The sequence below is a fragment of the Pantherophis guttatus genome, chromosome 1 (assembly GCF_059756535.1).
Source record: "Pantherophis guttatus breed Tessera chromosome 1, ASM5975653v1, whole genome shotgun sequence".
In the NCBI taxonomy this organism is placed as follows: domain Eukaryota; kingdom Metazoa; phylum Chordata; class Lepidosauria; order Squamata; family Colubridae; genus Pantherophis; species Pantherophis guttatus.
Genome location: NC_142063.1, coordinates 307,725,690 through 307,866,631, shown reverse-complemented (window position 1 = coordinate 307,866,631; position 140,942 = coordinate 307,725,690). Strand labels below are relative to the sequence as shown.

Sequence of the window (140,942 nt, the reverse complement as noted above, 5' to 3'; positions counted from 1 at the left end):
ACAGAAATTTTTGACTCGACTGTAGTCATAAGTCAAGGACTACCTATACGGGAAGGGCCAGGCATATCTAACCACTGATGCAGGACTACTGAATCAAAAAAGGTCAAAATGACTTTAGGAGATACTAATGGAGGGAAGACCTTCCTCTTGGTTGTTGCCAATATGAAGAGGCCCCATCACTCTTGGGAGAAAAATCAGGCTACAGCACATGTTAATTTATTAGCTTTTTTTTTTAATTTGATTTATATGCCACCCTTTTCCGGAGACTCAGGGCGGCTTACAATGCGTTAAGCAATAGCCTTCATACTTTTGTATATTTTATACAAAGTCAGCTTATTGCCCCCACAAACTGTGTCCTCATTTCACCTACCTTAGAAAGGATGGAAGGCTGAGTCAACCTTGAGCCTTGGAGAGATTCGAACCAGCAGTAATTGCAGGCAGCTGTGTTAATAACAGGATGCTTAGACCACTGTACCATCAAGGCTCTTTTAAATGAAGTTTGTGTGTAGGATTTAGTGCAGACTCTTCTGTCTTTTTAATAGATAAATTAATGTAGCGTGGGAACAATCTTAAGCATTCTCGAAGATCTTAGGACAAGAACATCCTTTCTGTAAGCCTGACTTTCAGTACCTAAATGTCTTATGCACTTCAAAACTGCTTGCGTTTTTTCCTCCATAAATAAGCTTCAGAAAAGTTGGCTTTCCATTTTAATAAATATATCTCCCTGTAGCTGAGGTAAGAAATATTTTGCTATCAAAGATCACATCTGAACTTTGGATAGTGTGTTGATGTTTTGCCAAGGGTCAGGGCAGTGATCACATGCCCAGGCAATTGATTATTTTGTAACAGAGACAATAAGCACACCAGTGTATAAAGGGAACGTTAAACTTTATTATTAACTCAAGGAACATAAAAACATAAGCATGCATACTAAGCAAGACGATACCCAGATCTCTTACAAGCTGCCAAGAGTTCCTTAATAACAACAGAGATATTCCAAGGTGGCCAATTTCCACAGTACCCAGCACTAGGTACTGTGCACTGTGCAGAAACTCCCAGCAAATAGCAATCACCCTAAGGTTTTTATCAAAACTTGGCACCATGATTTCATGGTCCTGCTATGGTCAGGAGACTGCAAAACTTGACCTTGACTGGTTGGTACATCACTCTTATCTCCCTCTGAGGTGAAAATTGAAAGTCTAAGAATTTCACAGTGAGAAAAGCTTTGAAGCTACGTGAAAACACACACACACACACACACACACACACAGCTTCTTTATTCAGTAAACAAGAATTTAGAAAAGTAAGCAGGCTAGGTCAGAATAAGCTCTAACTCCTAGATTTTTCTCAATATGAAGGAGAAATCAAAATCAAAATATGCCACTAAATTCCTTGAAATAACAATGGTCTTCTGAATTGCCACTACAAGCTTCTTTTCAGGTTCATGTAGAAACCTGAAAAAAGGTCAGGCTAAAACACAAGGAATTGTGCTCTTTAAGATTTAAAGCAGATATGTGACACTCAGCAATTTTGGATAGAGCGGTGTAGAAATAGTAGTAAGTAAATAAATAGACATCATAGTGTTCTGTCTATATCCGTATAGCTATCTTGGCAACAATATGGCGACAGCTTGCCAATGCCTTCTTCCAGAATAGAAGAGAGAGGAGAAAGGAGAGAGGAGAGAGGGAAGGGGAGAATGAGAGGGAGGGAGGGAGGGAGGAGGGAGAGCGCTCTCGTATTCTGCTTCCCAGAAACATCTTAGTTCCCTAAAGATGGCCTTTGGACCAAAGCAATGTAGTGGCAATTAATGTTTGCTTTAGGCTGCAACAGTGCATGTCCACAAACATGTCACTGAACAATCTGACTGAGTCCAAATAGAAAGCTGACTCTAGCAGGCAGAAGAAAGAAACAGGAATCAAAAATGACAAGTATAACCTTTCCAAAATGATTAGCCTGACCTGCCATCACAGAAGGAGAGAAATGTGGGGCATCTGAATCTGTGGATGCCTTGCAAGAAGAAAAGGGAAATGAGAAAAAGAAGTCTATCTCATCTTTTCTTCCAGTTCTTTCCATCCTGCTGGCTGCTGACATAGAATTAGAAGTTGTAATATTGGGGTCATTGCTATTTTACTCATAAATGCCTGATTTTATATACAAAACCAGTATATTTGAAATCTATGGATAGCATCACTGTGGTTTGAAAGAAAAGACTGGACAATGTAACAACAATATTTGAAACTAAAAGATACAAACCATGCTTTTACTTAATTATGATTGCCTAATCATGGTTTGTTAAATAGGCCATAGTTCAATGGGTTTGCATAGCCCCCAAACCATGAGATTATTTAGCTTGCCAAATCACAGTTTAAAAACAATCTGAAATAATGGTGTCTCTCATTTCCCCAAAACCACAAAACACAATCTTGAACTGTCCACTGTGATAGATGGCATGGCTCCTGATTTTGACAGGTAGTTTTACAATAATATTTTAACATTCCAGCATAAAGAGAAAAATAATTTTAAACAGTGAGAAAGCATAAGGCAGATGGGAGCCTGCCACTATCTCATACACAAATGTGCATTCATTTATCCACATTTACGTCCTTCTTTGATTTCAGCCTGAAAGGTAAGATTTATTTAACAGCAGGTGCAGCAAAAAAAAAAAAAGGTATATGCCACAGAACAATGAAGGGTTGATTTAAAGATTTTCTTTTACAAGCTATCCATCCTGCTGCAAATCACATGGTACACTAGAGGTATTAGATTGTAAAAACACTCTCACAAAGACAAGCCATTTAGATGAGCTATTTAGCAGAAGGAGGGTTGGAAGGAACAGATTGTTATTGGTAAATGTCAGTTCAGTACAGACACATCCTCTGATTATTATTTCTTTAATAAATTCAAGGAACAGTTAAGCTGACAAAGATCACAAAGAAAAAAATAAGATACACTGTGTCGTAGATTCAAACAGCGTATAATATTAACCTAACACATTAGGTTTATCATAATGATAAATAACAAGCTAGGAAAGAGGAAACTTCTTCAACAGCTATGGTCCATTGAGAAGAGCAGCTGTTGGGAAAGGTCAGCCAATTAACATAGCTCCCTGGGCAAGGTATCCCTTCTATTTAAATGGTGGGGAGAGACACTATCTTAGAATGAGAAGCAAATGCAGGAAAGCCTATAAAATAAAATAAAAAATCTGCAATGTTTTCAATCTATAATACAAATGGAGGATGTACAGCCCAGGCCCATATGCAGGGGTAAAATCCAGCAGGATTTCTGACAGGTTCTGGAGAACCGGTAGCAGAAATTTTGAGCAGTTCAGAGAACCGGCAAATACCACCTCCGGTTGGCCCCAGAGTGGGGTGGGAATGGAGATTTTGCAATATCCTTCCCCCAGGAGTGGGGATGGAATGGGGATTTTGCAGTGTCCTTCTCCTGCCACGCCCACCAAGCCACACCATGCCCACCAAGCCACACCACGCCCATCAAGCCACGCCCACAGAACCGGTAGTTTAAAAATGTGGATTTCACCACTGCCCATATGATCTACCAAATCCTCTTGGTGCAGACCTTGCAGCCTTCCTCTGGCCATGATTTATAAAAAGCTGACAGCATGGGGTGCTGCCATTTTAAAATTTAAAACAGATGGCTACATGCCAACAGTAATATACAGATGGCTACATGCCAACATTTGACATACTGTACCTACAATAGGTACAGTATGTCAAACTCACAAAACTCTCCCGCAAACAAGGTGCCATTATATATAATGTGGCTTTATCCATTACCAAAACATTAAATGCAAACCTTGGTTCCAAAAGCTTGTCCCCTCTCATCTTTGCAAATAGAGGAGAGGAAAAGGAAAGATGAGAAATTAGATAAAGGAGTGGATAATAAAGACTATGCACTGCAGCCATTTAAGATAGGTTTTAAGCAAAGCTTCATCAGCTTTCTTGATAGATTTCTGAAACTTTGAATAGACCCTGTGTAATTCTATATAGCTCAATCTCATAAAAGAGATGACGTAAAAATCTCCATCTAATTGCCATTTGACTCACTTAGTAGTTTAAAAAGCAATTAGATGGCGGTGAACTTAGTAAATCCTATCAGATGCACCCTCTTGCATCAACCAATTGCCCTCTGCAGGCAACCTTAATGTAGAAAGCAAGAAAAGAAAAATGGAATGTTCTCCGCTGTATTGAAGTGTTTCTCATTAGAAATAATTTAATTTTGAGATACTCAAATTATGTAAAGTATATCTGTAGTAATTTCTTGTGGTAAGACCCATATGAGAAATAAAAGTAAAATCTCCTTCAAGTCAGGAGTGTTTCTTAGTGATATCTAAGAAATAGGTATTTCCATGTAAAGTTTTTGTGTGTGTTAAAAGAAAATTCTTTTGGCCCATTTTCTGAGCCAGGTCACAAAAATAAACACTGGGCAATTTGCTTGAGGTGGAGGATGGTTTATTTGACAGCGTAGAGGATTGTACAGCTCTCAAAGGTGGCCACGAATTGAACAGGAGAGACAATAATATTGATACAGAAATTTGTCTTTTATTAGTTTTGTGGACATGCTTGCAGATGTGTCACTGGCAGGTAGAAATGCAACCTTGCAAGACATGCAAATTCTTCATCCCTTCTGTGTTGAGGTGTTACAATTTTGGTTGACGGGTTCCAGCTCTGGGGTTTGTCTTTGTGTTGTTAAAGCATTTTCCTGTCTTGTGGGGATTCTTTATTTGTGATTGAGTTAAATTGGGGTTTACTGATTCCTTAATGGGAAATGCTTTGTAATGTTCAGCTCATGTTTTAATATAGCCACTAGGGCAGGGATGTCAAACTTCCGGCCCAAGGGCTGGATGTGTCATGCGCTGGCCACATCCATGCCCAGTTTAGTGAAGGGGTGAAAAGTCCCAATACGTCATGTGATGCCGCTGTGACAACGTGAGTTTGACACCTCTGCACTAGGGCTTAAGTGGTTGTTGTTTGGTTATCTAGGGCTCTTTAATGGGTCGGGGAAGCCTGATTTTGAAAGTGGAGTGGGCTGGCATGGAGTTTTAATGGGGTAAAAGATATGTGGGATTTTCATTCCACATTTGAAAACAGTATGGGATAGGTTTGTGATGGCCTTCTCCTTGTATTTTTTAAGCTTCCAAATCTAGCCTTTACCATTGGTGTTTTCTAAGGATCTCCCATCCAAGTACAAATCAAGCCCAAACCTGCAAAAATAATTGATAATTGTATACAACAGGCTGGTCACAGCAATGTAGTAGTTAAGGGAAACTGTATGTTTGAGACCTGCCTTACCCCAAAAGCCAGCTCCCGGTTACCTTGAGCCAGTCATTCTCTGTCAGCCCTAGTTTACAGGCAATGGTGAAGCACTTCTGAAATCTTATCAAGAAAACTCCGGATACTTACTAGGCCATCACTGGGAGTCAAGATTGACTCAAAGGCAACAAAAACAAACAAACCCCACTTTGCTGAGCCCATAGGGTAGAAGGCCAAATGTATTAAAGCAAAGGCTCCTTGGATAATCCCATCCTGGATTTTGTTCTGCTATAGGATAGTAATTTAGTGGCTCCCCAAACCACTACTTGTCTTCTGGGAATGCCTCAGCAGGCATCTTCCTCCAACATGGTGTGAGAGAGAAATAGGGCTCTCGTGCTCTAGGCTATTTTCTGGTGACTGGAAGGTTTAAAACAGTTTTAAAAGGAAGCATTTGGTATATTGTAATGGAATTTCCTGGCCTTGTATCTTAGAGACCTTTGGCTACAGGATTACTTCCCTCACAGTGGGAGAGTAATCAATCTTGCAGGAGACAGAAAAATGAAACAAGAAAAAACTATATGAACTGAAAGTTTTAAACCTAAAGGTTATTTTAGGTTTTTTTTCCTTCAAAATGCATACTTTTTTGAGAAATTAATGCCATCTCATATGCAAGAATGCTGCATTCACAACAATAATTATTTACCAAATTAAAAGTAGAATGAAACAGAGATCATGAGAGAAAAGAGATTACACATCATCACACAGTTATGCAATAGTAGATCTACACATATCCTGGATGGTATTATTCTATTGGCAGGTACAAAACACCTATACAACACCTGAAGCTTGTTCAGTAGAATTCAAAATTAGTGGAAACATTACAACTAGGAAAATAATTACAACATATATTAATCAGTAGCACAGGGAAAGTTAAAACTAACTTTTTAACTCCTTTTTGTAGCCACTCATTGAAATTCATTTAGCAATATTAGGTCCCTGGTTATGTTTTGTCCTACTTCCTAACTACTACATCTTTTCTATCCAGAGGTATCTCAAGCCATATCACCTTCGTAAATGTACTGCTAAAACTGCATTTCTTGAATTTCCTTGCTGCTTGGCCTCATTCCTTCTCACTAGCCCATAACTAAATATACAGGCTATTTTTTAATATACAGTGTCCTACATATCAGCAAGCCCTTTATACATTCATTTGAAAAAGGATATATTAAATAAATTATATAACCTCACTATAAAAATGCAGAAACTTCTACTGTCCTTGTTCCACAGCAAATGCTGTCATGGTAGTAACTTTGAAAAGGAAATGTTTCAGGAGTCTATTGGGGGCAGAATGGGGGAGATCATAGCCCATCTGTAATCCCTGATATGCTCTACAGATTGAACATATTTATTTTTCTCCACTGGGAGTTGGAAATCCAAAGCATACCACAAAAATCTTTTGTCTTGCTGATTTGGAGCACTCATGGAAAAGGAAGTGCCCAATTATAAGTCTTTATGGGAAGGAAATTCTAACTTTTGCACCAGTGTTTCAAATACTTTCTCTTCCTCTTATTCTTTTGCTTTCTCTCTCTCTTGTTGAAATTGATTTTATTTCATTTTTATCCAGATGGTGGTGTCACTTGGAGTAGAGATTCCAAATATGACCTCAAATGAAGATGAAACAATGGACAAATGCATTAAAAAAGAAAATCACAGTTCACACAGAAAATTTCCCAGAACATTGGAGCAAATTCAACAGGGTAATATTCAGCTGTGACAAATATCAATCTCTGCATCTGGATAGAAAAAGTCAGTTTTGCAGACACAGAACTGAGGACATTGCCTTGATTTGGAAACCGTGCATTTGAGAAGAATTTGGGAGTATTAATCAATATAATGGTGGGTACAGCACTGCAACAGCTAAGAAGCAATATCTAATGATCATAGGAGAAAAGAATTCTATTGTACTGTGCTTATTAGACCACACTGAAATATACTGCTCAATTGTGGGCACCATGCTTGAAGAGGGACATGGAGAAGTTGAAGTGAATTTAGGGAGAGCACTGAAATGATAAGGACCCTTATGAGGAGAACTGATAAGGAATAAGGTTTATTTTGCTAGTAAAAGGGAAGAATAACAAAAGTTATACTAGCAGTCCACATATCTACAAAGTTGCCACATGTGAGCAAATCTGTCCTATGTTGAAACTAAAGAGCAGGACAAGGAACTGTGACTGAAATTAAAAGAAAGGAGATTCAAGCTAACCGTTAGGGAGGAATCAGCTGTAGAAATTCCTGTCAATCAGTACAGCAATCTGCTTCAATGAGTAGACACATATGCACACCCGAGAGCTGTTTTAGGTGGGAGCTAGATGGTTACCTGTATAGAGTGGTTTAGTGGGCTAATTCATTGAGCAGGACTTGAATTAGACATGCAATTCTCTTTTCTAACACATAAATTTTATGTTTTTATGATCTGGGCAGACTGGTATGGGGCACAGGTATTTCTTCAGATATCTGAAACTTCAGTTGCAAAGGACTAAAGGAGGAAGTTCACAGGATTAAAAAGATAAGACTAAATAGACTGAATTTGTCTATGAATTGAATCAAAAGCCACTTAATTTATTTCTGTATTAGAGAACTTTGTCCCATCTAATGAAGGCTAGTTTCAGTAATAAATACTTCTGGCACCAGAACTGTCCTTAAAATACTCCCTTCTGCCCTCTTGTTTCAATAGATATTGGGCAAAATGAAAGGTGACAATAATGTACCTTGGCATCATCTGCAAGTTTACTTTTACTGCAATCTTCGTGTGAGGAACAGCTGATAAATAACAGTGGAAGAAAAGGTTTAATTGCCTCCTCAGATCAGCTCTGATCCCATTAAGCAGATGTGTTCCTGCAGGTGATGCATTTTGCATTTAAAACAATCTGCATGCTTGAGTGCCTGCTGAGTTCCACTCCTTTGGGATTTATCATGGTAGCAGTAGAATAAGCAAGGGCACAGAACCTTAATAATCAGACATTTTGCATAGCTCTACTTGATTAATATTCAGGATTTTGTCAAAATAGCATGAAATATTTCAATACTCATATATGCAATATTTCTAATGAGTTTCCAACCATAAGAAAGAATCTTCCGAGAATGACGTTCAGTTGATCAAATATAAATTGGTCCAATGTTTTATTCAAAACTAGATAATTGTCCCTGATAAAACCATTATGTATTATTTCTGCAACTTTAGGAACAAGGCGTATGCTAATCCTTGCTGTCTTGAGGGCTCTTTAGGAAGAAATGCAGAATATACATTGAAATAATAATATATAAAGATTAAGGGCAAATTGCTATTTAACTTTATTAATGACTAGAACCCCCAAAATTAAGTTGATTTCAGCATTTAGTGGCTTGTTCTCTGACAATAATATGGAAGTAGATTGCTCTTGTCAACTTCAGGACTTTTCCCAGATTACTTTATAGCCAATATTTTTCTGAAATGGTATAGGGTTTCCTTCCTGAGCAGGGGGTTGGGCTAGAAGACCTCCAAGGTCCCTTCCAACTCTGTTATCCTATTCTATTTCTATATTTCTATTCCTATTCCTAATTCTTCTGACCATTTTCTATCCAAGTACCATTTAAGCCTGACCATGTTTAGTTGTTTTCAAAAACAGTTAAGGCTGATTAGATGTTGCTTCCTGCTATGGATGAAATAATAATGAAAGCAATTGCAATTTGATGATTTAGTGTGTCTATTTGTCTGTCTGTCTGTCTGCTTCCCAATCCAGGTTAGAAACAATTAGTACACTAAATGAATCTGTCTGAAGCCTTCCTGGCTACAGCTGCCACTTGTGCTTGGTAGAAGTTGTAAGTCCAAAAAGAACATCAAATTGCTCATGTGTCCCAAAAGTAGGAATGTAATACTAGCCAGGATTTAAATGGATCATCTCCAGAATTGAGTGTCCAAATGTCCACAGCCATTTGGTCTTGTTAGAGCTGAGCTTGAATGTGTTCCTCCTCATCCAGACACTACATAGCCTCCAACACATATGAAAAAGATTTTGACAAAACCTGGTCAAGCCACGGTCAAAATGTAAATACTGATCTGAAACCAATAGATGACCTCATCCAGAACCTTCATGTCGATATTAAACAGGAGCAGCAAGACCATTAAACTCTGTGGGACCTATAGAGTAGGGTTGTCAAACTCAGGGCCCACACGTCCCGATACGTCACGTGATGATGCTGTGATGACGCGAGTTTGACACCCCCCCACCCCCCCACCCCGCTATAGAGGGATCACTGGCCATTTTCTTCTCACCTACCTAACAGACTGGATCTGACTACAGATATTGGAGGATAATCATTGCAACAGTCTGTCACCCTTTCCTAATTTCATAGGCAGTCCATCAACCAGTATGTATTTATTGATTTGATTTGATTTCTATAGCTGCTCATCTCTGCAAACAACTGAGTGGCTTCGAATTCAAAACATGTATTACAATTAAGATATTAAAAACATTTTAAAACAATACCTTATGCTTTAAAAGCTCCTAAGTTTCTATTGATCTGAACCTGTGCAGGATTTCTGAGTCACATATCTGGAGGTGGGGCAGATTTGGGGGGAAAGATACAGAAACATAAAACTCATTTTGTTATGTTTACATTTACAGGCTTTATTTAAATAAACGTTTAGTTACAGGTCTGAAAAATATTATTCCAATTATTTTATAGATTTAAAAACAAAACAGAATGATAAGCATCTCTGTACAAGTAAAATGAGGTGTTGACTAGTATGAGCTTTTGAGATATGTTGACATTAACTAGCCTTGCAACATATGAGAGAGAGCAAAAAGTCTTCCAAATAAAAATTCAGACAATTGCTTATTAGTTTTGAAGATAGATGCTAAAGGCATTTACTGTAACATTTCCAATTTAGTCTCAAGGTTTAAGAGCCAGCAGCCTAATAAGCTCTTGGGAGAAAAATGAATCATTTGACCCAATTTTATCAATTTCCAACAAGATCATCTGTGCAAGCCGATTAAATGAGTCCTATCAAAAAAATTAAGTGCTAAAACTGAAAACCTGCCACTTCATCATTGTCAATGAACACATTCTGGAAAGATCAGTGCAAACATGCTCAGAATGCATTTGATATCCTATTCTGTTAGAGCTGAGCAAATTGAATCCAATGAGGGTTTAAACGAAAAAGAAACATTACTATTAATATAATCCTACATATGTTACTTGGAAATACATTATATGATGTTTAATAGAGCTTACTCTATTACAGGTAAGTGCGTGTAGAAAGGAGCTGGATCTGAGTGGGCTGCTCTGACTATTTAAGGTTACCAGGATGCTATGAAATCTGTCATGTCTATTACTTTACAAGTTGACAATGTGTGAAGCAAATTCAGCCACTATACTAGTAAAACAAAGGTTGGAGTTGGAATGCTGAATATTGGGAAAAGGAGCTCTGTGCAGATCTCACTAGTAATCCCTTCAAGAGTTTCACTCTAAGATAATTAGGATAGGTTGCCTCCAGTCAGGCAGAACTTCCTAATATACCTTTATTAGTCTAATGTGAATCCTTAGCCTTTTCTCTTCAGCCTAGCTCTAGAAAGAATACAAATTTTAATAAAAATGTGTGAATATCTAAAAAAAGAGAGAGAAACTATGCAACCACATTGTCTTCTACATGCAGAAGGTTTTAATAAGAAATTTTCTTTTAAAACCAATAAAGCTAAATATTTAGATGTAAAAAAGCAACTCACATGTAGTCCTGGGCCCACAAGTTGCTCACCTTTGCTTTCTGGTAACCATTTTAATTTTTTTGTTGGGAGGAGATGTCATGGCATTCCATCTGCCTCCCTCGTGAACTCCTAATCAGGTAAACAAGAAAGCTGACAAGGAAGGAGTTGTTGGATGATATAGTTAAGAGCTACCACAAGTTCCATTTCAGCAGAAATGGGGGGTGGGACATAAGCCCAGTGTCTAGTTGGGTGAGGCATAATTCTATTATTGTTACTAACTGGTAACATAGAATCTTTAAAGTGATTTTCTGTATTTTCTTAATTGAACTTTATAGAGGATAGGATAGGATAGGGTAGGATAGGATAGGATAGGATAGGATAGGATAGGATAGGATAGGATAGGATAGGATAGGATAGGATAGGATAGGATAGGATAGGATAGGATAGGATAGGATAGGATAGGAGCTGGAAAGGACCTTGGAGGTCTTCTACTTCAAACAGGAGAACCTATACAATTTCAGACAAGTGACTATCCAGTCTCTTCTTTAAAACCTCCAGTGATAGTACACCCACAATTTCTGAAGGCAAGCTGTTCCACTGGTTAATTGCCCTCACTGTTAGCAAGTTTCTGAGCCATGGTGGTACAGTGGTTAAAGTGCAGTACTGCAGGCTACTTCTGCTGACTGTAATTTGGCAGTTCAAATCTCACCAGGCTCAAGGTTGACTCAGCCTTCCATCCTTCTGAGGTGGGTAAAAGGAGGACCCATATTGTTGTGGGCAATATGCTGACTCTGTAAACCGTTTAGAGAGGGCTATAAAGCACTGTAAAGTGGTATATAAGTCTAAGTGCTATTGCTATTCTCCTTAATTCCAGGTTGCTTTTCTTTTTGATTAGTTTCCAACCATTGTTTCTTGTCCTGCCCTCTGGTGCTTTGGAGAATAATTTGAGCCCCTCTGGATAAAGTGTGGTAGAATGCCATCAAAGGTCTTTTTTATTTAGGGAATAAAAATATGGTTTGGCTGTTTCTCTGTTTCCTTTTCATTCTAGCTCAAGGACATGGCAAACTGTGCTGATGGCCTTACACCACCACAGGCATTAAGATGCCACTAACAATTCTCAGACCAGCTGTTGCTTTTTTTCCCTCCAGACCACCCACATCAGACACCAAACTGGCTCCAGAAGAGGACATTTTTTTCAGACTGTAATAATTCATTTGAATGGTAGGATTTGAGGAAGTATTCATGTCCCATTACAGGACAGCTGGTAGAAGTTTTATGTTCTTCTTGGATCCTTGCTATTAAGCGTTATGGGCAAGGAGTATTTCAATACTTATTAGTGTCAGCAGCAAACAAGCCAAAAAGCATTGCCAGGCATTGGAGGAATGTCAGTGTGTTGGCTGCAATCAATTGAAAGGTACTAAATATTGACTGTTAAAGATGTGGGACACTGCAATAATGGAAAAGTATGAACTTCGTGAAGCTGAGATTTCCAGAATTAATGCAACATTTCTTTGGCAAAATATTCTTTTTCACTGTTTTTTTTTTTTATTTGATTTATATGCCACCCTTCTCCGGAGACTCAGGGCGGCTTACAATGTGTTAAGCATTAATAGTTTAATAGCGTTAATAGTTTTGGAAGGGTCATGCTCATGTATATATCCTTAACTGCATATGGATCTCAAAACAAGAAGAAATTAATAAAAATGGCCACCATGTAATTAAAAGTAAAAAGGATGTGCAACTGGATAGGGAACTGATCTATTTAATCCCCATTTATCCTCTAGTAAAGGTATGAGGTATGATAAGTAGAGATAAAACGCTTCCTCTTCCTGTCTCAGCCTCAAGCCTTGAGACGACACAGTATATCACTACAGCCTCCTCGCCCTGGGAGATTGGAAAAAAGTGTGTATTTTGTAATTGGAGAACAGCCTTGTCAAATATTGGTTTTGAACAGGGGTGGGTTCTAAATTTTTTTACTACTGGTTCTGTGGGCGTGGCTTATTTTGTGGGCATGGCTTGGTGGGGGGTAATGTGACTGGGTGGGCATGGCCAATTTATTTATTTTTTTACTTTTAAAAGCATTTTTTCTACAACCTTAAGAGGTTGCAGGAAATAAGTGCTTTTAGAAGCCTCTGACGATCAGGCAACTCAGCTGGGATCGCCAGAGGCTTTTAAAGGCATTCTTTTTCCTACAACCTCTTCGGCTGAGGTAGGCGGGGTAAGCGAGCGGCAACCGGGCCGGGGACCGGTTCAAGGGTGTGGCCAGCCAATGTTATTACCGGTTCTCCGAACTACTACAAATTTTTACTACTGGTTCTTGCAAACCGGTGCGAACCGGGAGCAACCCACCAATAGTTTTGAAGCATAACTGGTTAAGACTTGTGTGAATTGGGCTATCTAGTAAGCTATAATATAGTTTATTGATTTGCTTGGCTATATAACACAGGTAGTCCTTGATTTACTACCATAAGTTGCTAAGCAAGACAGATGTTCCTAAGTGAGACAGATGTTAAGTGAGTTTTGCTCCATTTTACTATTCTTTCTTGCCACAGATGTTAAGCGAATCACTGTAGTTCTTAAGTTAGAAACACAGTTGTTAAGTGAGTCTGGCTTCTCCATTGACTTTGCTTGTCAGAAGGTCACAAAAGGTGATCACATAACTCTGGGACACTGCAACCATCATATGAGTGAATTGTTAAGCATCTGAATTTTAATCACGTGACCATGGAGATGTTGCAATGGCCGTAAGTGTGAAAAATGGTCATAGGTCAGTTTTTTCAATGCCGTTGTAACTTTGACTGCTCACTAAATGAACTGCTGTAGATCAAGGACTACCTGTACTATATGAAGGAATAAAAGTATTCCTTTCATCTGGATTTAGGATTTAACAAGTCACCACACAGCCACAATTTCTTGATCTTATATGGCTCACAAAGTTATTGCTAAAGATCATATGGAATAACTGATGTGATTTGAATTCTGAGGAAAAAAAGAAGGATGTATTAAATTAATCAGATGTGACAAATGAATTCTGGAACTTAAAGCATTATATGCCAGTGGGGTCATAATTACATATCTAATATACTGTATCTGTGTTTTCATTGGTTTAACCTGAGTCACATTTGCAACTACTACAACCTGATTGTTTTAACGACTGTCTCAAATTGAGAGAAGATGCATGTTGATACCAAGATCATTCATCAATAAGCTTTCACTAAACCTGGTTTTGATTGGTTCAACTTTGAACACATCTACCCACAGCCAGCTTTTTCAGAACACATCCTAAGGAAGAGGATGTATTTCGACAGCACTGGTGACATTATCAAATCATATTTGCCCTCTGAAAGTTCTCTTAAGGTCTCTCAGACAGGCTGCAAGAAGGAGAAATGACATTCTATTGCCATCCTTTAGCCCAAAAGCAATTAGTGACAGGAACTCTATTTTGTCCATCTTTAGTGATTCTGACATGAGAAAAGTCAGTTAAGGCCAAAACCAACCTCTGAGTAATTAGCTGTGTCTTCAGGATGATTTTTTTATTGATTTCTGTGTATTCTCCCCTTCTTTCTCTGCTGCCCTAGAGGGATTCGTGATCAACCATCCCAAACAATAAAGGAGAAGATGGTTCTTGGAAATAATGTTCTACCCCATAGGCAGATTTCATATCATTCTTCTGCCAAAACCACATTCTTACTGTATGCTATTTTATTTTCTCATGTTTGCAATATTACTTGTAATATTTCAAGTTGCTGGAGCTGGGAAGGATCAACAGTGTGACATAGTCCATCAACTTGACCAAAAACACTAAAAATAAAATGCATTATCTGAACAAATATAACAACAGTTCAGAGATTAAAGGCCTGGCAAGCCAATATTGTTGTTCTTGATTTTTTTTAGAAAAAATGCTACAAGTAAGCAAAATGCAATTCAGAGATTTTTTTTAATAAAATATGCCCAACTTGAAACAAATTTTAAAGACACAGGGAGTATATTCTATGAAAGCTCCACCATATTTCTTGCTGATGTGAGAAAAACAATTTAATCCTATGAATTAAAGCTGTGGATAAAACACAGCTAATGAACTTCAGCTTCTTTCTTACTGTATACCAGAATATATCTTAAAATCTTAGCTCTTTTATTAGTTTTTTTAATGTCACAGGTTCGTATTTCAAATGTTTATTATCTATTTTATTGTTTTACTGATAAACTGGCCTGGAAATATATGAGTAGAAAGTCAAACATTTAAATAAATGAATGAATATTGCAATATTACTTTCCTTCATCACCCATTCTCCAGGCTATAGATATTTTTTTTAAATTCCTGCTCTCTCTGAGAAAGCTAAATTCATATGATTTAGCTTAGAATGAGCTATTCAAAATGCTAGAGGAAGCAACTTTAGAATTTAGGAGAAAGCCAGGTACTGATCAAATTAATCTCTGATTATTTGGCTTGACTTTAAGATTGATTTATTTGGGGCATATTCAACAAATTGTAATTAAACTATGGTTTAGTGCAGGGACCAATAATTTTTCTGCAGCTAACACTTGAAACACTGTTTTCTAGCCAAGAGTCTAGCTGAGAGTCACAGAGGTTTCTTCCCTCCATTTTGTGTCTGGGATCTAGCATAGTAAGAACATGCCTCTTTTGATTTGTCCCCAACTTACTTACCCGTGTTTCCCCAAAAATAAGAGCCTGTCTTATATTTTTTTGAACCCCAAAATAAGCGCTTAGCCTTGTTTTCGGGGAGGTCCTATTATTTTAGGGTGTGTGGAGCAAGACAGGGCTCCTCTTGCAGTCTTACCTGATTTCCAGCTCTGTCTCCCTAACCCTAAGCAAAGGAAATGGTGGGGACTGGCTGTGCATGCATTTAAATATTTTTGGGGAGGGCTTATTTGGGGGGGCTTTAGCACATGCGCTCAAATGCCCGATTGGGCTTATTATCGGGATGTCTTATTTTCGGGAAAACAGAGTATTTACTTATCACATATTTTTGAACTGCCTATCTCCCTCAGAGAGGGAGTCTGGGTGGCATACAATAAATGTTACAATGTAAAAACAGTATATACTGTATAAAAATTTAAAAATTAGAAGGGTGCAAGGATGATTAAACACTGTTAGAACTATTTGAAAGCAGTAGGGAGCTTTTTCAGGGCACTATCCATCTCCATGGCTGCACATTCCTCTGGGCTCCCCACATGAGGTTGTTGACCAATGTTTTGACCCCTTTTTGGAAGGCCAGGAGAGTGGATTGCTTCACTGATGGATGAACTTGCCTCCCTGGTGATTTAAATCTACCCAAGATTTAAAGTCTTTTTATGGGCTGTTTTACTCTGTTTTTTACATATTCAATAATTTTCTCTTTCTGTACCATAAAAAGTTTACTAATAACTTTTTATAGATTTCTCAGCACTAAAGACAAGGCTTTTATAGGTGGTACAAAGCCCAATTCTTAATTTGTGCACCTCTATCTTAGGGAAATAGGGAAATGGTGGCTCAGTGGCTAAGACGCTGCACTTGTTGATCGAAAGGTCAGCAGTTCAATGGTTCAAATCCCTAGTGCCATGTAGCAGGGTGAGCTCCCATTACCTGTCCCAGCTTTTGCCAACCTAGCAGTTCGAAAGCATGTAAAAAATTCAAGTAGAAAAATAGGGACCACCTTTGGTGGGAAGGTAACAGCGTTCCGTGCACCTTTGGTGTTTAGTCATGCCGGCCACATGACCACGGAGATGTCTTCGGACAGTGCTGGCTCTTCAGCTTTGAAACAGAGATGAGCACCGCCCCCTAGAGTCAGGAATGAGTAGCACATATGTGCGAGGGGAACCTTTACCTTTTTATCTTAGAGAAACAGCCAAACATCTGAAGTGTCCTTTTTTCGAAATGGAGTGAATCCAAAATGTAAGTTGCTGAGATAACAGTCCAAGAGAACTGCTTTAACTCTTCCCAGCAAGAGTTAAAATTGTAGAATTTTCTTTCTGTGAGAAGCAAGCAAAAACATTCAGCACAGACAGAGCCAAACTCATATGACTGTCATTTTCATAATCCATGTGATTATTTAACAATTTCCTCTGAAACATGAATTGAAGAGACATAGTGTTCTTTGCTTGATGACATTATGTGATCTGACACTCTCCAAATGTGTTGGCATTCTTCTTCTACCAGTGCCCATCATAGTACCTGGTATTCCAAGTAAGTACACAAAACTGAGCACATGATGTAGACCACTTTTTCTCAAATTGATATCCTTCAAATATATCAGAACTACGAACCCCAGAACCCCACCGTTAATAAACCCCACCAATAATTGGCCTTGCATGGACTGCTGTTACCTTCCCACCAAAGGTGGCCCCTCTTTTTCTACTTGCATTTTTTAGCTTTCGAACTGCTAGGTTAGCAGAAGTTGTAATCATATAGAGATCCCAAAAGGCACTGCAACAGAAGCAACTTTCACATCAGTGAGCCCTGTGGTGCTGGAAACATGCAAAATACTCTTAATAACTTTTTTAAAACCCTAATTCTCATCTTCCCTCAATCAGCTCACAAAAAGTACAACCTTTTTTTAAGGGGAAAATTGACTCTAAAGCAGATTGTAAAACAGAATACATTTTAATGAATACCCTACTTTTTATAAAATTAAGGAGGAACATCTGTTTTTCAAAAGCTGCTAACTCCCAGCAACTCCCAACACCTCCATTTTATGAGCAATTGTGAAAAATACTGGGAGTTGTAATTCAGTAATATTTGGAGACAACAGACAATATAAACTTGACCTTACTAGAATAAGGTCACGTTGGCAAAGTTGATAGCTGCCTTGTTATTATTTTTCCCAGCTATCATTGTGGTATTGTCTAAAGAAAACCTAAGTAGATAAACACGTTATATCTGTAGGATGTGACCCTTCACAATTGGAAGATTTGTTCATATCTCAGAAATCATAAAGTAACATATTCTGCCTTTATAAACACCATCTGCTATAGCCTGTTATACTTTTTTTTATGAAAAGATCTTTATTTTCTTCAAGGAAAATAGAATTATGTGTATTTATTTGAATATCTACTGTAGTAGACTTGGAAGAATCATTAGATTTTTCTGAAATGTGTACTTCATCATATGTAGTGAAGCAAGTTCATTTGCCAGGAAAAAAAAATCTGTGTCATTTCATTGTTGACTCTTTTTACTTGGCAGTGCTGTATGTCAGATATAGAAGTGGGAAACTTATTACATTATGCCCCCCATTTACATAGAAGATAAATTGATCTTAAATTAAACTTCATTTAGCAGTAGGACTGCATGAACAGATGCTGTAGGTAGGATATGTGTAAATTGCTTCTTTGTAATGAGGTGCAGCAAAAAAAAAAAATCCTCTTCTATTCACATCACATAAAAATATAAAATGACTATTGACTTGCCATAAGGGATTCCTAGAGCTTATTTTTTTTCTCCTTTTCTTTAAAAGATACTGGTTAGATTATTCAGTACTCTATTTCTTTCTCATACTTTTTATTTTAATAATAAACTGCCTCTTCACATTCTTTTTCTAAATGTTATGGCAGAAAGAAACTGGCCAGTTAATATCCTTTCATTATTATGTATTTTCTCATCTTCCTTCAAGTATAATACTGCTGTTATATATGATGTGAATGTGCCATACAATAAATACTAATGTTGTCCTTCTAGAATACAGTACAATGTATAAGGAAGAGAGGTTTTTATTATTATTTGTATATTTCCTGCTTCTATAAAACATTCACAATCCCAATTCATTCCAGGTATATGTTGCCCTATATAGACATGACTGCTTCTTTTGCTTTTGTCCATTATTTCTTTCCCTTTTTTTACAACCATCACCACCACCACTGATAACCACTAATTCTGGTCTAAGATTCATTTTCGCCTTGTTGAATTTCTTCTCTTGGGGGGGGAGCTAAAAATGGATGATTTCTATGATTCCATCAGATGGAAGATATACACTTTTATTACCTCATGAAAAGCTCAAAGGCAATGGCTGCTCCGCAGTTTTTTTAGACCAAATTCACCCTCACATTTTTGAAATTTTTTGAGTCCTCCATCTTTACTCTGATTTCAAGAAGCAAAATATCTTTCATCTCATTCACAGCTTATTACAGTATAATATTAGGCTTCTGTATCTCAGTCACCATAGCCTTTCTTTATCAAGGACTTCTCTTAATGTACTAAACTGCAGTTTCAGCACACTGATGATTCCAGTGCTGAAGCAACCAGATATGGTAGCAAGGCTTGCAAGCAAGTGGTTATGGGCATTTAGTTAATTCTACTGAACAGACAGGATTGGGACTCTTTAGTAAGCTTTGATTTAGTTTTTAGCTTTGATCTCATTACTCCTTTTAATTTCACATTGATCTGAGTACCAGAAATCCATTGTTTCTGAATTTCGCAATTTCTTGTCCTTTATTCTCTTTTTCTTCAGCTGTAGAAACATTTTCTTAATTCTCTTCATCACTGTCATTCTCTTCTGATCTGTCTGTTCATCTTCTTCCTATCCTCCTTTCTCAATTTATCAGCCTTTTCCCCCATTTCTATTTCATGTGATTGTATGGCATTCCCTGAAAAGTTAATCTGAAGCTGAACCTAATACTTTGAAGCCAGGAATCCTTAAATTCTTTTCATTCAGTTCAACCACTGTTCTTCTGTAAGTCTCCATTTTCTCAACAACAGTTCTGGCTTCCTGTTCCACGTTCTTTGCCGCTCAGCCCCAATAGATAGACCATACCAAGAAATCAACTCCACAGGAAAGCTAAAACCACGTATATTGAAATTGGGTATAATAAGAGAATCTTGCTATTCTCCTTGTTCTGTACCTCCTCGTTTCTCTTGTCCCTCAGTGAATCAGGAGGTGATTGCCTGAGCCACTTCAAATGCTATCTTGTTGTGGACTTTAAAAATGCTTCAGGCCCTTAGTAATGGTTTTTGCATACTTCCATACCGTCAAGGTCATCTTTATCTACATCTCTTGTAATTCTCCTTTCTCAGTCGTGAACAATAATTGTGTTTCCTCTACTATCTTAGATGAAGCTTTTACTCATATCTCTGTTACTGAATGTTCTAATTGTTCTACTGATGTATCTGCATGCTTTTCAGTACTCCAATTTACATGCTTTTGTGTCTCCAATTCCATTTTCTCTGGTTTTGTCATTTTTTTTCCATGTGGCTTCTTTGTTAGCCATTTGTTTTTCTACAATTATCTTCCTTAATTGCTTCTGTACTATTCTGTTATTAGATCTACTTCCTCAGCTACCCTATCCACAATCATTAGTTTCTTCATCACAATATGGTCCTCAGCTTCTTCTATGATCATTGCCTTTTTTAATCCAGGTGCCTTTCCCTATAGTACAGTTTTTCTCCAGCTGTAACTCTTATTTTTGAATGAACATTTAAAATACTGTAATTAATTGTACTTTCTTAAACGGATTTGTTGTCTTTGTCTTCTGATAAGGAGGGAATATGATCTGTGATTTTCCTTCCTATACAAGTTGATATTTCAAACTTTTATTCTGTCCCCTCCATAGACAATCTTGCCATTGGTAATTTAAAAGGATCTTTCCTTCCTAATCTTTCTATCATAATTACTCCATTAATCAGTTCTGTAAGCATAACAGACAGTTATATATCTCTGTTTGCCATTTCCAGTACAATTTTGGACATCACCAATCATATATTCTTTTCACTAGTCATTTACCTCAAACGCAATTAGCAATAAGAAATCCAAATTAGCACCCATATATTTTAATTTTGGAAGAGTTACCTCTTTTTTTTTGTGGTTCTAATTTTCTATCCACTTCTGTTTTCCTGAAATATCTATTTTTCCAATTAGCACCATATCACTTTTCTTCTCAAAGATCTGTAGATTTACCCACTTTTCAAAGCAAAACATTTTTCTACTTTGTACATAAGTCTGTCAGTGGATTTGTTATTTTCTTCAGATGTGCCTAATCTGATAGATGGCTTATCTCTGTTCACTTCCAAATCATTCATTCTGAGCTGCTTTCATTACTTTATTTGATCCTTATATTTTATTTCTATCTTTAATTCATATATAATTGATCTGAACATATTGACCATTTTCTCTAGTATAAGTATCTAATCATTTATTTAATAATTGTGCTGACTATGTACAATTTCACATAACACGTTCCTGTTTCAGAATGCAAACTTTATTTTTGAAAAAAAAAACAGATACCATTTTAAATTCTTTGCATACACTTTTTTTTAAAGACAGTTCAGGAAGCATCTTATTATTCAGAAAGATAATTTAAAATAATAATAATAATAATAAATCTCTGCCAAATCTCATTTAATCAAATTTGGAAAGAGCGTTATGAAGTTTTATTCTATTAGATTCCATCTACTATTAGCCAGTACCTATCACAAGTACCATGCTACTATTTTTCACAATCTTCACTGTGAAATTATTTGAGGAAAAAAAACATGCTTTACATTGAACAAATATGGAACCATGAAGTGAGCTTGGAGCTGGCTATATTAGCATCAGGATGTTCCATCTGTTATAATCCTGTTCCATTTAATATCAAAAGTACAACTTTCTCCCCTCCAAAAAAAAATATACATATATTACTGCACCATTGCAGCAAAAGTTATATTGGTAACAGCAGGGAGGAAAGGAGCAGAAAGTTTAATGTTTTCTTTGCTGAAGAACAAAAAAAGGCTTTCTCCCACTGAAAACTCTTTGATGGCATGTAAAAAATGCAGAAAAATATTTTGTGTAGAAAAATATTAGTTCATTTGATGAATTAAAGGAATTTGCTTATTATAGTTTTTGTCATCAAGATTCTTTTGCACAAATACAGCCTCTTTATTTTATATTTAAGGAGGGCATTTCACACCATTCCTCTCATTTTATGTCTCTAGCACCATGCTTATGACCAGAATAACTAGAATAAAAAGTCCAAAACAACATATCCATTTCTAAATGGCAAAACCAGCCTGGTTACATTTTTGGATGGATAACCATTGTCTGCAATGATAGTTCGTGTATCATGAACATGTATGGTCCTTTTCACAGTTCAAAAAAACAGGTTTCTGATGTAAAGAAGCCCAAACAATACCAGTAGCAACAAAGAAATAAAAAAGAAACGGAGTAGATATGAGAAAAATCATTTAGAATCATATAATCACAGAACTAGAAAAAAATTTGGGGATCTATCATGCATGACACTCCTACATTATTAATTACAGGTGACTGCCTGGCAAATGAGAACCCTTCCCCCCTTTCCAAGGAAATCTGTTTTATTGCCAGTTTTTAAGAGGTTTCCCTTAATATTTAGATGAAATCTGCTTGCCAATAATTTTCAGCAATCAGGTCCTAGTCTTACTTTCTCATACATCAAAAAGCTCTGTTCTATCTTGTACCTGACTGCTTTTTATGTATTCGAAGAAAGGTGTCAAACTTCCTTTGAATCTTTTTTATTCCATTCTAAATCACTGGCTGTTTCATCTCCTTATCAGACCACTTAGTTTTCAGTCCCCTCACAGCCTGGTATCTCTGGGATGTAGTCTAATTTGTCAAAATCTTTAAAATGTGATGTCTAAAATCCAATAGACTCTAAATGTAGAGTAATGAGAATACAGGAGAACTATTACTGTACTTTCTGAACATAATGTTTTTGTAATATGGTCTAAGTGTCAGCACTTCGAGCTGCATTTACTCTAGTGCTGACATAAGAAGGAGAAGCAAAGGCGTCTGGAAAGGGACGTTTGACTTTTCACCTACTTATTTTCCCTGGAGATAATATCCCCTAGGACAGTGGTTCTTAACCTTCCTAATGCCGCGACCCTTTAATACAGTTCCTCATGTTGTGGTGACCTCCAACCATAAAATTATTCCTAAAACAGTTGAAAATACTTGTTTTCTGATGGTCTTAGGTGACCCCTATGAAAGGGTCGTTCGACCCCCAAAGGGGTCGCGACCCACAGGTTGAGAACCACTGCCCTAGGAGATGGGATGGGAGGAGGGAAATTCCTTTGAGCTGGAGTAGATTAGGGGTAGAATGACTTGGAAGATGGCCAATGAGTGCAGGGAACGGAAAGGGAGGGTTTTGGGGCTGGAAGTCAGTGTTGGCTTCGAATGGAGTTGGGTTTAATAAAAAGGAGTTTTTCTTCAAAGACTTTGTTTGAAATGCAATTTATTTGAGACGACCTCGAAACTTGACACTAAGATTGTAATAGTTTTTCTAACTGCCACTTTGCACTGTTGGCTTTTTCTAGCAAGACAAATTCCTTTTCGTGCTCTTTCCCCAAGCTAGTTTCTTCCAACTTTTTGTGTCTCTCTCTTTGATACTTTGTGTTCAAATGCAAGATTTTTCCATATATTTCAAGACAAAGAAGCAACTTTGATAAGCAGTAAAATGTTTCAAACCTATAAGAAAAGAAGTCCAATTGTTGTGATTCAACTTCCAGAAAACTCTACCTGAATGACTGAGAATCTACATCAAGATATAGATGATATAGCTATAGATGATATATAGATATATACAGTGGTGGGATTCAGCCAGTTCGCACCACTTCGGGAGAACCGGTTGTTAACTTTCTGAGCAGTTTTTTTTTTTTTTGCTTTAATTTATATGCCGCCCTTCTCTGGAGACTCAGGGCGGCTTAAACCAGTTTAGCAAACTGGTTGTTGGAAGAAATAATTAGGGCAGAGAACCGGTTGTTAAATTACTTGAATCCCACCACTGGATATATATCTATATATATCTATATAGATATAGATATACAGTATATACATGTTGACCTTATGCTAATTCACTTGAGTCCATCCAGTTAAATAGATCCATTAATATAGTATTGAATTAATATATTAAATATAGCTATTTTAAATAGCAGATTGACTCAACCAGCTACAGTATGTAACACCCAGCCTACACATTGGTGTGTTATTAGAAATGATAAATGCTTGAAATCTTTATTGAATTTTAGATTCTTATTTTGATGGGGCTATTATTCTCATGATCTACCAGGATAATAAGTATTAAATAGAAACAATAATTGTTCTTGCATAACTTTTTGACAAATCCATAGCAATCTTTTATAATCAATTAATTATTGATTATGGTCACTGCTTGATTGTTTAATAGTCTTTTTTTTAAAAAAAACTAGCCAGTAAAATAAAACCTCATCTAACACACCAATTGGGTAAAAGAGGTTTCTATTAAATCCCAATTTACAGTATTGACATAAAATGTGCGATATTAGCGTTAACTTAAACCATCTGTATATTTTACATTAGGCAAATTACATAAATGATATCAATTGTCTGGATTGCTTCAGAAACAACGTATTTCCTGCTGAATTTGCAGGAAAAGGCGCTGAGATGCTCTTGTATATCTGTAATCCAATTAAGAGGTATTGCAATCCATGAGAATCCTAGATCTTGTCCCATCTGCATCATGCACATATTGGGCATGAAAAACAGCCTCTAAAACCTTTGTGCATGGTGTGAACAACATATGCCATTTTAATAGGAGTCTTTTCAAGTTCCAGTGGGATACAGGACACAGTGAATTGTGCACCACGGGATTTACCAATGAATCAGAATACCATGGCAGGATAGAGATCTGAACTTAGTGGGTGGAATGTGAATCAGCATGTCTGTGGCACTTCTGTGAGCCAGGCAGAAACACTTCAAGCAGCTACATATTTTTCCTGGGATTGTTTCACTGTGTCCACGTTGATGAAGTTGGATTGTCTTTAGTTATATTAGTTATATCACTTGAGGCTCACAGGCAGGGAAGGGGAGGGAGGGAGGCCCTCAGGCCAGAAGATGTTCTCTCCAAAACTGCCTCCTAGGGCCTTTTTTAAATTAGGACACTTTAGCAGCCCCACCCTGCAGGGAATTAAGAAATCCATTGATTGCAGGGCTCCATAGTTCCATAGCTCTTCTTCCCAGCTTTTTCCTGACTTTGCCTAGCCTCTTCTATTTCCCAGAATTCCATCTTTTTCTACTTTAGTGTGTTCCTGCATTTGATTGCCAGCATTTATTCTGGGATTCGCTGCTTAATTCTCTCTCACTATGCAGCTCTTTTCTTTCTTTGCTACCACTGTACTCTTTTGTTTTCCCCTCTCCTCTCCTCTGCTCCTTTACTTCCATTTTCATTAGGCTACCATACCTAGAGTACAAAATCCTGACATCTATGGTAGTAACCACTCTACTGCTAGAGTTCTCATATTCTGCCGGCCATCTGGACTTTTACAGCCCAGATCTGGTAGCCCTAATACATATTTCCATGAGCTTCTTAAAATGGAACAGGAACTGTAATTGGAAGTGGTGGTTTGATTTATTTCTAACTTCAGATGAACAATGAGTAAAGGTGGATTTGGTTTACATGTCACTTTGGCAGTACCTTGCAAACTACAATATATAAATTAGTGTATGATTAAAGGCAACAAATCATAATCTGAATGGATATCTTTGAACCTGGCTTATGTATTCCTATTTGTATAAAAGCATCAGAAAGCAGAGTTAAGAGAAGACACATAAATCCAAGGGAAACATTACAACAAAAAAGCCTTATCATAACTTGGTTAATTGTAAAGTGAATTGCCTTAATAGTGCACATTGCATGCATGCAGCTTTGTTTAATGAGCTGATAAATTATTCTCTAGGCTATCCCACCCCTCCTCTGGATGAAAAGTAACTTCTTGTGGGTGTCTTTCCTGAAATATTTTGAATAACAGACAACTTGATATCTGTTATCTTCAAGACCTAAAGCACTTAGTTTCATTACTATGTAATGCTAACACCGTTTATACTTATCAGCAGTTTGCAGCATTCCTGTGAAAATTTGTCAGCTGGCGACTGAGAAACCTATTCATCTCTCCTGTGTAAAGAACAAAACATTACAACTCTGCTTTCCAGCCCTAGGCTGCCCTTGACCTTTTGGTGAAATGCTAGGGGCCAGATTCAAAAATCAGCCCAAGACAAAAATGAAATTTGATTGAACATCTTAATTCAAGATGTTCAGGAGCCTGAGTGGCGTAGGAGGCTAATGCCTCCTAAGGCAGCATTTAACATCCAGCTGCCTGCAATTACTGCGAGTTCAATTCTCCCCAGGCTCAAGGTCGACTCAGCCTTCCATCCTTTCTAAGATGGGTAAATTGAGGACCCAGTTTGTGAGGGCAATAAGCTGACTTTGTATAAATATACAAAAGTATGTAGGCTATTGCTTAACGCATTGTAAGCCGCCCTGAGTCTCCGGAGAAGGGCGGCATATAAATCAAATTTAAAAAAAATTAAAAAAATTAAAAAAATTGCAGTTAATACATTTCCCTTTATGTTATATTAAAACTGTAATGATGATGAGGTCTAGAGATTATACTAAAGGCTTTTAAGAGCTACGTACAATTTTAATCTTCTCTTTGTTTCCTTTCTTATACTTGTTTCATTGTTTGTGAAAAAGATATTGTGCAGAAAATTCCTAAAATCATGAATGCGGAATTGTTGATCTTTGGGGTATTAGATGCTCCATAAAAGAGGAAGAATGTCCCTTTGTGGATCCTGCTGGTGGAAGGTTTTGCAAGAGGCTTGTCTAAAGTATGTACTTTTCGGAGTATAAGATGCACTTCCCCCCCCCCAAAAAAAACTGGGTGGAAATATCTGTGCGTCTTATACAGTGAATGTTGCTGAAGCCCCGCCTACCTGCCAGCCCCCACCCTTCGGCCTCTGCCTCCCAGCAATTTACCTCCTTGCAGCAAACAGTGTGGTCAGCTTCAGCACAGCCTAATTTAGCACGAGCAGCTGATTGGTGGTTGGATCAGCCTCCTGGAATACTGCCTATCAGCTATTCCAGGCTGCGGGGATTGCCATCGCCCAGCAGCACCATCTCCACCCATCACCACTGTCACCTATCGCCACCTCCATGCACCCATTTTCGGCCTCCATGCATCCCATTTTCAGTTCATTCCAGGGGGCAAGGATAGGTGGTGCCAGCAGCAATCCCCACCACCTGGAACAGCTGATAGGAGGTATTCCAGGAGGCAGATCCAACTGCCAATTAGCTGCTTGTGCTAAATCACACTGTGTTGAAGCTGACCATGCTGTTTGCTGTTTGCTGCAAGGAGGCAAGTTGCTGGGAGGCAGAGGCAGAGGGTTTTTTTTCTTGTTTTCCTCCCCAAAAGCTAGGTGTGTCTTATACTTCAGAGCATTTTATAGTCTGAAAAATATGGTAAATTCCATCAATATCTGAAAGGGCACCTTCTGGAAAATCCCACAGGGAGTCAGCTCTTCACATTCAGGGTAGATTTATGTATTACTTCTTTTTCTCAACTAACATTACAAGGTTAGGCTTGTTTTGTTTTGTTTTCATGTGGCAAAAAGAAAATGAATCAGGATTGCCTATTTAAAAATGTGGGACTCGCTGAAGACTTTATGTCAATCCACCTAGATTCTCACATGGTCTTGTTAGCCAGGTTTGTTGCACAGAAAAGAAAGTTAGGTTAAATAATTTTGAAACTGGATGTGTATGTATTTTAGATTCCTTTTTATCAGTAAATATGTTAAGGCAAGTCCTTCATGATGCCAACAATCTTCTTTCTAATTCTCTTAAGTTAAGGGAAAGCTGGCTACCTGTTTAAGAGATACAAATAACATATCCATCTGTTCTTGTGCTGTAATATTTTACAAAACTTCAGTCTCATTCCGAGGATCATAAAATCCCATTATACTTTATTTTACCTGTCCATAAACAATCTCAAAGAAACAAGCAGTAAGGTAGCTAAGTTTGCTGATGAGATCTAATGGCATTAGATTGGTTGAATAAAAAAGAACATTGAAAAATTCCAGTCAAATCTATCCAGTCTGAGTCAATGGATGTTCAAACAGTAAATCATGTTCCATATAAACAACTGTAAAATCTGGAATAATATATAAAGACAAGCTGATGAAAGAGACAAGCAAAACTGTTAATTTCTGTCTTGTTTCCTTTTCCATTTCTTCAGCATTGCATCAGTTTTTTAAATGCATTTAAAAATGCATTAAAATGTGCAGACATTATTGTAACATATGCCCGATGATAACTGGAAGTGCAGATTTGTCACTTTTTACACACACAGTTTTTCTGCCTTCATAGAAAAAGATATTCCAGACAAGATGAAGCTAAGAGTTATTTTACTGCTCCTTGTTCTACATGGAGTAAATAGAAGTCTGCCTGAGAAATCTTCTATGAAGATAATAGATACATTCCATACAAAATGAACAGGGAGTCCTTGGGAAAAAAATTAAGAGCAGCCAAAAATGAACTACTCTTTTGGAGATTTCAGCCAGAGGATCTGCAAATCTGGTGTTCATGATGGGAGAAAGGGAAGAATTTTGAGTGGAGGGGGAAAAAGGGAGGAGAAGGTTTTTATTTGAGATCATGGCAACCTTACAGATTCAGTTAGCAGAGTTTAAACTTGAAGATGCTCCAGATCTATGGCTTTGATCAACGTGCTACAGCCTGGTGTTAGACTTCAATTGGCAGAACAGGACTGGAACCAATTAGGCATATTCACAAGAATGCAAGAACTCCTGAATAACTGCAACCTTGCACATGCTGATCAATATCGGTAACTATTGTATTCCTCCCTTTGGTAACATGAATGTTAGGAAGTAACAAGTGCCATTTAACACGAATATTTTTTTACTGAAGAAAAAGCTACAGTCACCATGGTAATGCATGAGCAAAATATTTCACATTTATTTAAAGGCAACAAAAGGCTATTCTTACATATTGGTATATTTATTAGAGTAGCAATGTAGCATTTATTCATTTATTTCCTCACATTATAGAGCCAGAAATTACCTTAGGGGTCAACTAGTCTAGGCCTCAATTTATTATTATGTCAACATCTATGCCACTCCATTCCCAGGAACTCATGAGGATGGGGTTTATAACAAGCTTTATAGGGCAATTCTTTGATATATGGTATTTTCACATATCAGAATAAAGCTACATAGGACATATCAGGATGTTATAGTAACATAAACATTTTTTTTACCCTTTGCTTCCTATTGTTCCACACTGTTATTTGTGCACATATATCCATATAACACTATTAGTTTACAGGAATAAGGAGAGACATAGAACACAGAGTCAAATACTCACAATAATTCAAAAACTATCAGTCCAAATCACTGAAACAGCCAACTTCATTCAGCCAAAAGTGCATTTCCCAATCATCCTATTTTTAATTGTTTCTGAGATACCAGAAGGGTTACCAATACAGTACAATAGAAGGAAGTATCATCTAACAAAGGACTGCAACTCATAATGTATTTAAATTATACTGACATGGCTTTTTCCATCCTTCAGTGTTTTCTTCTGTAATTTCCTTCCATTTGTCATACTTTTTATATAGATTTACAAATACATAGAAAATAAAAATATTTAAGATGTATCCTCTAATTCATTCCAACTTCAATAAATCAGAAATTGTCATTTTGTAATTATTTTGTAGATGCTCTTTTACTTGTTTAGGGCAGCCACACTGAATAAATAAAAAAGTTTGAAGAACTTGTTTTTATCTTCTTGTGATTGTTGTTTTGATTATGTACTATTTATTACTCTTATTTTAGTATCTGTAAAACTCCCGAGAGCCCATAAGAATTGAGGCAGTGGATAAATAGCAAAAATAAACCAACCCCTGTAGATTTGAACATAGCAAGAGGTTTCTCTATACTTTTAGCATCCATTTCCATCTAACGCAAAGAACACAGTGGTGTCATAGATAACTGAGGTTCCTGTTTCTCATATGAGGGCCAAATGCACAGCTGCTTTTAGAGAAACTTTCAGATAGCATATTCAAATCTACAGACTTTATGACATAAAGTCGTATCTTACTGATATCACTATGTCAGTAAGATAGGCGACAAAGAAATTTAATAAATAAATAACATGAGATGGATTTCTAAACTTTCCGGAAATTGAGGAATCTCTCAAGTTTTTCTACAGTATTCTAGCACTGAAATAGTCTCAGAATTTTTCCATCTGCTAGGACTAGCCACATATTGATAACATGTTCTGCAGTTTCAAAGAATCACAGCTTTAAATGATGTCATTAATCAGTGACCACTGAATTTCCAGTATTATATTTCTAGAGCAGGGGTGTCAAACTCGATTTCATTTGAGGACCGCATCAGGGTTGTGTTTGATGTCGGGGGCCAGGTGGGCATGGGCAGGGTGGGTGTAGCCAGCTTGATGTCACTCATGTCGGAGATGCCTGTGGTGGCCTGAGCGTTCTGCCAGAGAAAACGGGCTCCTGAGCTCCATTTTGGGCTGCGACGGCCTACAACCCTCTGCCAGTGAAAATGGAGCTCATGAGGGCCGCAGGCAGCCCTCCTGAGCTCCATTTTTGCTGGCAGAAGCACCACAGGCTGGTCCTTTGCTATTTCCAGGGTGGCCCCACAGGCCAGATCTAAGCACTCCACAGGTCGGATCGTCTCTCAGGCCTTGAGTTTGACACCCCTGTTCTAGAGCATACTTGCTTTAATATCAGTAAATTGTAGTATGATTGTAGAACAGCCATCCCAAATAGTTAAAACCTTTACTGTGTACAGAAGTTTAACATTGTAATGAGAATGAATCTATAAGACAGATATGTCATTCTTCTTAGCTTTTCTGTATTGCCACTGAAATTTCACCTCCCAGAATCCAAATCAATGATTTAAGAAAGGAATTAGAATTAGCAGCTAAACCTACTTAAACAGTCAATTATATTTCAATAGATTTGATTACAAGTAGGCAGATTTTATTGTATGAATATTAACACCATTCATCCAAGTACTGAGATTTTTTTCTTTCTTCAATACACTATGTAACTATGGAAACATGCAAACCATTTATTTCAAATTATACAATACACACATGCAGACCACAAATCTCTAAGGAGACATGTTTCTCAGCAAGTTTTGTAAACCTACAAAACTGGTTTCTTTTGAATATATATATTTATAATAATAATAATAACTTTATTGTCATTGTATGTGTATAACAGTATACCCATACCCAACAAAATTCACTTAACACCAAAGACCAGGTCCAACACACATAACAATCCCCAAACACACTTCCACCCATCACAAATTCCCCACTCCTAAACCATCCGAACATCCACACAACAGACCAAGTAATACTGTCCAACAGCTCACTGATGGTGGCCCTTTAGTTCATTGTTGAGTGCAATTATAGCTCTGCGACAAAAACTATTCAGAAAATGTGTGGTCTGAGTTTTAATTGTTCTGCCCGAAGGCAACAGTCCAAAAAAGATTATAAGCAGGATGGGAAGAGTCTCTGAGAATGTTATGCAACTTTCTCAAACACTGAGATTTGAAGATGTCATCCAGGGCTGGTAGCTGGAGTCCGATGATATTCTCGACAGTTTTAATGATTCTCTGTAGAGCCTTTTTGTCCACTACAGAGCTGCTCCCATACCATGCAATAATGCCATATGTCAGGACACTCTCAATGGTGCTGCCCATAGGACAGAAGTAGATGCTGAGATAGATTTATCTTCCTGAGCATTCTCAGGAAGTACAGTCTCTTCTGTGCCTTCTTCACAAGCATGTTAGCATTCATAGTCTATGAGTTAGGACTGCTTTTCAAGTTATAATTATGAATTAGGACTGCTTTTCAAATTATTATTTCAAAAGAGGGACCTACAACAAATGGTTACAAATGTTCTTGTTTAGAAACCCCACTTAGATCTCTATATATTATAGTACAATGCAATAACCCCAGATTATATATTTTTCTTTTTACCCTATTTATATGGGGGGGGGTTGGGGAGGGGTTTCAAGTCCTATTATAGTTATGCCAAAATGGCCATAGCTGGATTCACACTGCTTGCTAAAGCATAATGTAATTTTGTTTGCTTTCAGTTTAGCAGATTGAGCAAACCCAGTCATCTGTGGTTTATTCAATAAGCTATGGTTTATTGCAGTGTACAAACCTAGTTTCAGTACATGTCCTTGATCCTATCAAAGGCTACCAGGTAATGTGCAATATGATTACATCAAGACATGACGGAACTGTTTCTGCATATTACACTGGAGAAGAATTTGTACATCAATACCATTTGTTACTGTGTGTAACAAATGATATTGTTACAAATGATATTTGTAACAATATCATTTGTTACACACAGTAACTGTGTGATTTATAATACATTCTTGGTTCAACTGGTTAAAAGTAAACGCTTGTTAGCATCCATCAGTTGGTGCTCTAATTTGATGAATTAGGACTGAGATACATCTATTTCTTAGTATTGGCACAGTCTTAATTTCCATGGAAACAATCTACCCAGCAAGCTTCCTTCCTTAAAGACACAACCTACGCTGCATAAACGTCATAGAAAGGAACAGCAGATAACCTTGACTTTCATTTTTCTTATTACAATGAATGTTAATAAAAGCTAGCCAGCTGCTATACAGATAGAAAAGGCCTCAAAGGATAGAACTGTGAAGAATAACAAATCAAGTACATGTATTAAGTCTTCCTTCTTATAAAAGTGCACACTAATGAATTAGATTAAAGGTCATAGTGGATTGAGTGCTCTGAAAAATGTGTGGGATTACTCCTACATGCCAACCTGATATTTCATTTAAAATGATATAAATTGATACTGATTCAAAAGTAATAGCTAGAAGTGTAATTCAAGTGCCATTTAGTGGCACTTAATGCTGAATAAATAAGCAGAGGATCCATTTCTGTATTTACATTATAAATAGCACTTAGTGAGGCAACTTCTTTTTCTAAGCTAGCACAATTACATTTTTCTTCAATTACACAGCCATTGTTACAAGTTCTGGACTATTTCCCCACTATCAATTATCAAGTATCATTGTGTTTGGTGTCATGCATGCACACAATGCACATAGAGGAGCTAGGCTAAGATCACAATCACATCTTGATTTTTCTGACTTTCTTCTCAACAGGCTTGATCATATAACAGTGATGAAGACAGGCTATATATCATTCCACAATGGTTGAGTGGTACCAGAGAATGTTACGACTTATGGGAAAATAATCTACACGTCTAAAGGGAGATTATAGCTGAAGTAAAATAATCTAGAGTACCCTCCTTCTTCTATGAAAAAGAACTTGGGAACTATCAAAATGAATGAAGTAGCCAGAATATAAACAAGGAAAGTAAGTAAGCTAAGAAGCTGTTACAACAGATATGGCTGCTATACTTTGGGCTTCATAAATTATTCCAGCTAACATTCTACAAACAAGATTTCCTTGGGACTGGTAAGAAATTTAGGCATCCTTCTCCATTTTCATATAGCCTTCTTCAATTCCTTTAAAGAGAAACTGTAATTGGCAAAATTAATGAAGTATGAAGCCATCAGTGGCTGCTAACTATGATGACTATACAGAATTATCTAATTCGAAGTTTGCTGGAACCTATAGTGGAGTCGGAAGGTGTACTGCTTTCAAAATCAAACTAATGAATAAAAAGGAAGCAAAACTCTTTTAACCATAAATATTAAAATGCAAGCATTCAGTGTGCAATGAGATCATTACAGAGCTTTCCAGTTCATAATAATACAGCAATTTGCAAATTAATTTTAAAAGTAAACTATTTAAAAACTACAATATATTTGGACAAATCACAAGGTGATTCTAAACTGCATGCCTGAAGAATTCTTTGCCCAAAATAATCTAAATTACAAGAAGAGATTTCAAAATATTGTACATTACAACAAATATTTAAGGAGAAACATCTTCATGAATATAACCTGAGATATTCAATTCCAAAATTTATACAGGGACTAAAAACGGAGACTATGCACAACACAGAAAACAAATATAAAAACCTACTGCAAATTCCTGGCTGTACATCTTTCCCTTTTTCTACAGAAACAGATGATATCCTGAAGTAAAGTGTTCTCTGCTTAAATTTTCTGGCCTTCTCTAGATTTTTGGAGATTCCCACTTTAATCTGAAGTTGCTGGGAACGCCCATTCTTCACTCAGTCTCTCCCCACATGTATATCCTGACCTTGGAAAAGACCAAGCTTAGTGTTTCTCAACCTTGGCAACTTTAAGATGTGTTGCCTTCAACTCCCAGAATCTCCCAGTCTGCAGGACAAAGCCTTTTCTGTTTCCAGCAGAGGAAAAAGCTCTGATTGAGAGATGGACCATCTCTCAATCATAGGGACAGAGAGAGAGATACAAAGTCTAAATCAATAGTGACTGAATGTTCAGAAAGTATTTTTCAGCCTAGTCAGGGTAAGAAACTGAACTTTAAAACCTTTAAATTTAGGCTAGGTGGCCCAGTGTCAAAACTAAAACTCAACTATTATTGTCCTAATAAAGGAAAAGCAAAAAATATACAACCTGACGTTGAAAATGGAGTCAGGTTGGCCAGTGCTTAACAATTCAGCAAATTTCAGAGAAATCAGCAGGTAAATAAACTAAATAATACATATGAATCAGTACCAGCAGAGGAGCTGAATGAACAGACTAATTGCTGCAACTTTCTGTCTTCAAGCACAGCATAAAAAAAAAGCAGCATAATTTTCAATTATTTACAAGACCTGAAGCAAATGACTGTAGCATTATTAAAATAATTCCACAATGTCCCTAATTTAAATAATTCTATAATTCACAGAGGGATGCTGAGGTAAATTTAGTTCAACTCCAAATACATCGGAGTGTTGTATTCTGAAAGAACATGGCTTGAGCTTCGTCTTATTCTATGCTTTGAAAGGAAAATATATTTGAAAGGAAAAAATTTTCCTTTAAAAGGAAAAAATAGAAAAATATATTTTTCTGCTTCTGGGGGTGGAGAAGTAGGGAGAGTCCCAAAGTTGCACTGCCCCCACTCAATAATTCTTTTGCAGCTGCCACCATGATTATTCCATCCACTGCGGCTATTCTTTGCCAAGGCTTTTTCTGTTTCTGCTTTTTGCTGTTTGGGCCCTGAGCAACCAGAATAGGAGAGTCCACCCCAAGAGCCCTTGAAAACCTGCACTTCGGAGAACTGTCAGAATTTCTGTACCCATAACAAACTCCCCTGTGCAACGAATCACTGAACTAAATGGAAGAACTTCTCAGCAAAGACTCTTTGAATCTAACCACCATGGCTGGCATACATGGTTATATTTATTTATTTCAATATCTCACCCCACCCCCACCCCACCCCCACTCTTTCACCATAATGACTCTGGGCAGCTACATACAAGTCAAAATCCAACATAATATAAATTACAGTGATGAATATATCATCAGCAACCAAGACAAAACTACAAATATACATCAATATAACCATCCCACAGGTTCTGCCAAACATTCTGTCCACCATGTTTGGGGCCCAGTCACATCTTCAAGACCTTACAAAAAGCCAACAAGGTCAGGAGGATGGTTGAAAGAGCGGGAAATACTACAGAAAAGTCTTTCTTCCAAGGTCCTGCCCGATGGCACTTTAATAGACAAAATCCTCTTTAATGCCTCTCCTGCAGGCAATCTCTCAAATAAATAGTTTAAGTGAGCTTCAGAACAGGTTTTGGTTGTTTGGTTGTTTTTTTTAAAGGATGCTGTTCTAACAAGAAAACAGCTCCGGGCTAAGATTCATCATCCAGATTCAATCATGGTTTTAAAAAATACTTTCAGCTTGGTTAGCCCATGAGTTTTGTATCTCTTTCAATATGGTGTATAGTGGAGTTAATGACTTCTTAATAACTGAAACTCAAGTGATTTCTTTTCATTAGCAACCAAGCAGTGGTGGCCTCTATTATTGCTTCTACTGTGAATCTCTAAAGTGAATCTCTGTGTACCAGAAACTCACTTTAAACTTCCTGAAGCAGATGCAGTACATAGGAAAAGCAAAAAGAAATAAGAGGTTTAAATACCTTGACTTCCATTACATATATTAAGTAATAACTCTGAGGACAAATAAACAAACATGAGCTTTCAAGTATAGAAAAAACAGTAACTTTGGCCAGAAAGAAGAAAATTAAATTTTTAGAACAGCAGCCAAAGAAGCACTTCTATTTATGAGTTCAGTGTATAAATAATATTATTAAGTATGTTATTTAGCATTAGATTAACCCCACATTTCACTGTTTTGCTTATATTCTACTTAATTAGCTAAAGAGGTATACAATATATACACAAATTCTTCTTGCTGAAACAAGAAATTACACAAATTTTAAATTGCCAACATACCTCAAGGTTTTGAAATCTGTAATGGGGCTATGATGAATAAGTTTTTGTTAAACAGCTTGCCTCTGCAGAAGAACAAATCTCAAAGTCCCTAAAAAGGAAGAAAAGCTTTTTGAATCAGTTTAGCTGATTATACCCCTGAATGCAAACACTTGTCAATACATGTTGAAGAAATGTCCCTTAATTTACCAATCTCATTACAACAAAAATAAATTTACTGATGCTTTCAACCTCTCTTCCCCGGCTTCCCTTCCAACTGTGGATTGATTCACACAATGATTTTGGCTAAGGAGGGAAATACACGGCATGCTGATCATCACTGTACTATTGTATAAAGCGATGAAATAAATATAACTCATTGGGAAAGGGGAGGAATTGAAATAAATGTTGTATTTACATTACATAAGTTCATGCAGTGCAGTTCTCCAGGAGGAATTTCTATAGCAGCCACTTTCCAGCAAAGGACATTAGTGACAGAAGCTATCATCTTCTCCTCCAGCATCTCATTTTGTGCAATTTCTCCAAGCTTTCAAGAACTGAGGAGTTTTGTTGATAGTCATTTTAGAGCCTCTTTACAGGAAAGAGGTGGATACTCAGATGTTTTAGCTCTACACGATTGGCTGGTTGCTTTGTTTTTAACAACACATAACTTTTCAGACTCATGCAGGCAATTAAAGAAGCAAGATGATTTTTTGACATTCAATGAACTGTCACAATAGACCAATGCTGAAGCTGATCATTTTCTCCTCTTGATTGCATTGCACTCAAGGCATGTGTGAACATCTGAAAGGCTAAATGTGGGATACATTTGGAACTATTTATTTACAGAAAAGTGCTTCTAACAAAACTGATTTTAGGCTCGGAGAGGCAGCTACATCCCTGTGCTGATTAAAAGTCTTCTAGTGTGTGATTCGGAGCAAAATAAAGACAGCATAATTGCTTAACCTCAAGAGAAAGCTGTATATCTGAGATCTGGAAATTATAACGTCCAGATATTGCTCTATTACTGCCCTGAAACTTCAGCCAACAGGTCTTCTGGCAGCCATATTTCAATAACATCTGGGGATTACAGACATCTTTCCTTTCCAATATTTGATTGCCTCATATTTTTATAATGACTAAAGCAATGGTCCCTACATTTCCATGTTCAAATTATTTATATTTTTTAAAAACAGTTCTTGTTACCATTTCACTGCTTTCAAGTTACAGACAAGGCTCTATGGGAGAGTCAAAACAGATGCAGGGCTTCCACTGTATGAGCTGGCCACCATCTAGATTTTTTTGATTCCCTGCACACGTCGCAATTTGAAAAGATAGTAGTTGGTTACTTTGTTTCTCTGAGATTTGGTATCTAATGATATGCTTCCTCTGAAGATGGAACATAATTTTTTAACTGTTATTGGTAATAGTCACCTGGGCCATACAACGAATGAACTAATAGCAGATCAGGGAATTAGGCCTAAGATAAAACCAGTTCGGAAAGCCAGTCGATTGGAATAAGAGTTCTACAGCTTTGCAATAAGATGACCCTCTAGATAGAACAGCAATTCTCAAAGTGTGGTCTGGAGACCCCTGGGGCATTCCAATTCAATTCAAATCTTTATTGTCAGTGCACAACATATGTACAATGAGATTGGTTGAGCTCCCATCAGAAGTTACTCCTGATTCCACTGCTTTTTTTGCTCATCTTGTGGTCATTCTGTTTCTCTGTTTAGGTTTAAGTAAGGAAATATATTTTTTATTTATTTATTATTTATTTTATTTTGTCGAATACATATTAGATAATATATATAAGTATAAGCATGAATTAAATACCTAAAATGAGTACAATTAAAGGGAACATTAGGACAGGGATGGTAGGCACGCTGGTGCTCTTATGCACGCCCCTTACAGATCTCTTGGAAATGGGGTGAGGTCAACGGTAGACAGTTTTAGGTTAAAGTTTTGGGGATTTTGGGATGAGACCACAGAGCCTGGTAGTGCATTCCAGGCATTAACAACTCTGTTACTAAAGTCATATTTTCTGCAATCAAGTTTGGAGAGGTTTACTTTAAGTTTGTATCTATTGTGTGCTCGTGTATTGTTGTGGTTGAAGCTGAAGTAGTCATTGACAGGTAGGACATTGTAGAGATGATTTTATGAGCTATGCTTAAGTCATACCGAAGGCGGCATAGTTCTAAATTTTCTAAACTCAGAATTTCAAGTCTGGTGGCATAGGGTATTTTGTTACGAGCAGAGGAGTGGAGGACTCTTCTTGTGAAATATTTCTGGACACATTCAGAAATATTATTATTATTATTATTATTATTATTATTATTATTATTATTATTATTATTATTTATTCAATTTATATCCCGCCCTTCTCCAAGTGGACTCAGGGCGGTGCACAGCCAGAACTAAAACACATCTCTGAAATGATGATCCAGGGGGCATAGGTTGTTTAATACATAACAAAAACAGATGACTCTCTCAGCCTGTCCCTGCCACAGGTACAGAAAAACCATTGGTGATTAGATTTGTGCTAATAGATGATACTAGGTGGGAATCCACCAATGACTTCTGGATTGCATTCTGTGAGGGCAGCAACATCACTGACTAGCCTTGTTGCAATAACACAGAAAAAGTAAGCAGTGCTTTCAGTATTGACAACATCCTCTTGAGTAAAGAGGAAGAAACAATAATAACCACTATGAGGAAGGACCTTTCAAATGTTCCAGCTGGCAAAACACTGGTAAGTGGTGAGTTGCATTTGGTAGTATTTCTCTCAATGTAATAACAGTCACAGAACATTTTGCTTCCCTTATAACTTCAAGCTTTGTCTGTTCCTCTTCTCTTGCAATAGCATCCTTCTTCCCTGTCCTTCCTTTCCCTTCCAATTTCAGAATGAATTTCAGGTCAGGGGTGTGTGAACTTTGTACAGAAATGTCATGCTTGAATGCTCCCTGTGAAAGGCAAGGATGTTGTGTTTAATCAACAAAAATCCCATTCAGGCTCATACAGCACCCTGGGGCTTTTGCATTCAGTGTCCTTGTGCATCAAACTGGTAAACATGTGTGGAAAGAGTTTGCAAGGAAAGCGTTGTGTAACTCACACTTTGGGAAATGCTGCGGAAGGAATAGGAAAAATCAGAGATGCTCAGGATGGAAAAAAAGAGGGGGGATCTGAAAACCAAAGTTAGCATTAATGAAGTCATTAAATAAAAACCATTCTTAATCATTAATCAGGTCATGCCATTTTAAATGATATATTTGCTGAACAGGTTCTCACTTAATTTTCTAATTTCCTATGTTCTGAGTAAATTTTAAGCTGAGCAAAGGTGGTTAAGAAATTTATGTTCGTGGATTTTATTTCTTTTTCCAAAACACTATATGGAGGAAAAAATATCTTGTTTTCTGCCAGAAGAATTGATCTCCCCTGTTATTCATTATCATCTAAATGCCAGCAACTCACAAAAGAAAGAAAAGCGATACATCGAAGCTAAAATCAAAAGGCAGAAATAAACTAGAAAAGCAACAATAGGGATAAACCTAGCATAAAAATCATGGTAGCAGGAATATTTTTACCTGCCACTTAAAGTGTGAGTACTTCTACTGAAAAACCATCTCATTAGAACCTCCCCAAATTTGTCTATTACTATATGCTACTATGCAAAATAAATAAATAAATGGGAAACATACATAGTACAAAACCAATCTCTAAGATTATCTTGATTTATGAATATGCCACACATTTGTTGTTAATGTTAATTGTTTTGTTAATGTTAAAATAGCCTAGTATTTTATTTAAAACAGGGGTGTGAAACTCAAGGCCCGCAGGCCAGATGCGGCCTGCAGGATGCTTAAATCTGGCCCACAGGGCCACCCTGGAAACAGTGAAGGACCGGCCCATGTGCCTCTGCCAGTGAAAACGGAGTTCAGCCTGAGCTTGGTTTTCACTGACAGAGTGCCCAGGCTACTACAGGTGCCCCCTGACACAAGTGAAGTTGAGCTGGCCATGCCCACCGCAGCCATGCCCACCCCATCCCCCCGAGGTCAAACACAACTCTGTTGCAGCCCTCAATGAAATCAAATTTGACATCCCTGATTTAAAGTGTGTCCACCTCCCTTCCAAAAGACCATGATGAACATAGATAGTAGAAAGGATCTGGAAAGACAAGACAGGCTTGGAGGAACAGTTTGTCACCTGGTGACTAATTTGTAGCTATTTTGTGTTCACCAGTGCTTCTTTTTCTAGGAAAGGAATGTTGGAATTGTCTATGGTCACTTAAGCAAAATATCTGAGAAGTACAGAGCTGCCTTACATACTGTCATTTCGCTGCTCCATAATAGCATAGATTGGCTTGAGAATTTTCATCAACTTGGAAAACAAAACTTGGGATTCCAATAAGTTACTCCATCCTTGGCTGAGACGAATTTTCTAGCTTGCAAAAATCACAGGCAACACATTCTGTATTCAGGGTTTCCTTGCCTTTAATCTGTGTGCAATTTACATAACACACAAAACTGGGAAATTATGACTTCTGTTCTAGCCTTATTACTGCTGCTTGATTCTCTAACTGCTTAAATCATGTAAAATACCACGTGCAAGCCATGACTGATTTCTTTAATCTTTGTCAGGGAAAGTCTTTCAGATGTACTTCAACTTGAAATGGCTTTTACAGAAACAAAAATGAGAGACAAATAAATGTTTTCTTTGCCATTTGTAGGAGAAAATAAGGAGTGTTTCTTGCTCTTTTTTTTAAAAAAAAAGCTTTTCTTTTTTGTAAAAAAATAGAGGGAGGGAAACAAAGTTATTTATATGAGATGTTCTAAAGTAGGGGTATCAAACGCAAGGCCCAGATTCACCCTGGAAATAGTGAAGGACTGGACTACTGTGCCTCTACCAGTGAAAATGGAGCTCGGGAGGGTCGTGTGCGGCCTTCCCGAGCTCCGTTTTCACTGGCAGAGGTTTGCAGGAGGTCATTGCAGGTGAAAACAGAGCTTGGGAGCCCATTTTCCCTGGCAGAAAGTGGTCCTCAATGAAATCGAGTTTGACACCCCTGTTCTAAAGGCTGCTTATATTAAAATTTGCTTTCCCTATGGATGTATCTCATAAGCTAAGAAAATTATCTCAATAGGATGTAATGGTCAACTACAACTCCCAAATTTGGTAATGGTGGCAGGTAACTGAATTGAAGTCCAAATATATGGAGGAAATGGTGGTGACCCTTTAAATACACCAATCAGGTATCATCATTGCTGGACCTAAGAAGAATTTTGCTTGGTGCAGAACTCCCACATTATGATGAGTTATCAGTGCTATAACTTAGACCAACTCAATGGAGCATGACCAAATAATGGAATGGCTCCTCCTATGCAGACTATTTTTTGCCCGAAGGACTATAAAAGACTTCAGTATATAATGGTAATGCTTTGGCAAATTATATGACTTCCTTAGATTGACAAGAATATATAAGTGCGTAGCAGAACTTTTATGCTATAGAGGAAATTTAATTGTACAAGTATAAAGGGTACAGAATTAACCTCTGCAACTTGTGTTGTTTTTTTTTAATTTGATTTATATGCCGCCCTTCTCCGGAGACTCAGGGCGGCTTACAATGCGTTAAGCAATAGCCTTCATACTTTTGTATATTTATACAAAGTCAGCTTATTGCCCCCACAAACTGGGTCCTCATTTAACCTACCTTAGAAAGGATGGAAGGCTGAGTCAACCTTGAGCTGGTAAGATTTGAACCTGCAGTAATTGCAGGCAGCTGTGTTAATAACAGGGTGCTTTAGACCACTGTATTACCAAGGCTCTTTGAACAATGATGAACAATGGGGAGGAGCAAGACATCCCAGTACAGAAAAAGTTATTGACCCATTCTTAGATTGAAGAATGAAAGAAAATGGTGCCTGATGGATGAGTATCCAGGTACTTGTATCTCTTTATTTCAAATTCATGGTTTACGCATATGTTTCAATAGTGGCTTGCTCCCAGTTTGCCCCGGTTCAGGCAAACCAGTAGCGGCAGTGGCAGGAGGCTCCACCCACCCACCCAGATGTCATCAAAACTGCTCTGTGCATGCACAGAATCGCTGCACGCTCGCAAAGCAAGCACCCATGCCAGCGTGCTACCAATAGCAAAACCAGTAGCCCCAGAATTTGAAATCCAGTACTGGTATGTTTATTCATATGGTGCATATGTATCTGTTTTATTTTTTATGTGAGTATTTTGAGCAAAATACTTATACCTTATTTTTTGAGCAAAAAATAAGGATTTATGCATAAGTCCTACACATAGGAAAAAATGAACATTATGTTAATATTGACTTGATGAGAAACCAAAAAGTGTCTGCTAAAATTAGGTGTGGATATAAGAATAATGAGAGATTCTGAATATGGAACAGGCTACTTTTTACTCTGTCAACAATGTTTCTTCATAAAAACAAAATAGTTATGGATGAAAAGGATAGTGAAAAAAATGAGAATGAAGTCAAAGCTATTACAGGAAGAAAAAGTATGAGTTCTGCATGAAAAAAATAGATAAATTTCCCAGTAGAATGAATGATAAGTGGGCTGTGGAAAATGCTTGATGCAGCAAGAAAAAAAAAATTCCAGAGCTCCACAGAAGTGTATCGAGCAATGCTAATGGGAATTATAAATGGCAGAAAGAAACTTATTGTATTTTGTAAATCTAATTAAACTGCATGATAAAGTAAATAGTCTTGAATTATGGAAGCTGTGCACAAATTTGAAGCTGATGGTTGTTTCTGAATGTGGTAAGTTACATATTGATGGAAGCAATGCATGCATGATAATGCTAATTAGTGGTACAACAATGAGTTGGGAATAAGACAAAGAAATGTAATGTTTCATTGATTGTTCAATGGCTTTATGGTAAAGTGTAGAAAAATGCTTGTGATGATATTAAAGATATATCAGTTGGGAACATGAATGCACATGTGCTGTTCAGCAACTGTTAGATTATATGATGCAATGAAAAGTATGGATCTGAAAATGAATACAAAAACCAGGGTTGATAATATTTGACAAGAAAAACAATACCATTTGTACATAAATGGCACTTGGAACAAATAAATGAATATGGTACCTTGGAAGAATCTATTAACATGGGGAACTGGTTGATTAACACCTGGTTGGATAAATCCCGACCTGTCTCCAAACTTCCCTTTTTGGGGAAGGTTGTTAAGAAGGTGGTTGCATGGCAGCCCCAGAGGTTTCTGGATGAAACGGATTATCTCAATCCCTACCAGTCAGGATTCAGGCCTGGATTTGGGACAGAGACAGCATTGGTCACACTTTTGGATGATCTCTGGCAGGAGTGGGATGGGGGTAGTGCATCCATCCTTTCTCTACTTCAGGGGCCACCAACCTTTCAGACCTCAGGGACCACTAAATTCATAATTTTAAATCCCACGGACCATTAATATGATCTGCCTAATGACTGGCTAGGTGGTCATGTGACTGGGTGGGCATGTCCAACTCAAGGTCACTCACATTGAGGAGCACCTCGCCAGCCTCTACTCACTCCTCCCTCCCAGCCACTCCTTGCCTGCCCACCTGGGCTCCTTAGGGCCCCAACAGGAAGCAGTTGTTGGAACTAAGCAGCTACATAAAAAAAAAGAGTTGGCCAAACAGCTCAGTTCAAATTGGATCTGACCAAGAAGCACCTCACTGAGGACTATGAGCATAGGCTTTCCAAGCAGAGGGAAGACCTGCAGGAGTGCAAGGCCAAGTACTGGCGCCCGGAGGCTCAGCAGGCTGAGATGGTCGGCCAGTTCCAGGCCATGATGCAGTCCCACTGGAACGAGGCTCTCCAGCCTTCGCCCAAAGCCCTGCACCAGGAGGCCAAAGCAGACCCCAAGTCAGAATTTCTTCCTCCCTCCGACTTGCACAAAAAGCCCTCAAAGGGGGAAACTCTCTGCAGCAACACAAATGTTCATTGCTGTAGTTTGAGGACTCCTGATTTAGTGCAATATTAAAAATGCAAATAATTTTTCTACGGACCACAAAAATTTTCTCACGGACCACCAGTGGTCCATGGACCATCAGTTGGTGACCACTGCTCTCCTTGACCTCTCAACAACTTTCGATACCATCGACCATGGTATTCTCCTGGAGCGGCTTCAGGGGATAGGAATGGGAGGCCTTGTGCTATCCTGGTTCACTTCCTTCTTCTGCAACCGCTCTCAGTCAGTGTTGACTGGGATCTAGCCCTTGCCCACTGCTTTGCGGGGTTCTGCAGGGCTCAGTACCCTCTCCGCTCCTGTTCAACATTTATATGAAGTCGCTGGGTGAGATCATCTGTCACCACGGACTGAGGTATCACCAATATGCTGATGATACTCAGCTGTATGTCTCAGCCCGTGGTCAGTTAAGTTATACCGTGTCCTCCCTCTCGCAGTGCCTGGAGGCTGTTAGGGGCTGGATGGTTATCTGAGGAATCCTTTCTTGCCAGTCACATCTACCCAACCTATCAGAGCAAGCAGGCAGGGAATGCTGCAGGTCCCATCCCTGAGGGAGATACACCTGGTGGGACCCAGAAGGGCCTTCTCCGTGGTGGCTCCCTCTCTCTGGAACACCATTCCCCCAGAGATTCCCCCAGAGATTAGAAGGGCCCCCACCCTAATTCTCTGCCAGCAGGGAACCCAGAGTGGGATGGAGCCCATTAAATGGCTTGTGTGATCTGCTATCGCCGGGGCAGGGGGGTTATTTTATTATATTATACTATATTAATTTATTTGATTTTTTTTATTACTTTTATTGTTTTAAATGTGGTTTTATATTCTGTAAGCCGCCTTGAGTCGCCATGGCTGAATAGCTGGCAATATTATATATTTTTTTTAAAAGTTTTTTATTTTTTAAACAAACAAATATTTAATACATCAGTTTGACATCTCGGTGTTATCTTCCAAACTTCTTTCTTTTTCTGTATAGCTGTCATTACTTCTTTCTTGATCCTTATCCAGCCATCAGAGCAAGGAGGCAGGGAATGCTGCGGGTCCTATCCCTGAGGGAGATACATCTGGTGGGATCTAGAAGGGCTTTCTCCGTGGTGGCTCCCTCTCTCTGGAACATCATTCCCCCAGAGATTAGAAGGGCCCCCACTCTAATACTCTTCCGGAAGGCACTGAAGACCTGGTTCTGCCAGCAGGCCTGGGGAACCCAGAGCAGGATGGAGCCCATTAAATGGCTCCTGTGATCTGCTGTCGCCGGGGCAGGGGAGTTATTTTATTATATTATACTATATTAATTTATTTGATTCTTTTTGTTAGTTTTGTTTTAAATGTGGTTTTATATTCTGTAAGCCGCCTTGAGTCACCATGGGCAAAAACTGGCAATATTAAATAAATAAATATAAATATAAAATATAAATATAAATTAAATAAAAAATAAGACAAGCAGTTCTGAAATCTTGCCCAGAAAACTACATGGAGTGGTCCTGGCAGCCACCAAAAGTCAAGTGGCTTTTAAAAGCTTTTTTTTAAAAAAATAGGCAGGAAGAATTTTTTTTCTTTATATTTGTCGCTTATGCTGCAGCTGCAGCTCCACTGCAAACCATGGAGGAATATTCTTTATATGATCCCCAGCACACACACACACACACACACACACACACAGAGAGAGAGAGAGAGAGAGAGAGAGAGAGGTGTAGATTAAGGCAGCCTGCTTCTCGCGTTGTTGAGCCTGTTTTAGAAGCGTCCCATCGAAAAGCGGAGTGGGAGCATATTAACCAGGCTCACTGGCAAAGGACGAGGTGCTACTCCCCGTATTGATAAAGGCAGCCGTGACGCTGGGCAGTAATACAATACAGATAGCCATCGATTCATTATTTAAGGTGTCCTTCCTTTTGGAGGCTTCAGTAATGTTTTAGAACCCCGCAAATGGAAGCAGATTTTTTTTTCCCCCTTTCGAAAGAAACCAGGATGTGACGACAAACCCTTCTCGGACTAGAACTCTTGAATCTGTTTGAATCTGCAAGGGTATACGGTGTTTCTCATGGCTGGCGGGGGAATTCTGGGAGTTGAAGTCCATACATCTTAAAGTGAGAAATGCTGGTTTATAGGACCCGGAGATAACCCCTCCGAGAGAAGAAGCTGCCTTCAACAGTGCCTGTCATTCTGATTAACTGCATCTGATTCACTGAAAAACCGAACTCCTACTTTTACGCACTCAAATTTGAGATCCGGAAGAAGGTGTCTGTCCGCAAGAACTACGGGAGCTGCCGGGGATCTTTGGAAACATGGCGGCCGCCGTAGTTGTTGCGGCCCAGAGAGTCTGCAATGCCGGCATCCTCAGGACCGCGTGCAGAGGTGAACCTTTTCCTTGCTTTCGCCTGGGCTGAGAAGGTTTCCATGCACGGGCTGGATCGGGGGGCTTCCTCGCGTTAGCCTTTCTTCTTCTGGGCCCTTCTAGCCTCTGCCCTTGTATATGATCATTTGTATTTGATTGCAGCCATCCTAGCCGCTGCAGCTTCGGTTGCTTTTTTTAAGAGTAGCAAATCAGCTAATAAAAAAATGAGAAGACGGGCTCTGAAATTTAGTATTTCCTCACAGGAAGTTTATCCACGGTTGAAAGTCAAGGCAAGGTTACTTAAATGGGAATAAATCCAACTGAACTAGAGAAGTCAGCTCCTGAATAAATAAACGTAAACTGTTCACAACTAGCATCCGTGATTAACTTAACCATTCCTAAACCTTTGCATGGCACACTAAACCATAAAATAACTACATAAACTAGCTTGCATAACCCGTTTGGCAAACTTGATTGGCTATCATGAAAAAACAGTGGAATTGCATTGTAAACTTGCAGATTTACATATTAGGAATAAACCAAAATAACTAGAATTGTTGCATAACTTTGTATTTTACTGCAATTTTTGCCTGCATTGCAAAGAGCATGCTAAATTGGAATATTGGCCATAGGCTCTGGTTAAGAGGGATTGCTTTCAGAGTTTATTGCGGATATAGTTTAACCAATAGTGCTTAGAATAATCACCTCAAATCAATTGCAAATCAATTTACCAATAATAAATAAATGTTAAAAATATTTCAAATGCAGAGAGTTTAGTCCTTTCTTGTCTCTTTGTTCTCTTCTGAAATTGTGAGTCCAGTTGGTAGCAACATTCACTGGCCCCATCTCATACTTCCCAATAAATACTGCTGCATTCATTTGTCTCACAGGCCTTGCTTTCTGTGACATTCCCCTGAAGCAAAGTGGTAACTGGGTAAAACAACAATGATAATCTGTAATAGAATTTTGTTGGGTGGGTGTGTTTTTGTATGAATTATACCCATTTCTGAACCTCCCAACTTTGAGGAGTAAGAGTTGATGATACTGAGAATGGGCTCCAACTGTTATTCATAGGTAGGAATTTTTCTTCATGGACAAAAAACAAGTATATATTGTTTTATAATAAATTAAGTGAAAGGATAATAAGAGATAAGAACGCTTCTAGCCTGGAAGGCTTTTCTTTCTGTTCAAAATCATCTCTTCGCTTCTGTATTATAGCGAAGAAAATGCAGACTCCATGCTCTCAGTAACAGAGATGCTGAAGGAAATTATTTTGTCTAGAACAGAGGTGGACAACTGGCAACTTTATGGCCTGTGGACATGCTGGCTCAGAAATTCTGGAAATTGAAGTCCATAGGTTGTAATGTTACCATATTTGCCCACCCGTGGTCTAGTCTAGAGCAATATTTCTCAACCTTGCCAAGCTTATAATGGATAGCATGGCTGGGGAATTCTGAGAATTGAAGTCTACCCATCTTAAACTTGCCAACATTGAGAAACACTGGTCTAGAGAATTATCTAGAAAACGTGTGTGTGTGTGTTATAATATTAACAATTATTCTGTAAATTGGCTAGAGAGATGTAGACTCTGTTGCTTTTCTGGGTTAATGCTTTATATTTAAATTGGGGTAATTTGCTTTAGCATAGAAATATTAATGAGTGAATTGATTAAGTTAATACATTTAAATTATTTTAATAGGTGAAAAGATATGTTTGATCGGTTGGTCAGCAAAAGTCTAAAGTTATATTTAGTACAAGAATCTATCAAAATTATTGGTGACTGAATCATCTTAAGAACGCTATATTTTCTTCGCTGCCATAAAGAAGCGAAGAGAAGATTTTGAGCAGAAAAAGAAAAGCCTTCAGGGCAAGAAGCTTCCTTATCTCTTATTATCCCTTCACTTAATTTATTATAAAACAATATATACTTTTTAATTAATGTATTATACTTTCACTCAATTTATTACTTTCTCTTATACAACGTATATAGATATTATCCAAGAAATGTATCCAAATATACTAACATTTTTTGAGATATTTCTTATTCATAAGTTAATATTTTTTCAACCTTTCAATAATTGGGATATTAACATGCTTTTTTCCCACAGGTTATGCTTTGATTTCAAACCATGGAATCAGTTGCCAGTATGCTGCCTTGGCATGGACATTTCAGACACATTGCAACATTTCTGCATCATACAATGTGACAGTGCAGCAGAGAAGGCAGAGAAGCTTTTTCAATAAATGTAAGTATTTGGAAGCTGCTAATCAATCCTGTAGCCTATACTTTTATGTTAATTAGATTCACACCCCATCTTTCTACTTTTATAAACATTGAAGGCAGCTTACCACATTTAAAATCAAAATGTAAAGTTAAATTAAAATCTATTCATAGTGAAAATCTTGGTGAAAACTTTTTATTCCATAGCCTTGATGCTACACAAGAGGAGGCATTTTCCCACATGTCAAATAAACAAGCTTCTGGTAGCAGAAGCATCTCCTATTAATCTAAGTTATTAGTCAGGCTTGTAGCAGGAGAGATATTTACGGTAGTTGGTCAGGCAACCATCCCATAAATTATTTAGGACTATAAAATCAGCATTGTTACCTTAAATAGAGCCATCTAACCACCTAACCCAAATAGCCAGGTTTTCAATTCAGGATTGGGGCCATCTGAATCTGTGAAGGATACTATTCCATTGGACAGGCGCACCATTGAGAAGACATGACTCTAGGGTTCAACAAGATGACACTGTTTGTTAGAAAGGACCTGGACCTCTCTAGATCTGGTGGGATAAGGGAAACAATAGGAAAAAGGTGGCCCCACAATTAGCCTGGTCCTCTCCAATGTACAGTCTTGTAGCTGATAACCAGTACCTTGAATCACACCTAAAACATTACTAGGACCAATGCAGCTTGCAAAGCAGCATTGTTTTATGGGCATAAGAAGAAATGCTAACAACTATCTGCACAATACATTTTGCATCAGCTACAACTTCTGAGTGCTCTTCAAAAGCAACTCCACGTAGAGCACATTGCAATAATCCAAATGAGCCTGGTGGCTCAGCAGACTAAAAGCATTGTGATTAACACCAGCTGTCTGCAATTACTGTAAGTTCGAATCTCACCAGGCTCAAGGTTGACTCGGCCTTCCATCCTTTCTAAGGTAGGTAAAATGAGGACCCAGTTTGTGGGGGCAATAAGCTGACTTTGTATAAATATACAAAAGTATGAAGGCTATTGCTTAACACATTGTAAGCCACCCTGAGTCTCCGGAGAAGGGCGGCATATAAATCAATTTTTTAAAAAAAATGAGTCACCGTGTGTGACACTGTTCTGAGAATGGGAATAATTGATACCTAAGACAAATCTGTGCAAAAAAACCCTTCGAGCAGGAGCCACATGTCCAGGAGGACCCAGAAATTGTGCACCAACTCTTACTGCACCTCCATGCAGAATTAAAGATGGAAAATCCCCAGCACTAGATGGCCTTAAAAGTCCATGGCCATTCAGTTTTACCAGGGTTTGATCAGAAGCTTATTCTCTCCTATCCAGACCCTCATAGCCTCCAGACAGTGGGAAAGGACCTTGGCAGCACTGCCTGGTCAGCCCAGGGATAGAGATGTACAACTGAGTATTATTAGCATATGAAGGATATTTCACCCCAGGCCAACAGATGACTGACTTCATGCAGATGTTAAGAGCAGGGAAAGAAGAAAGCTCTGAAGCACTCCACAAAGCAGAGAATCATGAGCTAAATCCCATTAATACTGGCTGGAACTAGCCTTGGAACAAAAGGGGAAAAAAATTTTTAGATTAGATGAGATCCTCCATGTAGCATCAATACTGGATGAATGAAAATATTAACATACAAAAGATGAACTCCCTTTCATCTGCCTCTGAAGCAGAGATGAATTGTTGGAGTTCGTGTCTCAAGTAAGCTTGATTAGGGCTAAGCCAGTCCACATTTCCTAAATTCTTCTATATCTTTACTTGCTATATTAACCGGAGGGAATAAAAATGAATTATTAATTTCCTGATGGACAATTGACAGTGTTTGTTGTGCCTAGGACTAGTTAAGTGCTATAAGTTTCCATATTTTGAAAATTATTTGAAATATTACTTTCTTTTACATTAGCCATGCACTGTCACCTCAGGAAAGACTGTGGAACATTTTAAGTAGCACTTAGCAGTATTGTCACCACCAGCTGTGAATTGATTCGCCTGTGCTCCATATTGACTGTGGAAGAGGAGTAGGGAATTGATTTTTTTAGTAGCGATGAGTCATGTGGCTGATGGGAAGAAAAGAGTATGGAATACAGAATGCCAGTAGAGAAGACAGTAAAACCAGAATATTTGGGTAAATTGAGGTTCAAAATGAAACAAGACTCTGAAATTATTCATAAATCTCTTTTGCTCTAAACTAATCTCAGTGTACTCATCCTCAGGGCACAATTAAACAGTTCCTGCTATAGTCACCATCTGTAATGTATTCTTTATGGCCCTGAACAAGAAAACAAATCAGAATGGGTTCTAGCATGAACTTGGTTGGATCTTATAAATTTGGCCTTTTATCAGTTATAATCTTGATACTCTAATTTCATATTAAAGATCAGCATTTCTTTTGCAGTTTGTAAGTCCCACTAAAAATATCATTTCATTCTAAAGCCCAGGTCTAGTCCCACTGGCCCAGCCATTAGGAATTTAGTCAGCTAATAGCAAAAGGAAGACTGATGAATATGAAAACTATGAAGTGTCTACCCTTTTTTTTTCTTAATATGAAGAAATGCTGCTTTTAAAAAAATCTTTTTAAAAATCATTTTAGCTTGTGCATTATACCTGTTGCTATGATATTTATTTGTATATTATTTGAATAATGTTTATGCCAAAAAGGTAAAATAAAATGTTGATAATCATATAAATAATTATATGATAAAAATCATACATATTCAGATTATTAATAATTAAATGCAAGAGTTATTTGAGAGTGGTAGAATGAATGAATATGGACATAACCTTTAAAAAGAAATGAGGGAAAGGTTAGGTAAATACCAGCTCATCCCTGAGAAACAGGAGGGGTAGAGAAAGAAGTTAAGGATTACTCCACCTTGATTTTCTTCGGGGTAAGAAGGGGCAGATGGAAACTCCAGGTTTCAAAATGTTGTTATTATACCCTGTAAAATAATAGAATTCCATTAGTTCTTGTGGTATCCATTTCCTGCCCTAGCTATCTCAAATGGCTGATCCATATAGTCAGTAAAGCTTTATATATAGTCCTCATTCAACAACTGTAACTAGAACTAGAAAATCCATCATTAAAAGACATGGTCATAAGGAAAGCAAGACCACACCACTTCAGAATGGAAGTTCTGGTAGTCCCAGTTACTGTTGTTAAACAAGGACCGTGTGAGTCATTAAAGGAGATCCTCATGTGACTGCAACTTCCTGCTGATTTTGCTTGTGGGAAACCGGCAATAAAAGTTGCAAATTGCAATCACAGGATCACAAGACATTGTGACAGTCGCATAAAGTCCAGTGATAACTGCTACTCATTTAGCACTGTCGTAAATTCAAATGGTCACTGAACAAGTGCTTGTTTAACAAAGACCGCCTGTACTTTGCTGCAGACATAGACCTAGATGTTTCTGTATTTTATATTCTTTCATGTGATGATAAGAAGATGGATCCCATGTAAGAAAGAAAATTTAAAATAAATGTCTTAAAAATATGAGTTACGATGGCAATTGAGACTAAGTGATGTCATGGCATTTCTTGATGCTATCATTAACCAAATCCCACCAGTCATTAGATGAAGACCCACCCTGATCTAAATCATTCCCAGTTTAGCCCCTCCCAGCCCCAAACTTCATTTCTTTGAAGGTAAGAGACCACCTCCCTTTCAACTCCCCCCAATTGCCTATTGCCATCATCTCTGCCCTTTTGGCTGTCATGCATCCTGCTTTCGGGCAGCAACTAGCCCCAAAATCATGCAGCTCTGTGGTTGCTTACTTCACTGTTTCTCTAAGCCCCCAAGCCACAGCAAAGTACAAAAGCCCCAGGAAGCCCAACCCAGTCCAGCAGCATAGTGTCAAGCTACAGGTTCCATGGGAAAACCAATAGTGTGGCTCAAAGCCATAACCAACCTGGGAAGCCCCAGAAGATGCAGCCTAGCCCAGCAGTGTGGCACACAGACCATTGCACTCCAGGACCCTAACCACCCTCACTTCACTGCTCCAGTTGACCTTTATTGCTTTCTTATTCCTGTTGCTGATGAGGTAGGATGAGCCTGAACCTCCATGAAAGGTAGCTGTTTGGCCACACAAGGCCTTCTTCACCAGGTCAGGCAAGGAAGCTGCTGTTCCCCAGCTTCCTTGTGAAGGAAGCCTTGCTCAGCTAGCAGTTGCCTTGCAAAGGGGCCAGGGTGGGCATGCATGATCAGCAGCAGGAGCAAGAAGGCAACCGGTGTGTCTTATACTCCGAAAAATACGGTATGACATGTCATAGTTCTGACCATCAAAGCACCCCTGCAGTCATGTGTTTGTGATTTGTGACTTTCTCTGTCAGCTTGTCACAAGCATAGTCCATGGGGAAGCTGGCAGGAAGTCTGAAGTTGCAGATATTAAGATCCTTGCAGAACAACCCACGCAGTCCTTGTTTAGCAATGGCAATTGAGATTATCAGAATTGCCATCATATCTCAAAGATTTACCTGTAGGCCTACGGCTATATACAGTTTTACACTTTGGAAGGCCCTTGGTGATGGAAATAACTATTTGATATCCTTGTGGAAATAAAAAAGATTATATAAATTGATGCCATTGTTAGGTAATAAATCATGATGATGACAGTTCTCAGACTGAAGAAGTTACTTGGCTAAGCAGCAAAATATTTCACACCAAAAAAAAAAAAAAAAGTCCAGTTGCTGTGACTCAACCTCCAGACAACAGGTCATTATATTTTTATGTTAACCTATAAATTTGGTGTTAACTCCAGTAAATACTGAACTGTGGGGTGGATTTGATTTAAATCAACTCAATTTAAATCAAGATTTAAATCACTAGTAAAAAGGCTTGATTTAAATCAACTCGATTTAAATCATAATTTTTAAAGAGCAACTGTCATCTCTGTCCCGCGGTGGCTCCTTCTCTGACCTGCTGTTGACTCATCGACAGTCCCAATATTGCAGAATATATAGCCTTATGCTACATAACTAAGCTCCATTTCATGCTGAATAAACTAAATTGTTAATGTATCTTAAATAGAAAACTATCTTTAGATAACTTTTTACTCCAAAAGCATTTTATTAAAATAAATTTAATTTTTAAAAAATCTGATTTAAATAAAAAAATCAATTTAAATTTTTAAAAATCCATTTTTTAATTTTTTTAAAAAAATCATTGATTTTTATCCACCCTGCTATACTGCAAACAAATTAAGTGCAAGCCCATCTTAGCAGCTGTTTGAGGTATATTTTGCTTGAGGTATAGCTGGCTTAAACATAAGAGTAAATAGCATAGACTTTATTTGAACTGCTGTTAAAATATATTATGATTTGGACAACTTATACGCTTCTGTTTCGTAACAGTGACAGCCAACCAACTCTGGAAAGGAGTTGCAGCAGAGAATACTGCAGGTGGAAGGAAAGGGCGAGGCAAGCGAACCAAGCGGAAAAGAACGAAGGATCTCAATAGAGGCCAGGTCCTTGGCGAAGGTAAACTCCTGAAATAATAAAGAGTCCAGAAGGGATGAAATACTCAAATCAGCCCAACTAATACTGAACTCAGATGCTGATATGATATACCGTATTTTCCGGCGTATAAGATGACTTTTTAACCCAGGAAAATCATCTCAAAAGTCGGGGGTCGTCTTATACGCCGGGTACCCGAATCTGAGTTGCTGGCGCTGACTGATGACACTTTGGGAGCGCCGGCAACATTGAGGGGAAGCTGTACTCTGAATTAGTTCCAACCTACAAGAGGTGCCAGGCAGTGCGCGGCCCACGAGAAAGGAACGCGTCCCCACTCTACCCCGGAATTCGGGTCACCTTCCTTCCTTTCCCAGCAGTCCACGGTGAAAGCGGCGGCGCGGTCGACCTGGGCCAGCGCCTTGCACACCTGGCTCTGCGTCTCCATTATGAGAAGCTCCATGCGACTTCGCATGTCTCCGCCCCAGTCGCGCAGCTCTCGCAATCCGCTCACCGGAGGAGCCATGAAGTGCTCGCACCGCCTTGCCAGATCTTCCTCGTCCTCCTTTCCCCACGGCTTTTCCCGTTGTAATTGCTGCTGCTGCTGCCGCCGAGGCTGCTCCTTCATCTCCGCCCACCGCACCAGACCCAGCCCGGCCAGCACCGCCGTGGCTCCCGCAGTCCAAGAAGATCGGCACCTGGGCTCGCAGGCGAAGGGTGGGAGTGCGCAGCGATCGACGCTGATCGCAGCCACCCACCATCGCCCCAACGGGAAGAACCGCCCGGCAGCGATTCCAAGGAGCCCGAAGCGAACATCCTGGAGCAGCACGGGCTGGCCCAGAGGCTTAAACCCTGGGAGCCCAGATGCCGAACCCCGCACAGCAGAAAAGACATGACAGCCGGTGCCCAGTTCCTTCTGCAGCCATCCGGATCAGCGTCCGGGCTCGCAGGCAAAGGGTGGGAGTGCGCAGCGCATTTTCCTGGCTTGGCGCCGATCCGGACGGCTGCAGAACGAACTGGGCACCGGCTGTCATGTCTTTTCTGCTGTGCGGGGTTCGGCACCTATGCTCCCAGGGTTTAAGCCTCCGGGCCAGCCCGTGCTGCTCCAGGATGTTCGCTTCAGGCTCCTTGGAATCGCTGCTGGGTGGTTCTTCCCGTTGGGGCGATGGTGGGTGGCTGCGAGCCTGGAAGAGGTGGTGAAATGCAGAGCAATACCTCGTGGGGAAGGAGTCCGCCGTGGCTCCCGCAGTCCAAGCGACGCCGATCGCTGCCACCCACCATCGCCCCAACGGGAAGAACTGCCCGGCAGCGATTCCAAGGAGCCCGAAGTGAACATCCTGGAGCAGCACGGGCTGGCCCAGAGGCTTAAACCCCGGGAGCCCAGGTGCCGAACCCCGCACAGCAGAAAAGACATGACAGCCGGTGCCCAGTTCGTTCTGCAGCCGTCCGGATCAGCGTCCGGGCTCGCAGGCAAAGGGTGGGAGTGCGCAGCGCATTTTCCTGGCTTGCTTACCTTAGCTCAGTGGTTGGGGGGGTCAAACAACCCTTTCACAGGGGTTTTGATGGTGGTGCAATACAGAAAAACGAGCGCAGCCCTCGCCATCCGGAATGAATGGTGCTGTTGTGGCGGTGGGGGAGGGGGCGGCAGAAGCGGGAAGAAGCGGCGTTTGCGATGGCTGGAAGCTGTGGGAGTGAAGCACAACTTTCATTTGTATGGCAGCAGCATTCCGCCTTGGTATATTTGTGTCAGGAGTGGCGCAAGGCAGCCTTTGTTTCCTGCTGCCTGGGACTCAGAGTGGTAAATGGCGTCTGATCCGGAGAGCTGCTGGATTTTGCTCTCTAATCCGGATGCCAAATCGGCCCCCTGCAAACTCTCGTCTCTCAAGGAGCGCTCCCTGAAGCGGGGCTGGAAACTTTGGTTGGACTGCTTGAGAGGAGAGCTTGCAGGGGGGCGATCTGATGTCTGCAATGGAGAGCGGCATCCGGCTTTTTCTCTCCGCTGTAAGAGCGCTGTAAGAGTGGCAGCCCTCATCTCCTAATGCTTGGGACTGCAAAATCCAGCTGCTCCCTGGACCAGTCACCATTTATCGCTCCGAGTCCCAAACATTAGGAGATGAGGGCTGCCGTTCTTACAGCGCTCTTACAGCGGAGAGAAAAAGCCGGATGCCGTTCTCCATTGCAGACACCAGATCGCCCCCCTGCAAGCTCTCCTCTCAAGCAGTCCAACCAAAGTTTCCAGCCCCGCTTCAGGGAGCGCTCCTTGAGAGACGAGAGTTTGCAGGGGGCCGATTTGGCATCCGGATTAGAGAGCAAAATCCAGCAGCTCTCCGGATCAGACGCTATTTACCGCTCTGAGTCCCAAGCAGCAGGAAACAAAGGCTGCCTTGCGCCGCAAATATAGCAAGGCAGAATCCTGATGCTGCACTTTCAGCAGACAGATGAGGGCTGCCTTGGCCATCGGCTGGCGCAAATATACCAAGGCGAATGCTCATGCCGCACAAGTTCAAGTAGTGCTTCGCTCCCACACTTCTTCCGGCCCTCAGTCTCTCAGGGAGATGCTTGACTTCCTCTCAGCCCCAAGACACTGGCTGGCCCATGAGATGAGAGAGAGAGAGAATGAGAGAGAAAGAGAGAATCAGAATAAGACAGAGAGAGAAAGAGACAAAGAATGAAAGAGAGAGAAAGACAGAATGAAAGAGAATGAGAGAAAGAGACAGAGAGAATCAGAGAGAGAGAGTGAGAGAGAGAGAATGAGAGACAGAGAAAGAGACAGAATCAAAGAGAACCAAAGAATCAGAGAGAGAATGAGAGAGAGGGAGAGAAAATGAAAGAGAATCAGAGTGAGAGAATCAGAATGAGAGGGAGAGAGTGGGGAGAGAGAGAAAGAGGGGGAGAGAGAAAGAGAATGAGAGAGAAAGAGAAAGAGCGGGAGGGAGAAAGAGAAAGGGGGACAGAGAGAAAGAGAGAATGAGAGAGAGTGGGGGGGAGAGAAAGAGAGTGGGAGAAAGAGAGAGAGAAAGGGGGGAGAAAGAGAATGAGAGAGAAAGTGGGAGAGAGAGAGAAAGAATGAGAAAGAGGGGAGAGAAAGGGAAAGAGTGGGGGAAAGAAAGAATGAGAAAGAGGGGGAGAGAGAAAGAGAATGAGAGAGGGGGAGAGAGAAAGAGAGAATGAGAAAGAGTGGGAGAGAAAGAAAGAGAGGGAGAGAGAGAGAAAGCGAAAATGAGAGAGAGAGAAAGAGAGAATGAGAGAGAAAGAGTGGGAGACAGAGAGAGAGAGAGACAGAGAGGATGGAGAGTGCCTGAAGGACCCCATCCCGTACTGGGAGTCCAGGTGCTTCAGCAAGCGGGGCACTGGATTCGTATTAGTGGTCTGCGAAATTTAAAATTATGAAGTTGGTGGTCCCTGAGGTCCAAAAGGTTGGGGACCCCTGGCCTAAGACCATCGGAAAACAAATATTTTTGATGGTTTTAGGAATAACTTTATCGTTGGGGGTCACCACAACATGAGGAACTGTATTAAAGGGTCGCGGCATTAGGAAGGTTGAGAACCACTGCCTTAGCTGCTTGCCTTGCTTCGCTTGCCTGAATCCATTCCATCAGCAAGCAACTCCCTGCCTACAACCAAGCAGGCAGGGAGTTGTGGACTTCAACTCCCAGAATTCCTCAGCCAGCAAAACAAAGCTGGCTGAGGAATTGTGGGAGTTGAAGTCTACAAGTCTTAAAGTTGCCAAGGTGGGAGACCCCTGTTCTATTGGGTACGTAAGTTTTTTTCCCCTTTGGGATCTTTAAAAAAAAATAGTTAATTGGGTTTTTTTTTAAGTTCTTTTTTAGACCTAGCCATTTAAAGTTTAGGAAGTTTTAAATTTAGCTTTCATATAAAAATAAAATAAAATAAAATAAAATAATATTTGTGCAGCTTTCTGAGATTTAGTGTGTTTCTGTAGTGTTTCACTCTAACTACACAAACACACAAAATCTCACACAGCTGTATGTGGAATTTTGTGTGTGTAAAGTGTGAAAGTTGGGTTTTGGGGCTTTTTGTGGCTGTGTGAAGTTCCTGCTTGTTGCAGGGGCCATTTTGGGTCTAGCACAGCTACTTTTACATTGTGGATGAGCCAGTTGTGTTGTGTTGTGTTGTGTTGTGTGTGTGTAAAGCGTGAAAGTTGTTTTTTGGGGCTTTTTGGGGCTGTGTGAGGTTCCTGCTTGTTTCAGGGGCCATTTTGGGTCTAGCACAGCTGCTTTTACATTGTGGGTGAGCCAGTTGATGTTTTTTTAATTTTTATTTGGTGTGCGTTGGAAGAGGGATAGTCTTATACGGCGAGTATAGCCCAAACCCTATATTTTAACAGGAAAAGTAGGGGGTCGTCTTATACGCCCAGTCGTCTTATACGCCGGAAAATACGGTAGTATGAGTTAAATCAGAGCCCTAAGAAATAACTCAAGGCAGTGAACATATCTTATGCTCCCTTCTTCTATTTTCCCCCAAACAACAACTTTGTGAGTTGGGCTAAGAAAGACTGATTGATTCAAAGTCACCCAGCTGGTTTGCATGCCTGAGGTGGGATTAGAAACTCAGTTTTCTGATTTTCAGGCTTGTACCTTAATCACTGGCTCCCTTACATTGTTACGTTGTTATATTATAATCCCTTATATTGTTACCTTTTACATTATTATAAAAAATCCACCCTCCTGAAAGTTTTGTATTGTTTTCATTGTTCATTTGTGTTAATTGTGGTATTTGGATTTTTAGGGGTAATGTGTACATTAAAATTACACTAAAAGGAAGTGTAATGGCAATTTTTAAAATAATTCCAGCTGTATTGCCAAATGTTAATTAATTGGAAAAGAAAATCCCCCAAAAAGTAAAATGGTAGTTTGGGAGGTAAAGATAGCTTACATAGGGGAGATAGCTATCTTTTTGGAGTGGGAAGGTATGCCTGGGAAACAATAATAGTATAGGGAAGCTATCATTGCTATCTTCTCCAGACTCCCTAGCATCTGCTGCCTGAGGTAAATTGTGGCCTCACTCCACCTAATATTGTAATAGAGTCAACCATGCATGGAAGGAATTACTGTTGAATCCCAGAAGAAAGACTTCTCTTAGGAAATGAGGATGTACTGCAATTTCTTATTGCAGGATCCACATAATAATGGTGTATTTATAATGATTTCCGTGGGGTGCTGAAAATAGCCAAAGAGAGTGATAATCAGAATTTATTTCAGGAAATACGTTTTCTACTTGAAAAAAATTGATTCCAAGTTGGAAGAGAGGGAGATACTGTATGTAAAAATATTGACTCACTTTCAGTCATAAGTTCTAGACAGTTGGATTCTCTCTCTATCTTATTAAAAACAGTTAAACCTATGGAAGTTCTGGTTAGCCAAAATTGTCTGCCATTTTTTACAGCTTTAATTTTCCTTAAGATACCATGATAAGCTGTACATATAAAATGAACGAGTGCAAACAAAATCATTTTATGACTTCTGGTATTTGCTGTGGAAGTGTAGGTTTGTAGTATGCTAAATAATATCCGTGACAGGAATATTTGTTTAAGTTGTAATTGTTTTTGTGTTGATGTGTTCAGGAAAAATTGGTTTCCTTTGGCCTGGCCTCAATGCTCCATTGATGGTATCTGGAAAAGTTCAAAGCATTACTCAAAGAGATGAAGAAGAGCAGAAGGCTTTGCAGTTAGCAAAAGCTGAGGAACAAAAGCAACTAGACAAAAGAAGAAAAGTACGGGTTAAGAAGGAGAGAGGTTGGACTGGACGATCCTGGGGAGGTGTCAGTTTAGGACCTCCTGATCCTGGTCTCAATGGAGGTGAGATAATTATGGAAAGAATGAACATTTTGTTCTCTAGAAGCAGGATTTGTTTGGTAGATTCATATTCTGTGTATACTGCTAATACCAAGTTTTATACATAAGTGAAGGCCATGTAAAAGAATACACACACAAACAACAACAAAAAAACCCACCCTAGTTTTGGGGGGAAATGGTTTCCTTGCTAATACTGTCTTAAGAGGAAAGGATGGGAAGATACATGTAATATTCCACACTATTAGTTCAGGCTACATATTTACTACATAGATTTTGATCATATCTAATAACTGCAAATATTTATTAAAACACCTTGGAAAAGATTCAGAATATAGCTCAATTGCCATATTCTTCCAAGTTGTTAATGGTAATTTAAAGTTGTGAACTGTCCAAAAATTTAAATTAGTGTCTTGTAATGTTTATGAATTCTGACTACAAATTCACCATTTCCCCAGTGACTATGAGAAGAATTGAACACCCAAAGCAGAGAGAATTCCAGATAAATTGGCTCAATATAATTTGCCTGTTGGAAAACGAACTTACTGGAGAAACTGGAATATAATTAGAAATAATAATTGTTTTCTCATTCCTAGACATCCTGTTGTAGTGTTGGCACAGTAAAAATTTATAGTCTGGCTGTTCTTGTTTAGTTTAAATACAACCTGATCTGTGTATGATTGCTTACTCAGGTAATGCTTAGTCAGGTGAATAAGACATTTCAAAATTAATTTAGTAAAATGGTTGTCATCTGTTTGCTTTATAATTTGGTGTTGCCTACTTAATTACATTTTGTCACTTTAAAAAATAAGGGCAAAACAAAATGTAGTCCTACTCCTTCTCTCCATACTTCCATTTGCATTTCACAAATGGCTATTGTTCTGGAGTACTTTCATCCCTTATGGAATAGATGTTCCAGTTCATTAGTCTCCTATTATTGCTGCATGGACTGGTTCATATTTGTCCTAAGTTAAAGGAACAACGGCATTCACATGGAACAAGGCCATTGATGTACCGCTATCATCAAATGATTCCTTGGAGGCCAATTCCAACATCTGTAAAATTTAGTGTACTCCACATGACTTGATCCCACAGGGGTCTGATTGTGATGAGATGCACCTTAATTGCTCTTGGAAAATAATATGGATATTGTATGTGCAGTATAACACTAATACATGTCTCCTTAACTGACAGAAACATTTGAAGATTTTGATAGCAGAGTACTTGAGGTAAGAGGTTTTTTTTTTATTAAAAATGTAAGCTTAAGTGTCTTTAAATATAAAAAGCAATGTTTAAAATCCAATGTAAATTTTATTCCTTTCATAATAGCTCTGTAATAGCCTGTGCAACTTGTAGAGAAGAAAGGACCCCATTAATAAATTAAAAATCATTGTGGGCCACAAAGGAACATATGGTGTACCAATCAATCAGCTGTTTGACAGCTACAAAATGACAGTGAAGCCTAGAGACATTGGAGGTGCTTGGCAAGGTGTCTTTTGGGCAATGGCAGTGAATGTATTGATTTCTGAAAAACCACGAGCAGGTTGTAAAAGGCTGCTGTTGAGCCACATGTTGTGTGGGCCTGGTCTATAGAACAAGAATTTGTCAGACCAATGGATTCTGAAATAATGTACTACAACCTCAAAGTAAAATGTGCTGGGTTGTTTTTTTAAAAAAAATTCTTGACTGCATCAAGGTCAATAAAAACTAAGATCATAATTTGAAGAGAGCATTTTTTTTAAATAGAGGATATTTCTGATCAATTTTGAAAAACTAATAAAGTTAATTAGGTTAATCACATGAAAGTGAAATAGAGAAACAGACTGTTCTCTAATCTGCATTCTATCCAAACCAAAAGTATGCCAGAATAAAATTATATAAAGGGGGGGTCGGGATCACTTTTTGTCTTTCTCCTCTTGAAAAACATTGCTCATTTTTTTCTCCTTAAAAGTAGTTTTTTATTCATTAGATGTATTAAATGTGATATGATACTGAGTGGATTTGGATTTGGGATTACATTCTTGCATTTCTGATTTCCTGTTCTTTTCTCTTCCTAAATACGTTGTACAGTAACTCTTCACCAGTGGCTTTAACTCATACTCCCTTTGTAGTATTCTCTCCCATCCTTTACATAATTCAGATTTCTACTAAACAGGAAGCAAATGCCCAGCAAAGTTGCCTTATAAATTCCTCACACATCCCAGCATTATAACAACCAGAGTTTTAGAAATGCTCTCATCTTATCTTCTTCTCCAGTAGTCCTATTATTTTGTCTGATGTCAGAATCTTGATTGTTTATAACCTTACTATAAATAATTGATAAAAAATGGATTACTGTTTACATAGCCATTGCATATTCCTCAAGACAGGTATACCTATTGGCGCTTACAGAACCTTTTGTCCTCTCCTAGTTTTGCAGCAGTTCACTGTTTTTTAAATTAAAAGTCAGCATAACAACTTGTGTACTGCACTGTGTGCATTCTAATTCATGTATTATTCTAAGAAGTACAGATCAGACGAATATATATTCAGATGTAAATCTAACAAATTTCCTTTCATCCCTATCCATACCCATCCATACTGGATACTTTCTGCATGTAAAACTACAGTAGTTAAAATTATTTTTAGAATCTTGAGGCATTATACATTATACTGAGTAATTACTTATCTCTATTCATCTATTTAAGTTACTAAAATAGATGTTTATGAGCCATTTCATGTTGAGGCCAACCCAGGATCATTATTAAGATCAATATTGCAGTCAGAGATGCCCCCTGTTTGATGTCCACAGAGTATCCAGAGACTTCCACATGCGCATAAAAGTGAAGTGCTCTTGCTACCAGCAGCTCTTTTTAAATATATATATATAAAAGAGTAAGGTTTATGCTTCAGAATTCATAAAACACAATGCAACTTTCCTAAACTTTTTTGAAATATTAGTTAGGATTTTTCCTCCACCATCCAGATTCAATCTTAATTGTATATATGTAATTAACCTTGTATGATAGTTAGCAAACAGCTGGATCAAGTGTTAAAACTTTTCCACTAGCATTTCAGTTCGATCTCTTGTTACTTGGTAGAGTTATTTATTCTAGTAAATTAAATTATAATTCTCTGTGTTAAGGTTTTTCTTAACTGAATTTTAAAACGGTGCTAGGATTTTTCACCAGCTTTATAAATGTACTTGATATTCAAGAGAATTTAATACTTTAATTTAGGTCCTCCATTCTGAAGAAACATAATTATTAGAACTAGTAATACTCAAAATTCAGACTTCAAGAAGTGCACTGGAGCATGCGGGAGCATACATACATCACTTGATTGCAATTCCTTAAAAGAGCCGTGTCTTTTCCAAGCTTCAATCTTGATCTTGCTGAGGCTAGCAGTTAATAGGCTGATTATGATTTCTTTGCAGTTGATACCCTTTTCTCTTGACCCATTTGTCTTATGGTCATGTGTTAAATATCAGGACGCTGTCTTGGGGCGATGAGAGAAGAAAAGAAATTATTACCTCACTTTTTTTATTCCTCCTCCAATGCCACAAAGGGAATAAAAGCATGGGATTTTTTAAAAAATTGTGAAAGAGAAAGTAGACTAGAATAAATGTGCCATAAAAAGACAAGAATAGCCTTGGTGGATCCTGCCAAAGACCATCATAGACTATTGGTTTGTTTTTAACAATAGCCATGGGAAGATAGGGTGAGTAGAGTAGGTTCAGAAGCAGGAACTGGAAAAAAAATCTGTTCTTGTTTTTCCCATAGTTGGCTTTTTGTTTCATGTTAGATAGATCTATCCTTTGTGAATGGATCCAATTTCTTTCCAGACCTAACCAAATTGGTAGCCATCAACACATTCTGTGGCAATTAATGTAGCATTGAAGGAATAATTCTGTCCTAAATCTTCTTCCAGTTTTATTGAAGAACCTAAATCTTCTTAGCTTTATTGGAGAACCTATTGAGAAGGGAGAAGAATATTCTTCTGCCCACTTCTTTCATTGTCTACCTGTGATTTTATACATTGTGATCATGGCCACTGATTTTTTTATACACAGTGATCATGCCCCTGATCCTTTTCCCAAGTTTACATATTCCACTAAGACAGATCAAGCAAAATTTGTGGTCAGCTTTGCTTTCTTCCAATGGGAGTGAACAAGTTTGGTAGGCAACAAAGACCAAACACATAGATTTTAAGTAAGTATGCCTTGAAAGAAATGACTGTCATGCCAATGTACAGTAGGTGTGATTTTTTCATACAAAACCCCCCACTTCCATTGATATCAATGGGGATTTTTAAATTATATATCTGACTTAGTGATCCTCAGAGGAAAAAAATGCTCACGCTAGTCTTTTTAAAATTATTTTCACTGTTCCTTGTTCAATCTTGGCTCATAGTTAGCGTCAATTGCATTCCATTGGCAGTGTGCCCAGCATTGCAGTTACTGCTTATTTTTATTCTGAAATGTTTGGGAGCAACAGAAGAAGACTCTGGGTTTAGATGCTACAATAAATTATTCCCTTCTTCTCTATTTTAATCAACATGTAAAGGGTTGAAAAAACGAAGAGGCTGAATATTAATTTATAATTATCTGGAAGTTGTTTATTTCTAATACACTACATCATGCTGAATGCCACAGACCCAGATACATTTGAAGGTTGTCTCAGTCCATACTGTTGCTGGCTTTCTCTACCTTCAAAGTAATGTAAGATGCCAAACGGAGAAGAATCTATGTGTGGAATTTAGCCTTATGAGTGATGGGAGCATGGAGAGAAAAGGTATCGGTGTTAAATTGTTCTGTGTATGAACTCTTCTCTCAGGCAGCATGTTTTCCTTTGATATCAGGTAGTTATAACCCTAGGACTGTACCGTTAAAATAGTTAGGTTGAAAGCTTTGCATGTCAGGTCTAAATCAAGTATTGAAAGTGCCTTTGATTTGACCATCAGTATTGTATAAAACTTTTTGTTGTGTTAGCAAAGTGTATCTGTGAATCTGCTGCTCAGAAAGGAAAGAAAGAACGGAATCCACCAAATCCTTTGGAAGGTATAAAGTTGCTGCTTTGAGGGCCTTCTAATATCATTTGGCCATGTACATGTAAGTACAAGTACATGTATACAAGTAAGAATATAAGTAGTGTTCTGCTGCAGCAGATCCCTGGGCCATCTAATCCAGTAGCTTGTTCTCATAGTGATCAGTCAATTGCCCAAGGTAGTCCACTAGTCTCCTAGCAGATGGTCTTCAGAAGCAATCACACTGCCATCAAGGCTAATGGCCATTGTTCCCCTTAATTTATATTACCAAATTTTTTTTATTATAAAATGCTCCGGACTATAAGACGCATCTAGCTTTTTGGGGATCGCCACCGCCCATCACCACTACCGCCTATTGCTGCCTCCACACACCCCGTTTTCGGCCTCCATGCACCCCATTTTTGGCTCATTCCCCACCGCCCAGAACAGGCCCAAAATGGGGCATGTGGAGGCTGAAAACGGAACATGGAGAGACCGAAAATGGGGCACGCGGAGGTAGCGATAGACGGTGGCATTCCCCGCAGCCTGGAATAGCTGATAGGCGGTATTCCGGGAGGCAGATCCAACTGCCAATCAGCTGCTTGTGCTAAATGAGGCTGTGCAGAAGCTGACCAGGCTGTTTGCTGTTTGCTGCAAGGAGGCACATTGCTGGGAGGCAAAAGCCGAAGGGTGGGGCTTCAGCAACATTCACTCTATAAGACACACAGACGCCATATTTCACAGTGAATTCCAAAATTTAATTTCACACTGTATAAAATAAAATCTCTTTGTCCTGATTCTTTCAGGATTCACTTTCATTGGGTGATCTCTGATTCTAATAGCTTCTCCTTCTCCGCTTTATCCACACTTTGCATAATTTTGTACACCTCAGTCATGTCTTGATTCCCTTCTTGGAAACAAGTACTCAGCTTCAGCATCTGCCTGATTTTTTCTGTGAAGATAGAACTAAAGAAATCATTCAGCTTCTTCATTTTTTTCCTGTTAGGATTGCCACCAAAATAAAAGTGCCTTGTGAAGCCTTGTGGAGCATGGAAGAACAAAGGACCCCTCACACTACACCAGAACTTTGGTCTAGTGCAGTGTTTCTCAACCTTGGTAGCTTGAAGATGGGTGGACTTCAACTCCCAGAATTTGAAGTTGAAGTCCACCCATCTTCAAGCTTCTAAGGTTGAGAAACACTGGTCTAGTGTGTCTAGAAATGTGATTAATAGTAGCAGTGGAACTTTTTTTTAAAAAAACCTACTGCTTTTTGTAATAGAAAAAGCCAAGGATTAAATTTGAGATATCTGAACACAAAGCATGTGCTCTGTCACTGAGATTTTTGAGCATATGTTCAAGTGGTGGCAGACACATGCTATATACAGCTTGAGGCAACTTGCTATTTCAAAAGTAGATAGAATCCAGGCACAGATCATAGCAAAGCGTCTGTCATATTTTTAAGACTATCTCCATGGTCACAAGGCCTAGGTAATGTTATGCGACAAAAATTAAGATTCTTAAAGAGAGAGACCAGAAAAGTCATCCATTCTTTTGAAGCCATTCATAATTTGAATGAATATGTTTCTACTAGCCAAATTATGAAAGCAGGGCTTGGGATGTCTCAGCAAAACGATTAGCGGAAATTAGGGCAAAGAATTTCATGTTAATCCCTTAATGCCACTGGCAACTCAACAGCTGCTTCTTTTCCATCCAGAGATTTTAGAGTGCCAAAAAGCACACACACAGCAAAATACAGGTCAAGCCATTAAGACAAATAGATGAAGATGGGTCACAAGTGCATTTGAACAATCTGAGGTGCTATGGGACTAAATTAATTGTAATGAACTGTGAAACTTAATTTTTATTTTAATACTCTTAAAGGAAAGAGCATCATATTTTGTTTCCATTTTAAAATGGTATCTTGATTGTTCTCCTTAGTCAAAGTCAAAGTCTTTATTGTCATTGTACATCATGTATACAACAAAATTGGTTTAGCCTCTACTGGTGCAGTCCATAAAAGAATACAAGACAAAATGAATAATATAAAGAATAATCCTTATACAAGTAGGAAAAAACCTAGTCATACGTTTCCATATGTACGTCATATTCTGTGCAACATGTATATTACTCTGGTGTATGATCTTATGGTATATACATATTACACACTACACTGGCACAAGTGAAATTCGTCATATTAATCTGTTTGTGGTGCTATATTGTGTTTAGGAGTTTGACAGCCCATGGGTAAAAGCTGTTTTTAAACCTATTTGTCCGGCTGGCTATACTTCAATGTCTTCTGCCCGATGGTAAAAGTGAAAAGAGATACTGGCCAGGATATGAATCACCCTAAGTATCTTCCTTACTCTGCTGAAACAGGGAGACCGGACGATGTCAACCAATGTTTTCTTGTGTCAAATTAATCACTCTGTAGTGCCTTCCTGCCCACGGCTGTTAAACCAGCATACCATACTGTTATACAGTATGTGAGGACACTTTCTATTGTGGACCAATAGAAAGAAGTCATCAGCAATTGTTCCACCTGATTTTTCCACAGTACTCTAAGGAAATGAAATCTCTGTTGAACCTTACTCAACAAAGTAAAAAACTCTACTTCAGCTTTTAAATGAATGTGTTACAGGTAATACTTGACGGTAATCGAGCTCAGAATTACAGTTGTAAGTCAATAATCATTCAGTGGGTCATGATGTGATCATGCCCAATTGTACAACATTTTTTGCAGTGGTTGTAAGCTAACGCCACGGTCGTTAAAGAAATTCATTATCTTTAATGCTTCCGGAAAGCAGAAGTAAATTCTGAAAACCAGCAAAAATGCTAAAAATCGTGGTCACATGACTGCGGATGCTGCAAACATCAGTAAATGCAAGCCAGTTGCCAAGCACTTAAAATATAATCGCGTGGCTATAGTGGGGGGTGCAGTTATCGGAATTCCAGAACCAGATCATATGCAGCTCTGAGGAGGCCCATCGTAACTTGGAACTGTCATTAAGTACCCAGTCACTAATTAGTATACTACCTGTGCTCATTCCAAGAAATAAAGAGGCATTAGTAATGGAAGGATGATTTCCAAATATATAGAAGCAAAGAGCTATTTACAACAATGTAAAGGATCTAAACAAAAATGCTTAACATTTAATAATATTAAATAAATAAATAATAACAACAAATCAAGCAGATTATATTGGGAGAAAGAGTCTGAAACCATCGCACTCGAAAATATGTCCAGCCTTATAGTAACTTGATTCAGAGTTACACAGGTTTCAATTTATTAGTGTTGTCAGAAAACACTTGAAGAATAAGATTTTTGAAAACTACTGCTGAGGTTTTGTCAGTTAAGATGAATGTATTTTTCTCACAAAAATCTTAAAATCTTGTAACTAATGATTTAAATATTGAGTCACTCTTATACAGTTGAGAAGGACCAGCAAACAATTCAAAATGTAACTGTTAAGCTTATGTTTTTCATTGAAGAGGAGGAAGTTTTAAATTATAAGCAGTATAAAAATGATTGTAATTTTGTGCCCTCCCCTTCCCACTTTCATCGTGTTCTGCAATCATTTCTTTAGATGCAAATGTGTGTTTACTTTTGAGGGCAGCAGTATTAAAGCACCAAATAATAAGCTAGCACTATAACAAGTAATTAGGAAACCAGACACTTTCATAATATCAAGGAACACTACAGTATTGTAATATATGTATATTCTCATTAATATTTATGATCTATTTATTTAAAACATTTGATTGGCCATCCAATCAACCAAAAACATTCTGGGCAAGTTACAGAAAATTTGACAGAACCTAACAAAATACAACTGTGTATGTCAAGTCTATACTGTCTATCAAATTGTATCAAAAATGTACAAGTTATATCAACACGTAATGATATAATAATAGAATAGTAAGTCAAACAGAAATGGCACCATGGAATAATTAACGGTGGGGGGCTTATATATGATTATATAGTTCCCTTTGTTACTTTTGTTTCCATTTCTGTTAATAAGGGGAATGGTTCTACAGAGTGCTTGACTGTTGGCCTACGCTAATCAGCATTTTCCTGAAAATTAATTATACTGTAGAAGAAACTGCTTTTTGAACAAAGATGCCAAAGCAGCATTACTAGTATTTTATGAACAATGAATCCTAATAGCACCCTTCTGAAAACACTGATTAATCTGTCTTGCTAATGCAACAGGATAGTAAATATCTGCATATTGGATGTTGTATTTGTTAATAGCTTCCTAGCTTTTGTCTAAGACTACACCCTCAGACTTTTCTTTGTACACAAGTAATTTATGGTGAAGGGTATTTGGCCTGCCCTTAAGTCCAGCATTAAGAGATGATGTTTTGACCTTAAGCTTGTGCCATAAAAGCAATACTTAATTGTTCCCTTGGGATTTTGTTCAAAGGTAAATGAAAAGTTTTCTAAAGATTTGGAATGGTATATACTAAAGTCAACCCATCCCTTCCTGTATTGCTGAGCACCAGAACTGGAAAGCTTCTAAATGTAGTACAGTGATTCAGGAGTTCAATTTCTGGTTTGAAACCCATAAAAGTAACGTTTAGGTACATACTTCCGCCAAGTCCCATGCAATATAGAATGAAACTGATTGTGTACTGCTTACTGATGATCTGTGTAACTATAGATTTTGCTATGTTTTCAATGATTATTTTCTTAATAGTCCTTAAGCTGAGATTCCTTGGCGTTTTGATTTCTGTTGCTGCTCTGTAACAGCACAGAGTAGTCGTGGTATTTCTGCTTTAACAGCTATATTCTGAGATTATAGATTTTGTCTTATCATTACATTTATGTATACTGAGCATATTTTATATCTCTCAGTATATTTTCTTTGATCCTCCCATCTCATCAGGTCACAACTGGTGCACATGATTTAAGGCTACATTTCCACATTACCTGAAAGAGAGAAACATACAAACATGATATTCCTTTTATGAGTTTTTCCTCTTATCTCTTTAATACCTAACAGTAATGTTATTAAAGTTTCCTATATTGAGCTTTGAGTTATGAAGTGATGTTTGTCATTATTGAAATAACTTTTGCTTTGACTGACAAGTTAGCAGTTGCAGAGGGATTAAATATGTCTATTAGCATGTTTTACATTTCTAATTACTTAACAGAATAGAACAGTCTTTAAAAAGAAAACACAGTACTGTAGTTTTATCCTTCTGTCCACTGTCTAGGAAAGTGTTGGCTGAAGAATCCTTAGCGTTGAAATCCACGCATCTTAAAAGTTGCTGAGGTTAAGAAATGCTGTTCTGTAGAAACCAGGATGTAACCAATGTACTTGTGATCAGGGTGGATTTGATTTAAATCGAGTCAATTTAAATCATGATTTAAATCATGATTTAAATCACTAGTAAAAAGACTTGATTTAAAGCAACTCGATTTAAATCATAATTTTTAAAGAGCAACTGTCATCTCTGCTACTCCTTTGACCCGCTGTTGACTCACCGATAGTCCCAGTGTTGCAGAATATACAGCCTTGTGCTACATAACTAAGCTCCATTCCATGCTGAATAAACTAAATTATTTATGTATCTTAAATAGAAAACTATCTTACAATAGATTTTTACCCCAAAAGTTTTTTATTAAAATAAATTCAATAAAAATCAAAAAAATCTGATTTAAATAAAAAAATCCAATTTAAATAAAAAAAATCCAATTTAAATAAAAAAAACTGATTTTTTTGATTTTTTTAAAAAAAAACATTAATTTTTATCCACCCTGCTTGTGATTCTCCCTCACCTTTACACATACATCTGTGCAAGCATGTTCATTTTCATAATCTGTTCATTCATCATGTACATTCTAATCAAATTTGCTAAGTAAAAAATCTTGTTGAACGGCGGGTATTAGACTCCTGAGTGATTATGTTTAGCACGGAGTTACTTGCATTCTCAAGGACATGATAGCACTGAAGCCAAAATAAAGGCTTTTTTTTTTCACATCTGTAAGAGATATAAATTTTTTAGCAAGACAATTATGCACCGAGCTATTTTCTTTTCCTACAAAGGGGAAGGAAGCGAACTAATTGCCAGTGCTCAGTGAATGGAGAAAAGTAGTGCCAGTCCATGGCTGCCTGTACACGTGACCAAGCTTGAAAAGTCTCTCTGGAATTTTGAGAGAGATGTGATAGCTGTGATTGTGATGGGTGACCGGGCACATTTTCTTTCTGAGCTGCACAAAAACAGCTGACGTGGGTAGTTTTTTGTTGTTGTTTTTTTAAGGCAGTCACTTCTTGGTTGACTTGTTTCTGTGTGCTGCTTTTGCCATCTGCTGGAAAAGGAAGAAAGGAGCCTTGCTGTCCTGCCTTTTCCTCCCCCAGTTTATCTGCAGTCTAATATACATGCAACATTTCACACATTTTTAAGAAGCAGTCCATGGAATTGTGTTCGCTCGGTCCATAGCAGCCATATCTACTTTTAGTTAGGATGTGCTAATCTTTCAATCCTGATTTAATAAGAAGTCTTGGTTAACATTGTTCATAGTGAACATTGAACACCTGGTGCTCTGACATTTAATCCGGAGTTGGGAAATTGGAGCCATTCTGTACTTGTGCAGACTTTGCATAATCTTAGAGCAGTGGTTCTTAAAATATCGTTTCTGATAATATGAAAGCCATACATTTTCCTCCCATAAATCAGTGTATGATCTTAAGAAACATACCTTGCAAATGTCTGTTGATCCAAGATTTGCTTATCGCAGAGGGCATATCTTGCAAATCATCTATATGTGGATCTTTGCTCCTTAAAGATTCCCTTTTTCCATAAAAATGCATATAGAAGCTCTACTTTATCCTGGTTAACATTTAGACATTGTGCAAAATCTTCGTGACATTTTACCACCTTTCTTGACATAGTAGTTAAGTGAATCACTGCAGTTGTTATAACAACAATAACAAAGTTATCAAGTGAATCTGGGTTCCCCCTTTGAATTTGCTTGTCAGAAGGTTGCAAAAGATGATCACATGACACTGCAAAAATCATCAATATAAGCCAGTTGCTAAGCATCCGAATTTTGAACATGTTACTATGGGGATGCTACAACTGTCATAAGTGTGAAAACTGATGATAAGTCATTTTTTTCAGTGCCATTGTAACTTGGAATGGTCGCTAGATGAATGGTTATAAGTCAAGAACTATCTGTAAAAGAATATTTGAAAACATCTAAAACATGCATAAGGTCCAGTAGTGCAAAAAAGTTTTAATCTTCTCAGGCTGTGGTACTTGTTAGGGTTTTTTTAAAGTCATCAGACCCCTGATTAAGAGGCAAAAACTAGTGGTGGAAAATTGGTTGCATTTGGATGATTTTTTTTATCTTTACTCTCTCATGGAACCCAGTCAAGGGTCTTGTTGCACCTTAGGCTTCTGTGGAACACAATGTGAAAAACGTATTAGACGATGTTAGTACAGGTTATATTAGACGATGTTAGTACAGGTTATATCTAATAACAGTGCCAATCCAATAGAGACAAGCAACATATTGACACCTGGAATTGATTTTTCTTACCATTATTACTTTCCTTGGTGGTTGAGGCACTTGGCCATTAGGGCAATTAGTCATTGGGGACCAATGGGATTTTTAAAAAATTATTGTTATAGCTTTTAATCAGGTCTGTGTTGTACTCCTTTTTTCTCTGTGTGTGACTGCCTTGTACCCTGCCTAGGATCCTTGTCAGTTAGAGCAGCCTATACATTTTCTTGCAGGTGTTTCATTATCCCTAGTTTGAGTAATGAAACTGCAAGAAAACAACCAAGCTCAGAGAGCACCAAGGGTCCCTGATCTCATCTCTATCTAGCTCAGAAAAACAATCTTGCAGTTATTTGCTTCCCAAATGAATAACTTCCCTCCAACCCCAAATCATTGGGGGGGCGGGATCACAAATCTTTGTTCGTGTTTAAAAAATAAGAATATATGTTACTGAGTCATTCTAATCAAATTGAATAATTGCTACCTTTTCCTTCAGCTGAGATCTGTATTTAACATGACTTCAAATGAAGGCCGAAAAAGATCCATGAGGGCCCTTGTGGCTGTTGGCAATGGAAAAGGATCTGCTGGTAAGTAATTGTCCTCCAATAAATGACTCAAAGCATGGAAGCTATAGTTAATCCCTTACAATAGAGGTAGAAATCCCCTTTTGTTGAATGTATTAACATTTGGGGAATATTGTATCAGGCAAGCATCTTTTAGAATTAGAGAAGAGCTCAAATAGCTTGTATGTCTGCTGTAACTTTCCAGACTCGTGCTGAGATGCAGAAGATCCCAGTAAATTTAAGGTTTGTTAAATGATAGCATTTGATGTTGTTGAACAGGCACCCTGAACCTTGAATGTATATTGCAATGGACTTCCTCTGAATATTATTCTGCAGAAAGATGAGAATCACGTTAAGTGTGGATACTGTTTCCTTGTATGTAATAAGGTTGTTGTTGCTTCTGTTAAACAAGCTTGACTGAAAATGGATGCTATTCACAGCGTTCTCTGTTAACCCCCAGCACTTCAGATATAAGCATGTATTGAAGGATAGACAAATGAATGAGCTTTTAACTATATTCATTTTGTGGTAGCAGGCCAGCAGCAGGCTCTTCAGATTTCCTCCCCCCCCCCCTCTATTTTTTGAAGACATCCAGCTTTCATCTCACCTGTGATGTTGTTTTCATTTATTTCTTATGGTTATATGGTTTCATATAGCACCATTATTTGCTTTTGTCCTATTTCTCCTTGTAGAATTTAAATGTATGCAGTATATGTCATATATGAGTTAATCACCCAAGAAGTAAAAGAGAGCGGTTCTATATTAGGACAGAAATGTAGAAACAATACAGTATTGCCTAAATCTGGCAAAGACTGAAGAAACAGGGAAGGAAGCTTTCTAAATCTGTCAAGAGTCTTCTTGGAAATGATCTGTTTTGTAGCAGCAGCACAACCCAGATTGTAAAGCTCAGCATCAAGAGCCTATTTATGTTCAGAACGAAAATACCACCCAGCAACAAAGCCAATATAATTAGCCATATTCGTCTGTTAGATTCCCTTATCGTTTATAATTTTTTACATGCTAACAATTATTTATCGTAAAAAAATTTAAAATATAATTAAAAACCCTTATGACAGTCAGTTTTGCTGAACAAAACTGGACCTTAGATTAATCAAGGAGCCAAGGGCATATTTATTGGAGGTAGTGGAAGGGGGCAGATCTTTTCCTTTTTACTTGGATATATTTGCAGCTCTTAAAAGTTCTAGTTCTGGGGGAGGGAAACTGGCATAGAATTTAATATTACATAGATAAGGGAAAACCTTAGTGCTGTATGTAATGTAATGTATGTGTGAATGTATGTACGTATGTATATATGTATTAAATTTCTATGCCGCCCATCTTACTAATACAGAAACTCTGGGCAGCTTACAATAAAATAAAAAGTTAAAAAGTACTTAAAACAATTAAAATTAGAATAAAAAGTTTAAAAATTAAGAACCAAGATGATGGGCAGCCTGGGGTGAGAATCTTCTCATATACAGTAAAGAACATTGATGCTATATATAGGAATTTCCTCATTTTTTGCAAGTTTCCATTTGTGGTGTTTGTTTTCTAACAGCCCATTTGTATTTATCAGGTTTTGCTCTAGGAAAAGCATCTCACATGAAGAATGCACTAAGAAAAGTATGTAATGCAAAAGTTAACACCGCCTATTGTTATTAAAGTCTGTCTTTACTTCTGTGGTTTTGAGATATAAAGTCACGATCCTGTGTTTCTACCCTTCTATGAATACATTTGGAAAATGTTAAATATCTCAGACCATAAACAACCTTTCCTATCACTTTCTATTTGCTGCTTTTATATGCATTTGGCAGACACTGAACTTGAGTGTCTGCCAAATAAATACTCTGTCCTTCAGCTGTCCTTCTCATCACAAATTCCATAGACATCATTCATGGAATAATAAGGACCGTGAATTGAGAGTGGTATGGATGGGGAAATGTTCTTATTCACTTGCGGCAAAGATTCACTCAATTCCCATTGCTGCACGTAGGCTGATACTCAAAAGATAGATAGGCTCTTCTGCAGAGTGCATCCCTTTTTCTCCTCTTTATCATTTTGAACAAATTGCAATGTTTTCAAAAGACAGATTTGGAGGATTTCACAATTTTAAAAGTTAGGGAAGAGCATCCACTTGAAAGATGTTGTTTGTCATGTGTACAGAATCTATGACTTTGCATTTGCATTCTGGTGAAGTGCAGTGGCTCACAGATACTTTGTGCTTTTCTTTGTGCTAAATAAATCCCTATTGCTTTTAACTTTTTTAGACCAAGGGGAAGGGAGGAGAGAAGGAAGGAAGGAAATTATAAGAGAACTGATTTGTTTATATTTTGATGAAAATAATAGGTTATCAAAAGTTTAAAAGGACCAGATCAGACCTCTCAGTTGAAGCCAATTTATGATTCAAAGTCATACTCAAAAATAACTAATTGAAATCAACAAATATATACAGATTTTAAATACTCTATGCAACTGTTTTTTATTTTCTGCATGTAATCTTTTTTATTTTGACCTAAGACTTTGGAAGGAATATAATTTCTACTGAGTTTTTTTTTTTTTTTACTTTTCATGGGCCATTTTAATTTCCCTTTTCTTGGAAAAAAAAAAGGTTTGCAAATCAGTTTTTCCAGATGAATTACCGTATTTTTCAAACTATAAGATGCACTTCCCCCTCCCCCCCCCAAAAAAAGTGGGTAGAAATGTCTGTGCATCTTATACAGCTAATATTGTGGCCAGGGAGAGGAGAGTTGGTACGTCACCGATCAGCTGTTCTAGGCAGGTGGGATCGCCGCCACCGCCTGTTTGTGGTGATCAGCGGCGAACGGGCGGTGGCAAACAGGCTGCTGACCCGGCAAATGGGCCACAGAGGCACTTTTTTTTTTCTTGTTTTCCTCCTCTAAAGCTAATGTGCGTCTTATAGTCCTAAAAATACGGTAATTAAACATCTCTTTTCTTTGTTTTTTGGTATAATTATTTTTCATATCTTTTTCTTTAGCTCTAGGCGAAGAACAATAAGGTTTTCCTTAATTCAGACTTGACATTTCTCTTGAATATCAATCTGCTAGATTAAATTTAGCCCCTTATTTGGTCATCTGGATTGAGGAAGCTATTGCCTTCAGGAGACTTCATGAAGGCTGACAAAAATTAATATTTTATGACCCAAATTATTAAAATGTCATCTCGTACTAAATAATCTGGAAGAATTTGTTAAGCATAGTAGATTTTATTTATTTAGCAAATGTCATCCATCTCACAAAAAGTGACTCTTTAAATGGTGTACAGCAATTAAATAAAAAATAAATGTTGTAAAACAAGCTTTATTAAAAATATAAAAGTTATTAAAAGTACAGCACAGAAGAGAATAAATATTAACAATAACAATATTAATAACAATATTAACATCAGTAGACAGTACTTCCAGCTATCATTTTGATTCTCTTAATTGAATTAAGTACTAGTTTATAATTGACCTAGAAGTAAGTTTAATATTTTCTCTTTTATCAGTCCTGTGACTTAACTTTAGAATTGAGTTGGTACATTTTCTTAATCATTTCTAGTTTTTTAAAAATAATGTTGTTTCCCCAGGCAAAGAACAAAGCTATGCGCCATTTACAGTATGTTGAAAGATATGAAGATCATACAAGTAAGTATTAGAAATACATTTTAATTGAAATTTTAAAAGTGAGCTAGTTACAATATTTCCCCCCAGATATTATAAAACTCTATTTCTTCCATCTCTTTGTCTCAAAATCCAAATTTCATGAACTTTCAAAATGAGACAGCTTAATATGCCCTATCTGAAACTTTTCCTTTGGCCACATGAATGAATAGCTGTTTTATTCCATCTCACACCCATTCATTCTTTTGTGTGAATTTATCCAAATTAATTAGAAAATGTTGGGGGTGCCTGCAGAGTTCCCTAGGCCCTTTCCTCTCCCATCCCTGAGATTATCAACATCTGATTAGCTTTAGCAAAATTATTTTGCTTTTTCTTTCAGATTATGCCTTGATTTTTTTTTAATGCATGGTAACTACTGTGATTCATTTGAATTAGCCAACTCAGATAAAACACAAACATAAATTAATTGCACCAATTTGTGGATTGCCACAAACTGCCTTCTTATTCATGTTACCCTAGCAATAGAAAAGCAAAAGCTTAGTGTTTTCTCAAGATTCAGAACCAGAAAATCAATACTTGGTTTTCATTCTGGTGCCATATTGTTAAAGATCTAAACACTGTACAAATTGCTCTTCAGACAACTTTCAAAGCAATGCACACTCAACAAATGAAGATGTTTCCATTTCCACTGCTGTACTGCTTTCTGTGTAGGAATTAGATTTTCTGTGAACAAACGGTAAATATGCTTAAAATAATGGATTGAAATCATTCAGGATTCAAAATACTTATTTAGCAATATTTTGTTTTTATTTTAGTTTATCATGATATTGCAACCACTTTTAAGAAAACGACAATTCGGATGAAGAAGCAAAACAAAGGTGAGTTTAAAAAAAGACATTTGCATAGAAATCGGAAATTTCTATTATGGGGAAAATGTCTATTATTTTTTATTCAGATTCAGCTAATATTCATCCAATTTGGACTCCAGCGTGACTTACTCAATTAAGCTGCTTTAATTTTCTTTTAAACTCTTTGATAGCAGCTTGGATTAAGTCTGTTATAGTCACAAAGTAACATATAGCACAATATTTACTTGTGGAAGAATCAATGATAAAAGTATTATATCATATAGTTACCTCAGTGGAGTGTTCTCATTTAATAAATTTTCATCTGTTGTCATGAGAAATGGACAGTTGTTCTCCAATCACTGAGTGACAATTTGCCCTGCAGTTGAAATAACCACAAAAAGCTGCATTTGTAGCTTTTTCATAAAATACATTTGGTCAGACTTGGAATTTTAAAAGCTTTATAAATCTAATCTCTTGAAACAAGTTTCTGTCGGAAAATATAATAGGACTATTATACTCAATGAAAGTGACAGTAGAATATCTGCATCAAAAATAAGTATAAGTCTACAAAGAAAAGTATTCTGTATTCCATTTTACAACCGATGTGCCACTCGGCTTCCTGTATTAACAATATTCCATTGATTGCATTTAAGCAGACTTCTCATTTTTAAAATAAATAACGACACTAAACAAATATATCCATTCTTACCTATTTTGTTTGATCTTATAGTAATATAATTGCAGTAATATCAAATAAGATATTAGGAAGAATATGAATAGTCAAGGTCTTAAAAATAAAAATATAACATTATTTACTTTTTTACAGAAAATATGGGTCTGTCAAAAATTGAATTAAATAAAATTCATGAAGTAGCTAATTTAACAGGTAAACCTGCTAATTAACATGGATTAAACATAGAAAATGTTTATTTAAAAGACAAAGGAGGAACGAACGGAAGGCATGTGAATAATATCTGAAGGAAATTAAATTAGGCTTTTCTGTTTCAAGTGAATTGCAACAGACCAGACACTTCTTTTATTAGGAAGAAATTCATCACCTTTTGCAGCACTTAGCAAACCTGCTTCCAAGAATACATTATTGTAGATAGTCTCAAATAATATAGTCCTCAGATAGGTTGAAAAACTTGTAATAATAGCTGCTGTTTATAATTTTGCCATTTTTATTTGAATCTGACTAAATTGTCTTTCACAGGGTATGGACTTCGTTGTCACCGCGCTATCATCACACTCTGCAAACTGATTGGAGTTAAAGACATGTATGCCAGAGTTTATGGATCGAAGAATATACTGAATCTCACCTCATGTCTCTTTAAGGGATTAGCTAATCAGGTAAAAATTAAGTGAGTGACTAATACATGCTTCTCAGTATGTTAAAAATATTACCTTGGACCTGTATTTTAATGATACTTTATGAAGTGTACTTTGCTGTAGTGCAGTGGGAAGGTACAGGGAGGGAATGTTCGAATTAATTTAAAGTGAATACTGGAAAATAGTTTCCTCTTGATCTCCTAAGCATGGTTTGTGGAGTATGATAATTTTCTCCAATTTTGATTAAAGATAAGTTTTTTACAATCCAAAGATGGATTGTATTTGTTCTTAAAAATACTGCCTTGGCTGAGACTTGAGGCAGGCATAGAACAAGGGCAACATTTTATTTTATTTTTTTATTTTTATTTGATTTATATGCCGCCCTTCTCCGGAGACTCAGGGTGGCTTACAATGTGCTCAGCAATAGCCTTCATCCTTTTGTATATTTATACAAAGTCAGCTTATTGCCCCCACAAACTGGGTCCTCATTTCACCTACCTTAGAAAGGATGGAAGGCTGAGTCAACCTTGAGCCTGGCGAGATTCGAACCTGCAGTAATTGCAGGCAGCTGGTCTTAATAACAGGGTGCTTTAGACCACTGTACTACCAAGGCTCTTTTTATTATTAACATTGATGCAATATAAAGCTGAATGAAATTAAATCAATTAGGAGTTTTGCCCAGGTATGACAATCAGAAGCCAAATAAAAAAGTTCCTTATTGTAGCCTAGTGTTAACAGCTTGAGTGACAATCTCTCTTGGATTTTGGGCAAGTAGAGATTTTCTCTCATCATCTGCTGTCTGATCCATTATTATTAAATATGCCATGCATTAACTTGAGTCCTCCTATATGGAATATATTGATTTTTACCATTCTTCTCTTTTTTTTAGCTAATTTTTGTTTTGTGAGGGGAGTGCTTTCATTTCATTCATAATTGAGGGATTTTCAAACAAACAAGTTTCAGCTTTATAATATTGCTGTATTTTACTTAGCCTCATTTGTGCTTTGTACAACTTGCTTTCCGACTGGGTTGCTTGCTTTCATTATTATCATATGTGTGTGAAATCATCTCAGTTCATCTGACCTTCAGTCACTTTTTATGCCAAGAAAATCTTCAAAGGTGGAAATCAACCTGCGGATCTCATTTGTTAGTAAGAATGCCAGTACATTATTACGTAAAATAGGCAAAATAGTTTTGAAGAACTAGGAAGAGTGAAGAAGAACTAGGAATTAATTTGAAGAACTAGGAAGTGACAGATACTGCTAGATTGAAAGGTCCTTTGCCCGATACAACAAGCTCTTCCTGTGCATATTGTTCTTTCTATGTCTTCACTTTTCAAATCTTGAATGTCACTCCTCATTTCAGTCTTTCAGCCTTTCCGCCTTTCCTTACCAAAAGCTATCGTGTCCATCTTTTCTGATATACTAAAATATTGAGGTTAAACCTGAGGCTAAGGGATACTATGTCTGATACTAAAAACAGTAAAGAGGAGTGAGAATTAGCAGCTAAGGATAGCTTTTAATGAAATTATTGGTTTACTTAATTTTGGAAACTGATGAATTGGTATTTCTATAGATTAGAATCCTCTCTTTGAATTATCCCCACAGGAAACTCATCAAAACCTAGCAAACAGGAAGAAGCTCTATGTGGTAGAATTCCGTGAAGAATGTGGCCCACTGCCCATTGTTGTTGCAAAGCCTAATGGACCAGTCAGAGAAGATCCTGAACCAGAAGAAGTAGCTCTTGATGTCAAACTGGAATGGAAAGAAGTGAAGGCAGAACAGGGAATGAAGAGTCGATGGGCTGATGTCAAAAGAGCGGTTTGGTAGATTTGGGCAGTATTTAGATATAAAAATTAAAGAAGATCCAGCATAATTGTACAATAAGGCAATATTTGGTTTCCACAAGAAGTGAAAAAAAATCTTATTGCTTGCCTTGATTATTGCAGTCCTTATAATTTAGTCATTCTAAACAACATAGCCAACTTTCTACAGTTGGTATCTATTTAAAATGTAATTATTTTGTGGCGTGCAGGCTGTAAAAGAAAAGGAATTTACAAAATCTCTTGACAAGAAAATGAATCTTTTCCCAAATAACTGAAGAAGATAACAACAGTATAGAAAAATAAAGTTGTAATTGAATTTCATTTCACTTCACTTATCTCTATATGTTCAAGAAGGAAACTTGGGCTTTTAATGAATGCAGTAACTTGATGCATTTGGCTTTTAATACTACTTGGACAATACTGAACCAAAAGGAACAATTGGAAGAAGTCCCAGTAATGTTAACAAGTTTTGGATAAGTCCTTGCCACATTCATCATTAATGGAGGCACAATGGTTGCAGAAAGCTCCAGGTCCAATTTCAGGGCTGAGGAAAATATGATTGAAACCCTAAAGAGCGGTTTTAAACAATTTAGGAAGTTCTGAGATAATAGAAGAAATAATTTGTCATGGTATAAGACTTTAGCAATATCAGCAATCTTAAGACTTACATCCACGACTCCAAACATATGTTGCATCCTTTTTGGTGATGGACCAAAAAGTTGTCGTTGTCTAGGTTGATAGTAGGATAGAACTTGTTGAAGTCTTGATTGAAAAGGGATTCTTTCCTGAGAGTCCAGATAATGAAAATGCCATCACTGAATATCAAACAAAGGTGGGATTTAAGAGGGTAAAAGGTAAGAAAGCTACTTGGTCACTTTGACAATGATGACATATTGTGGAGCTAGCATAGCTGTGGCCTGATATCCTTGTATATGTTGTTTCCAAAGATTAAATAGATATGAGTTCAGCGCAAAATCAAAAGAACTGGTGACAAGGTATGCTTTATGGACAGCCCTGATTTATTCCTAATGGCTTAAAAGGGAGGTTGCTGCACAGTGGTAGCTCAACATCCATAATAGCTAAAATGGTATGAGATTGCTGATGAATTCCATGTTTTTTAGGAAGTCTATGGTATCTTCTATGTAGCTGAGAGTGCTTCTGGCATAAAGTGACTCCTTTTATGTATAAATGTGATTAAATTGTGTAATAAGTTAATGTTATACCCTGAATAAATGTCAAACATTTGGTTAGCTTTTTAGTACAATCTAGTTAGCTCCTATTGCATAGCCTGGGTGATGACGCATTTTTACAAACTGCATTGAGAAGGTATTTTCTGGTTAAGGAAAAAATATTGATGTACTGAGCAGATAAATGAGTAATAATTTACCATTAGCTAACATAAAACTCACTTGCATAATTTAATTATATATATATATATATATATCAAAGGAAATTCTAAACATTTGCTATATCTGAAGGAGCAAGCTGACACATACTTCCACTTTTAATAACATAGCAATTTGATTGAGAATTCTCTTCCTTTAGCCCAATAAAAAGTCATATTTTCTTCTTAGAGTTCGCAGTATATATGCTTCTAATTGTTTACCTGGCTTTAAAAGCTAAAATCAACCCTTTCCTCCTTCCCCTTTTCCCTTTTATTTTAGCTGAAACAAAGCTGCTTTTAAATATGTCATTAAAACAGTGAATGCTTTAGGATGTCACTTGGAAAATACAGAGCTTTATACAGATTTGGAAATAAATTCATCAAAGTTACCAGCCTGCCCAAATTCATTAGTCGTAAGAAGCAGAGATAAACTCCAATTCTCTTGCTATGTTCTGTGATATTACTTTGCTAGACTCAGAAGAGACAAGTTCTCTCTCGTTCCCAGCCTGCTTCTTCAGCATCCATGCAGAAGCTTCAGGCTTGTGATTAGTATTTATCCCACCATTTTGGCCTTCTCTCTATGAAGATTTGGGAGGTACAATAGAGATGCTGGTGAACCCTCCCCTTCCCCCTCCCCCCTGCACATAACACACACACAAAAGCTCTTGGTTTTTCCTACTTTGCTTTTGAAGAAGATGATACCTGTTATGAACCAGTGCTTCCTCTAGTATCATATGTGCATACCCTGAGCTTCACATACTCCTTGAAAGCCTTGAGTGCACCCCCCACACACAAATTGCTCTTTAATATGACACAAGAGGAATTTGTTCATGCATGAATGAACAGTAATCATATTTAATAAAATTCTCTCTCTCTCTTTAAAAGTAAACTTTTAAAAATATAACTGATATACATTTCAAGTTACCATAAGTGCTTTCGTTACATAATTTTATCACAAGTGCTTTCATTCTGTTTTAGTGCTAGGGGAGGGCACTTCCCATTGTGCTCACAGCGCACAAGGCAGAAGAATTTTAACTCTTTCTTCCTGGTGGATCCTGAGAAAAAGTGCCTTTTCCAGGAGCTGCCATGAATTGAGGCATGATGGGTCTACTCCACATTTAGAGGGCATGAAAAAACTAATTTTGGAAATTATAAAAGAACAGGCAAATTAGTTGGTTCACAGACAAAGAAAAAGAGGCATGATTTTCTGTCTCAATTACCAAACAATTTGGTTAAACCTGAGGTCTCTATGATCTTAATTGCAAAGAAGGGGGTTAAAATGCCTTTATAGATGCATGTCTTACCCAAGTTCCAGACTAGAAATTCTGTAAAGACCCATATAATTGCAAATCTAGAAAACAAAAGAGTCACCAATCAATCTAAGAGGACATTTAATTATACCTAATTCATATTAGTGGTTATCTGGATATTCTTAGAATGCTGCTCCCATCAACTCCAGCCAACATGGGTCAAGGTCTCTACTGCAGACTGGAATCCAACAGATTCTAGAGATCTATAAGTCTCTACCAACTCAGCTGTAGCCCAACTATGTCCAGAAGGTGTCACCCTTTCTCAAAATTATGGACAAGAAAATCAAGCACACTGAAGCTCTATTTTTTCTTTCCCAAACTGAAATGTTCGAATTGATTATCCTTAAATTATGTTCATAAATGCTGCTTGTGTAAGTACAGTTACAGGTTAGTGGGAATATATGTGCACTTACAAAATTCTATTGGCTTAAGTATTCTTTTCCAAGAAAAATCTGGAGAGGACCTGCTTTGTTTCTGCTTTTTTTAAAAAAAACTAGATATAAGTGAATTGTCCTCAATCAGAGATTCCATAAATATCTCTCAAATTCTTCGATTGAAAACCTTTTAATTTGAAAAATAGATTGTCAACCTCCAAACTTTTGTTTACGCAGAAACTCCTCCTCTAACTAAGCAAGCAAAGCAAGCAAGAAAATCATAATGAGATCGAGATATTAACTCAAATGCATTTCCCAGCTTGTATGCATAATGGTTTTCCCCAAATGTTGCATTTTTCCTGCATGCCTAATATCGTTTCCCAGAATTACAAACCTGCCTTTTTAATGGTGCAGGTTTTTCAGCAACCACTTTTCCTGTTTGTTAATTGATTTTGATGGTAGTTGAATAGCCAACAGCATTATAGATCTATGTATGTAGTGCTACTCAGAGATGGGTTTCAGCAGGTTCTGACCAGTTCTGGAGAACCGAACCGGTAGCGAAAATTTTGAGTAGTTCGGGGGGAACCAGTAAATACTACCTCTGATTGGCCCCGCCCCCATCTATTCTCTGCCTCCCAAGTCCCAGCTAATTGGGAGGAAATGGGGATGTTGCAGTAACCTTCCCCTGAAGTAGGGAGGGAATGGAGATTTTACAGTATCCTTCCCCTACCACGCCCATCAAGCCACTCCCACAGAACTGGTAGTAAAAAAAATTGAAACCCACCACTGGTGCTACTCTAATTGGATCTGTTTTCTGCTAGTTTTCTTCATAGCAAAAGTTTGACAGTTCCCAGTGCCCAACCTTGGAAGATTTCAACGCAGGGGAATGTATGTTTCAACATACAGTAGTGCTTATTCAAATGCCAAACCCATAGTGCAAAATATGTGACAGCTGCCCCAGTTTTGACTTCTCTGCCTGAGGAGCAGCATTCCTAAACTATTATCATCAAACTCTTGCTACACCATATCAAGGAGGAAAGTCTTGCAGGGAGGGTAGAGCAAGAGAGTCTGATTCAATCAGTCAAAGTTTGTTGACATGACAGAAAGGTAAGGCAGGTAGAAAGCTAGTCATAGAAGCCGAGTCCCCAAAACCAAATTATCAAGGTTCATGCCCCTCGCTATATTTTGTTGTTGGAAAAGACTTAAAATCCAGTCTGAGCCAGCTGGTGGAGGAAATACGGGAAATGTAGATGAAGGATTGTTTATAGTGCACAGTTTTTCAGTGTTGGTTTGGCAAAAATGGAGGTTTCTTGTGATTTACGTAAATCAATGTTGGCCCTAGGGTCACATTTAATACTTTACATATTCAAATGAATGAAACTGTCTTGTCTAGTGAAAAACAAAGAAAAAGAATGCTAAAAACAGAAAGCCAAAACAAGCAAAGAAAGAGAAAATACTTGTCTTAAAACATTAAGATAGCTACTTCAAACACAGCTGGCAGTCTAGCAACTTTCTAGCTTACCTGTTCTCTCCTTTTTGCCCCTTCCACCAATGAATGGTTGCCATATATGGTGCTAAGCTCCCACCATTCATATTTATCTATTTTCAAAGCTGTATTTGGAATTGTAAAAAAGAAAAATAACCAGGCACATGCTCAATATACAAAAAAGCAACATATCCTGCCAAGATATTCAATGACTGTTTCCAATCAACACAGGTGTAATAGTCTAAATGTGACTTTGGCCATGGCACAACTGCTCTTGAAAAAGATGTAATGGAAAAGTAGCAGATTATGATCCCTTGAGCCCCTTGGAAGCCCTCAGTCTGTTTTATGCAGCTCCCCAAATCATGCAATTTAAATTCAGCTGCAAATCATGTGTTTTCAACAAAGGCATTTTGCTGTTGGGAACACTAAATGGAATAAAACTGGTGTTCCACGCCTTTCCAAAGCTTAATAAACCTATGCTCCTAATCATAGAGAACCTGCCACTTCAAAAAGCTTATAGAAAATTCATGCCAGATATGCTCTAGTTCCTGCTTCGTGAAAATATTGGTCTACACCTATTTGCCAAAGCAACAGAGAACAAATTTACTTCATCATCTACATATCAGTCTTTCAATCATCACAATAAAAACAGTTACAGAAGAAAACTTGAATAAAACCAAATTCTATATTGGTTGATCATTAAGCTGCAACTGCATTCAAGGCATTTCCCTGATCATCTGCTTTAATCGTATTCTTCACCTTTCCCATATTTCATAACAAATAGTGGCTTATTAAAACAGAACATCAAAGGAACTGCATGTTACTGGTACAAACCAGTTCTTAAAAATATTCACCAGCCATAGACACACCTTTCCACAGAACTATTCTTCATTATTCTTCATCTGCCTCTGCCCTTTTACCTCTGAACAAGTACCTCATTGGTGGGTTCCTCCTGGTTCGGTCCGGTTCGGCCGAGCCGGTAGCGGTGACGATATGACGTCACTGAACCGGTTCTCCCCCCCGCCCTCCCACCCACATTATTCTTACCTTTTATTTGGTCCCACCCCCAATCTATTGCTGCCTCCTGAGTCCCAGCTGATGACTAGAGGGAAAAAAACTGTTTAAACTCTTGCCGCGGGGCTTCAAAGGGCCGCCCTACAGCTGATCAGTGTTAAAAGCAAACAAATGAGTCAGGTCATAAGTGCGAGGACTGGTCATAAGTGCGAGGACCTTCCAGAAATGACTGACCAGCTAGCCACGCTCACCTAGTCACATGACCTCCAAGCCACACCCACAAAATAAGCCATGCCCACAGAACCGGTAGTAAAAAAAATTAGAATCCACCCCTGAAGTACCTGTGCAGAACAGGTATTGAAGTCCTGGGCCTAAATTAGGAATTTTCTCTCACCAGTGCTGCTTTGTTTCTCATTGTTCATAAGAACAGCTAAAAGTATAGCAAATATATCATGTACTTCTATTGAACAATTTAGGACCATATTTCTCAACTTGGCGACTTTTGTTGAAGTCCACACACACATCAACGCTGATTTAGGAAAATAAGTACATGTGGGATATGCACTTGCTTCAACTGCAGATGCTGCAAAATCCTTTGTCCCACCAATTTCCCACCATTGCAAAAATATATCTATAGGCATTTCCTAACAAAGAGGCTATCGTATAAAAGACACCTCCCATCATTCCAGGCTGATTAAAAGTTCTTTAATATTCATGATGAGTAAGATATACAACTCAGCTAGTAAATTCCACATAGAAGTCCTTTCCGCATCAGGAACAATGTGGTAAAATTTGGGCTGCCAAACATAGTCCTCAAAATGCATAAAATCATAGCATCATGGAGTTGAGTAGTCAAGTAGTCCCCATGCTCAGTGCAAGAATCAGATTAAAATCTTCTGACTGTCCACAGTTTACAAGAATGCATACATTGTAGCAGAGGCCATCCTTCTGATAACTAGTTTCATGGTAAAATTACTCATTGTTTGGAAGTTTTTCCTAATATTCAAACATAATCTACCTTCCTGTAATTTAAATTTATCATTCCCTGTGCTGAATTAGTAGAGAACATTCTTGGCCTTTTTTCAATGAAGTTCTTCTTCAGATACTTGCAGAGTCATATTCCTTCAATTTCCCTTCTTAATAATAAATAGATCCTTCAGTCTTTTGTCTGAAGATTTAATTTCTAGTTCCCTGATCAACTGCTTGCATTTTTCTGAATGTCTTCTAGTGTCTCTGAATTAGTGATACCTAGAACTGGCGACCATAATCATGGTGTTTGAGCCATTGAGTAAACCAGAGAATCAACCACACCGGTTTTTAAAGGATATAAATATTTGGATCCATTTTGTTCAGAATTCAGCATTGACCACTCATGGATATTCTCAGTTAGGATCTTTCCTACTGAGCCTGTCACTGGCATTCAGTACCATTGGCTGTGGAATTATTTCTCAGATTGGAAGAGATTTCTGCTTGAAAGTGTCTGTTTACTGCCCTGAGTCATTTGATTGATTTGTTGTGAATAAATAAATAAACTGAAGAAGACTTAAAAACTATTACACACAGCCTAAAATTGCATTGGACTTTGTTGTGGCTATATCATACTGATAACTGATATTATCATTTCAAGATCTTTTTCAAAACTACCATTAACCAAACATGTGATTTATGCTTCCTAAAGTGAAAAGCTTTGCATCTGTCTTTGTCATTATGAATTTTCTAGCTATTTATCTATACCATCCAATTTTATGTTGTTTGCTCATCCAAATCATTAATTAAAAAATCTGTCAATGTTGAATGGAGAACTTGACGCATCTGAAGAAGTTATCTCCTTCCAGAATGTTGGGGAACTTTAAATGATTATTTATATCAATTCATTTAATTGTTACATTATCTAGGCCTGACTCAAACAGAGTAGTAATCAGAATACATGCATCATGGGGTATGTGTCAATTTCTTTTATATATCCCCTCTCACTGTTACAGTGAAATTACTCCATCAAAAATGAAATATGGATAGTTTGATGAGACATTCTTGATTAATCCATGCTGATTTCTACTGATCATGACACTGTTTTCAAGGTAGCCACAGAGCAACTGCTTAATGGATTTCTATAGAATCCCAGTACCAATGTCAAACTGGATGGCTTAACATTCTCATTCTGTTTCCTCTTTGTTGAAAATAGGGACATTTGTGTTCCTGTAGTCATTGGGCAATTTATTCAGTCTCCAGGTTTTCTCCAGGGTAATTCTGATGCTTAGTCAAAACCCTTCAGCAAATCCTTCCTACCTTGCAATTCATCTACTTCTGGACAGCTACAAAATATCTGCCATACTACAAAAAAGATGTTGAGACTTTGGAAAAATTCAGGGAAGAGCAACTAAGATTATCAAGGGCCTGGAGACTAAACCATATGAAGAAAGGCTGCAGATTTTGGGTCTGGCTAGTCTAAAGAAATGAAGAATTAGGGGTGACATGATAGCAGTATTTCATTATTTGAGGGGCTGCCACAAAGAAAAGGGGGTCAAATTATTCTCCAAAGCACCAGCAGGCAGGACAAGAAATAATTGATCAAAGAGAGAGGCAATCTGGAATTAAGGAGAAACTTCCTAACAGTACGTAAGTACAATTAACCAGTGGAACAGCTTGCCTTCAGAAATTGTGGGTGCTCCATCACTAGAGGTTTTTAAGAAGAGACTGGACAGTCACTTGTCTCAGATTGTATAGGTTCTCCTGCTTGAGCAGGGAGCTGGACTAGAAGATCTCCAAGGTCACTTCCAGTTCTATATTCTATTCTATTCTATTCTATTCTATTCTATTCTATTCTATTCTATTCTATTCTATTCTATTCTATTCTACTCTACTCTACTCTACTCTACTCTACTCTACTCTACTCTACTCTACTCTACTCTACTCTACTCTATTCTCTCAATTTAAAATAAAGGAGTATTTCCCTAGGTAACCTGCTCCTATTCTGAGCCTTTACAGTTGTGCAATGCATTGTATATTCTATGGCTGGGAGATACTTTTTCTATGTTCTCACTGAATAAATGATTCACTGATTTATTTTGTCCTTAAAAACTTTCACCATACACTAACACAAGGATTCCTAATTCCTATAATTAGGAATTTTTAAAAAAAGAGAATATTTTTGTGATATGTGTGTTTTTTTAAAGAACAATTTCTAAGATTTTCTCAGAAAGTCATGGCTACTAATTTCCTGTGGGAGGAACCATAAGGAAATAATCTGGTTGAACAGGTTCTAGGGTTGGTCATCACCTGTTCAAGTTCCTCCCTCCCTCTTTTGTACTTTTGTATCTTTTTTTGTCTGCCCTAAATCTCCATGTGTTCAACGTGGTATATTTCATCCTAAATTCTAATGACAAACACACACACCCAAATCTTCCTATATTTTTCCTTTCTTTTACTGGCAGCTTTATTTTTCTTTTTAAATTTAACAATCCCCAACATAGAATTAGTTGGTGTAGATCAGGGGTGTCAAACTCGATTTCATTGAGGGCCACATTTTTTTTTTATTTGATTTATATGCTGCCCTTCTCCGGAGACTCAGGGCGGCTTACAATGCGTTAAGCAATAGCCTTCATTCTTTTGTATATTTTATACAAAGTCAGCTTATTGCCCCCACAAACTGGGTCCTCATTTCACCTACCTTAGAAAGGATGGAAGGCTGAGTCAACCTTGAGCCTTGGAGAGATTCGAACCAGCAGAAATTTCAGGCAGCTGTGTTAATAACAGGGTGCACTAAATCACTGTACTATCAAGGCATATCAGAGTTGTGTTTGACCTGGGGGTGTGTGGCCAGGGTGGGCATGGCCAGCTCAATGTCACTCATGTCGTGACGGCCTCCCGCAGCCCTCTGCCAACAAAAATGGAGCTAGGAAGCTCCATTTTCGCTTACAGAAGACTGCGGGAGGCCGTTGCTCCATTTTTTCTGGCAGAGGCACCACGGGCTGGTCCTTCGCTGTTTCCAGGGCAGCCCCACAGGCCAGATCTAAGCATCCTGCAGGCCAGATCCAGCCCACGGGCCTTGAGTTTGACACTCCTGGTGTAGATCATTTCCAACAAGTACACCACCATAACTGTTACATCTGTTTTCAGACCAGTCATTATCAGTTCGGACCACCAAGTGATATTACAATTTTTAAAAATTGGATATTTACTACTTAATTTATGCTTTGCTTAGAATAAATGAATTTTTCTCACACAGACATGCATTGCTACTTTTCCCAATCCTTTTTGAAGTACCGGTATTTGAAATCGTTTTAATCACTCAAAATAATGTAGTGTTTCAGAAGAAGAGAGTATCTATAGCTTAGGGTGGAATGTGAAGTTCTTGGCTCTCTCTGAGATTGGTGGTTTGTTCGTAAATATTTCATTACCCAAAATAGATAACATCATCAATCTAATTTAATGATGCAAACAAACTTAGCCACATCATTATTCATGTTGGTAGATTACTCCTCTGAAGAAAATGAAAAAAAAAAAAAGCCTCCATCTAAAAGTTGAACTTGAAGTTTTTTATTGTACAATTTACATAATTGTAAATTACAATCTATTGTCCATTTACATAAAAAACATTGTAATACAAATGTATACTCAGTTTCCTTCACTCTCTTCTAACAAGGACTTGGAATCCAGAGTTCAAAGATTAGGGGTAAATATTGATAAAGAAATTTACTATTGACATGTAATAAAGTATATTATTGTTTATATAAGGTTTCTAAAGGAAGTTCTTTACAAAATATGTCTGTAAAATCCATAGAACGTTGGGTTTAAGAAGATTTCCATCTCAGGAGGGAGAACACCATATGAATTACGTAAGTCAGTGTGACTGCAAATGCAAAAACCTAGAAGAAAAGAGAAGAGAATTTAGCTTGGGAGTTTGGCCAGTCAAAGTCATGTGGTCCTGTGGTCATTTTCTAATTTTCTTCTGGCTTTTCCTAACACTGACCTTTTCCCAGAGCAACAGTCTTACTGTCATTTTTTCTTGCCTTTGCTATTAATTTTCTATCCCAGCACAGAAACATTTTCTGTTTAGCCCCTTCTCTCTTTTTACTTTAGTACAATCAGCTTTTGGGATACATCACAGGCACATTTATTGTATGCTGATTTTATACACACACACATCATCATCATCATCATCATCATCACCACAGCATAACTATCAGCCGATCCACCACACTTGGATGTTACTACTATTGCAAAATATCAACAAGAGCTTCAAGCTATGAGGACTTGCTCTTCTAATGTCTGTGTAGGTTGTACATAGATCCACTGTATCCATGTTGCTTTGCAGATGTCCTCTAAGATTGCAATATTAAATATTATTAACATTTAAATATTAAGAATACTTCTACTGTCCCAATATCTCTGATTCCAGATTCAAATGTTCCCCAAATTTATCCAGACTATTTGAATAGCTTCCACAATGATGCACATGGACATATTTGGGAGTTTGGGAGTTCACAGAGAATCAATAGCTAATCAGCGCTCACCTTTCTGTTTGACTTTCTACCCACACACTTGCTTTTGTAAGAATAAAATTAAAAGAGACCCTCAAGTAAACTGCCTTGAAATTTTAGAGAAAGTCTAATTTTAATAATTAACTCATAATAAAAAAAAGCTGAATCGCAATAGCAAACCACTGATCACAAAGTTATATTGTCATCAGGGGATTATGTCTGATCCAGAACTGAAAAATCCCTAAATCTGTTGTCCAACCAATAACCTGAAGAGCAGAATTAAGTCGGTGTGTATCCAACTGAAATTAATATAAATTTCTTTGGTTTTAGCTGGTCACACTTTGGGGGTTTTATGAGATTTATAAATGTGAGAAATAAATAAACTTAGCTGAGTATCTTATAAGGAACCTTTAGAATCTCTTAACTGGGGTTCTCACTAGTACAATAGGTAGATGAGGATTTTCAGGTTATACATATAGTGAACTCCCTATACACATTCAATTGAAAACATATGTTAGAGGTACCACAATCCCTATGGAACCAGAATTTATATGGAACCAAGGCCAAAGTTATGGTTCCTAAAAGTATCATAGCATCAATAAGGAACAAAGACAAAAGGCCATGCACAAAAGTAAAGACTTGTCAGCACTCTTAATCTCAATGTTAACTCCTCATAAGAATCTGATTTTTGTTTATTAATGAAAATGCAAAGACATGACTGTTATTACTGTAATAAGTTGTGTCCAGAACTATGTGTAACCTTATATAACAATCTGCCCTAAGATTTTATATACTGCAATTCCTAATATAATCTCTAAATCTTAATTGTTTGTTTTCCATAGTGACTTGTATTGTACTGTTATTGTATTTTTCAGAGAGTGAAGGAAGAAGTTATCCTTGACTTTTGCTTTATACAATAATCCATTTATATTCTTGTAGTTGACAGATTCACCCACACATACCTTAAAAGTACCTGATTGTGTTCACATTCAGTTTCAGCCATTTTAGTTAAATGCATTTTCTATATATACAGTCTTTTTCTCTTTAGGGTCACCCGTAGATAAAGATGAAGTCAACACAAGATATACATAGATAGTTTTGTTTGGGATCTTGAATTAAGCACCAATTACTCCCAAACCATGCCAAAAGGTGTTATACATTTGCAATAAATTTCAAATCACAGCCAAAAAGCCAGCACTTCTTAAATCTCTAATGTCCATAATGTCATTTAGCCAATTTATTTTATAAATTGGACTCTGGACTTGATTTTTATCTCTGGCCAGTGGTTGAGTGGTCTTGTTATAGGGGGTATAGACATGGAATCTTTGTCATGGTCAGATCACTCGCTCCTTCGCCTGGACCTTCGAACCGCCATACCCTGCCGCAGGGAGGTGGAGCCAATAAGATGGGTCCGCCCCAGGCACCTGATGGATCCTGATAGGTTCCAGATGGAGCTTGGGCCACTTCCTGGGGATCTGGCACATGACTCGGCCGAGGACCTTGTGGCCGCCTGGGACCGGGCAGCTGGTGGGGCCTTGGATCAAGTTGTGCCTTTGCGGCCTCTGACCTGGTGCCGATCCTTCGTGGCTCCTTGGTTCACTGAGGAGCTGAGGGAGATGAAACGCCGGAAAAGACGCCTAGAGAGCAGTTGGAGGGCCAGTCTCACTGAATCTGATCGAACACTGGTAAGGTCGCATATTAAGACCTACTAGTGGCGATAAAAGTGGCAAAGTTTAATTACTTTTCCGCTCTTATTGCGTCATCAGAGAATCGTCCGGCCGCCCTGTTCAGGGTGACCCGCTCCCTCCTCTACCCGGGAGCGTGGGAGGACCCCCTGGAGGGCAGGGCTGAGGATTTCAGATGATACCTGTATGACAAAATCGCTCAGATCCGGAGGGATTTGGATGCTGACTGGGTAGATTCAGGCAGGGTGACGAGGAACAGTCCTGAGAATGTTATCTGGGAAGAGTTTGACTCTGTGACTCCCGATGACGTGTACAGGATTCTGGGGAGACTTAGTGCGGCCACATGTTTACTGGACCCGTGTCCCTCCTGGTTAGTACTGGCTTCCCAGGAGGTTACATGAGGCTGGCTCCAGGGAATTATCAATGCTTTATTGAGTGAGGGTTACTTCCCCACTGCCGTGAAAGAGGCTCAAGAAGCCTTCCCTGGACCCAGCAGTATTAGCCAACTACCGTCCTGTCTCCAACCTTCGCTTTGTGGCAAAGGTTGCTGATAGTGTGGTCACGCAACAGTTTCCACACTTCCTGGAGGAAACATCCTATCTAGATCCGTTCCAGTAGGGTTTCAGGCCTGGGCACAGCACGGAAACGGCATTGGTCGCGTTGGTGGATGATCTGTGGAGGGCGGGGACAAGGGTTGCTCCTCTGTCCTAGCCCTGTTAGATCTCTCAGCAGCTTTTGATACCATCAACCATGGTATCATGCTGCACCGGTTGGAGGAGTTGGGGATGGGGGGCACTGTATTACAGTGGTTCTCCTCCTTTCTCTCAGACCGGTTGCAGTTCGTGTTGGCAGGAGGGCAGAGGTTGACCTCGAGGCCTCTCATTTGTGGAGTGCCTCAGGGGTCGGTCCTCTCGCCCCTTCTGTTCAACATTTATGTGAAGCTGCTGGGTGAGATCATCCATGGCTTTGGGGTGAAGTACCATCAGTAAGCTGATGACACCCAGCTGTACATCTCCACCCCAGGCCACCCCAATGATGCCCTTGAAGTGATGTCCCAGTGCCTGGAGGCTGTGCGGATCTGGATAGGGAGGAACAGGCTCAAGCTCAACCCTTCCAAGACTGAGTGGCTGTGGTTCCCGGCATCCCGATATATCAGTTGACTCCATCACTGACTATCGGGGGAAAGTCTTTGGCCCTCACGGAGAGGGCGCGCAATCTGGGAGTCCTCCTGGATACGCAGCTGTCCTTGGAGGAACATCTGACAGCTGTAAGCAGGAGGACCTTCTGTTAGGTTCGCCTGATTCGACAGTTGCGGCCCTTTCTTGATCGGGATTCCCTGTGCACAGTCACCCACGCCCTCGTCACCTCGCGCCTGGACTACTGCAATGTTCTCTACATGGGGCTCCCCTTGAGGAGACCCGGAGGCTCCAACTGGTCCAGAATGTGGCCGCGCGGGTAATCACGGGAGCCGCTTGGTGCTCCCACATAACACCGCTCCTGCGTGAGCTGCACTGGCTCCCAGTGGTCTTCCGCGTGCGCTTCAAGGTGTTGGTTACCACCTTTAAAGCACTCCATGGCATAGGACCTAGTTATCTTCGAGACCGCCTGCTGCTACCGATGACCTCCCACCGACCTGTGCGCTCCCACAGAGAGGGCCTCCTCGGGGTGCCATCAGCCAAACAACGTAGGCTGGTGACCCCCAGGGGGAGGGCCTTCTCTGTGGGGGCACCTACCCTCTGGAATCATCTGCCCCCAGAGATAAGGAGAATCCAAGATCTTGGTGCCTTCCGCCGTGCCCTTAAAGTTTTCTTTTTTCAGCAAGCCGGGCTGGCTTAACATATTTTTTAACATATTTTTTAAATATTTAAACTGGTTTGTTATTTTAAATTGGGGCCAAATTAATATATATCCTTTTAATTGTTTTTAATGTTTGTATTGTATGTTTTTATCTGGCTGTACAATGCCCTGAGTCCCTCGGGAGAAGGTGCGGTATATAAATTCGAAATAAAATAAATAAATAAAAAATAAAATAAATAACTATATATGCCTATCATTTGAGGAGAACCATAATTCAGAGGCACAGCACATTCTGGTCTCAGAAAGTTCCAGACTCAACCCTGAGAACTAATTATCCATGAAAAAACAAAAACTGTAGGTAAGCAGACACTACTGGGATAAACACACAAATAGCTTCACTTATTATAAAATACCTTTTTAACAGAATTCTTCATTGTAAGCGGAGCTGTCATCTAAAGATATCAGAGATATCTCAGCCTTATATCTGTTACTCCATTTTCATATTAAGGTAAAAAACAGCTCTGAAGCAGCACCCAAATATATGAGAAACTGGCAAGATGTTACTTCAAGACAGTAACTGTCTCGGCCATTTTATATTTTAATAATAAAATAAGAAATTGTTATCAAATTAATCAAAAAAAATTGTACCCAAAAAGTTTTTAACCCCCCCCCAAAAAAACCCCACAACATTCCATTCACTTCCAATTTGTAAATTAAACCCAGTTCTCTTTCACTTGCCCAGTGCATTTGGAAAGCAGCAGATTGAAGCATCCTGCCCTAATTAATGAGTCATTTCAATTTTAGTTGAAGGACATATACTCACCACAGCTGCTATATCTATTTGGTAATCCTTGAATTTGCCAGGAACATACTTCATTTGTATCGTCGTGTAGGCTTGCACAACTGCTGCACTCAAATAGAAAAGTGATGCAATTACCTGGTAGAAAGCATCCTGGAAAAAAAGGACATGGGGGGGGGGAGTCTTAAGTCTGCAAATTCTGCTATTTATATGCAGCCACCAACATTTCCATCTCACCCTTGTCCACTATAAGCATCTAAAATGAGCAGATGGTTCCGATTGCATTCCTTTTCAACAATGGCCGTTTATAAAATGCTGTAACATCAGTAATGACTTTTCCTACTTGCGCCAAGAATGGCACAACAATACCACAGCCTCCTTTAGCTTATGCAACATTCTCAAGTTGTTTTCTTCTATTCAGTCATAAGCCATACTGAATCAGCTTCAATTCAACTCAAAAAAATGTTAAGAGAAATATTGTAGATGAATAATTAACTGGACAAAAAGTGATAATAGGAGAAATTTGTTTCTTAGCTGCTGTCTAAATTATTTCATTGATGGACTGCTGGCACATAATTGGTTTTAGTGAGCAGTGGTATAAATGGCCAAAGCATGGTGAGCTTGATTATGAGGATTTCAAGAGTTGTGCAAGTTTTCTTATTTTTTATTTTTTTATTTTATTTATTTGTCAAATATGTATAATATAATAGATATAAGTATAAACATGATTATGAATACAGGAAATGGATATTATTTAGTTAGTTAGTTAGTTAGTTAAATTTATATGCCGCCCTTCTCCCAAAGGACTTGGGGCAGTTCACAAAAGGTTAAAAACTGAAGAACAATAAAAAATATATAATTAATTTAGCATAATTAAAATCCCACAATTTAAAAACCCATATTAAAACCAATTAAAAATATTAATAAATGGGGACAGTAGGATAGGGACGGTAGGCACCAGGGGTGAAATCCAGAAGGTTCTGACAGGTTCTGGAGAATCGGTAGCAGAAATTTTGAGTAGTTTGGAGAATTGGCAAATACCACCTCTGGCTGGCCCCAGAGTGGGGTGGGAATGGAAATTTTGCAATATCCTTCCCCCAGAAGTGGGGAAGGAATGGGGATTTTGCAGTATCCTTCCCGTGGAGTGGGATGGGAATGGAGATTTTGCAGTATCCTTCCCCTGCCACGCCCACCAAGCCACACCACGCCCACCAAGCCACGCCCATAGAACTGGTAGTAAAAAAAATTGGATTTCACCATTGATGCGCTTATGCACGTCCCTTACAGACGTCTTAGGAATGAGGTGAGGTCAACAGTAGACAGTCTAAGGTTAAAGTTATGGGGGATTGGGGATATAACCACAGTCAGGTAGTGCATTCCAGGCATTGACCACTCTGTTGCTGAAGTTGTATTTTCTGCAATCGAGTTTGGAGCAGTTTACCATAAGTTTGTATCTATTGTGTGCTGGTGTATTATTGCGGTTGAAGCTGAAGTCATTGACAGGTATGACATTGTAGCAGATAATTTTATGTACTACACTTAGGTCAGACCGAAGGCGGCATAGTTCTAAATTGTCTAAGTTGTCATTATTGAATAATGAAACTGGGGGTGGGGGAGTCATGGGAATATCCCCAAGGTTAAGGAATTGCATCCTAGCATATCTGAGGAAATTAAGTGAATCAATGATTTGATTAATGCTTCATTTATTGACTTTGAAAATTCCTGGAGAACATATGAAATATCAGATGTATGGAGAAGGAAAATATTGTCCCTATATTCAAAATTAGGAAAGAGGAGGATTCTTTGACTATTATAATGCTAATACTGATGTCTGGGGAGATTCTAGGAAAAAGCATAAAGTGATTGATCTGTAACAGAATGTAATATAGATCTGATAAAAACAAGTCTTGCTTCACTAACATTATCTCATTCAATCAGGTAAATTCCTTAATAGATAGTAGAGTACCTGGACTAGTTTCTCAGCAAGGTTTTTTGGAAATGATTTGCCATTGTCATTCCTGGGCCTAATAGAGAGTGACTAGCCCAAGGTCATACAGTTGGGTTTGTATCACAGGCAAGACTAGAACCTCAGGTCTCGCAGTTCTTAGCCTAATGCCTTAATCTCTACACCAAATTGGCTTTTGTAAACATTATATGACTTAATTGGGTATATAATAAGGGAAACATGTCCTAACGATTAAATGAATACATAGAGTGTTCAAAAATCTTATGTAAAATGTGTCCATCAATGGTTCCAAATCAAACTGCAGAGATGTATCAAGCGCAGTGCCATAAGATTCACGCTTCAGTATTTGACAGACAAGAATGCATACCAATTTTTCAAATAAGACTGAATTTTGTGGGACAACTAATACAACAAAAATCAAAATCGTCCTTGATTAATTACAGAAATAGTTGAAAGAAATATTATGAAAGTTAACTAAGATCAATGTAAAGTCATGTACTTAGAAATCAATGACTTCACAGTGATATTTTTGAAAATATTGAAATAGTAGTTAAGTGAATCTATAATGTGGCTGCAAACAAATGCAAATCTGGTCTACATCAATAGAAATACAGTTTCTAACTCATAAACAGTAGAATTTGCACTGATTAGGTCCCATCCTGAGTTTTGGTTTGGACACAAAATTTTAGGAAGGTTTCAGAAAAACCAAAGGGCAAGAATAAAAGAGGATCATGACTAATGATCAGCTTAATCAAAAAGTCATGCTAGAACAATTGATCCATTTGCAGACATAACTTACGAATGAAGTAGTTCTAGAATGGGCAGGAAGACCTTTTCTGTCCCAAATTATTGGATGAAATGTGGGCATAGAATGGCTAGGAGGAATAAGAATCCCAATGATCAGTAGCTGAACTATTCATTCTGAGGTATGGCGGCATTGTGGAAGACTAGAATCTGAAGATAACATTCCAGAGATCAGTGAAAACAATTTATCTTTACTCAATGTTCTCACTAGCCAAGAATTATAGTTACTAACATCTTCCCACATCTCAATGGTCAAAAAGATGACTGGTTATCAGTTCTTCTTAAATATGCACCTAACGAGAAATTACTTTATATTGTCAGTTATTTTAATTATTCTTAACTAGGAAGGAAATTCAGGATTATAAATCTAAATTTTCATGTGTATAATTTGGGACTCAAAAACTGTTAATAATAATAAATATTATAATTTGGTGGTATGAATGTTGCATATGATACATGAATGAGAACTGAAGAAGATAAGTGGAACTTATAAGGGTGAATGAGCTGGATATATCCATGAAGTCCAAAGTTAGGATTTCTCACACATGCTGATCATAACAAGCTGTGATGAAGGGACAGAAATGGCTAGACTGCCATCATCTGAAGCCATTTGCTTCAATACTTTGAGAATGCATCTTCCTTTTGTATAGCTCACCAGTTTTTCTACATCATGTAAGTTAAATTCAGGGGTGAGGAAGGATATGATGCATTGTTGTAAGATCTGGTAATTTGGAAAGAGATGAGATTTAACATACGCAATATTAATCTCTCTGAAGTAAACTTACCAAAGCAACCCAAGCGCTTTTTCCACCGTGAGCTCCACACAAATATAAGAGGAAAAGAAGTGTAGAAATTACAAAGCAAAACACTGAGACAAACATCACCCAGCCTTGACTTATTTCCATATAAACTTTGGTAGAAGCCACAAGGATCCATACCAGGCCACCAAAGACCTACAAGAAAATATAAAAATAGTTTATCAGTAATAAGTAACATGTTGACTAGATTTTCATAATGTGCTAGACTATGCTAAAACAGACAAGTTATAGAAATCCAGACATGGTATCTTTACAAGACTTAAAACAGATTTAGAAGAATGCAGTTAATTTTTTTAAAAATCATTTATATCCATTTGTTCTCCTAGAGGAGGGGTGTCAAACTCAATTTCATTGAGGGCCACATCAGGGTTGTCTTTGACCTTGGGGGCCAGGGTGGGCGTGGCCAGGGTAGGCGTGGCCAGCTCAATGTCATTCATGTCGGGGGTGCCTGTGGTGGCCCGAGCACTCTGCCAGCGAAAACGAGCTCCTGAGTTTCATTATTATTATTATTATTATTATTATTATTATTATTATTATTATTTTATTTAGTCCAATTTATATGCCACTTTTCTCCGGAGACTCAGGGTGGCTTACAATGCATTTAAAAAACCATTATAAAAACATTTAAAATTAAAATATTAAAACCCATTCACACCATTCATGGCCGGATCTCACAAGATCGCAACAGCGAGATCAACGGCTCCAGGCCTGCCGGAAAAGCCAGGTCTTCACCGCTTTTCGGAAGGCCAATAGGGTGGGGGTGGTCCGGATCTCAGGAGGTAACTGGTTCCAGAGAGCTGGGGCAGCCACAGAGAAGGCCCTCCCCCGCGGGCCTGCCAGCCTAAATCATTGATGAAGATATTGAAGAGTACTGGGCCTAAGACAGAGTCTGGGGTACCCACTGCATATTTCTCTCCATGTAGATGCAGTTCCATTGAGGATTACACATTGAATGCAGTTAGTCAGCCAGTTATGAATCCATGTGGTGGTGCTGCTGTCTAACCCATATTTTTCTATCTTATCAAGTAAGAGGTTGTGGTCTACTTTATCAGTCCAAGTAAAATATATCCACAGCATTTCGCTGGTCCACTAATTTTGTCACTTTGTCAAAGAATGCAATAAGATTTATTTGACATGATCTGTTTTTGACAAACCCATGTTGGTTTCTGGTTATGACTTTGTTCACCTCTAGGTGCTTGCAGATCCATTGTTTGATTATCTTTTCCAGTATCTTCCCAGGTATTGATGCCAGGCTGATAGGTCTGTATTTTCTGGATCTATTTTTTTTATCTTTTTTTGAAGATGGGAACTACATCAGCCCTTTTCCAGTCCTACTGTAATTTCCCAGTGCTGCAGGATCTTTGAAAGACACGATTCAGTGGTTCTGAGAGCATGTCTGCCAATTTCTTCAGAACCTTGGGGTGTAATCCATCTAGACCTCATGATCTGAACTTGTCTAGAGTGAACAGTTGTACTTTTACCATTTTCTTGTTCATTTGACTTGCATTTCTAGTCTGCATTTTACAGTATTTGGGGGGGGGAGTAGGTTGGACTGTTTTTTCCTTTTGTATAAAGACAGATTAAAAAATAAATTAATCAATTCTTCTTTCTCCCTGCTGCTCATCACCTTTTTGTCATTTTCTCCCATTAATGGATCAATCATTTCCTTGATTTTTTCTGTTTTTTACATGTTGAAAGAAACAGGGGCGCAGTGGTTAGAGTGCAGTACTGCAGGCTTCTTCTGCTGACTGCCGGCTGACTGCAATTTGGCAGTTCAAATCTCACCAGGCTCAATATTGACTCAGCCTTCCATCCTTCCAAAGTGGGTAAAATGAGGACCCAGATTGTTGGGGGCAATATGCTGACTCTGTAAACTGCTTAGAGGGGGTTGTTAAGCACTGTAAAGCGGTATATAAGTCTAAGTGCTATTGCTATTTTTTGTTATTTTTGACTTTTGTCACAAGCCTTAGTTCATTTTGAGGCTTAGTTTTCCCGACTTTATCTTTGCTGGTTCAAGCTATTTGCTGATATTCTGCCTTAGTTATGTGCCTCTATTTTCACTTTTTATACTTGTCCTTTTTATCTTTCAGTTTATTAGAGATATACTCTCTAGGATCCCAAACCAAGGCACATGACATGAAAAACTATAGCTTGATGGCACATTTTCCCTGATCATGAATGATGACAAAGTGTCTATCTGAAATCCCATCAGGGCAAGCTAAGTACCGGGAGATGTCACTTACCACCAATGAAAAGCATTATGGATATATCCATATGTAAACACTGGTTCATCCACATATCAGTTTCTTTCAGGGGTCTTGGAAGAGCTTACTAATGAGTTACCAGTGTGATACAGTGTTTACCATCTTCTGCAACTATATTACTCTTGGCAGGATTCGGATTCTAGATGATGTTGAACCAGTGACTCAGTTGGCACAAACTCATTTTCTTAGTTTCATATTTGCCATCCAGCACTTTGCTAACAGATACGTTCCTTTGAAGCTTGGGTTTGAGCCAGCATTTCTTTTCCCAGCTCTGACAATGTACAAATACCTTTGTAACTCTACTACTGATACTTGTTTTATTGCTTTCTTTTTAGTATGTAATAGATTTGTCATCTAACACTTTGCTTACAGATTTTAGAGTTTCAAAAGTTCTAAAGCCTTTTCCAAGTGAGAAATGGGGCAGGATTTCTTCTTCTGGGCTTCAGGTCAAGGGCTATAGGAGTTTTTTTGACTGGATTTCAGGCTCTGATGTGCTCAAAAGCAATAGAAAAACTGAATCAGTCAAGTTGTCAAGATCCAGAAGCATAGGCAGGAGTATTGGGAATATTTTATTTCAATACTGCTTTGCTCAGTTGTGCCCTTTTATCTTTGCTCACAATTTCTGCCTCTCTATCTCTTTGCTTATGTGCCTGCAGCAGAGTAACAAATGCAAGCTTTTGTAGGATGATCCAGGCTCCCTATAACTTGGTATAGCTAACTTATTCTCCCACTACTTTCTTTGTTCTGTACTATTTATTTCAAAAGCACTTGCCCTGATAATGCTTGTTAAAAGGGGAAGCTGGAGTCATTTATTTAAAGGCTTAGCCTAGAGAAGGAATTTCCTGTTCCATTTCCTTCAGATTCCAGGTGAAAGGATGGGGCACCTTCTCTTCAAAACATATTTTGGAGATTTAATTACCTGCCTGAGTAAGTCCCTTTCACTTGGGAAACAGCTACAACCAGGTCCCTGGAACTCAAAGGAGATGTGAGAATAAAGCCTAAATATGGCAGGTTTGTACTCTCTGTTTCCCATCAGCAGGGCCGGATTTTCCTATAGGCTAACTAGGCTTCAGCCTAGGGCCTCAAGATCAAGAGGGGCCTACATTCAAATTGTTAGAAAAATTAAATTACACTTTCACTATAGGTGAAAGGGCCTCATAAGTGGAATAGCCTAGGGCCTCTTTTCATCTAAATCCAGCCCTGCCCATCAGACACCTTGCTACAACTCACTACTGATAGAGCTATAGTTTCCAAGAGAACTAATAAGGTACCACATTTGCATGTTGTTTACATTTTCCTTTCATAACAAAGGCACAATGGCCCTAGTTATCAGTTGCAATTGAATCACAAGTGTGAGATGAGTGACTACATAAATTTAATAAAGAAATGCAATCAATTGTTACACAGTAATTTTGCATTGACTGCCAAAGCAGACACAGGCTTTGTTCACACAACACCCAACTCTAGTTATAATTAAATCTCTTTTCCAACTCTCAGGGTAACAATAGCAGTCAGCTATAATTCAACCCTTCCCAAGAAAGGAAGGGCTTTGAGTTCAAGGATGCTCAGAACACCTTGCATTTTTGTCATGGGCAGATACACAATATTTCATAGTTTATAAACATTTCCTATCAAGTAGCTATTTTGCCACTGCATCAATCTTCCCTTACCCAATTCATTGTGTTTATTGCTTACAAGGTCTTCTACTTTGCATTAGTGTTTGTCAGACAGCAAACAACAGAGAAGCAACCAGTGACAGGCAGTTTTAAGATAGGAAAATAAGCTGCATGTACTTAGCTATCACATGCTTTATTTGAATCTGCTTGGTTTATTTATTTATTTATTAAATTTCTATACTGCCCTTCTCCAAATAGGACTCAGGGCGGTGCACAGCCAAGGTAAAAACAGAACATACAAAATTTAAAAACAGTATTAAAATAATTAAATATTTGGCCGTAAATTAAAACAACCCAATTTAAAATCAATTTAAAATTTAACTCAAGCCAGCCCAGCTAGTTGAAATAAATAGGTTTTCAGGGCCCGACGAAAAATCCGGAGGTCTGTTATTGTACGTAACTCTGGGGGAAGGTTGTTCCAGAGGGTAGGCGCCGTCACAGAGAAGGCTCTCCCCCTGGGGGTTGCCAGCTGGCATTGTCTGGCGGACGGCACCCTGAGGAGGCCCACTCTGTGTGAGCGTACTGGCCGGTAGGAGGCTATTGGTGGCAGAAGGCGGTCTCGTAAGTACCCTGGCCCTAAGCCATGGAGCGCTTTAAAGGTGGTCACCAACACCTTGAAGCGCAGCCGGAAGACCACCGGAAGCCAGTGCAGCTCGCGCAGGAGAGGTGTCACATGGGAGCGCCTCGTCGCCCCCATAATCCCCTGCGCGGCCGCATTCTGGACCAGCTGGAGCCTCCGGGTGCACCCCAGGGGGAGCCCCATGTAGAGAGCGTTGAGCTTTGACAAGCATGATTTGGGACTTTTAAAATATTATGAGAACCCAGCTAACTGTGATTCAGTAAATCCTTTTAAACAAACTATGGCTTCATATGGTTTGTCAATTGGACAATACTTTATCAGCTCCCCACTTGGGACAGCTTCCTTATTCCTTGGTTTCCCAGCCTTGAAAACATTTTCATTTACCCTTCTCAGCTAATTTTGGTTGCTTGGCTAATCATCTTGCTTTCATACATGGATAGAAATTCCTGTTAAAGCACTAACACATGGCTGAAACTCTTCCTTCTAGGGACAACTGTGACAGACAAGCAATGCTGAATCCAATAAGGGTTCTTGTTCATATCAGATTTTAACAGATTAACAGAGTTGGAAAAGACCTTATAGTCATCTAGTCCAACCCCCCGCCCAAGCAGGACACCCTACACCAGTGATGGCTAACCTTTTCCAGACCGAGTGCCCCCCGTACTCCCATCCACTCCCGCACATGTGTGGCAGAGACCTGAAGACCAGCTGGCCAGCAGGAGGCGCATGCGCATGCGCAGTGAAGCTGAACTGGGATGACGACTCACGTGCCATCAGAGAGGGCACTGCGTGCCACTTCTGGCACACGTGCCATAGATCATTTCTGACAAATGGTCCTAGACCATTTCTGACAAATGGCAGTCCAATCTTTTCTTGAAAGTCTCAAGTGATGAAGCTCCCACAACTTCCGAAGGCAAGCTGTTCCATTGGTTGACTGTTCTCACTGTCAGAAAGCTCCTCCTCATTTCTAGGTTGAATCTCTCCTTGGTCAGTTTCCATCCATTATTCCTTGTCTGGCCTTCAGGTGCTTTGGAAAATAGCTTGACCCCCTCCTCTCTGTGGTAGCCCCTCAAGTATTAGAAGACAGCTATCATGTCTCCCCTGGTCCTTCTCTTCACTAGACTAGTCATACATACCCAGTTCCTGTAGCTGTTCTTCATATGTTTTAGTCTCTAGACCCCTAATCATCCTGGTTGCTCTCTTCTGCACTTTTTCTAGTCTCAACATCTTTTTTATAGTGTGGTGACCAAAACTGGATGTAGTACTCTAGGTGTGGTCTTACTAGGGCATTATAGAGTGGTATTAGTACCTCACTTGATCTTGATTGTATCCCTCTGTTAATGCAATTTAGGATTGCATTGGCTTTTTTAGCTGCCACTGACTCATATTTAGCTGGTTGCCACTAAGACTCCAAGATCCCTCTCATAGTCACTGCTATTAAGCCTGGTTTCACCCAGTTTATATGTGTGCTTTTTCTTTTTCTTACCTAAGTGTAGGACTTTACTTTCCTCTACACTGAATTTCATTTTGTTAGATAAGGCCCAGTGTTCAAGTCTGTCACGATCCATCTGGATCTTGAGCCTATCTTCTAAGGTGTTAGCTATTCCTGCCAGCTTAGTATCACCTGCAAATTTATCAAAAATATCAGTTAGAACCAAAACTCTACCACTGAGAACAGAGCCAAAGAGGCTGATTATATACTAGATCCTCTTCCACCTCCCCTAGGTTTACATCTTAATAATTTATTCTGCAATTATCTGGTAAATTGTTCTGTTGGGCTGACTGAAATTTGATGTTGGGGAAGATTTCTATCAGAGTGCAGGAATTTATCACCCAAGCATTTTGTAAAGACAAAATAGGGAGAGAAAATTCCACTTAAATTTTCTCATCTTGGATTACTCAGAGTAAGGGCACTAAATATACAGCATTGCTATTTTCCTGACTTGTGATTTCTATCCTGCTTCAACTGGGCCAAATCTAAGCAACTTAAAAAGTCATGCAAAACAAAGAAGCAACATAGTTTAAACCATCATCATACAAACATTTTCCCTAAATTCTGTACTACTTCTTACTCTGAAAACAAGACTTCGACATTATCAAAAATAATTATTGTCTATACTATATAAACAAGAATGGGACATGGGAACTTTGAAAAGATTGTTCTCTTGGTATAATGCATGTTTCTCCTGACATCTCTCCCAGTTAATAATTCCAATTCTAATGTAAATAATCCCTGTAGAAATTTACCCATACAACATACATGGACAACATAATCAGAAAAGGAAGTTGTGACTGAAGAGACATATTTTGTCTGAGGTCTGGGTAATGGTTACCACCTTTAGAGTGCTTAGGACCTGGTTATTTATGGGACCGCCTACTACTACCAATAGCCTCCCACTGGCCGGTACAGTCTCATAGAGAGGGGCTCCTCCGGGTGCCGTCGGCCAAACAATGTCGACTGGCGGCCCCTAGGGGGAGGGCCTTCTCTGTGGGGGCACCTACTATCTGGAACGAGCTCCCCCCAGAGATACAGAGGATCCTGGATCTGCGCACCTTCTGCCGCGCTCTTAAGACCTTTTTATTCTACCAGGCGGGCCTGGCCTAATCTTTTCCCTCTTTTTAATTATGCAAATTTTAATCAGTTTTTAAATGATTGGGGTATTTTAATCTGTCTGGGCCAAATTGTTTAATTCGATTTTACTTTTTTTAAAATTTTGTATCTAAGTATTTTTACTGTTTGGCTATTCATCGCCCTGAGTCCTTTGGGAGTAGGGCAGTATATAAATCAAATAAAGTAAGTAAGTAAGTAAATAATGGCTCTTTTCATTTGAGCCATCATAAGTAGATTAATTTGAGTGGAGAACTACAGATGAACCAAGACAATGTATGGATATTTACCATAGCCTCTTGGAGGAAATCAATAAGAATAGGCAATTATGCAGTAGGTGAGAAAATTTGATTACTGTAGCCCAGTGGTGGGGTTCAAGTAATTTAACAACTGGTTCTCTGCCCTAATTATTTCTTCCAACAACCAGTTTGCCAAACTGCTCAGAAAGTTAACAACCAGTTCTCCCGAAGTGGTGCGAACTGGCTGAATCCCACCACTGCTGTAGCCCCAATACATCTAAAGGAACAGCTTTAGAAAAGGCTGCACTGTATGCTCACATTCCAGATCCCACCTCTCTCCTAGGAAGAAATATTTCAGTTTCAGGAGCTCCACTTGTTTGTGGAGAAACAGAAAATGGTGATGCCCAAGTGAAGCCAAGTAAAGTAGCCCCAGATAATGCAGGTTTTAAGGTTTTTTTCCAGGTGGAATTATTTGTTTTAAAGCAACACAATAACAATACATTATTAGCACTGCTAACATTTACTGTTTAGTTTCCTTGTACTAAATTATAATCACTGAATCTTGAGGTTTCTGATCCATTGTTTGAAGGACATCTATGGGCTCTGCCACAAAAGAGCTTTCTATTGCTTCAGAAGCAGTGGTGGGTTTCTACTGGTTAGCCCCAATTCGGGTAAACCGGTAGTGGCGGCTGCGGGAGGCTCTGCCTATCCGTCCGGACATCATCACGGATGCTCTGTGCATGTGCAAAAGGTTCTGTGCATGCACAGAAGCACCATGCATGAGTGAAGCGCTCGCACACTCCCAGTTCGGAACTGGTAGTGAAGGTAAGAGGAACCCACTACTGTTCAGAAGCAGCTCTGGACCTGAATGCTCTTATGATATGAGATAGAGATACTGTAGATGAGAAGGGGGAGGGGGAGAGGGAGGGAGGGAGAGACAGACAGTGACAGAGAGTAGGAGAGAAAACAAGAGAGGCAGAGAGATGATCAGATAGATAGATAGATAGATAGATAGATAGATAGATAGATAGATAGATAGATAGATAGAGGCAGGCACGCACGCACGCACGCACGCACGCAGGCTGTCTTTGGAAGCCAGACCATTTTTAGTATGGCTCAGTTACAACTCCCCTACAAGCAAAACAAGGATGTTTCCTTCTTCGCAATATCATGAAGTTGATGAGTGACTTGTTTTCCCAGGGGTGCACTCTTGCCGGACAGAACCGGCTGAATCCCACCTCTTGGTAGTGGCTAAGGAGATTTTGTAAATCCAAGAGCTGCAGCAGTTCAGGGACCAAACGTTTATTATATTCTATCCTGATAGCTGCACTCTACCAATGGGTAACTATTCCCAGCAATTAGAGGTCAACGGAAGTGAAGAATATTGTTCTGAATTGTTGGAGAAGAAATGGAAGGGGAAAATCATTGACAGTGCCCTATAACTGTGGGCAGAGTTACTTGCAGAAGTACAGCAAACATTTCCACTGCTCATGTTCTAATCATTATTTCACTCAATTCCACTTCTCCAGATGGCAAGAAGTTCTAGGAGCAAAGATTCACTGGATGGTGAAAGATTACCAAGTTCTTTGTACCAAGTACAAAACTGGTGTTTTGTAATATTTGCATTTATTTGCACATACGCAGGTTGAACACTGAAAGATGCACAACTTAAATATTTTAAAAGGCAGGGGTACCAGAAGACGTCAGCAGTTTCAAATCTGCCACATTAAGATGTCTATGAGTTCAAATTTGTCTTTTCTTTTTTTATACTTAAGCTGTTGGTTATGCAATTGCCCTGCTTGGTTTGCAGAAAACAATGTCTTCTCATTTGTAAATTTGTGTTGCTTCCTACACCTGATGCACATTTTAAAAAAAAAGGCAATGCTTCAGTTGTACAGTTGCAGCTGCAATTTCAACCTCCTCTGCCCCACAGACACTTCTGGCGAAGGGGAAATTCTAGGAGTACAAATTAGGACAAGGAAAGTCCAAACATGCAGAGCCAGCTTGTCGTTGTTTTGCTTCTAACCAATGAAGCCAAGCTTTCCTCTTCCACTGAGCACAGCATTATAGCTAAAAATTCTTACTGAAATGCATAAACTGTATGTAATATCCAAAGCTGTAGCTTTACAGTATATTGTGAAAAAAGGGCACAATCTGTGAGCATCTTAATTCAGCCAGTAGTTGTGTTTGCAGGACATACATATTCATACATAACTGAACTCAAGTCAATTTTCTGTGTCTACACAACAGGATGATCCATCAGCTCACCACGGGAGCCTGAATTTCCACAGCACATTATCCTAAAACCACTGGCTTCTGGTTCAGTACACCATAATGGAGGTTCTACACTGTGAATCCAAATTTCAGAAAGTCCTGGAAAGTAGGATACAAGGCTGAGCACTACAGTATTTGGGAATGAGGAGAGAGCCACTCAGCAGGTCCTATATTTCAAAATTGGGATATTAGAGAATGACAGGAATGTTTCAAAAAGGGCTCTCCCTTTCTTTGAACAATGTCAAAGAGCATGGCTGCTGTGCTTGAAGAATAGGAGCCTGGATAGCTCAACAGACAGAAGCACTGTAATTTAACACCAGCTGTCTGCAATTAAAGTAAGATCGAATCTCGCCAGGCTCAAGGTTGACTCAGCCTTCCATCCTTTCTAAGGTAGGTAAATTGAGGACCCAGTTTGTGGGGGCAATCAGCTGACTTTGTATAAATATACAAAAGTATGAAGGCTATTGCTTAACGCACTGTAAGCCGCCCTGAGTCTCCGGAGAAGGGCGGCATATAAATCAATTTTTTTAAAAAAAAATAGGCCAAAGGCATTTTTTCCCTCCCATTTCAGAGCTCTAATGGCATCTACAGTCCTTCTTTTTTTCTTTTTTTTCTTTTTTTTACAGATGACCTCCATTATGGCTTGGACTTGGAACCTATCCCAGGACTTAACTGCAACCAAACTCTACTGTTAGTCAAGAAGAAGTTCTGATTTCATGCACAAACTGGATTCCTCTGTCGTGTCGTACCATTTGCAATGTGGTGGGACAAGAATAACTGCTGCTGAATACAAGGTTGGCTTTCTGAGATACAGTAAAAGAGGTTGTTTTAAAATATTTGTTGCAGGGTGTGTCACCAGATTGTGCAATTCCTTTTGACCAGCTCCTGCTCAATGCTTAACAGCAGCTCAGTAGCTTTCCTTAGATAGGGATAGAAACCCCAGCTTTCATCTGTTAATTCACTTGAGTTATTCTACCTCTATCTCCTGGACATTTGGGAAGGGTACATTCAGGCCAGAATTATATACCTTAAGACAGGGGTCTTAAGGTATATACTCACATCATCATGGCAGTGTCACATGATGTATTGGGACTTTTTTCTCCCTTCACTAAACCAGGCGGGGGTGGGGCCAGCACATGATGCATCTGGCCCACGGGCCATGAGTTTGACACCCCTGCCTTAAGACAAACAAGAGATTTCCAGCTTATTGTAAATACCAAAATGTAGGAGAGTGCTGGATCTATCTGGATCATGCAATCTGGTAGGGCCGATGATGGGAGGCTCTGTCCCGCCCCCAGACGTCATCATGTCCCGTTTTTGACCTCTGTGCATGCGCAGAAGTCTCTGTGCATGTGTGCAGGAGGCATGTGTGAATGTAGCGAGCGTGCACGCGTGCGCTCACATTTGCGATCCGGTAGCGAAGGTAAGTGCATTTCACCCATGCCATGGATACTGCTTCACTTGTTTGCGCAGCCTGATTTCTGGCATGGCGTGGACCTGTGCTGGTCCTCGGACCAAGGGTTGGGGATCCCTTCCCTAACAGATTTATATAAAACTTGTGGCTATTTTTTTAGTCTGCCATGATAATCTGTTTTACCAACAACGTAACTCAGAACAGTGTTGTAACTGTTTCAATGACATGCGCTGGGGATGAAATGAAGGCAAGACTGCGGGCATTATTAGAAAAATATGTTTATAGGGCATGTTTATGCTGTAATTAGTTGTAAGTGGGGAAAGGCCATTAAAGAAGTCTTGAGAGTCTTAAGAAGCTCAGCTAATGCATCAAATTCAATCACTATCCTGTTTCTTACTATGGTTAGCCAAATATCTTTGAGACTTCTGTAGGCTGAGAACTAGTGTACAAAAGCTGAGCAACACTATCACATCTTGCAGTAGCAGATTCTATTGTTTTAACTATTCATTTGCTAAAAGGACACCATTTGGAGTCCACGGGTTAGCCTTTGGTTAATAAGCTGAATGCTACATTCCAAAAAGTTGTTATAAACAGCATAAAAAGTTAATGGAATTTAGACAAAATCCAACATTGATTTGATGTAAAGTTAAATATGATTACATAATATTACTTAAATGCAATAAGATCATCACATATTTTATAACTTATTCTTATTTCACATTGAAAATTACAATTTGGACACGCTTTTGGAGGGATTAGAGCAGGGGTGAAATGCTCCCGGTTCAGACCGGATTGACCGATCCAGTAGCGATGGCAGCGGGTGGTTTGGAGAACTGGTAGCAAAAATCCCTGCGCCGCCCCCCCCCCAATGCCCAGCTGAGCCACACGATCATCAGAGGCTGTTTTTTTTACTATTAAAAGCATTTTTTCTACAACCTCTTCAGCCAAAAAAATGCATTTAAAAGTAAAAAAAAAGCCTCTGATGATCGCGCGGCTCAGCTGGGATCGTCAGAGGCTTTTAAAAGCATTTTTTTCTACAATCTCTTGGGCCAAAGAGGTTGTAGAAAAAAAAATGCCTTTAAAAGCCTCTGATGATCCAGCTGAGTTGCCTGATCATCAGAGGCTTTTAAAAGCATTTTTTCCTGCAACCTCTTAAGGTTGTAGAAAAAATGCTTTTAAAAGTTAAAAAAAAAAGTTGGCCATGCCCACCCAGTCACATTACCCCCACCACCACCAAGCCACGCCCACAAAACTGGTAGTAACAAATTTTAGATTTCACCCCTGGATTAGAGACTATATCCAAAGACTTAGTTGCCTTGGCACTTCAGAGTGCACATAAATACCCCATTTTATGGTGTTTCGTAAATTCTTTACTTCCTTGAGCTATTTGTAACCATTACTACAAGCTCCCATCCTGTCCAGTCATCTCCAGCTCAGAAGTCTTCATGTGTGTATAATTTTTCCACCCCAATGTGCTCACTTTACATTTCTTATGCCAGTAGTCCTCGATTTACAACAGTTCATTTAGTGACTGTTCAAAGTTACATCATTGAAAAAAGTGACCATTTTTCACACTTACAACTGTTGCAGCAGCCTCATGGTCATGTGATCAAAATTCATACGCTTGACAATTGACTCATACTTATGACAGTTGCAGTGCCCCAGGGTCACGTCATCACCTTTTGCGATATTCTGACAAGCAAAGTCAATGGGGAAGCCAGATTCACTTTTTTTTTTTTTAATTTGATTTATATGCCGCCCTTCTCCGGAGACTCAGGGCGGCTTACAATGTGTTAAGCAATAGCCTTCATTCTTTTGTATATTTTATACAAAGTCAGCTTATTGCCCCCACAAACTGGGTCCTCATTTCACCTACCTTAGAAAGGATGGAAGGCTGAGTCAACCTTGAGCCTTGGAGAGATTCGAACCAGCAGAAATTGAAGGCAGCTGTGTTAATAACAGGGTGCACTAAACCACTGTACTATCAAGGCTCTTAACATATTATTAACTGCAGGTAATTCATTTAATAGCTGCGGCAAAAAAGATCGTAAAATGGGGTAAAACTCACTTAACAAATATCTCACTTAGCAACAGAAATGTTGGGCTCAATTGAGGCCTCGTAAGTCAAGGACTATGTCAGGGTTCCAACCAATGCCATAATTAAAACATGAATCTCAAGCCGAGGTTCAAAAGAAATCCAGTTATTTATTAGGAGCATCATGTCGGCACGTACCAAGTGAAGTCAATTCTGACTTCACTTAATTCGCGCCTTGGCTCTGACCCTGTTTGATGACACAAGGTGTGTCATCAGTCACATTCCCCAACGAAGCAATTTCATGGGTTGTAGAAGTCACTCCCTCCAGCCACTGTGGATCTCCATGGTGATGGCCTTGACATTTGCCAACTGCAATGTGCTTTGTTTTGACTGAGGTGCAAACTCCTCAATACAGCTGCGAGGCTCAATTCCCCATTCCGCTGCCTATGGCAACTCAAGAGCAGATCAGGAAGGCTTCACTAGTTGATAGACTATCTGTACTGAACTCTGTTGGCCATTTTACTACCACCCTTCCATTCTGGAGAGATGCTGTTGGAACCCCTCACTGTCCCCTTTTAACCTTCTAAAGAATTTATTAGCATTAACAAACTTGACTACTTCAGCTGTCACTCTTACTTTTATCCTATAGTGTAAAACAGCACCAAGGCTATCCACATAGTTTTCTTGCCTGAACAAAGTTCAATCAATCTACATCGTGGCCATGGAGAAATCATTTAGTGGTGGCGAATTCAGAAAAATAGCAAGATGATTAAGATCAACCCTGGCCTATGTATCTTTGCCCATATAAGTGAAAGAATACAGGATTCTTGAGATATTCAAGTCATCTGGAAAACAAGGATCTCTTTTAGAACAAGTTTTCTGAAGAAGAGGGATTTCAACTCATGCATACAGCATCCTTCAAATCTGCAATGGTATCTTCCAGGTATATTATATTGCAACCCTTTCTTCCCTTACCAGGTGCATTTCAGATGCCTTGAAATTATAATTCTATAATTCCCCACCAGCGTGAGTCATTGGATATTCTAGATGGGAATTCAGGGAGCCATTGTCTCAACACATCCAGAGGGCAGCAGGTTTGAAAAGACACAACTTGCTTTACCCTAATGCCATATTCCACCTTATGAATATTATGAAGGATATTGAATATCCCAAATTCAAAGATGATGGCAATCAATATTTCTCAAGGGCCCATTTGAATTTTAAAAGAAAGGGCAGGCACAGGTGGAAGAGGAGGAGGAGGGGGGAGGAGGAGAGAGAGCTTTGCAGATTAGCAGACTAGACTTTGCAGATTCATGGCATAGAACAGTGTTTCTCAACCTTGGTAGGTTGAAGATGGGTGGACTTCAACTCCCAGAATCCCCCAGCCAGCGCTGCTGGCTGGGGGATTCTGGGAGTTGAAGTCCACCCATCTTCAACCTACCAAGGTTGAGAAACACTGGCATAGAAGCATGCCTCTACATCAGGGTTGTCAAACTCCCAGCCCGCGGGTTGGATGCATCATGTGCTGGCCACGCCCACGCCCAGTTTAGCAAAGGAGGAAAAAGTCCCGATACATCACATGACACTGCTGCGACAACGTGAGTTTGGCACCCCTGCTCTACATTCTTCTTAGCTATTCTACAAATGCTCTCAATAAAGTTTGGTCTTTTTTTTTTTTTTAAGACAGCCTGCATCAGTTTATTGCAGACTACCTGGTTTAACAGGTTTCTAGCAGCTGCTCCACGCAAAAATGAAATGGGCCATTAATTCTTCCCCTTCTTTCCAGCACTGGAGCCATAAATCTGTCCACCCCCACCCCCCATCACTGGTCTTGCACCACCTTGTTCTTTATCTTTGCTCACTATCAGGTTTTCTGCTATTGTATCAGGTGGGTGGGAAGCCAATTTTAAACAATCGAACTATGTACCCATTCTCTAATCTTTCACTGAGTGGGCACCACCTCTATAAGCCTTACTATTTGCTATTTCTCCATGTCTGCAGTTTATTATCAGTTTGTTTAATGGTGAAAATAAAACTGGGTGTGCTGGGATCTTGGGCTTTCGCAACAGGTACACACTGTGGCACCTCTTTCCTGCTACCCTTAAGCTTTTGGGATAGGTATATTTGCCCAAACACATCAACTGTTGGGGGAAAATAATGTTAGAGTACATTGCTTTTATGAACAGCAGCTTCTAAACTACACTCAGGCAACATTCTCATTGCTCATTTCAAAGTGAAATCACTCCCGTTAAGAAAGTATCCCATAATGATTCCCATTAGGAGTAATAAACTATAAGGAGTCAGTCCAGAAAATTTCTTCATGGTGGCCAAGGAGGGAAGCCTTCAGGTATCAAACCAAGGCCAGAGCACTGTCCCACTTTGTCCCTTAGTACCTGATATTGAGAGAGATGGTACTTCTCCTTCTGGAGTCAGGATGTCAGTAGCAGAGACAAAATACTTCTATTTTGTAATCTCCCTTTGAGTCCTATAACAGTACATCATGTTCCATCTTTTAACTGTTCCCGTCCTTCCATTCTCAAACACTTATCTTCTGCTGCAAATGCAGAAACTCCAATGGAATACAATTCTGCAACCCAGTCCTTATACACTGTTAACTTTTCTGTTGTTTGATCTTTTCTGTTGTTTGAGTCATTTAAATAATAAAAAAATAACTCTTTTCTTGAGAGAGACACAGAAATGCACAAAGGGTGGAAACTTCTGATAAAATAGGTTAAAGTTGGCCTGTAAAAACCTGTGTTATAATCAGATAAGTTTTAAAGTCCCACATACATTTGTCTCCAAGAATGACAAAAGTTCCTCCACACACTCTGCTTACCTTCACCAAAAAATATCACTAACCTTCTGTTGAGGGCATACATGCTATTTCCCTCCTAGGTGGCCCACCCTAAAGGCAATTTCCATCCATAATTTCTTGCTGTTACAAAAATCATGTTTTTCAATTTCTACCAGCACTAGCCATTCCAAATGGCTAGGCTTCAATGAACTGTCTCAAAATAAACTGGCCTGTCTTACTGGCCACCTGAAGCTACCGCAGGCACATTCTCTGCTCTGGCAACTGGCCATTTGTTTTCAGAGCTGCGCATCTGTTAGCAGGAGTCTCTCACTGTACCAAAGATCTCTGTTACCTCTCTTGCCAATCTAGGCAAGGCGGGAAATATGGGGAGAGAAGGAAAGGAACTGGATGTTTTGATTGCCAGTTCTCCCAGCATCACAAAGACTCTTTTCTTCCTTCAATATAATACCTTATGCCACCAGACTTGAAATTTTGGGCTTAGACAATTTAGAACTTCGCCATTTTCGGTCCAACCTAAGCGTAGTACATAAAATTATCCGCTACAATATCCTACCTGTCAATAAATACTTCAGCTTCAACCACAATACATGAGCACACAATAGATACCATAGAAATTTATAGTAAACCGCTCCAAACTTGATTGCAGAAAATACGACTTCAATAACAGAGTTGTCAATGCCTGGAATGCACTACCTGACTCTATGGTTTCTTCCCAAAACCCCCAAAACTTTACCCTTAGACTGTCTACTGTTGACCTCACCTCAAGGGCGAAATGCTCCCGGTTCGGACTGGATCACCCGATCTGGTAGCAATGGCGGCAGGTGTTCGGAGAACCAGTAGCAAAAATCCCTGCCTCCCCCCCATGTCCAGTTGAGCCACGCGATCATCAGAGCCTTTTTTTTTAATTTTTAAAAGCATTTTTTCTACAATATCTTTTGCCGAAAAAATGCTTTTAAAAGTAAAAAAAAAGCCTCTGATGATCGTGCGGCTCAGCTGGGATCGTTAGAGGCTTTTAAAAGCATTTTTTCTGCAACCTCTTTGGCCAAGGAGGTTGTAGAAAAAAATGTTTTTAAAAGCCTCTGACGATCCCAGCTGAGTTGCCTGATCTTCAGAGGCTTTTAAAAGTATTTTTACAACCTCTTCAGCCGAAGAGGCTGTAGAAAAAAATGCTTTTAAAAGCCTCTGACGATCCCAGCTGAGCTGCCTGATCATCAGGAGCTTTTAAAAGCATTTTTTTCTGCAACCTCTTCAGCCGAAGAGGTTGTAGAAAAAATGCTTTTAAAAGAAAAAAAAGCCTCTGACGATCAGGCAACTCAGCTGGGATCGTCAGAGCCTTTTAAAAGCATTTTTTTTACAACCTCTTCGTCCGAAGCCATGCCCACAGAACCAGTAGTAACAAATTTTACATTTCACCACTGTCTCACCCCAATCCTAAGAGGTTTTTAAGGGGCATGCATAAGTGCACCAGCGTGCCTACGGTCCCTGTCTTAATGTTCCCTTTTATTTGTATCCATTTCATGTATTCATAATCATGTTTATACTTATATCTGTTATCTAATACATGCTTGAAGAAAATAAATAAATAATAAATAAATAAAGTGCAGAAGGGGAATGCAGGTTTTCTGCTGTCAATTCTTCAATCTTTGTGGTGTTGCAGAAAGGAGGAATTCCCCACTCTCACTCTTCCCTCAACACACAAACTTCTGATGTAAACAGAATTTCTATCCAGGCAGAATAAAGGTTGGAAGTGCAGCTATGGCTTCTTTAAGGCAGCATAGTATTTTTGTCTATTTCTTTAAATCAGATGAGATTATTATGCTGTCTTGTGGAAGAGCTTAGTTTGTATCATAAAGCTCAGAAATTTAAGTACAAATCAGGAAATTCCTGATTCAAATAACACCTCTGCTGAACCCTCACAAGGTACAGCTAAGTAAGCTAGTCCTTACAATATGGAGGATAATTCCCATTTAAACTAAAATAGCAAAGTCCCTAGGGGTACCACAAGAGGCTGTGAAATCCGGGGGGGAGAGGGTTGGGGCAGGAGGGGGGAGGAGGGAAGGGAAAATATGTGTAAAAATTTTTAAAACTTTTTAATAAAATAAAATAAAAAAAGAGGCTGTGATTTAAAAATATACATAATTTTTGAATTTTGTACATTATGCTAATGCTCACCATAGTCAGAATTTTTACACACTGTAACATGGCCTCCAATTTAGCCATATTGCTACTGTTGTAAATGTTGGAAAAAGAAAATTGTGTATGTCAGAGCTCTATGGTGATTCTCAGTCATCCAGCTCATGGTGGTCCCAAAAGTGTTTTTCAAAAGGCAACTAAATTTTCTTGGGGTTTTTTTTCCCTTGAAGATGTTTTGCTTCTCATTCATGGATGAGAAGTAAAACGTCTTCAAGGGAAAAACACCAAGAAAGCCCAGCTGCCTTTTGAAAAGCACCTTTGGGACAGTGTAGGTTAGAAGTAAATTGAATTGTGTTGTTTTCATGTTTGTTTGTGTGTTTGTTTTTGTGGAATGGATTCCCTGAGACCTGAAAATTAGAGGGTATAAAGGCTGCCTTAGAGAGTCAAGAAAGTTGCAGGCAGATCAAGAGTATTATGGGAAAATAAAATAGCAGATAATATATCATCATTCAACTTAGTCTGCTGTGTTATCTAAAGGCTATTATTGAAGAAGGACTTATTCTGGATTCAAGTTGGAGAAATTTCTTGCTTGTCAAAAAAATTTGAGTTTGGAAAGGGGAATAATCTTGCTACATTTATTAGATGTGAGTCAAAAGACGATCAACTCCATTTTATATATCAACTTTTCCCATCATATCATTTTCCACATCTTGGGACCACATATCCCAAACCTCCCCCCTCATATTTAATAAAATCCTATTAATTCTAATCTCAACACATCTGGAAGGAACCAGGTTAGGAATGATAACATGGAGCTGTGACTGATCTATTGTAGATTGTTATTCACATATTTTAGTCTTTCAATAGGTATTATTGTGTGAAAATGGATATAACTTTGCTGCTTCAGTATTCATAGTGTCAATCAGTCTATTCAGAAGTCTCTTATTTGCTTACATATCCACAATATTTTATAGGCAAATACAAAGTCTTCCATTTGCTTTTAAAAAGCTATTAAAACAGATTTACAGGATTCCCAGATTACTGGCAACAGATCACTGTTGGTTTGTTTTTCCCTCCATAAACATATCATGAATTTTATTTTCATATTTGGATTTCTAACACATCATTGTATTTGTTTTAAAAAAATGCAATCACACATCTGTTGCATGAAATGTTTCTTACATGTAACAATAATTTTAAAAATGATGATTTAAAAATGCAATCGTATCTATTGCATGGAATGTGCAATCTGTTCCTTTCAAGAGTCAAAGAACAAGAGATGCTGCCATTCCTGTTGTATAGCAATACAAAAAAACTGACTATTTCAGCAGAAGTATAAAACATGTTGCTATTTAAGCAACTTGAATTCTCCCCCCCTCCCAAAAAAACCCAGGCATGCAGTACAAGCTATATTTTACCTCCTCAACAAACCCCTTAGTATTCTTCTTGACCAAGAACTGAATTTAGTATAAGCATAACAGCTTGCTAGATTTCAGGCTCCCAATAACTTTAGAGCCCATCAAAATATTTACATTGTACAGGATTAACTTGACTTCTAAGCTAGGAATTGGTAGAAATCTTATAGGCATGGCACAGCTATATTGGTTGATTATTTATTTATTTATTTGTTTGTTTGTTTGTTTATTTATTTAATTCTATAGGGATTATGGAATTCATAAGGCCATCAAACTCAAACAGTGTGATTCTAAGCAGTGTGCAACAGAAGAGTAACTATAAATCTAAAGACATTCAAGTCATGTAACATTACAATAATCATACAAGAATAACATCAAATGAAACTTGACTGTGTGCTTTCAGTACACAAGTGCCTCTTTATACCACTGGTATTTCAAATCTTTAGCATTTTCTTCTCAGTCTTTCACTCTTTGTGTAGCATTGGATAATACTGAAGCTGAGCAGTGTTGAGGATTCACAGAACTGTCAAATCTAGCCTGAGAATCACTGGTACTTATCAGTCACACCTCACAAGTGCAGATTCCAGTGGAGTGTACCAAGTGCTTTTACTGACATTTCTTCCCACCCTATTCTTTCCATCCACATAGCTATCCACATAGAAAAAACTAACTGGAAAGTTTGAACTAAATAAAAAAGACCATATTTTCTAAGTGTGATCTATCCAATTCTCTCAGTGTTTGAAAATGGCAACTTAGTAATTATTAACCATTGCAGAACCCTTTATGAAATAAAATACCCGAAAGCAAGTATTCCAACTCATTTCCCACAGAAAAGGTTATATGTCCACCTGTTTCTCCTCTACTATTACCTAAATAACCTCATGACAAAACTTGGGGGTTTCCAGCGTGAGTCATGGCTGACTGAAGACATCTCAATGAACAAGTGGAGACAACAACCACTGTGAAGAATGAAGGAAGGTAATAGACAAGTCCTTTGGATTTTTTCAGAGAAGGGGAGATTGGGAGATTGCCCATGAGTACTCTCCGTCTAAATCTCCAGGGGATTCTGTTCCATTAGGCAGGCACTGCTACTGAAAAAAAAAAACTTGGGCATTCCACAAGATGGCATTAAATCTGATAGCAATAGCAATAGCACTTAGACTTTTATTCTACTTCATGGTGCTTTACAGCCCCCTCTAATCGGTTTACAGAGTCAGCATATTTCCCCCAACAATCTGGGTCCTTACCAATCACAGAAGGATGGAAGGCTGAGTCCACCTCGAGCCACTCATAATCAAACTCCTGGAGTGAGCAGTGACTTAGTTTGCAATATTGCATTCTAACCACTGTGCCACCATGGCTCAGTGATGGAAGGGATCCTGAGCATGCCTTCTCTGCTAGATCTGCTGGGGAAAGCAGAAACAATGGGAGAAAGATGGGTCTGCAGGTACTCTGCAGGCCCTATGCTATGTAAGGCTTTACAAATGATAACCATCACCTTGAATTGAATTGAACCCAGAAGCCTACTCAGAACTAGTACAACTCACGGAGCAGTGATGATACAGTGGAATAAAAGAGAAGCCAAAAACTACTCACAAAACTACATTCTGGACCAATTGCAGCTTCCAAGCGTCCTTCAATGGTAGTTTGATGTACTACAGAGCATATTACAGTATTCCAAATAGGCAGTGATTAAGGCGAGATTCACCATGAGCAAGGACTCCAGATCCAAGTACGGATGGAACTAGCATGTGTAAGATGTGCAAAAGCCCCCTTGGCCATGGCTGTCATTTGATCTTTGCTCAGAAGCTGAGGAAGACCTCTAAACTGGGCACCAACTTTAACTGGGAAAATGCACCATCATTCAGAATTAAGATATAAAGTCCCAAGAATTGGGGTGCCCTAAAACCCACACCCATTCAATCTTGCCAGGGTTGAGCTAACATCCAAGCAATGGTAAAGGTCTTTGCCCATTTCCTGGTTGGCCCAGAGTGGAGAAGTACAACTGGATATCATCAGCATACTGATGATAGTGCACCCCAACCTTGCACCCCATGGTTGATGATTACCTTGCCCGGTGGCTTCTTATAGACATTAAATAGAACAAGGGAAAAGAGTAGAGACCTTAGGCTCAACTTGCCTCCCTCCACACAACACTGATTGGAATCAGTTCTGGAGAAAGGAGGAGAACCACTGTAACACAGTGCCTCCCATGTCCAACCCACTGAACTGTTGCAGACTGATTCATAATCAATGATATCAAAGGTCACAGTGAGATCAAGAAGGACCAGGATGGATGCACTATCCCCATTTTAAATCCAACAGATGTCACTACCAAGTACTATCAATGTTGTCTCAATGCAATATTAAGTCCTGAATCCTAACTGAAAAGATTCCAGATAATTTGTTTCTTTCACTGCCTTCTGGAGCTATAATTCAACCACCTTCAGTAAAAATTGTCCAAATGCATTGGGTCCAGTATACTGTTAAGGAGGGGCAAACAACTTCCTCCTTCAAGAGACACACAGCCACCCACCTCCCAGAGGAGAAGTATTCACCTCTGCGCAAGCCCAGCCACTTCCAGCCCCCAAGATACCTTAATCAACCAGGTAGGACAGAGATCTAAAATACAGGTGGCTGAATTCACCACTCCAAGGACCCTATCCAGTTCATTAGAACCAACAGAACTTTTAGCACTCTTTCCAGTTAACCAAGCAAGTCCGTCCCTCAGGCAACTCCAGAGAACCTGTACAACTGGATTCCAACTCTGAATAACTTTATCCAGTAGATGTCTAGAACAATCTTCTCAGGGGCCCTACAAGAGTTCCTGTGGCTCCTCCTTGCCCAGAAGGGACTGGGTCACCTTAAACAAAGCCACTGGCCAGCTCTCTCTGAACACCATAAGGGTAGAGAAATAACTATTCTTTACCAGAGATATCACATAAAGTAGTCCTTAAGGAAGGATTGTAACATGTCAACCAAATTCACTCTTTGTTTTTCATTATTTCACATACTGTCATCGGGCCAAAAGAAAACATGTCTCGGACACCTTCTGCATACCACCTCTCTGGAAAGATGTGTTGCCATTTCCCCCATCAGTCTTCTCTTCTTAAGACTGGGGATAGCAGATTTCTCCTTAAATATTTTTTTTTCTAATTTTGGCCCTCCAATTTGGCCTAGGGACACCATTTTCATAACTAAGGGACATTGGGTTTGGTTCAGTGGTGGATGTAGCTTTAGGGGAAAAGTTTATTGCTTAACAAGTTGGGATAACTAATTCTCGCTTACAACACAACATTCTGTTCTGTTCCTGAAACCTGCAGACGATCATGATCAAGTTCTTAGAAATCAGAAAGAATTTCAGTGGATAATGAGATATCAATAACATTTAGATGCATTAATTTAAAAAAGTTGGGGATAGAAATCTGGGACTTCATTCAGCAGATAAGCAGAAAAGCAGCTGTTTTGGTTTAACCCACTTTGAAGAATTTGAAGCAATTCAAATTATATATTTTGAAAACTCATTAGATTTAGAATCTAAAATAGCATCACTGCTGTATTAATCAGATAACCCAACCAGTGTGAGGCTAAAATGGTAACCATTAAGACCAAATCACCATTATTCATCATGTAATTCTTTAGATTTAAAACCAAGATTGCAGCATAATACTTTTCCTTATAATTTATATCAAAGTTTTAATAGACATAGTAAAACTTAATATAAATCAAACTAAAAGAAAAAAAATTCAAAAATTCAAAAAGTGCAGGGAAAAAAAGAGAGAGGAAAAAAATAGAAGAAAAAGACCAATAGAAAAGACATAAATCTCTGGTAGCTCTTAGTGGACTTTTTGCTTAGGACTGAATGAGGATTTGTTTATAGATGCAAATATCTTCTTCAATATTTTTTTCTCTGCTATATTTTTATTTTTTCTTTCGCAACATAATGGCTTTCCTAGACTAAGTACGAATCTCACCCTCTCACCTTACAATATAGCTGGGGATTATAGTTATGGCATGCTGTACATTTCATGTTTTTTATAAATACATAATGCAGATGGAATTCACCATTTTAAATAGTCCAATTGGAAAAGATGTCACCCAGTCCAAATATGAATGGTATGAATTCAAATGTTAAAGGTATGGCTCCACCCAGAGATTAGACTCTTAATTGACTAATATAGTGTGACCTGCCACAATCCCTAGAAACACCAGAACTAATGGAGCAAAGGTTTTGGAATTTCCCCATAGTCTGTCCTGTTCAGAAGTAACTAAGCAGGTCTACATCAACAGTTGGAGTCTCCTAAAACAGAAGGAACTGGTAAAAACAGCTGATTTAATGCGGCTTGCATGTCAAAGGTGAGATGTGACACAATAATTCCATGATTGGAACTGGAGATACTTCTCAAGATGCTTTTTACTCAGTATAACACAGTTAAGGAAATAATTTTCAAAATACATCTTTCAATTAGCATATATTTTTGGTGAATACCCTGGAAAAATGGTATTTTGTTTACAGATCAAAGTTTTCTTTTCACCTAGGCATAGGTGAGCTATTCAATCTCTCTTATTGTATTTGTAATGTTATTTTTAGTTTGATTACTAAAATATTTATGCTTTGTAGTTAAACCTTATCTTCTAGGAAAGATTATCTTCTGTTATGAATGGGAGGTTTAGAAAAAGATGATTTGAAGGTCAAATTGTACATGAGAATAATCATGCCATTGGCATTTTTGAATTATTGGATACAGAAGTCCATATTTTTCTTCTCCTTGAGAAATCAGCAACTAATGGCCCCTCCAGGTGTGAAGAGAGAATTTTGAAAATCTTTTAGGGAAACTGTAGGACTGGAGTGGAAATTCCCCCCCTCCTGCTGACAATATACACTGCTCAAAAAAATAAAGGGAACACAAGCAGAAGACATCCGAGATCTGAATGAATGAAATAGCCTTATTAAATACTTTGTTCGTTACATACAGTAGTTTTATGGTCCCTTTAGTTGTTTGAGCAGTGTATAAACTACTGTATGTAAAGAACAAAGTATTTAATAAGGCTATTTCATTCATTCAGATCTCGGATGTCTTCTGCTTGTGTTCCCTTTATTTTTTTTGAGCAGTATACTTGGCTACAATTAAAATTTTAGAAGACAATGACTGAATCCATTCAACGCCCAAAATTACCCTCAAATGGGGTTGGGTCCTTTGCCATTCAGTGTATTGTGAAATCTTTTTCTTAGGCTGTATAAACTAGGCTAGTACACTAACGAATAAAACGCTTCTCAGTTTGGGCAGAGCTTGTTAGAAGAATATAGCAATTGTGTTTTGATTACCTGGGATTAGAGTATTATGTGAACCCAGTCACAGAGGCCCAATCAGTATTCATAAGGAAATGACCTGATGTTTTCAAATAATTGCTAGGACATGTGTCGAGATTAAAGCTTGCAAAGCGTTCAATGCAGCGTCCATATAGTAATAAACATTGAAATCCCTTTAACTGAAAAAGCATATCCACAACCGAACCCCACCCTGCTAAATCCCTAGACTTGATTAATCTGTACAATCTTGTATTTATTATGAGCACTTAACATTTGGTGAGGATATCAAGTCTCCCGTTGAAGAAGGAAATACTATCTTTCTGGGTAGCTCTTTAATAACTCCACTCTTAAGTCTTAAAAAAAAAAAGTTAGAGCTGCAATATAATAGCAGACATAGGTAAGAGAATCTACAGGCTCTTTTAGCACACAGATCTAAAAGGTAACTCAAGGCTGTTGCTGCCCATTAGCAGGGTTCCTATAGAGGTAGAAAGTCACTAAGCTATCATATTGTCAGGTATTTCCCTGGGAAACCACCTGTTGAATGCCTATCTTAAGGATAAACCTCCTTGAGGATAAATACGTCTCCTTGTTTACTGTAAATACATAGAATATTAGAAACTCGAGTTCAAAACCTCATTCATTCTTGAAGTTCAGGAATGGAACCTCAATGGCTCCCTCTACGTTATCAGTCTTACAGAGTTGTTCTAGGTGAACAGAAAATAAGCTCTTGGTAGATACCCCTCCAAGCACCTTGAAAGAATTAAAGTGATAGTTTCCCAGGATGGATGTGGTGAGCTATGAGAAAAAGAATTATCCACTAAATTTGATCAACTCAACCTGGGAGCTGCATTGGCCATAAGACTGTCAATCTCTCTTAGCTTTTACAATCACTGCAACTGTAGCTACTCCTCTAGTCATTCACATTCCAAGCATATGTTCTACATATTCTAATATCTATTAAAGGACCCAGGCACCTCCACAAACAAGAATTGCATGCCTTGTTTCTCCAGGAAACAGCAAACTCAATAGACCTTGAAGACTGGTTTTCAGTACACAGGTCACCAGTTCAACCAAATAATTAGCTACTTGAGTGCTGCACACCTGCACAGTGCACCTGCTATGTGCATGAATTAGCAGAGTATAACCTTGAAAGTCAACTAAACATGCTCTTGGGATTTAAAAATAGAGATTTTTTAACTCTGAAGCCCGTCAATGTGGGGTGGAGGAGTGGGGCCATGTTAGTTACCTCCTTGCTAGTCTAGTTCTTAAAAAAAAAAAAAAACTTGCTACCCAGCCTCACGTTATTGTTTTCAAAATATAATTCATTCTAGCAAACTATAGCTTATTCCCCTAAAAATGTATTTGGTGTCAGGAGGAAAGGTATTAGCAAAACTGGAAAATCTAGATACTTTGCTTTCAGAATCCCTATGAAACAAATCTGAAGGCATCTAACCAGGGCTTTTTAGATACAGCCTAACTGTCAGAATAAAGGTAGACAGTTTTTATATTGTGCTCTCTAGCAACTAAGCTAGATTTTTAAAAGAAGAAAAAGCTATACTCACAAACTCAGGAAGAACAAGAATGTCAGGAAACGAAGCCAGGACTGAAGCCCCACTGGGTAAAGCAGCTGTGGCAGTCGCTGAAGACATTGTGCTGTTTCCTTTTCAAAATCACACAGACAAGTCCTCACTCTACACAGCTAGATTCTAGTTTCCTTTCTTCCTCTTGGGTATGTGAGACCTTAACTGTTCAGCTACCTTAAAGTTGCCTGCCCTCCAGGGATGGAGCTTAGTATAGGTGTGGCTAACCAACCAGAGGTGCCTGCCCATATTCTTTATGTGACCTTAGGAAAGTAAAAAGACTGTTCCAAAGAATACATCTTTTTTGCTGTCTCATAATTCCGCAACCACTTTTGAATGTTCATGTGTAGAGGGCAATATAACTAGAATAATGGGCAGCTAGTTCTGAACTTAAGATGATCAGTTCTTGGATAGCATCACTGGAACTATGTTGCGTCATTATTCTGGTACATTCTGGTATGAATTTTAATTTCAAATTTTTAAGCAATCTTCTTGTGCTGGGATACAGAGCTAAATAATAGAAGCCAAAGTAACAAATAACTTTATGGAAACAGTAGAAATCATGTCTCTGGCTCAGTTATGAGAGATGATGCCTCAATCAGAAAATGTGGTGTAACACAGAATACCCAGTTAGTAGTCTGGGAACCAGGATTCAAATCTTCATGCTATAAAGAAGTTTAGTGGGTTAGGGATAATGGAGAAATCAGTGTGATTTTCTTGTTTTATACAAAGGTAATGTACTCCTCCTTAACTAGGCATGGACAAGCAGTCTGAAAGTTCAGGTTAGTGTGGTTATATGTGGTTATTGTTTCATTTACATTACGGTCAATATAAAATACTTTACTAAATGCCAGACTGTTTTTCAAGGAATTCCCAACCATTAATTTAATGCAAGAATTCAGCAGGGGAAAGGAAGCAATAAAAAGGCAAAGTGGGATGCAATAGGCAGCTGTTCACATACTCAGTTTCAGCAAGGAATGGAAATGCTTCCCAAAAATGTGAGCTTTAAAGAGTAATCTGAAGGAAGAGATGTGAAATCAGTCAGATTTAGTAGAGAGTCACTTTTCAAGTAAATAGAACAGGAATAGGGAACAAAGAAAACATTGTCATGGAACTGGAATAATAAAATTGTGACCAGGGATCAATTGGAATATAAGAACAGAGTGTTAAGAAGCAGCAAAATTATGGATGACTTCAACAACAAAAAAATAAGAAATTTATATTAGAACCTGAATCAGGTAGGAATCCAGTCCCAGATTTAAGGGGAGACACTTGTGATCTGATTGAAGAGCAAGGTGTGTGATGTTGTAATACAAATCACCCACCTCTGTGAGGGGGCCAAGATGGGACAAGCAGAAGACCTGTCAGTATAGGAGAATTCTGTTATTTATCTATTTTATTTATTTATCAAATTAATATGCCATTCATCTCACAGTGCAAGATGACGCTGAGTTATTATAACATATAATAAAATTTATTTTATTCCCATATTCCCAATGATTGCAGCAACTGGGTATTCTAGTCTAGTGAAAAGAAGGACTAGGGTGACATGAGAGCAATGTTCCAATATTTGAGGGGGCTGCCAGAAAGATAAGGGGGTCAACCTATTTTCCAAAACACCAGAAGGCAAGATGAGAAACAATGGATAGAAACAAATCAAGAAGAGAAGCAACCTAGGACTAAGGAGAAATCTCCTAACAGTGAGAACAATTAACCAGTGGAAAGGCTTGTCTTCAGAAGTTGTGGTTGCTCCATCCCTGGAGGACTTTAAAGAAGAGACTGGACAGACATTTGTCTGGAATAATATAGGGTCTCCTGCTTGAGCAGAGGGTTGGATTAGAACTCTGTTATTCTGTTATATGGAAGTAAAATAGTTATAAATACAAAAATGGCAAGAGATGAAACCAAACTAAAAACACATTTAGAGCAGAGAGATGGTGGTGGTTATATTTTATAGAGCAATCTTTTATTTAAAATACCAAATCTTGTGAAAGCAGCCTTTATTGGTCAGACTGAGTGTCTAATCCAAGTTCAGTCAAAAAGACAATAAATAAATAAATCCTAAAAAGGGAAAAGGGAAACTTTGACATTATTCATCAAGAATTAGCATAACATTCAGACATAAAAGACTACTGTATTTAGAAGATCATAATCTGCAACTAGGATGGCATGCTTTCTTATGGTATGGTAAGAATAAAATGCATAAATATTTCTAAAATCACTATGTAAGAAATGCACTATTTTTAGTATGGGAAAAGGTAAAAGCTAAAATATATATGAAAATATCAGGATGACTTTCAACAATGGAAGCATTTGTTCCCCCAAACCTAGGAAACTTTGAAAAAAATCTAACATATAAAGATATTTTAAATACGGAAGGGAAACTAAAAACCAAACAAGAACTACAAGAACAGGGTGTTGATTTATTGTGGTGGCCACAAATGCAAACACAATTGAGGTACAATAAAGATGCTAAGATGTATGACTTTTATAAAGAGCAAACAATATTTGACCAAGTACTGTTAACGGTAGATGAAAAATTAATTAAGAAACTATATAATTTGTTACTAAGCCTAAGAATGGAAGATGAACAGGTGAAAGAGACAATGAGAGTATGGGCAAAAAAAATTGGATATAATATAGAATTTGCTAGATAACTGGCAAAAACTCTGGGAAAGAAACTATAAATTGACGATGGCAACTACTTATAAAGAAAACTTGTATAAAATGTTTTATAGGTGGCACTTACTACCATCGAGGTTAGCAAAAACGTTTAAAAATATGTCTACCAAGTGTTGGAAATATAACCAAAAACCGGGCACATATTATCCTGTGATGGACATGCCCAAAAGCAAAAAAAAAAAAAAAAATTGGGCGAAAATGCATACTTGGTTAGAAAAATGTTAAGACAGCATATAGATTTTAAGTCAGAACTATTTTTGTTAGGCATAATAGCCTGTTTTAACAGCAGCAAGAATTGTATTTGCACAACATTGAAAAAGCGAGGAAACAGCTCTGGAAGAAGATATAATTAAAAAAATATTGGATTGTGCAGAAATGGACAGATTAACACTGAAGATAAAAGAAAAAGAAGATAAAGAAAAGGGGTAGAAATTAGGAACTTAAGAAATATTACTCTGTAATCGAACTATATATATATATATATATATATATATATGTTTTCTCAGGTTTTCGCGGGTGTTTGTATGTAGGTCTTTGGTTATTCGGGTCTTCTCCCACGTAAAATTGGAAGTGTCTTGGCGACGTTTCGACGAAGTCTCATTCGTCATCTTCAGGCTGGTGTTCTCGGCTTCGTGCTTCCAGGAGCAATGTGAGATCGCAGCTGTCTCTTCCTTTTAACTGCTAGTGGAGGTGTGAGCTGATTGGGTGGGAACTTGGCTGTGTTCTGATTGGGTGGAAGTGTGTTCTGATTGGGTGGAAGTGTGTTCTGATTGGTTAGGGGCTTGGCTGTGCTCTGATTGGCTGGGGTTGTGTTCTGTTTGGGTGGGGGCTTGGTTGTGCTCAGCTTAGTCTGAGTTGCAGGGGGATTTGAGCTGGTGAACTGCGTTGTTGTTGTTTGGCTTCGTGTTTGTGGCCGTGCGAGCTCTTCATGGTGGGTGTCAGTCTGCTTCATGTATGGATTGGAGGGGTTTAAAGTGGCTAATGATGCAGCTGCGGTCTGGCTTCTGGTCCTTGGTCGTGGCTCATTATCAGTGTGGGTTTGAGTCTGCTTTCTGCGTGGATGTGTGGTGGTGACATCAGGTGTGGCACTCGTGAGTGTGGGTCTGGTGTCATTCATCGTGTTAGGGACTCGTTTGTCAATAAGGGCGGGTTTCCAAATGGCTGGTAGGCGGGAGGTATTGTCTCGTTTGTTCATGCTGTGTGGGCGTTTTTCTATCTCGATGGCTTCTCTGATTATTCTGTTGTTAAAGTGTTCAGTTTTGGCGATAGTTCTGGTCTTTTTAAAGTCAATATCATGTCCTGTGGCTTTAAAGTGTTGGACCAGGGAAGAAGTTGGTTCCTCTTTTCTGACTGAGTTCTTGTGTTCTTCTATGCGTGCACTTATTCGTCTGTTGGTTTGTCCGATGTATGTGGTGGGGCAGGCGGTGCATGGGATTTCATATACTCCTTGATTTTCTAACTCAATTTTGTCTTTGGGGTTCCTTAGGATGGTGGATATTTTTCGGTTTGTGCAGAATGCTGTCTTGATGTTATGTTTGTGGAGGATTTTGCTTATTCTGTCTGTGGTGCCTTTTATGTATGGGAGGAGGGCCTTGCCGTTTTCTTGTTCTCTGTCTTGGATTTTAGTGGGGGTTTCTTTTTGGATTAGGTTGGTGATCTTATTTCTTTGGAATCCATTGGATGTGAGTACGTTACAAAACCTAGCCAAATTTCTCGCCAAACAACTACAGCCCTATGCAGAATCCATCACCTCATACGTAAAAAACTCATTCCAGTTCATAGACATCATAAAGCAACAAAACTTACAGCCCAGTGACCTACTCGTGAGCTTTGATGTCATATCCCTCTTCACCCAAGTACCAATCAAAGAAGCCTTGACAGTTATCCAAAACAAATATAACCCCCCCAAGCACATCTTAGATCTGACCAACCACTGCCTATCCAACACATACTTCATCTATAATGGACAGAAATACAAACAAACAGAAGGAGCACCCATGGGATCACCCCTCTCACCTGTCATTGCCAACCTCTATATGGAATACTTTGAAACCCAAGCTCTAGAAAAATCCGATCACAAACCCAAACTCTGGCTCAGATATGTGGACGACACCTTCATAATCTGGCCACATGGGAAAGAAAAACTGGACAACTTCCTCACACACCTCAACAGCCTACACCCCAAAATACAGTTCACCATGGAAACAGAAGTGAACAACCAACTTCCCTTCCTGGATGTCTTAGTCTACAGAAAATCCAATGGCTCCCTAGGACACACTATATACCAGAAGAAAACACACACAAACCGCTATCTGCACGCACTCTCACACCACCACCCTGCCCAGATCAACTCTGTAGCCAAGACACTCATTTCCAGAACAAAACGCTTAGCTGACGAACAACACCTAAAAACCGAACTACACACCCTCACTAACGTACTCACATCCAATGGATTCCAAAGAAATAAGATCACCAACCTAATCCAAAAAGAAACCCCCACTAAAATCCAAGACAGAGAACAAGAAAACGGCAAGGCCCTCCTCCCATACATAAAAGGCACCACAGACAGAATAAGCAAAATCTTCCACAAACATAACATCAAGACAGCATTCTGCACAAACCGAAAAATATCCACCATCCTAAGGAACCCCAAAGACAAAATTGAGTTAGAAAATCAAGGAGTATATGAAATCCCATGCACCGCCTGCCCCACCACATACATCGGACAAACCAACAGACGAATAAGTGCACGCATAGAAGAACACAAGAACTCAGTCAGAAAAGAGGAACCAACTTCTTCCCTGGTCCAACACCTTAAAGCCACAGGACATGATATTGACTTTAAAAAGACCAGAACTATCGCCAAAACTGAACACTTTAACAACAGAATAATCAGAGAAGCCATCGAGATAGAAAAACGCCCACACAGCATGAACAAACGAGACGATACCTCCCGCCTACCAGCCATTTGGAAACCTGCCCTTATTGACAAACGAGTCCCTAACACGATGAATGACACCAGACCCACACTCACGAGTGCCACACCTGATGTCACCACCACACATCCACGCAGAAAGCAGACTCAAACCCACACTGATAATGAGCCACGACCAAGGACCAGAAGCCAGACTGCAGCTGCATCATTAGCCACTTTAAACCCCTCCAATCCATACATGAAGCAGACTGACACCCACCATGAAGAGCTCGCACGGCCACAAACACGAAGCCAAACAACAACAACGCAGCTCACCAGCTCAAATCCCCCTGCAACTCAGACTAAGCTGAGCACAACCAAGCCCCCACCCAAACAGAACACAACCCCAGCCAATCAGAGCACAGCCAAGCCCCTAACCAATCAGAACACACTTCCACCCAATCAGAACACAGCCAAGTTCCCACCCAATCAGCTCACACCTCCACTAGCAGTTAAAAGGAAGAGACAGCTGCGATCTCACATTGCTCCTGGATTTGGGCAAAATAGAATTCTTAAAAAATTTTTAAATGTACAAATGATCATTTATAGCAGTGATGGCAAACCTTTTAGACACCGATTGCCCAAACTGCACACGTGCATGCCCAAACTGAAAGGTGTGTGCGTGCACACAAATGCATGCGCCAACCTGCTCGCAAGCATGCACCGACATGCACATGCATGGACACGCACATATGTGTGCGTGGACAAGCACACATGCACAGCAGAGACCCAAAGACCAGCTGGCTGGTGGGAGACGGAGCATCCCAACATCAGCAGTGCGGCAAGAGGTCAGATCTTTTTCTTTCGTAAGCTTCAGTTTTGTCGTTTGCAGGGAAAAAGAAGCTCACGAAAGAAACACCACAGAGATCTGACCTGGGGCGACGGCACACGTGCCCATGGAGAGGGCTCTAAGTGCTATCACGGATTTATAGTAACGCTGCGCATGAAAGATGATCAAGGAACAAACCAATGCATCATCCAGAAAATGAAATTAGGAGAGTGATTTTTTTTGTAGGGATATAGGTTGTATCCTTCAGATAGAAATGAATTATTTAAGCTGCATACCAATTGATAAATAAAACAAAAATCATGATAATTTCCCAAGCTCAGATATATGCTAGCTGCTTTTTCACCCTCCTTACTTTCTTAATCTTTTGCGTACTCTATTAATAAATGCAGTGTTCACTTTCTCTTAGTTCTCCTAACCCATGAAATTGAATTTTCCCATTGATAATTTGCACATTGTGAAATTTGTTCCTTCCACCCAAAAGGAACATTTGGTTCTAAAACTTACACTCCACAAGCAAAGGTCATTAATGTGTTAGGTACCAATCAGTCAAACTGACTCCCAGCAATTGCCATTTTGGCATATCTCTAATAATACTCATTTACCAATTCATATGCTGCTCATCTCGCTAATCCATTATACCTCTTCCAAGGATACACTGAAAACTACTCAATCCCTCTGTCTACCAATTTTCTTGTCTTCTTCTAATTCCCCTGAATCCTTGACAAATATATTTGAGCAGAGTTGCCTTATCAGTGAACTGGATGGCATATAAGTTGAATAAATAAAAATTTCCCTGGGCTGTTCTCTGCTTGCAACATTTGTCCAAAGAATGTGAGTTTGCATTGAATGTCACTTCAGGGGAGGACTCCGTCTTTATTTGACCAAGAGGGAGTGGCTGGTTCTTCTTGCAATCCATGATAACCATCTCCAGATCCATATTTAAAAGGAATTTATGGTAAATTATCATTGAAAAGATATTTAACTATTAAGATCTCAAAGATCTTTATTTGTAGAAATATCCTTATACTTCAGGAGCATGTCTAAATTTGTCATTGCCAATCTCCCTAAGATTAATTTTCCTTTTATTTCTCCAACACATTATTCACATTTATCTATTCTGGAGCTCAAGAAATCTAAAATATCTTTACCTTTGCTTCCAGGGTTGAGGGAAAATGGTGAAAGGGAAAGGGAAAAACAACAAGAACAAACAAAACAAACAAGTCCTCTCTATTTTTTATGCATCTCAAAAAAAGTAAAGGTGATTGCCACAACCATACAGTCATAGTCCTGTTCCTTTTTTATGTAAATCAATGCAGGTAAAATAAAGTTAAAGCTTTCACCACGTGGTTGTGATATTGTTGACATACACTCCCCAAGGACACAATTTGTTTGCTCTTAATTGTATCTTCACTAAGCATGTTGGTATAAATACTATTTTCAGGCAATTGTGCATTACAACTTAAGCTTCACATCTGCCATACATAAATCAGCTTAAGAAATTCTTTTCCAGATTTTAACTCCTTTCTTCATTGTGACTAGTGGTTGCAGGTTGTTTTGTCAGACTGTGGTCAACATTGCGCACAATGGATGAATTTAATAGTAACCCCGGTTTTTTGCTTTCTGTTTTTATTTTCATAATGAGCTATTCCCATTCTATTTTCCATAGTCAAATTCTTTTGGGCTCCTGTTTTATCCTTGCTCTCATCTCTTCCAGCCTTGCCATTTTTGTAGTACATTTGCTGCATATATTAAAAGAGATATGAGAACAATTTATATCCTCGTCTCACTCCCTTCCTCGCACTGAGCCATTTTATTCCTCTAAATTCAGATATTGCAACCTTTAGCAAATGTTCCTGAAATGAACAATCAGACATTATCTTTAAACTGTATGATCTGTATAATAATGTAATCAAAGACTTAGTTCTAATTAAGTAATTAAGTAAAGAGACAATTCCTGATTTAATCCTTTTGCTTTTTTCAATATCTATCTCATATTAGTTATCAGTTTTCTTGTCATTCTGCCTTTCCTTTTTTGAAAACAGGGGAGAGAGAGAATTGCTTCTCTCAACAAAGGAAGTAGGAAGTAGGAAGTCATCAGGCAAATGCCACAACCTACGTACAAAAATCAGATATACAGTATCATGATGTAAATACAAAATGGTGTATTTGCCTGATAACATCATCATGTGTGTAGCCTTATTTTGGCATCATTGCAGTTTGCTGTAGATGCTGCCGTCAAAAATTTACTTGGTCATTTGGCATTTTGTTCTCCATATATTACTCTGTTCTTCTTTAGCAATACTTTGCTTGTGCAAGGAACTAGTGCAATGGTTTGAAAAGGTGTGAATTCTCTTGCATCACTCTTTTTCAAGATAGGTACACTGTTCTTTTTCAAGTCTTAGGCCACAACCTTCTTCTGAATGTGTTTCTAGAGAATTGTCATCAATCTAATTATCTTTTCTCTTGTAAGAATTTATCTTTTGTAAGAAAATTATCTTTTCTCTTGTAAGAATTTCATCTGTGCCAGCTGCTTTGCAACTTAAAAACTGTTTTATTGTTTCTTGTAACTCACTTTCCAATAAAGCCAATTCCTGAATATTCTGTGTACATTTTCCCATTTGTAAAGAATTTTTATATATTTCTATATTTCTTTAATCACATTTCTATTACATATTTTAAATTATTACTCCTGAATGGTTCTATCTTAGTTATAAAATTTCCTATGATTTCTCTAATTTGCTTATAACATTTCTTTTTCTTTTCTTGCTTGTAGTTGTGACATTCTTAAGCCTTTCTTATTGTTTATTCCTTATTTATGTTCAGTTACTGTATGTCTGCTTTATTCATCATCCTATTTTGACTAGCCTTCAGAGGATACATTGGATGCTATTGTCCACAAAGATAATAGTTTTAGCTATTAGGTGACTGTGTGACCAATAATTTTGTGTTTCCTTTATCATTAGGAAATTTTACTGATGTGTTGTTGCTATTATGTTGAGTTCCAGTGAAATGGGTGGCAAGGCAAGTTTGTTTGGCCTGAGCAACTTCATTTCAATCACTTATCTCATGTTTATTTTTATGTCTCTTTTCCTCTTTCCCAGACCTACTCAACAGTTCCAGTGGTGGGTTGCTACCAGTTCACCCCAGATCGGGGAAACCGGTAGTGGCGGTGGCAGAAGGCTCCACCCACCCACCCGGACATGGGTGCAGAAGCGCGCATGCCCATGAGTGAATTGGTAGTGACGGGATTTGGAAACCACTACTGAACAGTTCGGATCTGGTTTGCAATAGATTTAGCCTCAGCTCACTGTTTTATGTTTTTATAACTTATTCTGATGAGCTGATAATAACCAACCTCTAATATGTTCATGGTACAATCCTACACAATGCTACACAAAAATATGTCACATTATCTGGATTCTAAGTATTATCTGGATTCTAAGTATCACTGTCAATAAAGGATAATGCCATTGGTTTGGTTCTGATTTAGCACTGGTCAATCCAGCTACTAAATTCAATGGCACTAATTTCTAAATAAATACTTAGAGAAGCAAAAGGAAACCTGTTGCCCTCCAGCTATTATAACATAGTATAAACAATAAACTCTTAGCCATTCTAGTCAATGATGGAGGTTGCTGGCAGCTGTAGGTCAATCACTATAAGACTGTTGTATCATCTGAAAGCCTCTCACTGGGATATTCTTAAAATAAAACAAAATTTGTCACCCAATTAACTTTTTTACTTAAATGGTATAAATGGGTCAAATAAAAAAAGGCAAATGAAATAATTCACAATTAGTAGATAGTCAAGTTGATTATTACCTAGTTTCAGAAGTTTCATAGGTCCTATTGTTGGTCTGAAGACAGTACAGGTAGAAGGCAAATATAGGCATTCTCTGATGTCATACATGAAGTCAGAATTAAAATAATTTCCAATTTGGGGACTTCTCAAGATTTGTTTTTTTTAGGACAGAAGATGAGTTGCAGAAAGCATATTAACTTTTATCATATATATGAGTTTGAGTGAGTCTCTTACTCTCCTCCACTTATTAATAAAAAGGAAACTTTAAAGTATAACAACATTCAATAAAAATTTAGATTAGATTAGATTAGAATTCTCTATTGGCCAAGTGTGATTGGACACACAAGGAATTTGTCTTTGGTGCATAAGCTCTCAGCGTACATAAAAAGAAAAGATACATTCGTTAAGAATCATAATGTACAACACTTAATGATTGTCATAGGGTACAAATAAGCAATCAAATCATACTAGGAAACAATCAATATAAATCGTAAGGATACAGCAACAGGTTACAGTCATACAGTCATAAATTGGAGGAGATGGGTGATAGGAACAATGAGAAGATTAATAGTAATAGTAATGCAGACAGTGAATAGTTTGACAGTGTGGAGGGAACTATTTGTTTAGCAGAGTGATGGCGTTCGGGGAAAAACTGTTCTTGTGTCTAGTTGTTCTGGTGTGTAGTGCTCTATAGCGTCATTTTGAGGGTAGGAGTTGAAAATTTATGTCCAGGATGCCAGGGATCACAGCCCTCTTTTTGACTTGTGCAGTATACAGGTCCTCAATGGAAGGCAGGTTAGTAGCAATTGTTTTTTCTGCAGTTCTAATTATCCTCTGAAGTCTGTGTCTGTCTTGTTGGGTTGCAGAACCAAACCAGACAGTTCTAGAGGTGCAGATGACAGACTCAATAATTCCTCTGTAGAATTTATTTAATATTTAATTTAATATAGTTAGGTGATTTTAGTATTCTATATTTTAAAATTCCATAAAAATTGGGGATGAAAGTGAACTTGCCCATCATGGGGATTATTAACTAATAAAGTATATTAAGAAGATTCATTTATAATAGCACCTGAATCTAGTTTTTCAAATAGTGGAAACAGGTATTTAGCCTACATACAACCCATGTGTAAGTTCTGAGAATGTAGGGGTATTCTGCAAGAAGGGTTAAAGGGTCAAGATGGCAGCTCAGCTGCGCAATCAAAACCCTGCCCCTTTTGTAAACTTCTTTCATAAGAAACCTGATGGTTGACTAGTTCTAGAGCTTTTACTGACCATGCTGTTGTCATGGAGATAAGCTAAAGTTGAATGTTAAGGCAGCATTCCGATCTCTTGCCTAATACCACAAACAAGGTAATCTTATAAGTCTTGGCAGAGAGACGTTTAGCGGTTGGAGCCTGATTTCTCACAAAAGAGATACCTGTGGCAGATGATTCCTTCAGTGCCATTTTCTTCCATATGAAAAGGACTTAGAAACTTTTCTAAACTAGGCTTCAATCAACCAAATCAAGCCAAGCAATAACCATCCTTAAAACAAGGCATGTAAAATAGTCAGCTTTGCATGACATAATTCTTGGATTGGGTTCATCCAATCACATTGGAAGTATAAACCCTCTAGGGTTTTTCTCCATTCTGTTCTCAAATAATATTTTGTTAGGGTTTTGCAGGATTAGTAACTTTACTCTAGACAAGAAATACAATGCTTTGTATGGGGATCCTTTTAAAAAATTGTTTACCTGTGAAAAAGGATCATGAGGAGTCACTTGAAATATTTGATCGGATCATTTTTATAGGTCTCAAATAAAATAGAAATATATGTACAAATCATTAAGCATGGATTGATTTAAAGTAAATATTACAATTGCTATCGCTTCTTTTTTAACTGAGAGCTTGATGGTTATGTTGGTCTATTTCTTTTTTTAAAAAAATTTTTATTAAGCATTTTTTTAATACGAACAAACAAACAACAACAGAACACACAAACAAACAAAAATCCATCTTTACATCTTCTTTTCAACATGTCGCATTGGTAGTCTATATTCATATTTATACATTTTCTCTTTCTTATTTTAACATATCCCTTATACCTATATTCCTAATATATCATCTATATGTGTTCTCTTAATCTACATATTTGATTTACTATTAATATAGATTGGTACTTAATTTCCTATCCACAATTTATATCTTCTCATTTATTTCCCTATCTTTTTTCCTTTTTCTCCTCCAACCATTTATACCATTTCTCCCATACTAAGTAATAATCCATTTCATCTTTTTCTTGTATCTCTTGTTGGTCTATTTCAATTTTCAAGAAGTTCAGAACTTTTTTCAGGACCCTACAAACACCAGGTGTGTGGTAAGGCATCCAAACCATTATAAACTATAAAGTGGTTCCGTAGTCTTGTAAGGGCAACACAGTGGTGGGATTCAGCCAGTTCACACCTATTCGGGAGAACCGGTTGTTGGAAGAAATCTTATTTTGTTTTTTTCCACTTTACAGGGCTAATCCTGTAAGAAAGGCAGGAAGGAAACATTCTGGTGTTGTTTCTAGCTTAATCTTTATTGCCCTGCTTACAGAAACTGCCTCTCTGGTTAACCCTTATTACATTGTTACAGCTAAGGTGAAGCGTCCATCAATGTGAGTGATGTTGAGTTGGGCACGCCCACACAGTCACATGACCACCAAGACATGCCTACCCAGCTGGTCATTAGGGCAGAGAACCAGTTGTTAAATTATTTGAATCCCACCACTGGGGCAACATGTACTTTTTAAATGAGTTGAACACATTTTTTGGAAGATTCGAAGCATCAAATAGTACCCCATGAGGAAACCTACACCTCATCCTGATAAGCAAGTGCTTAGCGTGCAAGGAATGCCCAGATGAGTTGGCTTGTGTTCTTACAGATATTTTCAATCTTTCATTGCCGCAGGCAATGGTCCCTTCATGTTTTAAGACTGCAATTGTTTTGCCAGTACCTAAAAAGTTTACGATCATGGTTCTTAATGATTATCATCTGGTTGCACTTATGTCCGTCATTATGAATGTTTTCAAAGCCTGATAAAGGATTTTATTGTATCCACCTCCCTCCAGCACTTGATTCACATCAGTTTGCTTACTGGGTGAATCGCTCTACAGAGGATGCCATTTGCTCTGTTCTCCATCAGAGCTTGGCACACTTAGAGGAAAGAAATATATGGGAATGCTGTATGTTGACTTTAGTTCAGCATTTAATATGATCGTTCCTCAGCATTTAGCAGACAAACTAGGCCTTTTAGCTTTTAATACTCTTTTGTGCAACTGGACTCTTGATTTTCTCACTGATAGGCCCAAATATGTGCAAGTTAGGAGGAGATAGAGGGTTTGGTGGACTGGTGTAATAAGAACAGCTTGGTTCTAAATGTAGGAAAAACAAAAGAGATCATTATCAAATTCAGAAAAGGCAGGCACAGCCATACACCCAGGGATGAAATTCAGCCGGTTCTATCCGGCTCAGGCAAACCAATAGTGGCAGCTGCGGGAGGTTCCGCCCACCTGTGCGGACGTCATGATATTGCTTTTTTGCGACGATTTTGAGTCTCTGTGCATGTGCAGAAGGCTTTGCACATGCACAGATGACAGCGGGCGCGAGCAAAGCAAGCGCGCGCAAGGTGCATGCATATTTGCAAACCGGTAGGGAAGGTAAGTGAATTTCACCCCTGCATACACCTCTGTATATTAATGATTCAGCTATGAAGGTAGTTAGTAATATTAAGTTTCTGGCTATGCAGCTAACAGATAGGTTAGCTTGATCACTCAACAGTGAGACATTGGTGAAGCAGGCACAGCAGTGCTTGCGTTTTCTACGTTGTATGAGAAAAACACATCTTCCTTTCCAGTAGTGGGTTCGTCTTACCTTTGCTACCTGTTCGCAACTGGGAACGTGTGTGTGCGTGCACTCGCTTCGCAGCGCTTCTGTGAAGAGCATCCATGATGATGTCCTGGGGGGGAAGCCTCTTGCCACCGCCACTACCAGTTCGCCCGAACCGGGGCAAACCAGTAGAAACCCACTACTGTCCTTCCCCTGTCCTTACCACTTTCTGTAGTGGAACAATTGAAAGCCTCCTGTCTTGTTACTGTTTGGTTTAGAAGTATTACTGTTCCAGGAAGGAAGGCTGTGCAGAGAGTGGTGAGGATGACAGAAAAGATTACTTCCTTCTATCCAGGACATGGATATAAGCGCTGCTTGACTAAGCAGTATTGTCAGGGATGCTACATATCTTCTCGATGACCGGTTTTCTTTGTTACCTTCTGAGAGGATGCTTCGCAGTATCCAAAGCAGAACAACTACATTCTGTAATAGATTTGTACCATACAATATTAACCTTGTTAACTCTCAAGACACTTTTTTCTGCTATGTATTAAAAATGGAGAGTCACTGGAAAAGAGCCTAATGCTGGGAACGATTGAGGGCAAAAGAAGGAGATGACAGAGAATGAGGTGGCTGGATGGAGTCACTGAAGCAGTCGGCGTGAGTTTAATTGGACTAAATGGATGGTAGAGGACAGGAAGGCCTGGAGGAACGTTGTCCATGGGGTCGCGATGGGTCAGACACAACTTCGCAACTAACAGCAACAACAACCATTCAAAATGGACTGTGATTCTCACACACACACACACACACACACACTGCATTCATAAAGTATTCAGATTCCCTTCACTTTTGTCAATTTTGTTGTGCTAGAGCCTGATTCTACAGTTGTT

At 38.6% G+C, this 140,942-nt stretch overlaps 2 protein-coding genes across 2 annotated transcripts; one reads left to right on the top strand and one right to left on the bottom strand.

The window, feature by feature from the left end:
- The first annotated feature begins 46,136 nt into the window (after nt 1–46,136).
- Nucleotides 46,137–81,939, top strand: MRPS5 (mitochondrial ribosomal protein S5). The gene is made up of 11 exons (XM_034427514.3): nt 46,137–46,519; nt 48,608–48,745; nt 54,084–54,209; nt 59,767–60,000; nt 61,189–61,223; nt 73,002–73,092; nt 74,645–74,691; nt 76,654–76,711; nt 77,503–77,565; nt 78,749–78,885; nt 80,472–81,939. Exons 1-11 carry the CDS (start codon nt 46,450–46,452, stop codon nt 80,691–80,693), a joined length of 1,221 nt encoding a protein of 406 aa, XP_034283405.1. The 5' UTR covers nt 46,137–46,449; the 3' UTR covers nt 80,694–81,939.
- Nucleotides 81,940–90,771: 8,832 nt separating this feature from the next.
- On the bottom strand, nt 90,772–126,140 carry MAL (mal, T cell differentiation protein (MAL blood group)). Its single transcript, XM_034427515.3, has 4 exons — nt 125,933–126,140; nt 99,574–99,741; nt 96,043–96,171; nt 90,772–91,122 (listed from the first exon to the last, which is right to left on the bottom strand). The coding sequence occupies exons 1-4, from the start codon at nt 126,017–126,019 to the stop codon at nt 91,048–91,050; spliced, it is 459 nt and encodes a 152-aa protein (XP_034283406.1). The 5' UTR covers nt 126,020–126,140; the 3' UTR covers nt 90,772–91,047.
- Between the last annotated feature and the right edge of the window lie 14,802 nt (nt 126,141–140,942).

Coding starts and splice junctions, on each gene's coding strand:
- MRPS5 (XM_034427514.3), top strand. CDS start 46,450: ATGGCGGCCGCCGTAGTTGTTGCGGCCCAGAGAGTCTGCAATGCCGGC. Junction 54,210..59,766: donor AGGCCAGGTCCTTGGCGAAG/GTAAACTCCTGA, acceptor TGATGTGTTCAG/GAAAAATTGGTTTCCTTTGG. Junction 77,566..78,748: donor GATGAAGAAGCAAAACAAAG/GTGAGTTTAAAA, acceptor TGTCTTTCACAG/GGTATGGACTTCGTTGTCAC.
- MAL (XM_034427515.3), bottom strand. CDS start 126,019: ATGTCTTCAGCGACTGCCACAGCTGCTTTACCCAGTGGGGCTTCAGTC. Junction 99,742..125,932: donor TTCTTGTTCTTCCTGAGTTT/GTGAGTATAGCT, acceptor ATTTTCTTGTAG/GTCTTTGGTGGCCTGGTATG. Junction 96,172..99,573: donor AAAGCGCTTGGGTTGCTTTG/GTAAGTTTACTT, acceptor CTTTTTTTCCAG/GATGCTTTCTACCAGGTAAT.